Below are 144,179 nucleotides of genomic sequence, written 5' to 3' on the forward strand. Positions count from 1 at the left end.
TTATATTTTTTTTCAAAAATGTTAAGAAAAAATTCAAAGCGTTGATATTTTCTGTAATTTTAAAATTTTAATTTTCAGAATTTTAGAAAAAAATAATTGTTCGTTCAAAACTCTAATTTATTTAATGGTCAATACTAAAGATGACCACATGCCGATTTTTTATCAAACCAACCTTGAATTGACCCCGAAAAAATTGAGTTTACGCGCGCCTTAAAAGATCGTGTTTAAGCCTAACCCCAAATTCGAACCATCCTGTATAGGTTGGTTCTAGCCCTTGGAAGTAAAAGCCCAATAGGCCTAGCTCGGGACCGGTCCAATAGCAAACCCAGAACTTAATTAGAATTGAGCTCAGATCTAGGATCAGACCAGGCGAGCTCGCAGACGTTATGCCATGGAACCGTGGTGAACACGGTTCCAACGGTGTTAGTACACCGTTATCTTCTTCTTCTTTTTTTTTTTAATTAATTGCGTGACTTTTCTTCTTTATTTTCACATTTTGCGGTTTCACTTTAATTTGAGGTGAACAAAGATTTCGGACATTCATAAATTATGAATTCATGCCTGCACATTCACTTTGGAAACATGCCTACACATTCCCGTCCGAAATCACGGACATTCATAAATTATGAATACATGCCTGCACATTCACTTTGGAACCATGCCTACACATTCACTTTGGAACCATGAGATTATGAATTTTCTGTTATAAGATTATGAATTTTCTGGTATAAGATTATGAATTTTCAGTTATGAGATTATGAATTTTCTGTTATGCGATTATGAATTTTCTGTTATGAGATTATGAATTTTCATTACATTCATAATTTCGGACATTCATAAATTATGAATTCATGCCTGCACATTCACTTTGGAACCATGCCTACATATTCCCGTCCGAAATCACGGACATTCATAAATTATGAATCCATGCCTGCACATTCACTTTGGAACCATGCCTACACATTCACTTTGGAACCATGAGATTATGAATTTTCTGTTATAAGATTATGAATTTTCTGTTATGAGATTATGAATTTTCAGTTGTGAAATTATGAATTTTCTGTTATGCGATTATGAATTTTCTGTTATGAGATTATGAATTTTCATAAAATTCATAATCTCATAATAGAAAATTAATAATTTGATCAAACGTGCGCCGTTAACTCCACATCCGCAATTTTTTTTTTTTTTTGACCTAAAAACGACGTCGTTTTGCCTTGTGTTCACCATTCTCGGTGAACACGATTCCATGACATAATTTGCGGCGAGCTCGGCTACTTAGCAAGTTGGTAGTGGCAGGTTGGCAGTCTACCACCCAACCTACCACTCTAGCACGGTAGCTTTGCTGCCATGCTAGAGTATGTTCACTACGTTGTAGTGTTACACTAGGCAGTGCAACATTGTTACCAATGGTTACAATTTTGGGTTGTTGCAATGTGCAAATTAAAGGATATTCTTGCATGTCATGATTTAGCAGTTGCTTGACTTGCTTCTAAGTCTGCTTTTAGTGCTAGTAAGAGGGTGTTAGATGACAAGAGATCAACTTTGACTTCGGAATCCAATAAGACTTTTATATTGAAGAAATATTAGGACTATGCCGACGAATGCGTTTAAGATTGATATATTCAAGATGAAAAGACGACATAGATGAATAGTTGATCATAGATACATCATCGGAAGCCACACTAATTGCTGGCTCCTGTGAAAAGTCCACCACTACTTCCAATCAAGAATGAGAATCATCCAACGATGTGCATACAAAGAACTATGTTGGCTTTATTTCCTCTAAATTATTGATAATACCTATGCATCTTACTGTTTCGCAATATTAAGAGCAAGTTAAGTCTAGTTATTTTTCTAATGCCATTATAAAAGTAAAGAATCATGTGAGCTTTGACTTCTCTCGATTATTGAGGATACTAAGCATCTTAATGTTTCATAATATTAAGAGCAAGCTCAATTATGTTCCTTTCATTATTAAAAAAAAAAAAAAAAAAAAAAAAAAACAACAACAAAAAAAACAAAACAAAAAAAAAAAAACAAAACAAAACAAAAACTACAACCTAGTTTTAAACAACAAAACTTTAATCTTTAATTTTTTAAAAAAAGGGCTAGCTCAGAAGGACTAGCCCTCTAGAGGCCCGGGAAAGCTCGAAATGGGGACTGGCCAATAACTAATGGGTTGGTCCTGGTTTATTCACGTATCAACCCAAGTCCAACCCCGGCTCATCATGAACCCATCCTAAGCTTGAGTTTTGGCCACCTCTAGACTTGATAGTCAATGCCATATACTATGATGTACTAAAGAAAAGATCAAATTAAAAATTAAAAAAAAAAACTACCAAAGGAAACAATAGAATATGTGTGTGTGTGTGTGTGTGTGTGTGTGTGTGTGTGTATATATATATATATATATATATATATATATATATATATATATATATATATATATCATTGATGGAGTCATTGGGTATTGCGGACTTGAAAAATTAGTTATCAAGGCGGTAACCAACTAGTCTACTTTATCTATTGTGCAAGTAGAAGTAATAAACAATACTTATTAGTAAATGGGGTTGGGCAGTGACACGTGGCCACCTGTAGTGATGACAAGTGGGTAGACATGGTTTATTGAGGCATAAAAATCACTCATTTTTTAGAGAACGACATTGTAAAAAGTTGCCCTGCCCCGCCTTCCCTCCCCTTTCAAAGATCATCCAATCATCATCTAGACACGTGGTCTAATGGTTTCTACTCCACTCTTCTTACTACAATACTTATGTTTGAATCTTGTAGGCAGCGCGCAAACAATAATCCAAAAATATAACGAAATGGCCAAGTTAAGAAGCAACCAATCTCAAGACTTATGGGAACACCTTGGCCGTTAGGTAGGGTGGCAATCATGTTCTCGGGGGTTAGTTTCATGGCCAAGAAAAACTAGGGGTCCAACCGACACTTTTTCAGTCAAAGAAAACGCTCCGCAACAAGAACTCACCTGATTTCTCAAGAGCTTGACCTAGCATCTAGTAGTTGGCCTTGGAGTTAGCAAACATAATCACTTGTAGATAACTAGCCCTACTGCAATAGAGGTTGTAGTCCGACTAGGCACAATTGGCAATTGCTCGCCCCAATGCCCAAGCAAACCCACTTCCCACTTGTTTAAGCATATATGCCTCAGGAGAGAAGAGGTTGTCAAGGGAAAGTTTAAGACCACCAGTTAAGTAGCCCATGTTGAAGGCAAAGCTAGAGGAAAGGAGTCCGTTAGGGAATAGCCAAAGCTTGCCTTTAGTGAGGCAATGGATAAGAGTATCAATCAGGCACCAGACTTTGGAGGCTAGCGGGTTGCTAACCGGCGAAGGGAGATCCAACTAGTCATTTTGAAGGAGTGGGTTGACAAAGTAAATAAATCGATAAAATAGCTAGTACGAAGGAAGGAAGATGGCGATTGATAACCTCTTTATTTGACTATATTTTGACCCCAATCTTAACCCTTTTTGTGTATAATTTGGCCTAGGAAGTTTTGAATTGGGAGTAATTCATGTGTCTTTATCTATAGTTGTATGTTCCCATTCATGAAACAAATGAAAAAGAGCATATTGGAGTAATTTTAGCCGAGTTTGGAGCTGAGGAGTCATTGGATATGAGTAGAAGACACTTTGGAGCAGATCGGGAAGAGATTGCACGAAATTGGGCGAAACAAAGACATGGCAGTACCCTGGCAACAGCTTGAGATACAAGTTTAAACCAAATAGAGGCTATTACAACTTTTAGACAAATTAATCAAGTTGCCAATCAAAAAGGAAAAAAGACAATAAACACGGGACTTCAAGTGCTCATTGAAAAGATGATGATACCTGGGTGAGAACATGGCTATTTATAGCGTTTTGAGATTTAAAAAAAAAAAATAGTGGGAAACTAGTGAACAACAAATTCCAGAAATTTTAGACCTCACATGCGTCCCATTGTAGCCATTCGCAACCGTCCCCCCTCCCCCCAAGCCCCTCAACCTAAAAGCCGGCTGGTCGCCACCCGCCAACCCCCGCTGGACTCACGTCTAGGTGGGGGGGGATGGTAAACCCTCTCCCCCCCCCCCCCCCACTCCACTCCCCATTGCTGGTTGTCCCACCAAACTATCCCTTAAACCCATTCTTTTCATTCTTTGTGCCTTGGACCCTATACTTTATGCGTTCTCGTGATTTGGCCACCAAACTTTTCCACCTTCTTCACTTTATACTCATTCATTTAGTATTTACGCCTTCACCCCTTAACTTTGATCTTTAACCCAATTTGCACATGTAGATCTCTTCCCTTCTTACATAGGTCCCTCAAACATTACCCGTTCCAATCATCTTCTAAACCTAATTAATTCATGAACCTCCATTTTTATGCCTAATCAATTTTAGACATAGAGTACATTTCTCCATCAATACTAATATTTTAAACTTAACAAGTTTGATCATAATTATCATTACAATTGCCATAATCCTTAAAGTTTGAATTTATTTGATTTTTCTTTAGCCAATAAGCTTAAAGAAAAAGGTGTTGATATATATCATATCTCACCAAACGGATGACGAAACTCAATGGTAAGTTTCTATATTTAGAATGAATATGGCCATATGAACTATCCCATACTAAATCGGTAAATCCTAACAAAAAAATGTGAGATTTTTCTTCATGCCTTTACGTGTCTCCATGGAAATTTAGGTGGCTAAATATAGATTAACCCTAAAGATTAATTATTAGTTGATTATGGTCATATTAGTTGTTACTTGTTACTTGTTAGTCAATTATTTGATCACTTAATTATATTCAATCATTTGATAAATGATGTACGGTTAGGGATAAGATTGGATACTTATTATATTTCCGGTTATAGACGAGAAAAGACGGAAAGGAAGAACAAAATGAAATTTGAGTCAAGCCCACGTCTTCCTTTTATTAAAAGAAAAGGGTTTTGTCTAATGCAAATAATACTAAAATTAGTTGTAGGTCATTATTAAAAAGATTTTATCAAACGAAGATTTAACTTTTTTAAAATTGGTCAGGATAAGTATAAGTTTACGGGATCAGATCTATCATAAAATTGAATAGAAATATTGGTAAAATATGGTCAAATAAGTATAATATTAATCGAACACTAGACTAAAACAATATTCACAAGGGGCTACAAATAATAATAATAATAATAACTGGCCCTATTACATTGTAGTATCTGTTGATATACATTCTCAACCTACTAAAACACAAAGAACCAATAACACCTCCAGTAAGGCTTGAACTCATAACCTTCCAAATGGAAGTCCAACCCGAGTACCATTAAACCACATAGTCCTGGTGAATGAAAATTATTTGAATATTATTATATTTGACATTTCAATTGTTATTGTATATTGATGAAGATTTAACTATTCTAAGATTAAAAATTTAATATTTACATTTTTTTTAATTTAAATATTGTGAATTATACTACTTTGATTAAATATTTATATTCTCTATCGATCCCTGAAATTCCCCACAGGGATGGAGATGAGGAAGGATTTCCTATCCCCAACGAGAACAGGGATGGAGATGGGAAAGGATTTCCTATCCCCAACGAAAACAGGGATGGAAACAGGGACCGTTAGTTATAGGGTTTCGGGAACGGGAATGGGGAGTATACTACCGCCCCACCAACCCCGTTGACATCCTTAGGTGTAATATTGATAGGACATGAAGTGAGGGTGAGTTGTGGTGTTAAAGGACAATGGTGATGATATATGAATGACGTTATATTACAAGATAGTGGGAGTCCATTTTATACGGTCTGCATCATCGTGAAACGAGTGGTTGTTATTAGGGGTGGACATTTCAGTTTGAGTTATCTGAACCGAATCGAAATCGAACTAAACAATTCGATTTTGGTTTATTATTAAAATCTGATCGATTCTATATTCTATAAATCGAATGGTTTCGGTTCGATTTAGTTAAAATTCAAACCAAACCAAAAAATTGATCATTATACACACACACACACACACACACACACACACACACTAAGTTTTCACGCGCATTGCGCGAATAGGATAATACCCAATGTTTATTTTTAAATAAGTACTTCAAAGTATAAAAATGCAAGACTATATAGGAGATGTTTATGCATATGTAATTGAATGTTGAATTTGTTTATTTAAATCGGTAATTCAAAGTATATGAATGCAAGATAATATAAGAGAGATTGATTATAATTGTCATTAAAATCAATGTTTGCAACTTTGTAAAAACGCTAGTCTAAATACTTAGTCTAAAAATGATAATCTAAATAAATACTACTTTTGGTTTGAATTGCTCCAAGTCTTCGTAATTCTATTTTGGGTAGCATTGTTATTGTCTTCATCTTCAGTACTTATCCATTTTTTTTATATATATATGTGTAATGTGTCATGTATAATTGGGTTACTGGTGATAACATAGAGGGTCGCGTCATCCAATGAAATTATGGTATAAGAAGTTGTGGATTTATCTTGCTGTGTATATCACTAGGATTTTAGTTGTACTATGAACTCTTTATCTTGCAAGCGTCTGTAGATATTTGGCAGTGGTAGTTTTTCCCCTACATGTTTATGTGTTGTGAGATGAGTGTCGTAGATTCTCATGTGAAAGTATTGATGATTATAATGTAAATGTATTGAACAAAATATTAATATTTATTGTATTTGTATAAGGTTCATGAGTAGTACCTCTTGTTCTAGTTTCATAATTTGTTTACTATATAGTAACAACAATGACTTTGCAAGTAGTCAGAATACTGATGTCGTAATGTGTCCAGTTTCATCAATAATTTTCACATCCATTTTGCATATGTTCATTTTGACGTTCATATTTTTGGAATTAGTATGAATGAGTGTAGTACTGGATTTTGTATGTGTGTGTGTATTTTTTTTGTAAAACTTTTTTGTTGAATTGATACTAACCTTAGAGTATCCACTGTTGTCTTTTCACCATAATGCATGCAGTTAAATAGTTTGCCACATTGTGCATATACCTTTTTTTAAACAGTGGCTACGACATCCTATATACCAAGAGTTTTTGTTGTCAAGATTGATGCTGATTTTGCCTTTAATCCAAGCAGATTCAGTCTATAAAATGAAATGAATTGTAAATGTTTATTAGTTATAATATATATAAAGGATGCACAATAAGTATTTTACATACAAGATCAATGAATGCTGCAACAATGGCTATTTTTGAAATTTCTTCATTTTCTGGACTTGCAAGATTGATTGCAACATTGTTGTAGTCTCAACATTTTTCAATGTGTCAAGTGTGTCACGATATTCTATTGCCATACATTGACATTTTTAATAATAAATTTTAAATGTAACTACGTAAGATAATGATCTAACTATTTTAACAATTATTTTTATTTTTAAAGTTTAAATATTTCATATAACCATTTTAAAAATATTTTAGAATGATAAATTCAAAAAAAAAATTATTGAAATTTCACTATTTTAAAAATTAAAAAAACAACATTTAAAAGAAAAAGATTCAAACTGACAATTCAAATCAAAATCGTCGATTCAAAAATCAGAACCGAAACTTTCCTAAAAGGTTCCAGTTCCAATTTGTAATATTTTCAAATTGGAGACCGATGGTTTTTTTTTTTTTAATAAGAATGGGAATACCTACATATACAAACTATTATGGCAAATGCCTTCACTGAGACTTGGACCAATCACCTCCCCATATAAGGGAGCAACGTGGTACTATTGGATCACAAGATTTTTTTTTTTTAATACTATTAACTAATGCTATTAACTCAACGTGGTACTATTGGATCACAGGATTCTTTTTTTTTTTAATACTATTAACTAATGCTATTAACTCTATTATAATACAATATTTATTCATAACTACTTTCTCAACCTACTAAAGTACAAAGAGTCAATAGCAGAACTCACAATCTCCCATGTGAGAATTCAATTTGGTACCATTGGACCACAAGATCCTTGGCTAGACTCAATCTTTTTTTTTTTTCTCTTTTTTTTTTTTTTTTTTTTTTGAGAGGCTCATTCTTTTTAAATGCACCCAAAAGATATAACATAAAATAATCCCGACAATAGTTGCAAAACAACTGGACACATGTAATTACAGCAACCACAGATCCATTTATTATTCTCTACCAAATCGTCCTGTTACGTTAATCAACTTACCATACATACATAATTAATACGAATGACCAAATGTTGCAAACTACAGTACGTGTTTCAGCTAGTTATGACTATTCTTCTTTTTTCGATCAAATGACTATTCTTCTTTCCTATACCTAAATAGTAAATATCGATCCTCTCAACAACTTTTGAATGTAATACTACATCCGTCTCATTTTATGTGTCTGGTTCAATTAACGATGATTGACTGAATTTATTTTTAATTCAATTTTTCATAATATTAAGTTTAGTATTAGTATATAAAATTTATATATTTAGAAACTACACTAAAAGTACTATTAAACATTAAAAAAAAATCAAATTCAAAAATAAATTAAAAATACTAAAGAAAATAAACAAAGAAGAAAGAGTTAGTTTGACCAATAAATAATAAGTAGAACAGATAAAATGAGACAGGGGAAATATTAAGTAGAGATAAGTTAAGCGTGTTCACAATATATACGATGAGATATTTTGCTTTTACGTTATCATTTAATATTCAATTATCTTCGCATCAGAGCTCCACAATTATTTATATTATATAATCTACTTGATAGAAATTTTGGAAACGGTCCAAGAATGAGTATTCGTGGCACAAGATAAGCGATGCGGACCAAGAAGGCAACCCATACCCAAGATTGGCGACCCAGGACCGACCTCCGAAGTCAGCCCCAGACAACTAGTCATTTCGGTCCCAGCCAAAGCCCGTCTCTTTGTCCGAAATGGCAGGCTTCTCAAGGTCAGGGTCGTTCCATTAAAAATAGGAGTCTTGTCTATTTTTAAAGACAAGAAATATAATTTTAAAAGACTTTTGAAATAATTGAAGTAATTAAGTGTCAATACGGTTCAAAATTTATATATCAAATAAATATAATGTTTGAGATTTCAAGAATCTACTCTTGTAGTGGACAAACCAATAATTGAGCTCACAAATAGCTACATACAAATTTAATAAGAGCCAATAAAATTAGGCCATTAATCTTGCATTGGTATATTTTAAAATACATATTTAAAAATAATCATTGGCCTGGGCATTATCTTAGGTGAAAAATTAGTAATCAATATTAAATTTTAAAAAAGCAATTTGTTGACCACTAATTAATACACAACATTTGTGGACAACTTGACCCCCAATTCAAGTTCAACTTGTAAATTAAAGACAACTATAAACTCATTGAAGAGTCCACATCACCGTACAATTCAAGACCATAATAAGGAATAACACAAGAAAGAAGACTAATTCAACCTGCAATCTATAAATAGATATGCACAACTATCAATACACCTGTAATAAATAAATAAACTTGCACAAATAAATAAGAGCATAGTTCTTGCTAGACAGCTTGTAAATTAAACTTGCACAAATTGATAAGAGCATAGTTCTTGCTAGACAGCTAGATAGTAAGATGATGTTTTGGGTGACCCCCTCCTTGTTGATCTTGAAAAATAAAAACTTTCACAAATTAATTAATTCACAACTGAGAAATAGTTCAACTTTGAGACCCATCATCATAATTGGAGCAAATTATATCATGAAACAACAACTTTGATTTAGGTAAAAGTCTTTGATCACTATACGAATATGCGTTATATCATGAACTCATGCTTATAAAAATAATATTATGAGTATCATGAACTCATGCTTATACAAATAATAGTGTGAGTTCATAAAAACTTTAGGTTCATTAAAATAATACTACAAGTTCATAAAATTGACACTAATTGATTAATCAACACTTAAATATATTATTCTCTGCTTTTTTTATATATATAAATAAAACTAATATATAAAAATATTTCATTAAAAATATTTCATTGAGATCTTTTAAATGATACTTATATTGGTATATTTTTCAATATAAATTAAAGTAAATCTGAATAATTCTCTGATAACTTTCCGTAGTAACTTTATGAACATGCTTCCGTAGTAACTTTATGAACATGCTGTTGATGAACCTATAGTAGTAGTGTTTTCAAACTAGTAATTTAACTTGGTTGAAAGGAATAAAAAATTGTTTGATTTAAAGGTATTGCATTTTTTTTCATTTTATTATTAGTATTTTCTTAGCTTTCATTAATCATTTTGAAAACATTTAGCTATAAGATTATTCTTATTCGTTAAAAAAGTATTTAAATTAATTTACAGAGAAAACAAAGTTAATGCTTTATGTTTTTTTGACTTAAAATATGTTTTTTCACTTACTTGATGTGTACTTTAGGAGGAAACTAATAAATTTACATATTTGTTATAAAACATGATTGATGGACATTATTATAGGGCTTAATGGCCTAATTTGTAACAGTCAATCTTAATGAATAGATTTGTAACAGCTACCCATTCTTGTGTATATATACTGCTTGAATGAAAGGACACTGATTTCTTCTAATTCTGGTCATTCTTACTATCACTTCTCTCTACTCTTTTACATTTCCTGTTTTAGTCAATAGATTATATTGCTTACAATACACCGGTTAGGAGCTAACGGGCCAACGGGCACCACAATTACAACACGTTATCAGCAAGCTCAAATTCTTTACGGTGAACGGTACAAATTCCCTTTTTATTGAAATATGCAATTTTTTTCATGTTTGATATGTGATATATACAATAATTCATGTCTTCTTGAATATACAATTCGTATGTTTTAATATGCAATTGCTTCTACTATACAATTCATATGCCTTTTGTATATATATGGATATTGCCTGTTTTGCTGGTTTTTTTTGCTACAAACAACAAATTTTTTTCAAACAAGAAAAATCATCATCAACAAAACACCTAAAAACAAAATACCCATTTTTTTTAACACTCCAGTGTTCAAAAAACCAACCAAAACGAAAAATTGATTGCTTTATGTACCGGCAATATATGGAGGTTTTCAAGTATGTGTTTTGAAAGTTTTTTTCATATACATACACTGTATATGTATATTTGTTCTGAGAAATAAAGGCAAATCAAATGATTTACAAAAACAGAGGGAATTCTTTTACATTCCCGAAATATATGATTTTTTTCTGAAAAAATCAAAACAAAACTTGTTTTCCTCCGACGATGGCGACCGGTTCCGTGCGATCGGCGTTCTGACAGCAGGCGGAGCGCGGCACTCCGGCAGAGGGCCGCGGCGTGGAGTTCCGGTAGAGGGATGCATTCGATCCTAATCTACTTGGCGATGGAAACGGCGGTGGCAGGTTGTCGCCGGCTCTGCTGTGTCCCCGTAGTGGCCAACGATCCGGCGGAGCGCGGTGGCGGAAGCGGCAGAAGGCGTCTCGCGATCAGCCGGCACTCCAGCAGAGGGCAGCGGCGTCGGCTATAATTCGCGATCGCTCCCGGTTTTGTTTTCTCGCCTCCTTTTGACGTTTGCAGGCAAAATTTTATGAGAAAAGGGTTTTTACCCTTTTGTTTAAAGGATTGGTCCAAGTCTTGAGCTTTACAGCCTTTACTGGCCCAGCATGTTTAAAAAAAAAAACAAAAAAAAAAAAAAAAACAAACAAACAAACAAATTTTTGGGCTTCAGTTTTTTTGAGAAGATGGGGTTTCCTGTCTTTGTTTTATGAGATGGACCCGGTTTTGGGCCTTTTATTAAAAAAAAAAAAAAAACTGATTTTTTAAAAACAATTTTGGGCCTGGTGTTTTAAATAAGAACAATAATGATTCGATCATGTTATTGTTATGTCTCGGGCCTGCAATTTGATTTGGTAAATATTATGTTTTTCATTCAAATTATTGAATATGCTCAGAATTAAGTTTTGCAATTTATTTGGATAATATGATGAATTTCTATGCATATTCTGTCTTGCATAATATATAATTTTATTATTATGTGAATTATAAAATTAGGCTTTGGATTTACGCCATCAAGTTTAGCCAGAATTAATAATTTTCTTTTGAAAACAATAGATTATGGCTGCCATCGCGAAACGTGAATTCACCGAGCTTTCCCTAGATGGAAGTAATTATTTGACATGGGCCCTTGATGTTGAGATTTATCTCACATCAACAGAACTACAAGACACAATCATTGAAAATTCCCCGAGCGATGACGCTCAGAAAGCTAAGGCCCTAATTTTCCTCCGCCACCACCTCAACCATGATCTCAAGAATGAGTACCTCACTGAAAAAGACCCACATGCCCTTTGGAAATCACTTAAAGATCGTTTTGACCAGCAGACATCACTGATCTTGCCACAAGCACAATTCGATTGGTTAAACCTCCGATTTCAGGATTTTAAATCAGTAACTGAATATAACTCAGCTTTACACAAGGTCGTATCTCAGCTCAAGCTCTGTGAGCAGGAACTCTCAGATACAGACTTGATAGAAAAAACCTTGTCCACATTTCATGCTAATGATCTTGTACTCCAGCAGCAGTACAGGGCCAAAAACTATTCTAAGCATTCAGAGCTAATTTCTGCGTTACTGGTTGCTGAAAAGCACAACCAATTGTTGATGCGTAACCACAATGCACGCCCAACCGGCGCTGCACCTGCACCTGAAGTGCACCATGTTGCCCAATCAAGCAACAATCGGAGGGGACGGGGTCGAGGGCGAGGAAGAGGCCGCGGTAGGGGCCCGAAGCGAGGTGGCAGGAGCGGAGCTAATAACGGTGATTCTCGGACCCAGAATAAGCAACCCGAAGATCAAACTCATCAAGGACAGCAAAATACGTGCTATAAATGTGGATGCAAAGGACACTGGTCCCGCACGTGTCGCACTTCAAAACATTTGGTCGAAGCCTACCAAATGATGATACAGCGAAATAATGACCGGAAGACAAATGAATCCTCTCAAGCTGCATTGCCTGAAGCAAACGCCTTACTCAATTTGAGTGATGACTTATTAGGCGAGGAGCTTAAGGATTATGGAGACCAAGTATGAGTGTCTCATTCTTTTCATACATCATTTTCGTTCTTTTATGCATGCGAGCATATATCTTTCAAAAATAAGATACTCTATTGTTTTTGGGTAATTCTTTATCTATGAATTTCAAAAATAAGATACTCTATTGTTTGCCGGATACTTGTTGGGGAAATAAAATATTCCATGCTTTAATTCTAAACCTCCGGCACACTGCATATCCTTATTCTCCCTTATACTTGATATACGTGATTTCAAAATCGTACATTTCCCAAAATCTGCAGTATGCAGTTTATTTTACTGTCACACCACCATGGCATATCTCTAGAGGCTATCAAATACACATTGGTTGTATGCCTCTGTCAGTTGTCTGAAAATCTAAAGTCAGAGGATCACTGACTTCATACTTTATGAAGATCGGTTCGCGGCATTAGGGGGAGATATGAGTCAGAATGCCGAGAAATTACACAGAATGAAATGATCTTCATCTTTCAAAATCACGTACTAGTTCATAAAATAATTGCAACTATCTGCCAAAGAGTGAAAAATAAAAATCCAAAAGAACTAGATCTAGTAAAGAATTTTTGTCACTCTCGAAAAATCTTAAGAAGTTATGTACGTCCAGAAGACGAGAAAACTCAGTAAGTTTATAGGTGCACCAAAATAATCACAACTGAGATGCGGAACAACTAGATGCAAATATCTTTGGGAAATAGCTATAATCTAGTTGACTTAGAAATACTATAAAAGCTTTTATATGTGGGAGAAACTTATGAAAATATTAAAGTTGTCGACAACACAATTACCTTTAATTGCTCATATTATATCTGGATCCAGAGTTAGGCACTAGAAGTGCCCTAATTAACTAATGTATAAAAAGAGCAATTAAAGGCATATATATAGCTCAACTTGCTGATAAATGCTCTTTATAACGTATACACCATTAACCCTGTAGGTTACAAAATGGGTATGTGTATGAAAGAGAAACAGGGATAATGAGGTGGTGTAAATATAAAAGCGAGTTCGTTGCTAAATGAATATACTCTCCCAAAATGAATGTCATTAAAGTTCCGCTACATAACTGGCAGAATGATAAAATAGGATATGCAGAATTAAAAATTCTCAAAAATGTGAAAAATGAAAACCGCAACATGTATCTTTGAGATACAAAGTTTGTTTATATATGAGTAACCAAGTAGGATTTGTTTTGGCTACTTGGATATTGGTTATTTTATTTGATATTCTTGATGACAAATCCTAAATTGGTTATGTTTTGTTTTACCCACATTAATTATCTAAAAGCTTATGTTATACAAATATTAAATGGGTATAGTTAAGAATATTAAACAAAATATATAGCATCAATATTCAATCCATGTGAGCTCCAGAAGAGTCACTAGATCATTATACATAATGTTAGTTCTAGTAACAATCTCGAAGGATGTACCATATCCCCTATCAAAACAAATATTTTATTTAGAAAATTTAAACTTTGAAGATTATTATCTTCAGGGGGAGACTGAAAGTACATTCAACTCAAATTAATCCCATAGATTGGGTTTTAAAAGACTAACAATTGTACCTTTTGCAACATATACATACCATGTACTATTTTCCTCACTAGGTATTTCTCATTAAGTTTTTCTAGTGTGGTTTTTAACGAAGCATGGGTATGATGCCAATAAGAAAAGTTACAAAATAAATGTTTAAGTAGACAAACCCCAAAATCCTGAAGATTATGCCTTGAAGGCTTATAGTTGTATTCTTTTTCCCTTAACTAAGTTTTTTCCCACAGGGTTTTCTTAAGTTAAGGTTTTTTTAAATCAATCATACAATATATGATTTTATATATCATGTACTCTTTTCTTCAACTAGGTTTTTTTCCCACGTGGTTTTCCTAGTGAAGTTTTTAACGAGGCATGATTATGACAAAATAATGTCCAAGGGGGAGTGTTATAAAACATGATTGATGGACATTATTATAGGGCTTAATGGCCTAATTTGTAACAGTCAATCTTAATGAATAGATTTGTAACAGCTACCCATTCTTGTGTATATATACTGTACAAATGCTTGAATGAAAGGACACTGATTTCTTCTAATTCTGGTCATTCTTACTATCACTTCTCTCTACTCTTTTACATTTCCTGTTTTAGTCAATAGATTATATTGCTTACAATACACCGGTTAGGAGCTAACGGGCCAACGGGCACCACAATTACAACAATATTCACCATTCCATCATCATTAATTTAACACATATTTAAGGTGAGGGACTAAAATGATGACAAAAAAAAAAAAAAAAACAATTTAGAAACTAAATGACATCATATATATAATTTAGATATTGAATTGATTATTCTAATATAATTGAGGGATTAAAATTAAATAACCCCTCTTCCTTAACTAAAAAATTGTAGAAATCAAGGTTCAAACTTTGGTAGAGGCAGTGTGGGGATTATACCCAAAGTGAACAGATCTCTTGTATATACTGACATTTTGTTATGTCTGTTGAGTCATTGAGTTGTCGTGATTTACATTCTCCTAAATGCTCTATCGAACTATAGTGTAAGGAGCCCTTGGAGTTAGGGATTCAACTTTTTCGAAGAAGAAAAAATTATAGGAAGATTCAACCCCTAGGGCCTAGACATAGGAGCATTTAAATGCCTTAGAGCATCCATATATGCATTCAATATTAGACATTTAAATGCATAAGACACTTACTAAAAGACTAATGCTGACATTCAATAATTGCTCAAAAATAGCTTTTTCGATCAGTTTTTATTTTAAACAAAGAAAAATAAATAATACCTTTAAAAATCATTTTGTATATAATCAGCTAACAACTAATTTACCAAATATTTTTTACAAACAACTAATGTTATTAGCTAGTCAAATCTACTAACACAATTCGTTAACCGTTATTTGCCATACACCTTTTTTTTTTTTTTTTAAATCACTATAATATACAACAAGAAGCCACGGAGCAAGTACAGTAGCCACAGATATAACGCTAGTACGCTACTATAAACAACAAGTCAGCAACCCACTGCACGAAGCAAGTACAGCAGCCACATATACACATATATATATATATATATATATATATATATATATATATATATATAAGGAAAATACTTGATGTACTCTCATATTAAACTCCTAACTTATACTCCCTCTCAATGTAGACATTTTTTTATGGACCCACATAATGAAAATAACCAATTCTGATTTGCCAGAAGTATAAATGAGGGAGTAGAATTTTGAGAGTTTATGTAGTATAACTCTATATAAAATCATTTATTGTAGCGAAGATGATATGAAGATCCTCCAATCCAGAGAACAGTATTACATTATTATGAAACTTTTACATTTTTTTTTAAAAGAGACTTTTACATAGGTAGAGTAGAATTAATTAAAATGATACTTTGTTGTTATAATGAAACTAATATGCATGGAAATTAAATAAAATTATTGTCAAATGAAATTGAAGTATAATTAAAATGATATGGGGTTGTTTTACTTTATGGTTCATGCTGCTACATGGTTGACAGTAAAATTTGCCTAAATACATAAAAAATACTAATTGAACTTTCAAATTTTACTCACTACTTTTATTTCATTACTTAAAATTTTGATGTTAACATTTTCTTTGAGACGCACAAAATGAAGAGAACATATACCTATTCTGCTATCATTTCTTGTCACATCAAGAAATAAAAATGAGAGTCTATATACCAAAACTCAAATACATATGACGAAACAGTGCACTATTAATCCATTTAAGAGACTTTTATATAGGCATCACCATAAATACATATGACCAAATTAAATGTTGCAGTCTCCAGTCATGGTGCACTATTAATCAATTTAAGAGACTTTTATATAGGCATCCCCATAAATACATGCATATGACCAAATTAAATGTGGTAGTCTCCAGTCAAGTTGCGCAGCTCTGTATATAGGGACAAATTATATTATGGATCATGGTCTATATTGTAATACAAATTATGGATAAATGTTCATCTTTAATATACTGAAGATTTATTATTATTTGTGTTTGAAATGTTTATTATCTTAATTATAATAAAGCAATATGGTCTTGTAAAAATTAAATGTTGACATTAATGGTTAAATGTTGATATTAATTACATGTTGGTATTATAGTTAAGATTTAGCAAGTTCCATATGGTCTTGTGAAATTGTAAAAATTAAATGTTGATATTAATATCATGTTGGTATTATAGTTAAGATTTAGCAAGTTTAGCAAACACTTTTTATATGAGTGAAAAACATATGATATATAACATAAAACAAGTGAAGAAAATGTTTAGTCCAATACAACAAAATCTGATACATTACCCATATAATTACATGAAAATAATGAATTTTGCAACAAAAATAATAATATAGCATTAAAAATGATGTCAAACCAGATATCAAAGGGAAAACTACTCCTGAAAACTATTTATAAAATATCAAAGGGAAAATAACACAAAAGTGAAGGACAAAACAGATAAGGAAAGTAAATGTTAACACTTGAAAATCATTTTTAACTCTAAAAAAACAATTGAAATCTTAACTATAATATAGCCATATGATTTGGTGAACAATTATTGTTACAATTATTTTTTTTAATGGTGATGATGATTAATAGTCATTTATATTTATAAATAATTGTTTGGTCTTTAAAGGTCAATTGTATGTTGCTACATCTAGAGTTAGAAATCTCAAAGGTCTAAAAATTTTGATCCGTGTTAACTCTAAAATTGTAATTCAATTACTATTGTCGTTTAATAAATTCTTACAAATTTGTAATATTAAATACTATGTACTAAAATTTTAATATAGTTTAAGATTTGCAGTAATCACCCACCTTAAATATTATTTTAATTGTAAATATATTTATGTTCATAATTTTATCATAGGAATTCACACATAATAATTATTAAATAGCAAAAATTTTATATATGAATAAACCTCATATAGGGTATATTTTATAACATATTTTCCGTGCATCGCACGTGAAAAATACTAGTTTGGTAATATATCAAGTAATGAACATTCAATACACAAATAATGTACCTTCAAAAATGAACATTCAATATATTAAAAATGTAACTTATGTCAGCGGTCCACCTTGTAAGGTGGACCATGGTTCATGTTATAATGATTGGCGTGCAGGCTACTAGTGAAATATTGTTCTTTGATGATTCGGTAAGTTCACAGTTAATCGAGATTGATCCAACATGCGCAAGATAGAACCTCTTAGTTACACAATTTAAGTTTTTTTAAAAATTGATTTTTAGATATACTAATGCAAATTTAAATACTTTTTAAATGTGAGACAAAGACTATTAAATCTTTTCATTGACAAATATTACCTTTTCATTGATTTTTTTTTTTTTTTTTGAAAACTATTACATGTTCGTTGAAAAATATTATAATTTCACTAGAAAAGTATTATTTTACCCTAAAGTATTATGTGTTTCCGGAAAGGTATTAGTCTTTTAGCAAAAAGTATTACATTTTCACCAAAAAAATTTAAATTTTCACTAAAAATTACTTTTTTTCCTTGAAAACGTATTAATATTTAATTTAAAAGTATAATATTTTCACTAAAAGTATTGACATTTTAATTAGAAAAATATTATATATTTGTTTAAAAGTATTGCATGTTTGCCGAAAAGTATTAGTTCTTTATTGAAAAATATTATATATAAATTTTACTTTAAAAGTATTATATTTCCTTTTAAAAATATTACATTTTTGTTAAAAACTAGGGAAAATGGCACTTTTTACCCCTGAGTTATATACTTATAGAACTTTTTCCCCCTTAATTATTTAGGTAAGCACATTAGCCCCCTCAATTATTATAAAAGTGGTGTTTTTTCCTCCTAATATATTAAATTGACATTTATACCCTTAAAGTAAACATTTTATTTATTTTACTACTCAAACAAATTATTGCGTATACGTAGGGATGACCACGGTTCGGTTTGAATTGAACCGGATACTAAAGCAATCGAATTAATAGTTTACGGTTATAATTCAGATCTAGAACCCAATATTTAAATGTCAATTTATTAAAATTATGTATCAAAAAAATTGAATCTTGAACCGTGAACCGGCGGTTCCGGATCTGATTCGCGATTTTGAACTGTCTTTATTTTAAAATTTTATTTTTTATTTTAAAACAGTCTAAATTCAACAATAAATGTATTTTATTTTTTCAGTTCGGAACATGAACCGTCCATTCCGGTTCACGATTTTAATAAACTCTAAATATCAAATTTCGATTCTAAATTGTAATTGGAATATTTCGTTTTGGTTGCTATAGTGTTTGTTTAGTTTGAACCAAATTATTATCATAATTTGTTGGAGAAAATAATAAATTAAATATTTAGTTTAAGGGTAAATATGTCCATTTAACATTTCAGGGGGAAAAACAGTCATTTCAATAATTTAGAGAGAAAAAATACTATAGGTATATAACTCAGGGGAAAAAAGTGCCATTTTCCCTAAAAACTATTACATTTTTATTATCTTGAAAAGGGTTAGTATTTGATTAAAAAGTATTAGATTTTCACCGTAAAGTATTAATTTTTTATTCCGTAAACCAAATTTCACCTAAAACTCATGGTCCCTTGATTGTTTGTTCAAGTATATTGAACAAATTACCCGACCTTTAATGAGGTTTATCGTAATGGGTTCTTGTTAAAAAATGTGAAGAATTTAGTGGATCTTTTTATATTTTAAAATGTATAGTAAGAGAAAAAGTTCACCATCAAAAGGTGAAATTTGGTCTCTTAAGATTTCACACTCCGACCTGATATAATAGTGAATGGGTAAATTATGGTGATTCAGTGACCTCTTAGGTAGGATGAGTAGTATGAAGCATTTCTCTATTTTCTTGTTTCACTAAACACAATTGTAAGCCTATCATGCTGTAAGATGAGCATTGCATTTGTTTATTTTAATTAAATAGTACAAGTAATTATTTTCTATGAATCAAATAAGCCTTAAGCCTTTTGTGATTTTTTTTTTTTTTTATGTGGAGTTACAGTAAGCTCTATTTGCTCTAGTTTTAAAAAGGTGCTAATATTAGCATGGAATAAAAATGTTATATGAGGATGTCTAAATTTAAATGCTCATTAGTAGTGAATTATTTTAAGGGAAAATGACACTTTTTACCTCTGAGTTATATACTTATCAATGTTGCAAAACACGCTAGGCGCCCTCTAGGCGCCGATTTTTTATTATTATTATTTTTTTATTTTTTTTTATTTTTTTTAATTAAAAATAAAATTTAAAATTTAAAATTTTTAAAATTTAGTAATAAAATATAAGGTTTCCATAGTTATTTCTTAGAAACTATTTATGAAAGTGGTTGTAAAAGTGTTCAAAAGATTGTTTAAACCATCTAAATACATAAAAAAACTAAAATTAAGAGCTAAAGAAGCATTTTTTTTGAGAAATTAGTGGACCAAACCGCCTTCGGCGAGGCGATTTGAAAAAATACGCGATTTGGATAGATCTCGAAAAAATACGCGATTTGAAAAAAAAATTGACCAAAACGGACAACCGAGTCAAAAGTTATGCATTTCGAAACTCTTCCGACATTAAAAAAAAAAAAAAAAAAAAAAAAAAAAAAAAAAAAAACCGCCGAACCGCCAAACCGGCCGGTTAGGTGGTCTAGGCGGCCGCATAGACCGCCTAGCCGGCCGCGGAGGCCGTTCCTCGCGGCGGCGCAATGGCGCCTAGGCGTGATTTTTGCAACATTGATACTTATAGCACTTTTTTCCTCTCAATTATTTAGGTAAGCACATTAGCCCCCTCAATTATTCTAAAAGTGGTGGTTTTTCCCCTTGATATATTAAATTGACATTTATACCCTTAAAGTAAACATTTTATTTATTTTACTACTCCAACAAATTATTGCGTATACATAGGGATGACCACAGTTCGGTTTGAATTGAACCGGATACTAAAGCAATCGAATTAATAGTTTCCCGGTTATAATTTAGATCTAGAACCCAATATTTAAATGTCAATTTATTAAAATTATGTATCAAAAAAATTGAATCTTGAACCGTGAACCGGCGATTCCAAATCCGATTCGTGATTTTGAACCATCTTTATTTTAAAATTTTATTTTTTATTTTAAAATAGTCTAAATTCAACAATAAATGTATTTTATTTTTTCAGTTCGAAACATGAACCGTCCGTTCCGGTTCACGGTTTTACTAAACTCTAAATATCGAATTTCGATTCTAAATTGTAATTGGAATATTTCGGTTTGGTTGCTATAGTGTTTGTTTGGTTTGAACCAAATTATGGTCATAATTTGTTTGAGAAAAAAAATAAATTAAATATTTAGTTTAAGGGTAAATATGTCCATTTAACATTTTAGGGGGAAAAACAGCCACTTCAATAATTTAAGGGGGAAAAATGTTATAGATATATAACTCAGGGGGAAAAAGTGTCATTTTCCCTTATTTTAATAAAGGGGCGAAAGTTAATGGCATTATATATTGCTGAAAATTAATTACAGACAAGACCAATAGTTATTCACATGTATAAAGTTGGTGAATTATTATTATGAATACTATTCACATCTATGAGTTCTATGGTTTTTGCTTTGATAGAAGTGTTGAACTAATACCAATTATTTTGGCCTATAGTCTATATATAGATTATATACACATGCACATGTCGAGACTCATAAACATTAATTGTCATTAATATGTTTGCATGTATATACTTTTGTAATAATTTCATAAAATCTATATAGATATTTCCATTTGAGTTGTATAGGGGACTATAGGCATAAGTAATTAAATCTCCATATCTACTAGTGATAGCACAATGAATAAATGAATATTCTTAGAGATTATCAAGATATGAATTGAAGAAGAAAGTCAAAACTTGAGTTATTAAAATGGCTTGGAAGACTACAAGAATTGTCGGGGTCATATTACTAGTATTGGTAAACATCATAATTATGATGTGCCCAGGTACGATGTATATGTTAAACCATTTATTAGAGTTTTTATACTCTGTATAGGTAGCAATCATATATCAAAGGCTTTAATCTAAATATTGCAATTTGTTAGTAGCCTAGAAGAGTCATATTCTCACTGAATACATTATTTGCATATGAGATTACTAATTCTCAAGACAATTATGCAAAATTTAAGGCTAGAGTTAATTTTATTTTTTGTCCTAGATTTATAGGTGTTAGTATACTTATAGTCATTATTTTTAAAAACATCCCCTTTGATTCGAGTATTATTGTGGCATAATCATTTTTTATCCTCCATTAACAAAAATCGTTTAAATAGCGTTAAATATAAGGGCATTTGGTCTATTAAGTTATAAGTGTTAATTCTTTTCCTTTTTGGTCCTAGAATTATATATGTCATTCCACTTTTAATAATCTTGTTTTTTTTTTTTTCAGAACATTCTTGATCTTAGTATTATTGTGTCATGATCATTTTTTATCATACGCAAATAAATATATTTAAATGACATTAAAAATGATGTTATATATAAAATATATAATTCATATATTTCATAATTATATTAAAAGTATTATTAAATACAAAACATCGAATATAAAAATCATAAGAAAACGTTAAAATAATAATATGATATGACTAAAGAATAGTAAAAAAGCATGAAAAATGGGATAGAAAAAAAATTATTATATTTAAAAATGTGTCTAAAAATATTAGTAAAACGCAATTTTTGGATGTGTTTGGTATTGAAATCGGGATGGGAATCAAATACTTGGTAATGATAATGGGTTTTGGTAAAAGTATTTTGCATGTTTGGAAGTAAGGTGGAATTAAAATGATTATCAATATTGTTGTTTGATTATGTATAATGGGAATAATGGTTTTAAAAATACAAGAATAAAAAATTAAAACAATTTATTTTAATATAAGATATCCAAAGCACGAATATAAACAAAACAAAACAAACAAACAAAAAAAAACAAAAAACAAAAATCTAAAAGCATTAATTCAAACATAAAAATCAAATTACCAGGGGAATAATGGAATGAACCCAAAGGAATGGATTTTCTAATTAAAGGGTAATCAACCCTCATAGTAATATTCTAGAAACAGGTTAACCAAACAATAACAATCACTTTGATTCTCATTCCTAATAATTAAATCCATGAAACAAACAGAGTCTTAGTATCTATTACATTGATACTTAGAGTTGCACCTCTCTACCATGAACCCAACTAAACGGAATAGTTGGTGCTCGTTTGGCCCTTTGTTGTGCTCTCTCTTCCACCCTTCGAATTTTAGGGGCCAACTCGCAAACATAGTCCTGAGCTTTTCTTCCCTCCGGCGAAAGTCCGGCGAGGTCACCGACATCCCACATCCCCACCAGGAACTCCAAGATATCAGCATAATCTCTAGCCGTGTACACGCCCAGGCGCTGAGCCACCGCCGAGAAGTGGTCAAAGAGGCTGGGGTCGCTGCCGTCGTACAAGAAGTGCGCCGGCATGGTGATTCTCCGCCGCATCATGGTGGCGAAGGCCTGCACGGCACCGTCGGGGTCTAGCTCGAACAGCCTCTTGACGATCCTGGTGTAGGCGACCTCGTGGCGCTTCTCGTCGGCGGCGATGGTGCCGCAGATTCTGGCGAGCTTTGTATTGCCGTAATGCTTGGCATGCTTGGCTGTGTTGCAGTGGGATATGTTGGTTGCCCTCTCTTGGAAGGATGTGTACATGTATAAGTTGTATGCATTGTTTCCTATCTCAATATCCTATACAATATGAAAATTTGTTAATAATTTAAATATCTACCATTCAAATATATATATATATATATATATATATATATATATATATATATATATATATATATATATATATATATATATATATAAACATAATAAGTGTGAATGAAGGTTATACCCTTCATTCATGTCCATTTTTTCCGTTAAGTTTTTTTTTATACATTATGCTATAAAAGTTGTACTTTACAATATTTTGGACAAACATACCCCTACCGTTATAACTTCCGTTATCTTTTCACTATTGTTACCATGCACATGCATCCACCATATATTTTCTTATCTTCTTCAATAATAATAAATAATATAAATATCAAATTTATAAAAATGGTTTACGTTGTTGTTGTTATTATTATTATTATTATTATTATTATTATTATTATTATTATTATTATTATTTACAATAATATAAATATCTAAAATCTAAATATATTTAAAATTTTAATATAAAATATTAATATTGGACACTTATGTTTTGCGCATCACGCATAGTACACACACACACACACACACACACACACATATATATATATATATATATATATATATATATATATATATATATATATATATATACATATTTCAATAACTTATCTTAAGTAAATTTAATTTTTTTTGGGTGGTGAGAAAAATCTGTCGTCACTATCTTGGAGGTATGCATGGCATGAGGTAAACCCCCTCGTGACTTAGCCAGCAAAGGACCATAAAGAAGAAAATCAACCTAGGTTGTCCATGACCAGCTTAAACTAAGAATCTGGATTAGACCAATCTAGGTTGTCAATAGGTGATCGTTTCAAATTAAAAAGCCAATGACCGCCCTAACTTTCAAATGATCACAAAGAGGTAAACTAGCCTAATTTACTCATAAATGATTAACTTAAACTAAGAATATGATGTAAGCAACTTAAAACCAATAGGGAGGTAAACCATCTTAGGTTGCTGGACTCCCTCATGGTTGACCAGATCAAACTGAAAAAGTTCAATAAATTGCCGTGGTTGGAATCAGACTTGTAACATTATGGTTATCAACTTGGCTGGGATTATTCCGGGCCAATTTGATTTTTGGATGAGGGATACATACCATTCCGGATCCAATCAAGTATTGGATAGTTTTCTCAACCGCTCTCATGTCAACTCGGCCAGAAAGGTAGATATACTTATTGAGGAGGTCCCCATGGCGGTTCTCTTCAGCGGTCCAACCCCTATTCCATTTTGCCCAAGGGGATAAGCTCGAACCGGTTTCATCTTTAACTCCATCAACCGAGTTCAGCACTGTTTGGTAAGTGGAAATAGCTTCTTCTGTGATCATATCTCCAACTAGAACTACAAAATACTCGTCCGGGATCTCCATGGCGCTCTCCTTCAGCTCCCTCACGTGATCCTGGAAGCCGTCCGATGCAGGGTCCGGTAGCAGATCGTGTGGCTGCCAGCACTTCTCCACCGGTTTCAGATGAACCAGCAAGTTCTTCTCCGCCCAATCCTCCATGCTTTTGAAGATCTCCATTTGGTGATGATTTATGATGAGTGGCTTCTTCAATAACCTCTCTTCTTCCCTATATATCAATGATGAATACAGTTAAGGATTTGGAGGTCAATAATATTAATGTTTTGTGCACTACTGGAAATTATGGAATTTTCGACCACCGAAAGTGATCTTAAATCAAGTTGAAACTAAAAAGTGGTCTGAAATAGCAACAAAGGTTTTTCCGGATACCAAAAGTACGTGATCGAAACAAGGCTTTCGACTTGATTTAAGATCACTTTCAAGTGGTCGAAAATTCCATAATTTCCAGTAATGATGTTCTTATATATGTGCATGCATAGATTCTATAACCCGGCCTTCAGACGCAGATTGTTCAGCCAATCTGCTTCTCTTGCATGTGCGTCTAAAGTATTACTATTGCAAATTTTGAAATTTCCGACCACCTGAAAGTGATCTTAAATCAAGTCGAAAGCTTGGTTCCGACCACTTTTGGTATCCGGACAAACCTTTGTTGCTATTTCCGACCACTTTTTACTTTCAAATTGATTTAAGATCACTTTCAGGTGGTTGAAAATTCCATAATTTCTAGCAGTGCTTTCAGACGCAGATCAGAGATTGTCATTTACTTTAGACTGTGGATTGCTCATTCTGTACTAATGCTATAATCTTCGAGGTGAAGTTTAAATAATTAAAGAAATGAAAAACTCACATGGTGCAAGGATGGAGGGTTGAAGCCACCAAGAACTTTGGAGACTTGAGGCTATTTCTGGGTATAGATCGAATTGGAAAGGAAGAAGTAGTCAACTTGAGAGCCATATATTGTTGTTCTATTCTCTCCTTCACCTTGGATGCTGAAATCACACAGCCCAAAGTATATACATATATATAAGATAAGATGGAAAGAAGCTAATAACAGTGTGTATTTATTGAGTGGACAACTGTGCATCTCATATTTCATTGTATGCACTTTAATATCTGACATGTCACCCTACAACCTAGGATCCATGGCAATGAAATAAGAATGCATAGTCACCATCAAAAGGGGAAGTCTCTCACCCAAGGTCCACACTCCAATTGTTATACCATGAACAAGATTTTATCTTATATTGTAGATCTAGTACAGTTTAAAACGGCATTACATGCAGATAATATATTATATACCTTTTATTAATGAATTATTGATAAAATTTCAATTTTGATCCGAGATGTTGTTAATTGCAGTCCACGAATTTCAAAACTATTAATTTAATATCATAATAACTATGCAATTTTTCTCAATATCAGTCACTCTAGCCAAATACACTCTGCAATAATTTTCATCAGCTGTAAATGGTATTATATTATCAGTTCATGACTTCATGGCATTTTAGTAGTTGTTTTGTAAGGGTGAAAATTTGCTTCTGACTGCTTGTATAGATTTCTCAATTGTTGTTAGATATAATAACCATTTTTCATGAAAAAATGGAAAAATCAGTGCCTGCAAATCTGCAATGGGTCATTTTTTGCTCAAGGCTGATTATGTAAAGTGTTTTCACGCCATATCGCCTTCTGCCCCTACGGCGACCTGTGGCGGCAACTCCGTATTAAATTAAATTATGTACTTTAATTTAATACTATCTTATTTTTAAAAGCGGACCCATTTTACATCACATTGAAACAACAATTATTCATCAAACAAAAATAAATAAATAATAATAAAAAAATAATAAAGAAAAAAGTACAAAAAGGTTGCGGCAGCCTTTTGTATATGTTGCAAGCTTGCAAACTTGGAGTAGTTATGCCGTGCAACCTTGTGCACCATGTATGGTGAACACGGTTGAAAAACGACGTCATTTTGACGTCTAACTTATAAAAAAAAAATCTGTTTTGATATCTGTTAACGGCGTTATGTTGTACATAATTTGAATTATACATCCATAATTTTATAACTATACATTCAGAATTGCATAATTACACATCCATAACTTCATAACTATACATTCAGAATTGCATAACTACACATCCATTAACTTCATAACTATACATTCAGAATTGCATAACTACACAATCATAACTTCATGACTATACATTCAGAATTGCATAACTATACATCCATAACTTCATAACTATACAAATTTAATATATTAATAAAATAAAAAATTAAATTAGAAAAAATTGTAGAGGATATTATCGCCTCCTCCACCAAGTTACAGGAGGCAGCCACCTCTTCTTTCATCAAAGGAGGAGGCAAGGCTGCCTCCACTGTAACTATGGACCGAGGAGGCAACCCTCCTCCTCCAAGCTTCATATCTTCTTTTTTTTTTTTTAATAATTAAATAATAATCAAGGGAAGGGGATGTAGTCTTGCCTCCCCCTCCTTAGATTTTTGTGGAGTAAGTGGCAGCTGTTTCTTCCTTCGTCGATCTTGCTAGATGAGAAGGCATGATTACATCTTCTCTGTAGATCTGGGAGGAGGAGGGGGCAAAGCTGCCTCCTCCTTTTATCGGCGCCTTGAGAGGAGGAGGCTACTCCCTCCTCTGTTCATCGGCGACCTGGACGAAGGAGGTATCATGCGTCCTCCACCATCATCGACGATCTAGATGGGGCTCCTCCGTTCGTAGACGCCTTGGACGGAGGAGGAGGTTGCCTCCTCCGTCCTCATTAGATTATTATTTAACAAAAAAAAAAGACTTAACCAGTTCTATCTAGAAATAACCTGCTAGAAATGTTAGTTGCACAAACTTATAGAGTTAGACGATTTAATTGCACACTTTTTTGGTTCTGTGGTCCAATTGTACGAGTAGTAAAAATTTGATGACATATTTGACGTCTTTTCCTTAAAAATAAAAAAAAAATAATAAAAAACTCCATAGTATATTTGAAATTGAATCTCGACATTATCCTATATTTTTTGTTACAGAGTCAACACCGTCTCCACTAAGGCTCAATCTATATGAGAGATATCACTACATGTCATCCGAGCACAAATTGCTTGGCATCTTATTTCTTATATAATTATTTAACATACTGCACATAAACCCATCAATTGATGTCACCCGATAAAATATAATTCATGGCAATCATATAGGAATAGATACTTAAGGCCAGGGGCAAATGTAAATTGGTTAAAATTAATTTGGTGATAAGTTATATTCTTTTTAAATTTTAAATGTATCCCAAAAAAAATAACATAAGATAATCCCGACAAGAAGTACAACAGCAAAGTCTATTTCAAGTAATTAATGGATACCTAATAAATGTATCCCAAAAAAAACATAACAATAATGCCGAAAATACAAATCTTAGCTTGCCCAACTAATGGATACCTAATAAATATAAAATATTACAAAATTTCCAAATAAATGACAAAAACTTGTATAAGACACATCTCAAATATGTAATACCTTTTAGTGAAATCTAAATAGTTTTAATGTGTCAGTAAGCATTATATTTTGGATCATGCTACGGTTATAAAAAAATTTCACTAAAATCTTTCATCATTTGACATGGCAATATAAGTGTATTCCTTTTTTAAAATAAGGTGGATTAGTCAATTTATAATAACTAATGAATAAAAAGAGTGTTATTTGTCACATTAGATATTGCAATTTTGTATCCACGTATCTTTATCCTTATTTTTTTTTTCTCTAAAAAAATATTACTTCTTTAAAAAATATTAGTAAAAATAGATACTTCCCTATGAAAATATAATAATTATGAGTTGTTCTTGTGTGAAACTGTTTTATGTGAAACATATAATATTTTTTGTTAAAATTCATTAAAAAAAAATACATTTTAACTAAAAATATTATGCTTCTTACGTGAGATTGTTTCACACAAGACCAACTCAATAAGTATTGATTCATAGAAATTAAAAAATATTATTCACTTTGTTTCATTTTACCTGTCATATTTACTATTCAGTGGTCAAATTAATTCTTTATTCTTTACTTATTTTCTTTAGTATTTTCTTATAATTTTAAATTTAATTTTTTATATTTAATAGTACTTTAATATAACTTTTAAATATATAAATTTATATATTAATACTAAATTTAATATTATAAAATAATTAAATTGTAAATAACTTCAATCAGACATCGTTAACCGAAAAGACAATAAAATAAGATTGGGAGAGTACATTTTTTTGTAAAAGAAATATTAATTTTCTCATGTAAGATAATTTTATACAATACCAATCACTCACCTTTTAACATTTTTGCCATGTGGGGCTTAGCGTAGTTAGTTCGCCGCCTGACTTAAAGGTCAGTCCAAGGATGATGGAAGGTTTGGATTGGTTCCTTTGAAGAAGACTAGAATAGTAGAATCTAATTGGAGGGCTAATTGCGTGATTTGTGATTTGCCTTTGCAGTGGTTTTAAGGGCGAAATCTGTGGACTTAGAATTAGTCCAGTGAAGCTGGCTGGATCACTTAAGTTTTTTTTTTTAATGAGACAATATCTGAATTAAAGGGGATGGTGGGGCAGTTGGAAAATCGGATTTAAATGAAGTGGGAAGGAAGTAGATAGGAATTCATAGGATTGGAATAAATGAGGAAGAAGCAGCTGGTTGAATGTTGATAGCCCTAACTAAATGCATTACGTCTGATGAAATGAATTTGCACTAGTAAATGTCACTCTAACCAGTAACCATGTGTACCTGCTCAGGCCAATTCATTGCTTATACCGGAAATCACTAAAAGCACTATGCCACTTTCATCTCGGTTATTTTATTTTTTTTTTTTCTGATTTTTAGCTGCCAACTAACAAACAAAATTAAAAAACAATTGCAGCAGGTACGCGTAAAGATACTGACTCTATTACATTGTAGTATGTGTTTAACTATACTTTCTTAATCTGTTAAAGCACAAAGAGTCAACACCACTTCCACTGATGCTCGATCTCATGACCTCCTACCTGCCATCTAAGCACAAGGTGCTTGCACCTCTCAATCCTAATTAACATCTAAAAAATTGAGAAAAAAAAAAACCTCAAATAGTTGGAGATGTTCTAATATAGGGTGAATCAACGATTTGGTCCCTCACTTATTCGCGACTTGTCAATGTTGTCCCTGAATCACGTATTCATCGATTTAGTCCCCGAAAATAATTGTTTTTCGTCAAATCAGTCCCTATGGCCGTATTCCGTCAAGTCTCAGGCAAGAGCTCCGATTTGTCCGGGACATTTTGGTCTTTTCACGCCTTCTTCTTCATTAACTCTGACCAAGCTTCGCCGGAGGGAGCTCCATCTCTTCTCTACTCGTCAAAATGAGCTCATCCGCAGTAGTAATTCATCCTTGAGAAGCTTCCATGACTCGGTTTCCCGCCAATCTTGAACCAAAGACTTGCTCTGAAGGTCCTTGAGAACATCCCTGAGCTCCCGCTGGAAATGGTCGAAGAGGGTAGGGTAATGGGTGCAGGTTTTCAAGCAGATGGCCTCGAGGCCTAGCGGCATCGGCACGACGTTGAGGTAAGGCTGTGCCTGAATAACGAAGGTCAGACCTGGCCCCATTTGCTGCCGGAGCTCCGAGAATTCCCCCTCCCCCTGAACCTCCGCCGTAGCAAAATCTATAGCCATGGCTTTCATACCTTGACTAATCCACGTCACCACACACTTGCCGAGATCCCTCCGCCCCAGCGGGTCGCCGCTTTGGTACAGTGTGGCAACGTTCGCCGGCGTGTTCGTATTTTTCCTTGTTAGCGCCGGCTTCCTTCGTCCTTGCCGTTCAAACTCAACCGACGAGCTCACTGGGGAAATTTTCAAATTCTCAACGGGTCCGGGTCCGGGCCCACTACTTCCCCCGGACTTGCGGGTTTTCCGTTTGGCAGTACGGACGGCCTTGGTGCCTCCGCCATTCGCAACCTGGAAGCGGCAATGCGGCAAAGGCGACGCGAACGAGATGGAACGAGAGAAGCTACTGTTCCTGCCGAACGGAGTAACAGAAGCAAAGAAAGAAGAATGAAGGGAATCCCTCTGACGCCGCACCCTTATACCGAGGAAGCTCGATGCGCCGCCGCAAAACACGCACGATGCTTCCATTTCCCCAGTCTTTAGCACATACCCGACCCCCCTCACCGGGTATTTAAGCTTTCTCCGGCCACAACTTTCAAAAAAAAAAAAAAAACCTAGAGGAAGAAAAAGAAGAGTTGGAATACTGTGGATGAGCTCATTTCGACGAGCAGAGAAGAGATGGAGCTCCCTCCGGCGAAGCTTGGTCAGAGTTAATGAAGAAGAAGGCGTGAAAAGACCAAAATGCCCCGGGCAAATCGGAGCTCTCGCCTGAGACTTGACGGAATACGGCCATAGGGACTGATTTGACGAAAAACAATTATTTTCGGGGACTAAATCGATGAATACGTGATTCAGGGGCAACATTGACAAGTCACGAATAAGTGAGGGACCAAATCGTTGATTCACCCTTCTAATATACAAGTTTATTTTTAATATATTACAGATTTATTTTTATTGTATTATAGATTTTTGTGTATCTTATAATAAATTTGTATTATATTAAAAAATTAATTTACCGTATACGAAAAAGAAATATATATTGTCCAGCAGGGTTAGATCAATTGGTTCGGTCATTCTAAAATCTTGTTCTAACAATAGGTGGGGGTCATTGGGAGACCTTGACTGATTGGAGGTGATGAAGATCTTTATGCGCAAATGTACAAGGCAAGGGGTGAGAATTTGAAGACTAATTGGGCAACTCGCAATTTACTTTATCAAGCAATTCTTGGACATGAATTCTAAGGGTTTAGATTAGTCCGACGTAAACTGAGAAACTAATGTATATATATAAACCAAAAAAAAAAAAAAAAAAAAAAAAAAAGACAAACAAACATATATTAGTATTTAGTAATCTACTTTATAAGATCATCCACGGTATAACTATTCTAGAACAATGATAAAGGCCCCTAAAATTTGGGGGCCCAATTAAAAATATTAATATGTATAAATGTCTATATGGGCCAAGAATTAATGAAAATGGTTGTTGACTATTGCAGCCTTGGAGTTGGTCCCATTGTGTATCGCAAATTATGCTGTGCAATCGAATTCACCTTGTAAGGTGCATACGGTTGCAAAATGGTACCGTTTTGGTTAAAAAAACGCGCGTTCCACTTAAAGAAGAAATCAAGTTCGATTCCCGGTAATAGCATTTTTATATATCCAGAAATTCATAACTATATATCCACAAATTCATAACTATATATCCACAGTGAATGAATGAAGTAAATATCCACAATGAATGAACTAAATATCCACAATGATTGAACTAAATATCCACAATGAATTAACTAAATATCCATAAATTCATAACTATATATCCATAAATCCATAACTATATATCCACAGTGAATGAATGAAGTAAATATCTACAATGAATGAACTAAATATCCACAATGAATGAACTAAATATCCATAAATTCATAACTATATATCTACAAATTTATAACTATATATCCAGAAATTCATAACTATATATCCACAATAATGCTATTGCCGAGAATCGAACCTGAATTTTTTTTTTAAAGTGGGACGCGCGTTTTTAATCAAAATGACGTCGTTTTGCATCGTATGCACCATGCGCATGGTACATTCGGTTGCACAGCATAACTATCCATTGTGTATGGCAATTTATGTTGTGGACACGGTTTTAAAATTGTCATAGTTATAAATATAGAGTTTAAAAATTATGAACATAATTATAAATATAGAGTTATAAACATAGAGTTCTGTAATTGTGAATATAGAATTCAATGTGAATATGAAATTCAAAAAATTATGAACATAGAGTTCTGTAATTGTGAATATAGAGTTCAATGTGAGTATGAAGTTCAAAAATTATGAACATATAATTGTGTCCACCTTACAAGGTAGACACGGTTTCACGGTATAACAATTGATTATATATATAGGATTGAGATCCAATGAGAATAGTTTCTGGTGTAAAAATTGAAAATAAATTTTAACCGTATATTTATAAAAACAATTATATTGAGATTTGTACTTTAAAAAGAAAAAAAAAAAGTATAAATAAATCACTGAACTATTTAGGAAATCGTAATTAAGTCACCAAATTCAAATAAGCTCTAAAATTATTTACAAATTTGAATTAAAAAAAAAAAGAACAATTAACATTTTTAATAGGTTAATCCCGATTTTTGCTGATTGGACTGTCAAATGTTTATTTTATTTTATATTTTATTGTTAGGAAAAATTACACTTTTCGTTCCTAAGTTATAGGTTAATTGTAGAATTCATCTTTAAATGTTGGTAATACTCACTTTTCATTCATAAATTATCATTGATGTTGCATTTTTCATCTCTTTACTAATAAAATATTAGGGACGAAATTTACAATTTTAGTATAACTCATGGACAAAAAGTGAGCACAAAATGATCAAAAGTGCAATGCCAATAATAACTTAGGGACGAAAAGTGAGTATGACCAATACTTAGAAACGAAAAATGCAATTATCCCTTATTATTATTATTATTATTATTATTATTAGAGTTAATGAACAATTTGGTCCCTCAATTATTAGCAAATTGTCAATGTAGCCCCTCAATTGTTTATTCATCGATTTGGTCTCCAAAAATAATTATTTTTAGTCGATTTAGTCCATCTTACTGTCGATTTGACCCCCAAAAATAATTATTTTTAGTCAATTTAATCCATCAGGCCATCGACGAAAGACGGCCTGAGAACTAAATCGACTAAAAATAATTGTTTTCGTGGATCAAATCGATGAATAAGAAATTGAGGGGCTATATTGACAATTCGTTAATAATTGAGGGACCAATTTGTTCATTAACTCTTATTATTATTATTATTATTATTATTATTATTATAATCCACCTGGATTATAACTTCTCGGTCATGCCGAAATAGAGTGCCGCCGCTTCACCCAAGACGAGGAAACGACCACCCAGATTCGTAGACGCGAGTCGTCGGAGAGCGCAGCGCCGGTCACTCCATACCCGTCCGCCTTTAAACATAGAGGAGCACACAGCCACTCCAAAGCGCCGCCGCCACGCTCACAGGAAATCACTTCAAACTGATAATTTGCACTTTGCAGTAAAACCTCAGAAAAGCCCTAATCACCAAAAAAATTTCTATTCATCCGCAAAAACTATTTCTGGAGAAATAACTAATGAATTCACGAGAGGATATAGAAATCGGTGCTTTGAAGGACAGCATCAATCATCTGAAAATCACAGATTTAGCGTCGTCTTCTAACGGAGACAATTCTAGCATAGTAAAAGAAGACCATGGCTGCGGCGTGCAAATCACCTGCTTCTCCGAAGTCTCCCAAGATGACGTCAACCTCCATTTCCAGATAATCCGCCTTCAGAAGCAGGTATCTTTTTTCCTACATATTACATCTTTCGAATGCTCTGCTATCTGTAGTTTGTTGAAGAAGTATAGAGTATCTTTCACTGTATTTATGGAAAGGAATATAACTCAAAAAAGCCAAAGTTTTGCAGCCAGTTGAAATTTTAGCTAAAAATTTGGTTTTTATTTTAGTAAATAAACTTCTTAAGAGCCCTATATTGAAAAAAATAAGATATGAGTCTATAAGGCCATGAGTTAGACTAGCTAATTGATTTGATTCAATATTTTAGTGTGGTTTTGCTTATGTGCATTACATCTCAATTGAGTGACCTCGGCCCAATCTTAGATTCTAACAGGACTAATAGCACAAAAATCCTTTGCCATGGGACCTGGGGAATGTGTGTTGGCTACTTGCTAAAGGCTTTAAAAGTTAAGACAGGGAAAATAACATATACCAGAAGAGGTTTAACAACTTTAACTCTCATTCTGAACACTGAGATATTTCAAATTTATGTTTCCTGTTCTTCACATCCCGATTTACATGTTTCAAATGTATATGTCTCTGTTGTACTGTTCTCTTTGTGATTGCTTACTGTGAGTAAATTGGTTCCTCTTCTTGTACATTACTGATTATAATAACACATTCAAATTAATCTCTGTTTAATTAGATATATGTATGGATAGGCTGCAACTCTGCAAAGTTTGGACATCTATATGCAGCTGCTTCTACACGCCCTGTAAGTTAGGATCTTATTTACGTTTCGGATGGTACTCCATTTCACATAGCTCAGGAAAATTTCTGTCTCTTGTCTTCATGATTTTTTGTTGAGGATTATACAAATTGGAGAGGCTATGTGGGTTTAAGTGTTAAATACTTGAATCTTTTACAGAAAATTATAGTTGCTCACAAGATGTTGGTAATGTAGTTGCAATTTAACCTTAAGTAGGAATTAGGAAATCAATATTATTGGGGCTCCCAAAGTTGTATATCATGTAAGGTATATGTCAAAAATCTTTAGTAGTACTATAGTTGCACACAAGTTGGTAATGTAATTGCATTTAATGAGTCATCATAAGTTTTCCTTCTCTTTTTGAAATGTTTGGTCATGTTATCGCACCTCATGATATGCACAGAGCAACACAGTTGCTGTTACTTGCTTACTTGGAGGATCATCTGATAATACAGGATCCGGAATTGCACGTCGATTAGGTAAGTTACACCCAAAACATCTTGTTCTTTATCACAATTTCTGGATAAATATGCTGTAACAGTTCCTTGTTGCAGTTTTGAAGACTGGCCTCAATATAGTAGTGGCTTCTAATATCCCAAAAAATAGCCCCATGCTTGAGGTATCTCATGGTCTCTCTCTCTCATATCTTGCTTTTCTATACAAGGCAATACTATTACATAAATAATTCTTAATGGAAAAGGAAAATGTAGAGATGGAATTTTTATAATGTGAATCTTAACAAATGCTGTTTGTTATTTTGACTAAAAAGTACTGGACATTTTTCATCAGTTTTAGCATCCTCGTATGATTGACTTGTGGAAATTAGTGCAAGTATAAATTTGGAAACAATGCTACAAGTAGAGGCACAAATGAATAACAGATTCACTACACCTTTCACCAAACTCTACTTACATGATCACATTTATGGGTTGTATTACATACATACATGCTACATGATGATGAATTCAATTTTGAATTTTGAATCTCTTTATTGTTTGAGCATTGGAACATTCCTGGATGTTAAAAACAATTTTCATCGTGTTTTACTTTTTGATGTACTCAGGGAGAAGCAGAGAAAAAGTTGATGCAAAAGCTTATAAGTCTAGGGTACACAAAGCCAAGATCTCAAGCACCCTCTGCATGATGAAAGAACTAATGCTGTTGCAATATGCTTTGAAGCTTTTTTTTTGCCCTTGGTAGATTGCCAATGCCATATTTCAGTACTGGCTAGTTAAAGCACATTTGCTATTTATGGCATTAGGAATGGGAGAAAGTGCATAGAAAAAGCTTAAGTTGATTGGATCTTTGCTCTGTTTTGAAGCAAAGGGGACTGTTTCTTGTTGTGCTATTTCTTCAAAATTGAAAATGTATTTTATTGTCAAAAAGTTTATCTTGAAAATTAAGGTTGGATTTTAGCTATCAGAGAAAGATTAGACATGGTTTTGCACAATCTACATTACACTTTCAAAGCCTTATGTATTACTATCTAAGCAGACTGTGGGTTGATAAGTTCGAAAATCTTCGGTCCCCCGCTAATTTTGACAGCTCTAGTCTTTTATGAAATGTCAAGGAATTGATTTTTGACTTTGGGTATGGAACAGTTTTAAATCTCTATGCCATCTACCTTACCTTTAGAGTTGCGTATAATTTAGCGAGGAGATTAGTTATTGTATCTGTCTCACCTTTAGAGATGCTTACAATTCAGCGAAGAGATTAGTCATTGTCTCACCTTTAGAGATGCTTACAATTCAGCGAAGAGATTAGTCATTGTGTCCGACAATGAAAATCTTAAGTTATACCAAAAAGAAAAAAAAAATCTCCTATCCTCATTCATCAATCCATGCAATAGCAAGCCACCAAGGCTTACAATTACAGCCACAATAGAAGCTGACTTACACATTGATCCAAAGACAAAAGTTACAGAATATGCACACTACAACTTTTATAAATATTCAACTACACTCAGAACATTCCCTACTCTACCATTATTGTGCATATTAGTATTTGGGAATCAACATATCACCATACATACAAAGACACTAGCAAATTCCAAGGTTAACGCTACAAACGTCGACAACACAGAAAAACATTCAAGAAATCGAATCACACAAATCTGTTAAAAGGTTTCCTACCAACTATAGCTGGCATAGAAACAGTGGAATCCACACTCATCCCATCCGCGCTCCTGTCAAATTCCCGTAGAGATGCAGCATCTTTGTTGGACCCTTTGTTCCACTTGAAAGACCCGATATTTGGAGTAAAAGGAAAGGTTAACCTCCTCGCTGCGCCACTAGACGGGGTCCCAAACTCCCCTTCCCTCGGATTGGCATTTGGCCTCGCTTTCGCTTTAGCTGAGATGGTAGGTGCCATGTAACTCGGAGCGGAAAACGGAGGGCAGCTTGTTAGGCTGTCATCATCCTTCAACGGGAACTGGAAAGGCGATCCAGTAGCATTGGATCGGGCACGAGTGTACTTTCTTAGGATTGAATTTGGAGGCGTTCTCCCGGGAGTATGAAATGGTCTCGCTCTCATTGGGATCGCCGACTTTGTTGATGTTGGAGTCTCCGATTCAAGATTGTCATATTCGCTACTTGGGTATCTATAGTTGGGAGTTTGGAGTAAAGGGCTCCCTTTTTTACGGTCTGAAATTGCACTTGAAGGTGTTCGGGGGACATTTTTCACAGCAGACGGGCTTTCTGAACAACTTGCAGAAGGTGGCTGGCGCTCTAACCACTTCCACCAACACGGGAATCCATTGGATTGGATGTTCTTAGGATTGGCTTTCCACAACTGCACATAGATTTAAAAGTGTCACCAGAAATTAGTATCCAATGATAAACCAAGTTAAAGAAAAGCAACCTTATTACCTTATGAGAATATGCATAGGCCAAGGCTCTCTCTCTCTTCATGACTGCCTCTACTTTTTTTCGCCACCTTTGGTCAGTTTCATCTTTGGTTAGCATGCTATCATCCCATTTCTCATTACCTGCCTCAGACTAAACCAAACAAATATCTTTAGCATCAGAAGATGTCAAAAGTGTTGTATAAGAATTTTCATTTGATAGTTCCCCATGCCCTACAACTAAATATATAATGGGGGCAACCCTAGCCAAATTGGACTGTTGGTCAGATTGTTAACTTGGTAACCACAATGTTACAAGTTCGACTCCCAACGGGAGTAGCCTATTGAGCTACTTGGTTTGAGCCAGTCAACTATGACCAACCTAGGCTGGTTTACCTCCTTGTGGTCCTTTGTTAGCTAGGGTTACAAGGCGGGATTTACCAGTTCACACCCTCAGGTAGTGCCCTGTCACTCAATATATATAGGCCATTGTTCAGGTGAGTCCACCCCTTCCCACGAGTCCGTGCACTTCACTTGCACAGTTCGCGAAATCTATGCCTAGAGCCGTCAAAACGGGCTTAGCCCGCCGGTCCGGCCCGCCCCGCCCCTACTTAGGTAGGGGGCGGGTTTTGAAAATAGAGGACCGTTTAGGAGCGGGCTTTTTTGGCCCACCCCGCTTAGCCCGCGGCCCACCATTATTTTTTTTTATTTTATATAAAATATGCACTTTAAAATTATTGTTATGTGTAATATTTTTGGACTTTGTAGTTGTGACTAGTTTGATGTTTGATGAACTATGAACTTTGAACTTTATGTAATATTTAATGTTTGATTATTATGTTTTATGTGAGTTATGACTTATGTATCAATTTATTTTAATTAGTTTGATGTTTGATGAACAATTTTTTTTAAAAGAAGGGGGTTTGGGCGGGGGCCCGCCTAACCAGCGGGCCACTGGCGGGGCGGTCCGGGCCTGTCAAACCCAGGACCGTGTGGACAGATCTGGGCCCATTGTATACTTGAGATCAGTGGCTTAGATTTCGCCAACTGTGCACTTCACTTGCACAGTTCGCGATGCACAGTTGACGAAATTTATGCCATTGATCTCAAGCATTCAATGACTAAGATCTGTCCACACGGACTCATAGGAAGGGGTGGACTCATTTGATCATGAGTCTATATATATATATATATATATATATATAGTTGAAGGAATGAACCAATGCTGTAGACAAGTGCATATTCGATAACAATTGCGGATAGGCTCTAAGATTATACAATTAACTACTAAAGAAAATACAGACCATGCAGACTTAAACCCATCAAGGAGGTCACATAGGATATCTAAGGCTTTATACTAAATATTCAGCGAAATGGTCATCACAGATGAATCTCCACCAAAGAGCCATTGCTGGAATGTATAAGCCATGGAAATGAAAATGGAAATGCATGGAAACTTACCATCTGGGACCATTTGCTCAGGGTGCTCTCCCCATCCTTATCATTCTTGTAAGCCTGCCATTGGAGTGCCTGGTTTTCCAACATCTGGATCCTCCCTGATCGAATTTGAGTCTGTACCCTAACTAAAAGCTGCAACTGTTTCATGGCATTGGCTGTTTGCCTCTTGACGCTATTGCTTTTAACCACTGCTTGAAGCCTTAGTAAACCCCTCAAAGATCTGAAATTCTTCCTCGCCTGTTACAATAAACATAACATTAATAATTTCTATGCTTCAACCTCATGAATCATGATGTCCCTTTTCATATTTATATTGCTGCTCTGTACAAGTATTTTCCACCAGAATATTGAGAATAGAATTGATAAATAGTATTATAAGTTTGAAGATTCGTAATATGTCTAGTATTTTTGGATAAGCATATAAATAATCCTATTACTTCTGCAGAGAAAAATATTACTTTTATGCATATTTAAGGAATCAACACCGTAACATGATGATCAAATTCATTATGCCTCATTGCCTCCCACATTTTATACGATCAGAAAATTAAATTTGCAAAAAAATCCTAGCCAGTAAAGAGTTTGAAACGAATATTGAAGATTGGAAGGCCAGACAAAACTAGAACAAATGCAAAATAATGATGCCAGGTTTATATTAAAGGATGTAAATTATCAGGTCTTTATATAGATATATAAAGCTCACATAACTATGATTGCTCCTTAGAAAACAAGGCATGGCACACAAATTAATACATAGTTGCTTTAAGGCTGATTTAAAACATGTAAATGAGTAATTATAATTCTCGACATTCAACAGAAATGATAGTGTACCCATGTATTAGTTTACTATAAGCTTACCATATAACCCCGAAAGATTGCCTGGATCCTAGTGGCTGAGAAATGAAGCACTTGTAAAGTCGGTTCTGGTCTATGAGTATAGCTGGTTTCTTTGCGGTTCTGGTTCACCTTAGAAGAAGCAACTTTGGGAGAGGTGACCCTCGGAGGACTAACCCTTGGAGATGTTGCTCTTGGAGATATTGCCCTTGGAGAAGCAGCCCGAGGAGATATTGCTCTTGGAGAAGCAGCCCGAGGAGATATTGCCCTTGGAGAAGCAGCCCGAGGAGATATTGCCCTTGGAGAAACAGCCCGAGGAGATATTGCCCTTGGAGATATTGTCCTTGGAGAAGCAGCTCGTGGGGAGCTAACTTTTAGAGGACCACCCCTCGGGGATGCAACCCTAGGAGGAGAGTACCTTGGCGAAGCAGCTCTACAGGAAGAAGCCCGGGAAGGAGAAAGCCTTGGAGATGTTGGCCTTGCAAAAGCAGCATCTTTTTGTTGCTCGTAATAAAGAGGAACAAGTAGGTTCTGTTCATCTGCCTCCTCCAGAATTTTCTCGATACTACTTGGTTCTCTGAAGAGAAATGATTTGATCTCTCCACGCTTTAGTATTCTCCGTCCTTTCTTCTTTTCCTGAGGCGCTTTCTTTTCTGTTCCCTGTTACATTTAACGTGACTTAGGCTAGGGTCTTGCAATTGGAAGGTAAACCAGAATAGGAAAAACAAATTGACACCCTCTATCTACTAACACATTTGAAGCAATAAAGAGGAACAAGTGAAGCAATAAAAATAAAGAGATTGAAACACATTTGAAATCAATATTTTCTTACATTAATTTGCTTATCCTTGGAAGAAGAATTGGGCACAAAAACCCTTTTGATGGCAGAAAACCAGCTGCCTTTCTTTCCCATCTTCCTAGCATTACTCTACTTCACCCTACAAGAACCATAATCATGGAGTTAATATATAAATAAACAACATATTACTCAGCACCTGCAAATTCATAATTGATAGATCAATATTTAAAGTAAAATAGCAGAAACTGCAGACAATGTTTCTATGCATATCTCCCCCCCCCCCCCCCCCCCCCCCCACCCACCAGGGACCAAGTAAGCCATGAGGAAAGGGACAAGGAAAGAGTGAATTAGGTAGCAAAGAAATCAAAGAGATTTATAATTTAACAATTACCATAATTCCTTGAATAAAGGATAAAAGAAGTTTTTGTCTTTATTTCCTTGTCAACACTAACAATTTAACAGAGATTAGCAGGAAGGGGAAAAAAATGAAGGGCAACGCCATAAAGAAAACATGTTTTTGAAAAAACCCAAAATCTTCATAAATACAGGCATGGAGAGGACATTCAAGGGAGAAATTCTTCAAAGAATCACTTACAACACAGATCACATAAAACTGAAAAAAGCTGACATTTTTACACACAAACTAAAATGAAGAACTTGCATAATCCCAAGATAATAGTCTACAAATGGGAAGAAAAAAAAAATCAAATCTTTTATTCAGTGGGATGCAAGAATTCTTTTGTACCTCTCAAGTGTTTTTTCGTCTTCCATACCCTTTCAGAAAAGCTGCATCCAACCCAAAAGCTCAGCTCAGCTCAGCTCAACCCAGCTCTCTCTCTCTCTCTCTCTCTAGAATTCCTGTTCTTTCTTTCTCTTTCTAGCAGACCCAATCCTGCTTTACAAGTATACAAACAAGACACCTTTTATTTGGGTTTAAAAGTTTGGCTAACTGCCTATTTCCTGTATTATTTGTCGCTTGCAAGACCTTTTACACCTTTCTAATTGCTGACTTTGTGAGTCTTAATCATATATTTATTTTGGGAGTAAAATGATCGTTGATTATGACAGGCATGTGTCATCGTGTCAACTCCGCCCTCCTCAAATTTTACTGCGACCTGTAAACTGTACTTTTGTTGCCATGGAGCACGAATAAAACCCACGTATGGAAAATTTCATAAGTTGCAAAGAAGATCAATATATAATTCTTAACTAAGTTATTGTAGAGTTTATAAAAAAAAAAATTACAAACTAAAAATTTTGAGTTATTTTTATGGTGAGTTTATCATAAAAGTAATAGAAAATTTTTGACATTTTTTTAAAAAATTGATCAAATATACCCTTAAACTTTATAAAAATAAGTTAATTAGGCATCTAAACTTTTAAAAGTTACAATTAATTTTGTATTTTTTTAAATGTCATGTCAGCATCTTACTATTAATATGTTGTTGAGTCTAAACGTACACAAATAACAAGTTAATTGTAACTTTTAAAAGTTCAGAGGTCTAATTGATTTTTCGCATACAGTTTAGGGGTATATTTGACCCTTTTATCGACATTATTTTTGTATCTCAAAAGTTTTGATTTGATTACCCATTGTTACTTAATTAGAAAATTAAAATCAGAAACTTTTAAGATTAGTGCTTTCATACATGTGAAGACCGTAATAAAATTCCCCTTAGTTTGTATTCAGTCTCAAGTTCCTTATACAAGACAGAGGATTCCTAACAAGTCATAGGAGTTACTGAAATGCTTTTGGATGTTGGGAAGTGAAAAATAATGCTATGAAATTTGTTTCAAATATAAGAAGGAGAATAGTTTGTGAATTTTCTACTTTAACCCTTCCGATTTTTCACATTTTCGTCATGTAACGTCAAAAACTAAACAAGCCACTTTGCTCATAATTGAGGGATTGAGTCATCACTACCAATATAACTCAGAGATCAAAGATTTTTTTTTTTTAAATTAATAAAATAATATGTTTATATTCATAAAAATCGTTTTACCTATTACCAACCAATAATAAAAAGTTATTTTACCAAATACTTTTTTACAAATTAATATAGTCAACAAGTTAATTTTATTTGTGGTCATAAATTTACAAATCATAATTCACCTTTAGTTTTTTTTTTTTTTTTTTTTTTTTATTAGAGCATCCCCGTTTGGTCATAGTATATTAGTATTATTGTGACATGATCATGTTTTGCCTTTTATCAACAAAATCGTTTAAATTTGATAAAATACAAAGATATTTAGGTCTTCAATTATGATTTTTTTTCAATAATAATAATAATAATAATAATAATAATAATAATAATAATAATAAATATAGTGAGTCAAGCGACTTTGTATAGAAAAGATCGAAATGTTCTTGTATTTAACGATATTTCAACAATTTGTTGATGGATGGTCAAAAACGATCATGCCACAATAATATATTATGACCAAAGGGGCATGTTCTGAAAAAAAAAAAAATGACTAAAAGTGAATTGTCACCTATAAATTTAGGACTAGAAATAGAATTAGCTAATAGCCAACCCTTGATAATTATATACCATGGATCAAGGTCTACCTTACATTGCGGAAACTGGTCAAAAAATAACCTTCAAAGTCTATACATGCAGTTAACCACTTATGTGGTTAACATGTTATGTATATTCAGTTAATATATTTTGTACCTGTAGTTAACAATTTATGTATCTATAGTTAATATGTTATGTGCATATAATTACTATGCGATGTGCCTTTAATTTGTTTACAGGTACATAAATTGTTAACTGCAAGTACATAATATGTTAATTGTAGACACATAATTTTTAGACTATCAGCGCATTTAATTTTTTTTTTTCCAATTTAGCAAATGAATTTGAGAAATGGTTATAGTTGGAGGACTAATTTGACATTTTAAAAAAATTAATATTTTAAACATTTAAATAATAAATATCTGATCATTTGATGTTGGCCACCAGCTTCGAACAGTCTTAATTACTTTACTTGGAAGAATATTTCTTTTTAGGCCTCGCCAGTGTACCGCTACACCCACCCACTATCCACTTATTATAAAACTGATAAGTTCACTTCTCTTCAAATTATATCATCATTTCTTGTACCTTTTACTAGGGTGACAAGGACAATTATTTTCCTTTTACAAGTTTTTTTTTCTTTTCTAATTTCTTGGTATAAGAATTAATGAACACTTCATGATGTCCAATGATATTAATTTGTACGGAGTATTTGTTTAAAAAAAAAAAAAAATTGACGAGAGAAATATGCAGTCACTATCCAATGACGTACATTGGATAAATCTTGTTTTGTGATTCTAGCTGGTAAATGATTTTAAGGAGACAAACCAATCTAGGTTCTTTATAAATGAACGGCTCACACCAAGAAAGTTAATAGGCCATTCCAACTGGGAGTCAAACTTGTAAAATTGTGGTTACAAAGTCAGACGATTGACTAACATGCCTAGTATTGCCCACCCTAAATCCTAAACCCCACAAAATCGACCACGCAGTGTATAGACAACATCTTCCAACCAATGCACATCCCAACGTCTTAAAATGCACTGCACCAAATACACTAATGCACATCTCAATGACCTACGATTCAAAGCCACCCATCACTATTCTCTAAAAACACATATGACACCACCACAACAAAAACCCACACACTCAATCCCTAAAAACACATATTCATATATAAATGTAATCAAAATCATACTCCAACGAACCGCTAAAAGAAATTGACATGACGCCATGGCGAGAATTCATTACCAACGACGACAACTACAAACGAAAAACAATAGAAAAAAAACATAAGAACACACCTAAATCACCGTGGAAAAAATAAGTAAAATTACACAAATACCCCGGCTTGCACACCTAAATTAAAATACACGGATCCAAGCATCAATATTAGATCACAACCATTATATCTTATCCAATGAAAAGTCTAAATAGACTGTAATTCTCACATGTAGATTAGCTCTCATATGAACTGGATTATATATATATTCTTTGACATTACGGCCTAGTAAGAGTGTTTCTTCAAACTCATACGTTAATGACAAAGTTGTACCTAATTAAGCTTTTCAAAATGAATATATAGATAGGAGTTTGTTAAATCCCCTACTGCCCTATGCTTTCTTAATCTTAATAATAAAAAAAGGAAAACCTACCACAACAAACAATAGAGTGCTTATAGCCTAAAACAAAATATAATAATGGAAAAATGATAGTTTTAGTCCATCAATTATACTTATATTGTAGATTTAGTCAATAAATATAATTATTCTTATACACAAATTTTCTTCTTTAATTATGTGTAAAGTGGCAATTTTAATCTACCACTAACAAATCATGTTAATATTAATAATACATTTTAAATTTCCAAACTATTGAGAGACAATTTAGTCATTTTTTAAATTTATATTATTATGTATTAAATAATTAATTAAACATTGAGTTTCACAAACACTTTTTTTTTTTTTTTTTTTTTTTGTCATTGAAGTGCAGCTAAAAATTCAAAATTGTTTTGGTTTATAAGTTTATTAAATATTACTAGTTGAAATAAATATTACAAATTTATGTACACTATTGTTTTCATGTCAATAAGTTGGAGTGAGTCTTCAATTAATAAGTGAAATTGCACCGTGATATTTGAAAAATAAAAGCAATGTGTTTTTACTCGTTAATTAAGTTGTGCACCAGTTTCGTTAATTAATTAGATTTGTTTAACCAAGTGTAAATAATAACTGCAGAAATCATAAAGTAAATTAAAAACACAAAGAAATTGTTACACAGTTCGAAGCTCCTTCTCCTACGTCTGCGGGGCAACCCACGTCTGCCCAATCCACTATAGATGTTCACCAAAAGGAGTATTACAAGAGGTAAATGAAGATGGCCTCCAGTCTTTACCACTACCACTCTTTCTAACACCTATCCAGGACTGACACACGAATACCCGAACAATCTTCACAAGATACTTCAGCAGTACCACGTACTGATCATGTAGTACTGATTAAATATTCTTAAGAATTAAATAATAAACCACATTAAAATGAATAGCTTTGTAAATCAAAATAGCTCTCGTAAATTATAATCTCAAAGTTGGCAGCATCTTCTTTCGAACAGCACCTTTTTATAGCACTTCATGAGCTCCCTTTGTGATCCCTAAAAGTAGCCCTTTTTTTCTTGCTCTTCCTTGTTCGAATAAGCCACAACCACAATTTTATTTCTTTGAAATCTTCACCCGTAGACTTTATTCACCAAGGCATACCATCAACTTATTTTGTAACCACATGGTCCAAAAAAGAAATAATTCTAACAACAAAAATTTAATTAAAACTAATGAGACTAAAAATAAAATAGCCAATATTGTGTAAATTATGTTACACTTACAATAAGCACATTCAATTCACATGTCATTTATATTTTCTTTAAAAAAGAAAAAGAAAAATAAAAAAGAGAGTAGTGGTTCTACCACAATTGCATTTTTAATTTTTCATTTGCAACAAGACCCATCACAAAAAACAAACATATTAGGTCATTGACAGATATAAAAAAAAAAATGCTATGAAATAGTTTGCTCACATAAAGAAATTTTAATATGAAAAACTGTTATAAATATACATATTATAATTCACAAATCAATGTATGTTATTTGAACATCCATTTTTCTTAAATTTTCTTCAAGAATCTATGTAAGAAACAAAAACATTACAAATAATACATATTGACCATATATTACACTAATATAAAAATATGAAACCAAGTCTATAAATATCACCTTGATTATTTTGAAAGATAAATTCATTTTTTGACCAGTAAATTGACATTTAACTATGAAGCTAAAAATAAGTAGATACATGTTTATAAATCTTAGAAAATTAGCAATTCTTCATTACAAATGAAGATAATCGGTATATATGAAGATTTAATTGAGGGAATTTGAGAAAACTTTATAAAATAACTAATATGTCTTTCAATAATTTGAGAATTTGAAGTGCAATAGTTATACACACAAATATAATACTAATTGCCAGCTACCATGTAGTGTGATGACATTCAGGTTGCCATTCCAAATGAATGGTCATAGGTTTGAACCCCGGTGGTGAGGGCTTAGATTTTTTGGACTGGAAATATTTGAGAAAGTATAGAACAGAGACTACCAAAAAAATGTAATACTAATTAGGAATAAAATGTTTATTAATTATTATATAGAAAAATGTAATACTTTTAAGGGGAAATATAATACTTTTACATTTTGATTTAAAAGTATTACATTTTTTCTTCAAAAGTATTATATTTTCCTTTATAAGTAACAAACCCTTGTTAACATTACTTAAGAAAAATGTAATATTTTTAATGAAAAATATAATACTTTTGCATCAAAATGTAAAAGTGTTACATGTTCATCCGACCCGACCCGACCCGCCTCACGGATATTTCACAAAGTATGACCCAAAAGTATAATAAAGTAGAAGAAAATAGATCGAGGAGTGAGTATTATATATTGCCAAATAGTATAAGAATATTATGTTGCGGCCCTACATACGACTCGTATTTATAAGTGTGGATACCACATTTATCTTCAATTCCCTAGATCTACTATACTAATAAGAGCCCAAGAGAGTTAGGCCTATAATGGGTAGAAAAAATGGCGGTCAAGTTTTTTAATCAAATGAATGGCTCAGATTGATCAGATTTTAATTTTTTCTTAAGATTTACTAATTTATCCTTAATGAATATGATTATCCGTTAACTTTTCCGTTAAATATTATCTTTTCCGTTAATTTCTGTTAGTTTACTATTAACTTACTTATTGATTTCAATAAGAAAGGTCTTAGGTTCGAACCCCATCCCAATCAAAGTTGGCATAATTAATACTCTATTTTACTCTTATTAAATTAAATAATAATTTAGTAGCTACAACAACAAAAAAAAATACATATGCATTTCTTTAATTTAGAATTATGTGTCTACAATGTCTTTATTCAAAAAAAATTATTCATTATCAATAAATTAAATAAGAAAAATAATTTCATTAGTTATATCGTATTTATTTTTCTCCAATATAAAAATTCTTTACATTCAAATTCATCAATTGCTTATATTCGCTACAATGTCTTTATTAAAAAAAAAATATTCATTATCAATAAATTAATTAAGAAAAATAATTTTATTAGTTATATTGTCTTTATATTTCTTCAATGTAAAAATTCTTTACATTCAAAGTCATCAATTGATTATATTCACTACATTGTCTATTATCTTTTTTTGTGCACTATTTTTTAATTAAATATCAAAGTTATAATACAAAATAATGTTATATATTTATTTACCAAGTATTTTATTAATACCATGAAAAAATTAAGAAAAATATAATTAATAAAGCCAATCATATTAACTACTTGAGGAATTTGTTGACAAAGAGAGTATTCAAATCACACAAAAAATTGAAGTGAGAACTATCTCGTAATGTCCTTGTTTGACAATCAGTAGTTAGCGGTTAGCGTAAGCGGATTATATTAGCTGATTTGACCAGCGAATTATATCAACTGTTGGTAAAAAGATATTTGAAAAAATTAGCTTTTTAGATTAACATGTAAAATGACATAAAGGTATACATATATTTAATAATAATAATAATAATAATTGTTTTAAAAAATAAAAAAATAAAAAAATATAATTAAGTCAATCATATTAACTACTTGGGGGATTTATTTACAAAAAAAGTATTCAAATTACACAACAAATTGAAGTGGAAAACTAGATTGCAATGTCCTTGTTTGACAATCAACAATTAGCTCTTCAATATTAGTATATATTTAAAATTTTATGCCCTAATTTTTATTTGCTCTCCCTTATGTCCCGTATTTGGTTTCAACCATACCTATACAATTATTTTATTGACAATTATAATCAATCTTGACTACATTATCTTGCATTTATAAACTTAGAATTACCTATTTAAATACGCAAATTCAACATTCAATTATTTATGCATGAACGATTCTAATATAATCTTGTATTGATATACTTTAAAATATTTATTAAAAAAAAAACATTGGGCATTATCTCAATTGCGCGTAAAAAACTTAGTTAAATGTGTTTCACGTACGAAGATGATTTATACGGTTGTACACTTGTACTATAATTTACTTCATTATCCATGATTAATCATTAATTTTAAAAGGTGAATTCATTTTTTTTCTTTTCCCTTCACGTATCAATACAGATCATATGACATAAATATGATATATATACTCGATCAATATACTTTGACAAATACACCTAGCTTATTATTATTATCAATTTGAGATTTTATATGAATTTAAAGCTTGTTTGCTGTATCAAATCACACCTACCACAGATCGAATCATTTTAACGATAATAGAGTAAGCATATGGATATGATGAATGTTGGTACATAACTTACTTTATATTTGGAGGTGTCATTTTCTATATCCTTCTCCCAAAAAGTTGAGTCTCTAACCCAATGGCCCCTTAGCTTACACCCCAATCCGACAGAACATTTAGGAGGATGTAAATTACAGTGATTCAATGACTCAACAGACAGGGTTAAACACCGGTGCACACAAATGATCAGTTCATTTTAGACATAATCATATCCCTACACTGTCGCTGTTAAAGTTTAAACTTTGATCTCTTCTCCCAAATATCACCCAATGAACTAAGCCCGTGCTAGGTCATTTCAATATCATTCTTCCAAAAAGTTGAATCCCCAATTCAAAGGGCCTCCATACCCCGGTCAGACAGAGTATTTGAGAGGATGTAAATCACGGTGACTCAATGGCTTAATAAACAGGCTCAAACGCCGATGTGCACAAAACATCTGCTCACTTTAGACATAATCTCTACACTGCCGCGCTACCAAAATTTAAACGTTGATCTATTTTCCATTTTTCCCAATTAAATACCAACCGGTGAGCTAAGTCCGTGCTAGGTCATTTTCAATATCCTATTCCTACTTTTCGGTGATTATAAGAATGGGTGATTGTAACGTTGTTTCTTTTTCGTGTTGTCCGATAGAATTAAATGCTCCTACCTGCTACTCATATCGGTCTGGTCCCATGTTTTGGTAACCCTATCTGCTGCGTGCTCTGCTCTCTTTCGGCATGTCCATGTCTGGCCAGTTGCCCGTTGGAGCTGAGCCACTTAAATATCTTCTATGCATATATGCAGGATGGTTTACGTTAATTTGAGGTTTTAGTTTTTGCAGTGCATCCATGTTTTTGGACATTCTCCCTATAATTTTTACCTAATTAATTAAATTACTATCTGATTGATTATATTGATCCGGATAACCTCACTCAAATAACCCAACAATTAAAGGATAACATAGATAATATATAAAGACAAAGTGTTGAGTGGATAGACCAAGATCTTGTATTAATATTAGACTTGTATAATGCTATTACAAAATATTGAATGATGTCTTAACGAGACAATTAGTAACAATTTATACCCAACTCACTCCTAACTACTCCATGAAAAAAGGGTGGGAGATTGTGACCGAAGTTGTCCGTGTCCCGCACCCCACCAGCTGAGGCCAAGCATCAGGCCTGACCTCGGTGGTTGAGCGCTGGGCTCGACCTAGGTAGACGAGCGCAGGGCTCGGCCTCGACCACCGGGGTTGAGCACTCGTCTCCTAGGTTAGGCTGGATGCTCGGCCTCGACCGCCAGTGAGGTGCGGAGCGCGATCAACTTCAGTTACAATCTCCAACCCTTTTCTCGCGGATAGTTAGGAGTGAGTTGGGTATAAATTGTTACTAATTGTCTCATTAAGACATCATTCAATCTACATAGACCGACACATGTTCAACCCACATGGGCTAGCCCAAGCACATACCATTTATTAGTGTGCCTAGGACAACATGGCATGCATGGTCTTGTTACTCTTGTATACATGGTCGTGTCGAGCACCCTTCATGTAATGTGGATTGAGTCAAGACGAGCTAACTCAGGTTCACATTACTTTTTATTCATTTTATTATTTTTTTATTATTTTTATTTAAACTTGTAGGGTAAGAATGTAATTATTATTTCATTTTACTTTACATTACATATAAGATATATTTGATTTCAATACCTTTTATAAAGTATAAATTTTAACTTTATTAATGTATACATAATATATAGTTTAACAATTACACAAATATGTAATAAAATTAAAATTTTATAAATAAAACAAATACAAAATGTATAAATTATAATTAATAAACTTAAAATTTTTAAAATTATTAATTTATATATTTTAATAGATTATAATTGGTCAGTCATTCTTGTATTTTTTAAATGTGGACTAGGCTGGCATGGCACAATCGGCATTAGTGTCGGCCCATGTGGGGTCTAGGATATATTGACATGACACAATTCACTTGACATTACTTATCACTACCTCACCTTTTGATTTTTTAGATAATATAAAAAGATTATGTTATTATTTGGATTTCTAATGGAGTTATATATATACTTATTAGTATGTCGCTATATTTAATGTTCTTTTTAGTGTGCAGAAATTCAATCAATTTTCTTTTGATATTTGGTTGGTATGGCAGAAAACAATTGGTTGATATGTGGTAATAGTATACTTTTCTAATAATAAAACAATTGACAACCATATTAGAAAATAACGAGTCTAATTTCGAGATATGTAGTATGACACGTTTTCTTGAAAAGAAAATTCAAAATTTTCACTACTGGAAATTATAAAATTTCCGATCATCTAAAAGTGATGTTAAATAAATTTGAAACTAAAAAGTGGTCGAAAATAGCAATAAAGGTTTTTTCGGATACCAAAAGTGGTCGGTACAAGATTTTCGAGTTAATTTAAGATCACTTTCAGGTGGTCGGAAATTTCATAATTTTGAGCAGTGTTTGGTAATCAACTACAATTACTAATGCATGTATATGCTTAAAACTCCTCTCATCTGATATGATGATGTTACTAATTAAACTTCAAATAAAAATTAGGGAGTAAACGTGGTTTTCAAAGTTCTAATAGTAATTACTTTTTATAATAGAAAAGTAATCACACATTCAAATAATATAATCTAAAAAAAATAGATGAATTAAAGTGCCTTATATATTAATCAACCAGACTAGAGACTACTAGACACATTTTGAAAGTAAATATGAAATTTAATATAAAAGCTCATCAGTCATCTCATGTGTTTCAAAGTAAGGTGCATCTAGAATCAATTGACGATTCGAAGGTTGCTTTTCCATAGGATTTTCGACTCATACGATGAAAAGAAAAGGAAAAAAAAAATAGTTGAAAGATTATAGGAAAATTAAAATACTGTGGACCAAACAGGTAATAGGATGATTATTTTAATTGTGATGATGGTCTAGGAGGTTTCACATAAACGCAGCAAAAGCATCCATCATTTAGAAAAATTCATATAAACGTAACGAAAGCCGCATCAATCGTTTAGAAAAATTAATTCATATATTAAACACACCAAAAACATCAATCGTAAATCTCTCCCCGGTAAACCGTAGTCACTTACGAGTGGCGTTGAGATTCAAACCCATGACCTTTGGTCTGGCTCTGATACCAAATTGAAGCATGTGCTCCATCTCAACTAAAAGCCTAAGCTGATAGTTGGATACACATTAATGGATATATGCTCACAAGGCTTATATATAGCAGACTAAGTTTTGCTGGGTCAAGGCCAGGCCAGGGAGTTGGCAAGCATGGAAAGTTGAATTGAAAGCAACGATTATTTGATATATATAAAGAAGGAAGAAAAACGCACAATCTTACATACAAAGAGGAATAATATGATATAATAAAAGATGAGTAGCAGTAATATGTTGTGTACGCAGATGAGAGGATTTTACATAGGTGGTGGAGCACAATCAACAGACGCCGCCGCACTTGAAACTGATGTCGGAGCTGCGGCCGCAGACGCCGCGGGGCCAAAGGCGGCGCCAGAACTCAGAAACCGTGACGTTGCACGGCCTGCACTGCTTCTTACTGCCTTGCACAGATCTGGTAAAAGCACTCCTGTAAATGTCCCAAAAAATTGTAAAAAAAATGTCAAGTTTTTAATACATACAATAATAATATAAAAGAAAATTTTAAGGTGTTTTGCACTTGATACAATCATATATATATATTTACAGTTGTATCTGTTAAAGTCAGCTCTTTAATTATAGAGTGGTCAGGAGTTTGACTCTCACAACAACATTTTGTACATAAAACTTTTCAAATTAGAGTTTGAGCCATTAGGCTCTTTAAATTGAAATTGACCGAAATGTAGAGATGGTTCAATTTCCTTGCTTATAAAGTCAACAACAGAAGGATTGATTGAGGATCTATTTGAATGATTCGTGATTATTTAACTTTTGAAAATTTAAGATTAGTCCGACTTAAGGTGAAATATAATGTATAAAAAAAAAAAAAAAAAAGTGGGACGACTCCATACCTTCTTCAGAAGCCAAGTTGTAGTACAAATCAACAATGTTGGGGCAGTTATGGTAGCATTGTGGCAAGCAAAGTTTAGCGGTGAAACGGTGGTCGAGAAGGGAATCAGATGATATTCCGACGGATTTCCGATCAACCCCACAGGCTGAAATACATTCATCTGTCTCAATATGTTCACGCATATGCATATTAGTCCCCACCACCACTATCTCCGATGTCTTGCACTGCAATTCCATAGCTCCGTCGCCAGATGCATAGGTCTCTAACAAGCATCGCTTCCCAGAAGATGCAATTGAAAATGAGCAGATGCCAACAGGCAATTGCTCACACACCAAGTCCCCCATAGCGGTTTGAATGAAGAGGAGAGAGAAGCAGGCAAGAAAATAATGTATGAACTTCATCATTTTCAATTCAATTATGCTCTAAGAGGAAATTAAAAGAAGATAGATTTCTGGGCTTTAATTAATTTCTGTGATGGTTTTATGTGGGGTGGCATTGCATTGCATGCATGAAGTTTAAATAGAATTGAAAAAGCATGCAAAATGACGACAAGGCATAGTATGGTAGTGTTAGTTTATGGTAAACGCTACGAATCTTGATTTGTTTTTTATTCAATTAGTTATTTTATACTGTTGTCTTTCAAATAAAATATTAGTCCATAACATTTTTATGAGTCCAAATAAACGAATGGTAATTTGATTTGGAGGTTTAATTTGTATTCAAAGACGGAGCGCAAAAGCAACGCACTCCATTCCTTCCAACTTTACCATCACTCCAATTCTACCTAATTATTAAGTGCTCAAACACTTTTTTAATTAAGAGTTAATATTCGTAAATTACTTGATTTAGTCACTAACTTTAAAATGAGTTACATTTGTGTGAGACCATCTCACGGATCCTTATTCATGATACGGTCGGATCGGTCAAATCAATATGAAAAATGTCACACTTATATGTTCAAATGCAATACTAATCAAGAATTAAAATAAAAAAAAAATATTACTTATAAGGAAAAATGTAATATTTTTGAAGAAAAATGTAATACTTTTGCATTTTAATGTAAAAGTATATATATATTTTCCATAATAAGTAATGTTAACGAGTGTCCCTTATAAGGAAAAATATAATACTTTTGAGGAAAAAAAAAAGTATTACATTTACACATTAGCGGAGCCACAATGGGTCAGCTGCCCCCACTCCCATCCCATTTATATATAGCAATAGCATATGTATAGGTCCATTGTGTATATATAGTTTACTTACAAATACTAAATTTACATAAACTTAACCAAAGGATGAGTTAGCATAGATAGTAAGATATTTGATTTTTCACTATATGTTAGGGGTTTAAATCCTACAACACGAATTTTATAGTGAGATTAATTCTAATTGAATTTTTTTTATTTGTAACATTGTCTTTTTTTATCTCATTTTTTTAAAAATATTAATAGTGATATTATTGATTTATAATATGTTTTCTATTCGAACTATTTTATGTAATTAATTATATTTCATATTTTGTGGAATTTTTATTTGTAACATTGTGTTTTTTTTCTCCTTTTTTAATATTAATAGTTATATGAGTGTTAGTTTTATAAAATGTTTTCTATTCAAATTATTTTATCTAATTAATTATATTTCATATTTTGTTTTGAATATTTTTTTTATATCTCATTTTGATATATTTTAATTTTTCATCCTAATTAACAATATTTATGACTCAGCCTTTAAGTATTTTTTTTTTCAGAATATCTCATTAGTTTTTAATCTTTTACCCCCACTGGCGAAGATTTCTGGATCCGTCCTTGCATTTACCCTATTGACATTTGCGCATATAAGTATTAAATTTTCATTATAACCCTACTCGTCTTACGAATAAGGGTCCGTAAGACAGTCTCACACTTGTGTGACCCTTGTAATTAATCCAGAAAAATTATGTTAACTAGGCATAGTATGCTAGTGTTTATGGTAAACGCTATGAATCTTGATTTGGTTTTTTATTCAATAAGCATATGCCAAAACAACAAGCATTCCCATTTTTTGGGCTTATATACACGCAAAACATATTATTGCGTCGCCTAAGAGTTTCGAACTCTCGCGGGGAAACCCCATGTACTTAGCAGGCACACGCCTTAACCACTCGGCCAAAGCAACATACATGCAATAATTATTTTTAACTTCACAGGAGAGGTTTTTTGTAGACCACCAAGTCCTAATCTAACATAAACTCCTAATATAATACACATACTCTAACATAATACATAATACATATAAACTCTTAACAGAATACACATAAACACAAATGTTTTTTTAAAAAAAAATTGTAACAGACAAAACGGTGTCCATCACGTCAACTCCCAACACAACTTATAAAAACGACGTCATTTTGGATTAGGGTGCACAATGCATGCGCCCTGGTGTACAATATAACGATTGAATGAATTGAAGTTCATCGCACAAGTAAATAAATGTTGAATGAAAAAAAAAAAATTACATTATCAAAATAAATAGAAAATTACTATACTTCCGTACAATTGATATGATTAAATGGTTAATTTGTTTTGTACTATAAATAATGGTTAATTTCTTTTGGAATTTAAATTTCACTTAATTCTTTCTTCACAGAATTATAATTCATTTCTTCACTAATTCTTTCCTTCAAACTAAATGTGGTGTAAAAATTAGTTTGAAGACACGTTATTCGTAATAGGATGATTATTTTAATTATGATGATGATTTAGGAGGTTTCTATGACCGTGACATTGATGTTATTATTGTCATGTTAACATGATATAATGTTTCATTCAATTTAAATTTTATTTTATAAATAAATTTTATTATTATTCGCATTAATTTAACTCATTAGTTCAATATGGGTAAATATTTAAGAGAGAAGATCAAGGTTTAAAACTTAACAATAGTAATGTGAAAGTTATGCACAAAGTAGGTACCATTGAATTACCGCGATTTGGAGAGTTTTTGGGGTTACAAATTCAACTTTTAAGAGAAAAAAATTTTGAATTTATTAATTCTTTTAATTCTCACATTCTAAGTCGTCTTTAATTAAATTTCGTAAAGTGACATTGACCACATGGAGCAAATGCTTTGAATGAAATACTCAATTCAATGGATACATGCAAATTTTACCATGTTCAAAATGGTATCGTTTTTTTTAGTGGTTTCGTGTAATTAGTTTTGTGTGTATAAAATATTCAGTTTTATTTTATATAAATTGTAGTTTTATTTCAGCACACAACTAGAGTTTCATTTTGTTCTAAGTACATTTTCATTTTACATTATACCTACAATAGTCTTATTATAGTGAGACATATTGAATTTCATTTTATACACACTGTAGTCTTATTATAACACCACTAAATTATAATTCTAATTTAATTATACGATTTCATTGAACAATATACACTCAAATATGTGAAACTGTTATACAATTTCATTTTATATACACGGTAATTTCATTACAACACAACTAAAGTATCACGTACTTTAATATAACTATAGTTTCATTTGACAATATACACTCAATATGTGAGACATGTTATTCAGTTTCTTTTTATATATACTGTAATTTCATTTCATCAAAACTAAAGTATCATTTCAATTCAACTACAGTTTTATTTGACAATATACACTCACTATGTGAGACATGTTATTCAGTTTCAGTTTATACATACTGCAGCTTCATTTCAACACAACTAAAGTATCATTTCAATTCAATTACAATTTTATTTAACAATATAAACACAATATGCGAGACAAGTTATTCAATTTTATTTTGTTCTGAATACACCAAAAATAGGGATTTATTAAAATTTATTCGAACCATGATCCACACAACTCCTTCACTAGTGTTAGCTCTGCCACTACCTTTGCTTCATAGTAAGAACTCAAGAAGTCTTCGTCTGGACTCACTACTTTGATAAATGACATAAATTGATACGCCGAAAAAATAATAATTAATTAGGAGTGCTTAATTAGTAGTCCTAATTAAGCACTATAATTGCTGACTAAATACTTATTTCTTCTTCTCCCAAAATTACTTTAAAATATAAGAAGGAATATACCAATTCTTAATAACATGATAGAAGATATGGATTATTTTATTTGCATAAATAAAGAAGGAATACTTACAATACACTACAATCTTACATTCTTACATACAAAGAGGAATATGTAATTTAAAGATTATATCATCAAACCATAAAACATATATATAATAACCATTAGTGATAATATTTTGTGATTTTATTACATAGGTGCTGGAGCACAATCAACAGAGGCAATCGAAGTTGGAGCAAAAGCCGCTGCTTCCGATATCGGAGCTGCCGCCGCAGTGGACGCCGGAGCGAAGGCGGCACCAGAGCTCAGAAACCGTGACGTCATTTCACGGCCAGAACTGGTCCTTAGTGCCTTGCAGAGGTCTGGTAAAAAAACTCCTGTAAAAAAATGTTGCAAAAACAATAAAAATGACAAATAATACAATGTCCATTAATCTCAAAAAGCCATGGGAAAAGAAAGAAAGGACAAAGAAGGCACCTTCTTCGGAAGCCAAGTTGTAGTAGAGATCAACAATGTTGGGGCAGTTTTGGTAGCATTGTGGGGAGCAAAGTTTAGCCGTGAAACGGTGGTCGAGGAGGGAATCCGATGATATTCCGACTGATTTCCGATCAGCTCCACAGGCGGCAATACATTCATCTGTCTCAACATGTTCACGCAAACTAGTCGCCGCCGCCACCTCCGATGTCTTGCACTGGAATTCCGTAGTCCCGTGGCGGGATGGATAAGTCTCTAACAAGCATCTCTTCCCGGAAGATGCAATTGAGAAAGAGCAGACGCCAACCGGCAATTCCTCACACACCAACTCCCCAAAAGCAGCTTGAATGAAGACGACGAGAGAAAAGGCAATAAGGAAATGGACTAACTTCATTCTCAATTCTATATAGGGTGTTGGGCGAAAGTTGGTGAAGACGGGCCAGGTCCAGCACTAGATGGCTAGGAGATTGTTGTGCTGAAGCTGAAGGTCGGGTCAAATCCAGTACCCTACCTAGTGAAAATGTGGCGGTATAAAGCAAGAGGGAAAGATTATTGCTTAGGTTTCTTGGTTGGTGATTGTGTGAGGGAGGGGTGGCATGCATGGAGTTTAAATAGACTTAGTTGAGGAATTGAAGTGATGCAAAATGACAAGACACAAGTATTCTATATAGTGTATGTGTGTTTGAGGTAAGGGAATCCTTATTTGGTTTTTAGTATATATATTCGATGAATTTGCTGTTTTTCAAATACAAATTTAAGTTGTAAGAGAAAGCTGAGTCTAAATAAATGATGAATGATCATTTGGAGGTATATGCAAATTAAAGCCGGAGTGCCGCAGCAGCAAAGTAGTTGGTTCTTGTAAAACTTTGACATTTCATGTTTGTCAATATAAAGTAGCAACCTATTGATCTACTTTCTTAGTTTGGACCGATCAATTATGGACAACTTAATTTGATTTACTTCTTTGTGGCAAATTATGTAGTGGATCCGTATCCACCTTGTAGGTGGACACGGTCTCAAAATTATTCATAATTGTGAATATAGAGTTCAAAAATTATGAACATAGAACTCTATAATTATGAACATAGAGTTCTATAATTATGAACATAGAGTTCTGTAATTGTGAATATAGAGTTCAATAATTGTGAATATGAAGTTCAAAAATTATGAATATAAAGTTTTATAATTATGAACATAGAGTTCTGCATGTAATTGTGAATATAGAGTTCAATAATTGTGAATATGAAGTTAAAAAATAATGAACATAGAGTTCAGTAATTAATTATGAACATAGCAAGGTGGGCACAGTTCCACGGCATAGCAATCCCTTTCTTGTGGTACTTTATTGGCTAGGGCCACAATGCAGATTTATTCAGTGCATACTCTTGAATAGTGACTGCAAAATTGGTTTTTGCCGAAAATCAGAACAGCTATGCCCGGCAGAAACCATGTTTAGAGTGTGCCGACATTTTTCCAAGTCAACGAAAAATATTTTTCATTGACGACTGAGTTTTTCCTATTGCATCCAAACAATGAAAACTCGAAAAACATTTTCGAGAAGTCATTTTTCGAGTTTTCAAACGGACTCTGAAGTTTTCATCAAATCATATTCAACAATTTACACTACCAGAGAACCATATGTAATTAGGGAATAAATTAATTCAACTTGTTAAAATTCAAAAATTAAACAGAACAAAATATTAAATTTGCTTTTAACTCCTACAAAATTTAAACTAAAAGTTTTATACACACCTAAATGTCCAACACCATAAAAAAATTATGCAGTTAAAAATGTCAATTCGAAAACGAACTTCAATAAGATCCATAGTAAGAAAGAAAGAAAAAATAAATAAATTATTCGCAGAGCTAAAATTTTAATGCGTCGCCTGAGAGATTCGAACTCTCGCGGGGAAACCCCATGTACTTAGCAGGCACACGCCTTAACCACTCGGCCAAAGCGACAGCTTGTGCCACAAGGATTTTCATATTGCATTTATACGAATGTTCCACGTAGACCACCAAGTCAAAGATAAAAAAAGGGTTATTCAAATTTCGCAAACCATCTCACAGGAAAACTACTGAATAATTGTTTGTAACTTCACTAACTTGTAAAAGAAAATATGCTACTGTAACCTTTTAAGGGTTTGAGGAGTTAACCAATCTTTATACTAGGATTTACACTGCACTGTGAACTCTGATGCATGTCCATATATTTTATATTGTGAGTTTTTATGTCTTCTCTTATAAAATTTTGTACCTTAAAGTGTATAAATTTTGTATCTGAAACAAAATAGTAATTGTGTCTTATGTTATGAATTTATGTGTCTTGTGAAATTCTGTGTCAATGAACACAAATTATGTACCTAAATCATATTTGAAAAATAAGTAAATATATAATATGTGTATATGATCTTATGTTATAAAATTCTGTATCTTACGATATAAATTTTGTACCTCGTTATTTCAGTTCAGGGTTCATAATGCTATGTGAATCATGGTATAAATTATCGGAGTTAACTGAAATATTTTTAAAGTTTAGAAGTTGGAGTATATAATTCTTATCTCTCATATAGGCAAATGAAGTTCACTGCACACAAATGTTCAATGAAAAAAATACGGAGTAGTAAAATTACACTATCAAAATAAATAGAAAATTACCATAATTTCGTACAATTAATTTAATTTGATAATAGAAACTTCAACTTAATTAACGGTTAGAGATTTGGAAATTTCGGTTAATTCATTTAGTTAAATGCACACCCCTAACTAATTTGTCTAATCTAAGGCTAAATTGTCATTAACATTTCTGCGGTTAAGTTTCCAGAACTTCTTTTTCAGTTTCAGATTTCATACTTTCCCAATTCCCAGTCTCCTTTTCTCTCACATTATCAGTCACTGTGTGTATACGCTATATATATACACGTATGCGGATTATATTGGATTGGAGAAGATGATTCCCGAGACGGCGTTGCTGGAATGCCTGGTTCCGTCGTGGTGGGAGGTGCAGGTCACCGTCGCCGCCGCGGCCTTCGTCATCTTCGCCTACTGGTTCTTCTTCTATGATGGAGACGCCACTCGCGTCGCTTCGGCCTACTGTTCCGGTGTCGCTACCGGAGTTCTTAATGAAGATGACAAGGTCACATTTCCCTTTAGGCCTTGCGTATTTTGAATTCGGTTTATTTTGATTGCTGTGCTTTCTGCGGAAATTCTAGTTTCGCTTAATTAGGTTGTTTTTCCCGACAATTTCTGTTATTTCTGACATTTAAGCAATATTTCTGTAATTAAGCAATTAATGTTTGCTTGACGGCTGAATGATGAATTGATCCCAGTCGTTGAACTGCTTGATCAACCATTACCTTGGCCATGTGGAACTGTGAGGAGGTTAGAGGGAGTACAGAAGAGAGGCAAGAGTAATTTGTTATGGAATAAATTGAAAGAAAGTGTCTTTCTGATGCGATGATGGTGACAAGGATAAAAAGATGAGGGCTTTGCTTTGTCACTACTCAACATTTATGATGAAGCTCATTTTATCTTGAAGATAACTGAATGCAAGAGTGAATAGGATTTCTTTCTTAAGTTTTTGTTTTAGTAAATAATGTTGATTTTGCCTTCCTAAAATTCCTTTTCCAGTATGGTTCTTATGGTAGATTAGTGATGGGTTGCCAGTATTTTTTTTTTTTTAAAAAAAAATTTAAATAGGAATGTCACTCACCAATTTGGTACATTTACTTGGCTATTATTCACATATATTACTACGAAGCACACATGTAACAATTAAATTGTTTCCAAACACATAATATTTATTATTTAATTAGTTCAATTGTGATCTACTTTTGGTTCAAGTGTGAGAACTATTATTATGCTGAATATTTGGTACACTCAATGAGCATTGCCTTGGATTTTTTTTTTTTTTTTTAATTTTGATAGGTAGTGACCGGAAAGCCTTTTATTTGGTTTAGGGATTATTGTTGGTGATATTTAATCTTCTTGTACTAGTTGTTGGTTTCTTTTTCCCACATTTATTATGCTGGGAAATTGGTTGCCTCTAGCCTCTAGGGTAGCCTTGATGGATGCTTCCTTGGAGGGTCATTGTACTTGTTTGGGTTCCCTTTTCTTTTTCTTCTTCTCTTTGTCGCCCTTGACTTCTTTATATGATATTAATTATGCTCCTGCTGGCTGAAAGAAGTTTGGAAGTCAAAACGTGTAAATGTTTATTAGATAGTAGTTTGATTTCTGAGCTCCTTAGACTACTTGGTGATTAATATTAATAATTAATACTAATAATATGTTTTATGAAGTAGTCTCTATTTCTAGTGCATCATGTTCTTAGGCTTCTAAATCAATTATGTAAACATGTTATTATGGTCTGAATTCAATAAACTTCCATGGTGGGTGTGCAAATAGAGTTAAAAATCAATAGTTTTTTTTTTTTTTTTTTGTTTTTTTTTTTTTGGTGAAAAAATTGAAACCCTTCTTATTGGAGGATCATAGCCTTCCCCAAAATTTGAAATTCTTGATGAATGGGAGGAAACAACAAAATAGAGTCACGATTTCATCTTGCAAAGAGCATGAAGTCTGGAAATTAGGTAAAGAGACTAATAATTTGCTTGGTTGTATCTCATTAATATTTGAACTACATCCAGATGACACTGATGTGTAGCATTTCAAATATGGGTAGTTAGGTGACATGGAACTATAAAAAAAAAAAAACTGTTGAGTGGGCATTTTTAAACAATTTGAAATTCTTGATGAATGGGGGAGAACAGCAAATAAGAATCTCATATTTTATTTTGCAAAAATATGTAGTCTGAAATTAGGTAAAGAAATTATATTATTGTGTGTCTGTGAATGATTGTTGCTTGAACTAAATGACTAAATCTAAATTACACTGATGTGCGGCATTTCAAATCTTGATGAAAAAGGTGACATGACTAGAAAAAGAATGTTCTTTAGTGATGGGCGTTTTTAAGGAATTAGGTATAGTCAAGTATGAAGTTGATATCAGAGATATTTTACCTGATTCCAAGAGGCAATATCTTTCCCGGGAAGTTATTAATTGTTAGATATAGATCATTTTTTAATACAAATTATTAGTTCATTTACAGATTTACTGCAAATGATTTATTATTTGTGTAGTTTGTTATCTCTATTTATCGATTACACTTAGAACTCCACTTTTCAGTTTGAATTTTTTGTATAGTGAAGTGATAATTCTATATTTACATGCTAAGATTAAAATGATTCCTCATACAGGTCTGTATTAATTTGCTATGTGATAAGTATGCAAATTTCATTTCCAATATGTAATTTTCCCCTGGTTGACATGCTGTTTTGCACTTATTTTGTAGATCAGCCAGTTAAAAGGTGATTATCAAACAAATTCTCCATACATAATCAAGGTACCTTTCACATTTTGCAAACAATATACTGCCTTTATCATGAAAGTGATGCATTAATCATGAGTTCTAATTTGCATATAATAACCATTTTCTGTAATTCCTTAATTACTGTTAACATTGTTGTCTTTTGTGTGTGTGTGTGTGTGTGTGTGTGTGTTTAAAAGGTGGAACTGCTAGCTGCTAAGAATCTCATTGCTGCTAATCTGAATGGCACATCAGATCCATATGCAATTGTCACCTGTGGGACACAAAAGCGGTTCAGGTTAAATCTTTAATGTCCACATCTCAATTTTCACAGAATGGTGTACGAGTTGTTCTAGATTCAACGATACTTAGTAGATCTCTTTAGCTCTTAACTGCTTTAACCCAAATTTCTTTTTTCTTTATAATGGTGAATATTGAGGGTGTGAATAATCTAAATACGAGGTGTATTACAAGGAACATAATTAGTTTTGGGCCTTTTGGCTGCCTTTAGAAGGATGTACCAACCCCTTAAGGTGCTGATAGCCTGATATATTGTCTGTAAATTCAATATATGTACTATTTTTCACCCAAACACAACGAATATAATGTGTTTGGATCCATCCATTTTACTTAGGGGGTGACAAATGGGTGTCCATTTATTACCCACATATGTCTTGTTTAAATGGGTTACCACTTTCAACCATTTATGACTCATTTAACTCCACTTAGCATTTTTTCTTTTATCCTTTCTCCATTTTTTTTCTCAAAAATTGGGGGTTTCCTGGCCACCAGCATTGTGACCATTGTGGTCAGCCAAGGCCAGCTGTGGCATTGGCCATTGACTATAATAGTGGAAATTGAAAAGGGTAGTGGGCTTGGTAGAGATGAGTTCTTAATGTATTAATGGGTTGATATAGAGTTTATAGACCCATTTAACAAAATAATTAAATTAATTAAATTAATTAAATGGATTAGTGAAGTAGTGAACTGACTTATTACATGACCTATCTAGGACCAACCCAAAACCTAGCTTATATATACCCATTAAGCACCTCTAATATCTGGTCTGACATAGTGGTAGAAGTAACATACTGAAACTTGCTACCAGAATGAGTGTGTGCTTTTATTGCTGCAGCACCCATGAATATCATAGGAAAAATGGGATTGTTAATCCATGTAATATCTAATCATAAATTCATAACTCCCCACATACGCAGTGAAAAAAACTTTTAAAACTTCAGTTGTGCATTTGTATATGAATATTTTATATTTTGCTCTTGTAACTGGTACAGTTCAATGGTTCCTGGTTCAAGAAATCCAATGTGGGGAGAGGAGTTCAACTTTTCTGTTGATGAACTTCCTGTTGAGGTACTCTGACAGTTTTTGGTAGGACTTGTAATTTGCTAAGAATAAAGACTAATTCCTATGCTTATGAAATTTCACCTGATGCCAGAGCTTGTATCATTATTCAATGCTTGATATTTTGCTTCCTTACACTGATTTGATGCACTGAGCGAAGAATATGAGCATGTAAGATAGCCTAGCAATATGTGGTCATTATGCTTGTTCTGCAGGAAGGATGTGGTATAGGGAATGAGTTTTAGGAAAAGCATAAAGTAAACAAACCCTGTTAGCATTTGAACATTTATTGAAGGATTAACTTCGATGCTGTAAAATCAAGGTGATGATCCAAATAATTTGGTCACTTTGCTTTATGGCTTTTACTGAAACATTTGTCAAGTGGGAGTGAAATGAGCCAAATGTTTGATGAAGTTTGGACTTATGAATGAGGTTACCCACTGAATCTCATTTTCATTGTTCTTGATTAGAGCTCCTTAATATATATGATGCTAAGATAACTGGCATAGGAACTTCACTACCATTGAAGGTCAACTAAATTATAAATATTATTGTGACACTAAGTCAATAATTGATGGTATGCTAAAGAGTTTGATAAGGATTTACTTTCTATTTTGATTTACTGTTTCCAGGTTATGTTATGGCTTGTGAAATCATTTTTCTGGAGGTTTACTGCGGGGTTCTGATATCTAAACATGTGTGCTTGATATAGGTCTCCTGGAAATATTTGCAAATGTGTTTTTCCTCTTATGGGCCAGAAGAACATTGTTTTTGTTCTAGTTTATTGAACTTCAGGCATAGAAAAACTCATTTATATATATATATATATATATTTTACAATACATCTTTAGCCTTGTTAGTTTCTATTGCACTAATTCTTTACCCAATTGCATGGCAGATTAATGTTACAATATATGATTGGGATATTATTTGGAAGAGTGCAGTTCTTGGTTCAGTGACTGTTCCAGTTGAAAATGAAGGTCAGACTGGAGCTTTATGGTATTCGTTGGATAGCCCATCAGGACAGGTAAATGCTATTTATTCATAATTTCTAATTTGGATTCAGATTGAGGTTTTTGGCAGAAATGCTTGAAGTCCTTGAGGTTTCTGCAGTAATGCTTGAAATCCTGCTGTTTCAAAAATTGCACTCACTTAGGTCCAGAGCTTTCATCATGTGTTCACTCCATTTCATGGTAGAAAAATTTTCAGAAATTTGTTCCCATAATACCCTTTGTTATCTCAATTATTATTCCAACATTATGAATTGTTTTAAGTTTTCAATTTTGAATCCAAGTCTCCAGTAGCGAACGATACATGCATACACACATATGTACATATATATTGTAATTATTATGCATTTTATATGTCCAAATTTAGAAGACAATGTTTTTCTTTCCAAGAAGAAAATAGAAAATTATAATTTTGTATGCATCTAGGAGTTGAGTGTAATTTCTAGTGTAGGTCCTAAAAAGGAAGCCCACATAAAGTTGTCAAAAAGAAACTCATGTTGTCTCAATCAAATTTTCACTTTGGAATTTTTCAGAGGACATGCCAAGATTGTGGTAGTAATTGAATTGTCTGATCTGTTTTTCAGGTTTGTCTTCATATTAAAACTTTAAGGTCGAATACGAATTCTCCCAGGTAGATCTTTCCTTAGGTTTTTTTTTTTTTTTTTTTTTTTTTTTTTTTTTTTTTTTTTTTTTTTTTTAAATTATAAATTCCCTTTATATATATTAGGATGACTTCTCTTTGCGGTTTGTGGGCCCAGACTAAGTATTTTATACATAATGTCATTATGAGTTGGTCGACTTGTTTTTAATGATGGTCTCTGATGGACTTGTGCTAGCTACTTTTCTGGAACAGGATAGGGAATGCATGCTTATCTGTCTTTGCAATAGATGAATTATTTTGCAATTTTTTTTGTTTGTTTTTCACTTGTAATGACTATTTCATTTTGCAAAGTCATTCTCCTCAATGGCCCATTATGGTTTCTTTCTATTTACTCTCCACACATTTATTCATTTGTTTGACAGTAGCCGTCAAGTTTCTCCTTGCATGAATGTTCATTTTTTTAAACATTGGTAATTTTGTTCTAAAATCTATTATAATGGATGTTGTTAATAATTGAGTTGTGTGATTTGTATTGTTAAGTTATTAAGTGTTTGGAGTAGGAGATGCTTTGGCATGTGAAGTCACAGTTTTTTTTTTTTTCCCAGTTAATTTTGACAATAATCCTTATAGTGGGAGTCTGCAAGATATTCCCATAATTCCATAAATAGGGAGAATTCTGAAAATATAAAGAAGTGATTAATAAGCAAGTTATTCTATTTTCTCCTCTTACTTCTTCCTTATTTATTGATGATTTATTTACTTATTTATTTATTTATTATTTATTATTCTGTGTGTGTGTGGTGATCACCTGGTTAGGTTTCTGTAGTTTTTCAAGTTGACACATCGTCAAGGTAAATCATCTTAAGGTGCACTTTAATGTTTATGAACTGGTGGATAATGAGTTCCATTTTAGGCGTTTGAATGGCATTGCCGGTGCTAGTGCTCGAAGGAGGGTTACTTTGGAAAAACAAGGACCTACAGTAGTGCACCAGAAGCCTGGACCGCTGCAAACAATATTTGAACTCCCTGCTGATGAAGTAAATATTTTTTATGGGTTTCTTCTCTTGCTCTTCCATTTCCACAATACATGCTTTTGGAAATGTAAAAATCTAATTTGTGTGTGCATGTGCATGTGCATGTAATTCAGTTCTGAGGGAGAGGAATACAAACTTGGAATCTAATTCAGTGAAGTTGCTCATTTAATTGGTGGGTTATTTCAGGTTGCTGACCATAGTTTTTCATGTGCACTCGAGAGGTCATTTTTGTATCATGGGCGGATGTATGTCTCAACATGGCATATCTGCTTCCATTCTAATGTGTTCTCAAAGCACATGAAGGTTTGCTTCCTTTTTTAAAGCATTATGGTGCCATCCTAGAGGACTTTAAAAGCATGTATTGGGGGAATTTGAGATATGCTAACATTTAAGTGGCCTTGTTTGGCAAAATTTAATCCAGATGTCCTAAATGAGGTGTATGCATTACAGGAAGTAACTGCGATTTTGGATTTTTATGAGTGACCCAACAAAGTAGATGAATAACTTGATGAAATCTATATAACTTTCTTCCTTTTGATTGTCTTGGCATTGCATTCCTTCAGTGGAAGTGCATCTGTTGAAACATTTTACTTTTTTGTGTTAAGATTTGCTGGCTCTTTCCTATTTTTCCTCCCCTCTTCTAGTTGATTAATCTTTTGTGGGAGAAGTAAAACTGAGGAATATTTGATCTCTTTTGACTTTTGTAAAATAGCATTACCATGTGTAAGAATACAGATCTTTTTTAAAATAGATATTTGGTCCATAATTATGATATAGTTTTCGGCCAGCCAAGTGCTAACACCATCTCTCATCACAAAACTTCAAGTTGTATCAATAACAATAGATGGCTGGTAGCATAAATTATCCATGTGGATAATATCCCATCTAAGCCTTTCCGTACCGGCTGAACAGAAGTATTGGCTTCAAGTGTTCTGTTTTGAAATTTCTAGATTCTCTTACAATATTCGTTGTTCCCATTACTACTATATTGTTGTTTTCCTTGTGTAATTCTGAACATTTGTTGGGACTTCTAGTGAAGATTCTTTTTCAAGTTGAGTGTGTTTTCTGGAGCTGTTAAAGAGTACAAAGCAAAGAATAGGAAACCAAAGAGAGATAGGTATATGATGAGCTTAGAACACCTTGTGTGTACATGTACATACCAAATTGTAGAATTGCAAGATAAGAAGTCTTCCTATTTTTCCTACCCCAATCTTCATGGAAGCTTTCTTACTGCTTTGGATTGTCTATTTAGATCTATATGGTCGTGCATAGTTTTTCATCAGTTACCTTGGTGCCAGAGTGAGGTTTCGATATGCTAAGATGGCAGTTTCATCTGATCTTTGTGTTTTCAGGTAATCGTTCCTTTTGGAGATATTGATGAGGTATGCAAATCCTTTCATGCTGCTGATGATCTTGCACTTCGAATGCTATGACTTTTTCTGTTAGAATGGCTTATGTATATTATTGAATTTGATCAGATTGTTATTTGCTTTCTAGATTAGGAGGAGCCAACATGCATTCATCAACCCTTCCATCACAATAATTCTTCGTGTGGGTGCAGGGGGCCATGGTGTGCCACCTTTAGGGAATCCTGATGGTAAGTAGTTCAAGTTACAAAAAATATATTCTTTAGTGCTTGGCTTTATGTGAATCCAGTAGGGCCATGTGGGTAAATAGGGACACAATTTGCAGTTATTCCACATACCCTTCTTTTAAATTGCTTTTTTGTACAAGCAGATGAATAAAATTCAAACTTTAAAAGTAATCTTAGTTTCAAAAATCTGTTGTACAAGTTGGATTTAGAAATTGGAAAAATGTGAACATATTATTAAAATAAGGGGCTGTGAGTACATTGCACATTAAGACCTTTGAGGGTTACATGCCTTCTGCATGCTTTTAAGTTTGAAAGTTAGCATATCATTTGAGATACCTTAAAGAAACTCTTTTGTGTCTAACTTACAACTTTACAACTTGTTTGGTTCAATGGAATTGAAATTTTTTGGAGTTTTAATTCCTTCAAATGTGAGTTCTCGTGTTTTGTTGGTAGGAAAATTTTTCCTTGGAGTTTCAATTCCTTAAATTTGAGGAATTGGAATTCCATTGGCTTCTTTTGGAATTTTAAATTCCTCATTACTTGAGAAGAAAAAGTGACAATATTAATGGGACAATATTACCATCACAGTATCACATACAATTTATTATGTAGTGGCATTTGAGTCTTTATGCTAATTATTCCCAATGATTTCTTCCCCACCAACCAAACAATGGAATATAAAGTGTGCACTAATTCATTTCCATGGAATTTAAATTCCATTCCTCAAATTCTTTTCCGTGAACCAAAATGGGTTGTTATGGATCAATGATTATTTTTTGCCAAAGGTTTGGGGGCTATGCATTTTTGTGCCTTAGCTCTGCAGATGAGGAGGTGAAGGAAATACTCTTCTTCCTATTTAATCCCCTTCTTTGATGGTCACATTTCTTATATAGACAATGCCACTAGAGCAGCCACCTACCCTAGTTTCTCCAAAGAAGATAAATCATTTACCATCACTCCCCCAGCATCCCAGAAATAGGAAGTTACTATAACTATGTTGTTCTGCTCTGAACTCTCAGTATAATTGAGCTTAAGTGCTTTACAGAAAAATACTTGAGCTTTTTATTTCTTTAACCAAAGTGTTGAGAGAGAAAAGGCATTTACTCAACTTGTTGAAATTGAGGGTTTGAAAGGCTTGGCAGGTGGCAAATAGCCACCACCTGCAAGATAGGTGGAAACACAATATATGTGAGAAACCAAAGAAAGAGAATAGAAAGAATATATTATAATAAAGGATTACAATAGATTGTATCTTTGTGATTTCTACATTTTTTTCTAGATATTAGTTGCTTGTTTCCTCTTTACTATGCTCCTGATGCCAATGCCATGTACAAGCTGAAGTTTTGAGTTTATAAAATTGCAAAGATGACTATATATGAGTCAATTGTTCTGTCTATTTCAGGCAGAGTCAGGTATAAATTTGCTTCCTTTTGGAACAGAAACCATGCATTCAGAGGTTTGCTACGTGCAGCAAAGAACTTTCATGCAATGTTAGAAGCTGAGAAGAAGGTGAAGTTTTTCTGGTTTTAGTTATTCATGTCTTTCTTATTATCTATGTCTCTAATTTTAACTTAATTACTTTGGAAAACTTGTATCCGGTTATAATATTTCCTTTGTTGGGAGCTGCTGAGCTCATTTAACAACTTGATGCAAAGCTGAAAACCAAACACAAAGCTTAATCATATGTTATGGACTATCATCACAGGCAAAAAAGAACCAATGAATGAAGAACAGAACTGGGTTTTCCTGAGGCTCCAAAACTCCCTAGTCCCTTTGCTGGGATGAAAATCTGCTTGTCTTCTATTGAAACTGGTTCCCCATTTTTATAGGGTAGAATACAACTTATAAAATGACTTAAATCCAACTAATAAGCGAAATTATCTGCTAAAATCTTCCAACTTACCAAACAATGAAATAATATATAAAGTAAGTTGTTGAGAGATTTCTTTAAGAGAAAGTGAGCTATTCTTTTTAATCCATACAAAGAGCATCAGATTACATATCAATATATAGGCAAACAAAAAGCATTGGGAAGGGGCAAAATAAAGGAATAGTCTGCTCAAGAAAACTATTCCACTCCTCAAAGCCTTAATTACAAGAGTAAATAAGGCTGCAGAGGAGGCTGCCCAAGATAGATATTTCCAACATAAGTCAATAATTTTTCAAAAATGAATCTCTTCCAACTGAGAAGCTTTCCAAATAACTGCAGTTTTCCAATCTAAGAAGACAATCATTCTCAACACATCAGAGTGGATGGTTGGTGATATAGACTCTAATGTACTACCAGTCATCTAATAATGTAACCAATCAAGGCATGTAAGCTGAGCTTTGTACTGCAATATGAATCTGATGTTGCATGCAGATTTATTTCATGCATGTTGCTGTATATATATATTTTTTTATCTTTGTAGTTTAATCTAATGCTCAGTGGTTTTGGCCCTTAGACCTGTGGCAAACTGTAATCTTTTATTCCTTTTGACATAGGAGAGGGAACAGTCAATGCTACGTGCACATAGCAGCTCTTTTAAAGCTAGTAATATTAGTCCACAGGAAAGTGTGCCCAAGGTGGAGAAGTTCCTTCCATTCATCAAAGAGGAAGTTCTTTCTGGCATATATAATGTATGCAGTAGCTCTAAACTCGATTTCTTTGTTACTTTGATTGATTACTTTTGTATGTATTACAAAATTTTCTTAAAACATATTTCAGGATGTTTTCCCATGCACTGCTGAGCAATTCTCTGAATTACTGCTAGTCAGTGGTTCAAATTTCATGCGCGAGTACCGTGCATTACGAAAGGACACCAACCTTGCAGTATGTTCCAAGATTTTTTTGATAGACTGATTTGAATCTCTGGATTCCTAGATTCAGATTTCTTGTCATTTATGCTTCCTATAATCCTATGCATCCTGCACAAGCTAGCAATGTACCATCTTTTGTTTAGCCAGGAAGTAAAGATGGATTGGCAGTAGTTTAACTAATTCTATGTGTGGCTTGGGACTTGTTCCGTGATAAGATTGGAAAGTACAGGAAAGAACTAATTTTTTTGACTTGTGCTGGAGAATGCAAGATATACCCTGAGTGCCAAATTTTGCTTATTTATCTGTTTGTTAGTGTTTCTTAAATGCATTTCATGAGATGATTAGCCTGAACTAGCATAGAAGGTTAGTTCTGTAGAAAGCCGGCCTGGCTTCTTAGCTTAATTATGTTGCTTGAGCTTGTCATATGCTTGGTGGCAATTACTAGTCTCAATTCACTGTCAAAAACTGTTATCTTACACCCAGTATATATGCTTGGCGGAACAAACATAATTGGTTTTAATTTCTGGAAAAGACTGCTAATGCCTTTTATTTTATGTTTTGCTGTCTGGAAGAAGGTTATTAACAAACTAACCTGATGTGTTTTATCTAAGTCATAATTTGCAGTTGTAGAAGCATGTACAGAGAACTGATATTTTCTTCATTTCTTGTATGTTTCTTAGATGGGTGAGTGGCACCCTGCAGAAGAGTATGATGGTCAAGTCAGGGAAAATACATTCAGATCTCTTTGCAATAGCCCAATGTGCCCACCAGATACAGCAATGACGGAATATCAACATGTTGTTCTGTCACCAGATAAAAATTTACTGGTATCATTATCATTGCATCATCATGTCATTTTTTTTTTTGTCTAATCAGTAGTGATTCTATTGCTTTTGTTGCTTTAATAAATAATTTTTCATTCATTTCTTTCCCTTGACATTTTGTCACTGGTTTATTAGGTGTTTGAGAGTGTACAACAGGCACATGATGTACCATTTGGATCATGTTTCGAGGTATGCTAGTCTTATGGTCATCTTGCTATGAGTTCATATTATGTTCTTGGTTTTGTGTATATTGTTCAAAATTACATCCAGTTTTTGTGTTATGCTATGTTTATTTGCTAGGATATCCTTGCAATCTGGTATTTTGATATTAGTATGCGAACCCTATTGTTTTATTGGTGCATCTACCACAGTACCCACATCTTGTAAATATTATAAATTTATGTTAGGGAGTTTACATATAAATAGGATTACTATGTAATACCTAAACATGTCAACAAACTATTCTGTTTCTCCCTATACATTTATTTCATTAGACCTATGATGTTTTTCCCTTTACCTTAGTGGATTCATGAAAATGCATCCTCAGTTCTGTTGTCCTGCTAACTTTCCTCCTTTTAATGTATACATTATACAATATAAATTCTTTGGACATTGATGGAAAACGTTATTCTTAAGCTGTTCCCATTATATTAGTGGATATATTAACATAGATGCCTGATTGTGTTGACGTAATTTCATATTCCTTGAAGTGCCCATAAGTTCACCATAAAGATTGTTGGAGAAAAATGTGATTGAATGTTTTTGTTGTCCATCCCTTTTGTTGGCAATAGATATAAAAATTTTTGTTGTCTGCAACAAAAATATTTTTATAATTAGTATCGGTTTTCTAAAGAGATGGATTATTCAACAATTTTCTTTTCAATTTCTGATTCCCCGTCATGGCTTATTGTCAGTATTCTTTTTAACTTTTTACTCCATATCTTTAAGGTTTTAGTGCTAAGAAATGGCCTGGTAATTGATTCTTTTTTTTTTTTTTATTTCCTCTCTAGTATGCCTTTAGCACACTAGCTGCAAAGTTCTTCCACATGGTGTGTTGATGGCATTCTGTTACCTTGACCATAGTGAAGTTCCATCTATGCATATTGGCAAAGATAGTAGTTATTATTGAGTGAACTTCTATCTGTGTATTGTAAATTTAGATATGTACGGACTGATTGTATAAATCTCCTCTGCTCAGATATTCTATAACTACTTGTGTGTTACCGTGCTTATACAACTTTATCACTTCTTTTTCCTTCATCAGGTTCATTGTAGATGGTCTTTGGAAACTAATTCTGAATCCTCCTGCTATATGGATATAAAAGTTGGTAAGTTGCTCCAATTCATTCATTGTCAAAATTCTTTTTCTACATTCTATAATTTATCACATCTTAACTTGATCCATTTGGTGGATTCATCAATATTGGTAATCAAGTTGTTTTCGGCATATAATTGTACTTTGGTTTAAGTTGACAAAGCTTGAGATTGTTATTGAGAATATGTGCATTGATGTGGAAATGAAGTAATTTCAGACCGTTAAGAGTCCCACATTGAAAAATAAGAGAGAAACATATAGGTATATAAGGCCATGAGTTAGACTAGCTAATTAATTGAATTCTGCCTTTTAGTGTGGTTTGGCCCATGTGCCAATTGAGGGACATTGGCCCAGCACCCAGTTAATTTATATCACGTTCATTGTGGACTATTTTTCTTTCTGTGAGAGCTATGAATTTATTGTTATTGCATTTTAACAGTAATAGGCTCTTGTGACCAGAAGCTTTAGAAATTCTTCAAACCAAATGTGATGCCTGTCAAACCGTCAATGTTTTTGCCCCAACTGCTCAGTGAAAGTCTTTCAATTGACCTTATTTGATGGTCCATTTCATTGACATCTTTGATCTATTCTTACACATTCCAATTTCCAACATTATTTACTAATGCGTCTTCAACATATTCCATTAATACATTGAGATGTACACAAATTTTTTTTTTTTAATTAAATATAATAATCTTCTAGTACATATTTTAACAGGTGCACATTTTAAGAAATGGTGTATAATGCAGTCCAAAATCAAAGCCGGTGCTGTAAATGAGGTATCTCTTGCCTTTAGAATGTTGCAATTCTATATATCTGAATAGAGTTATATTCTTACTAACTTTTCTAGTGAAGTAATAAGAGAATATAAAAGCCAAAGACCTTGTGGTCAAGCGGCATGAAGTGACTCTCCCAAATGGGAGGTCATGGGTTCGAGCCTTAGTGGAGGCAATATTGACTCGTTGGGCTTCAGTAGGGTCGAGAAAGTATATATGAACAGATATTACATGTAACAGGGTCAATAGTACTCAAAAAGAGAATATAAAGAGTTATTCTTCATTTTTGTTGCTCTCTATGCTTACGATATCTATTCACTCTTCTACCATTTGTCCAGTATAAGAAAGAGATGGAGCAAATGCTAGACGTGGCTCGTTCATACATTAAGTCTAAACTTCCTGCTAGTGAGAGTAGTAGAAAGTTTGCTTCCTCGCCATCGCTTACCAGTGACATCAGACAGGTATCAAGTACTTAGAGATTCAGCCAAAAGGATTATTATTTTTCGTTTCGTTTAATTTATATTCATTAGTAGTCACTGCCTCGCATAATTGCATTGTGCCTCATCTCCAAAATGGAGGTAAAACAGTGCGCTTTGTAATCCTTGTGCAGTACACTTTGATGACAGTAATATTGTTGTGCAAATTTGGTCTCTGTGATAATTTAGCAATATAAGTTTGTAGCTTTAGGTCACAATGATGATGTATTCTGGGCTTATTAATGGTTCTTTATGTTTGTAGTGTAAATGGTTTTGACAAAGTTGAAAATACATTTTCAGAGTTGAGAGTTTTGAGTTGTGACGCTCTTTGACAGCATTGCAATGTGCTTTTTAATTTTATTACTTTTAAATATTAAATAGCAAAATTGATGTCGAACGTGTAACTTTTTCAAATTTTTTTTAGACTATTGTTATAAAATTAATTAATACAATTTTAATTTTTAGACATTATATTTAAAATGTTTTTAGATATGTTTAGTTTAAACTTTAAATAGATTAAATATATATATACATACATTTTTAAATTTGATATTCAAATTAAATTTATATTTAAATATAACATAATTAAAAATATATCCAAACTAATAATTTATTAAGTTCACTCAAAATTTAGTTTAATATTAATATTTTTTTAGTTAATATTTAAAATATTTTTGTGTATATTCATTTGAGTGGAATATGTATATAAATTACTTAGAAATTGAATATATGTGAAATTTTAATATTCGACATTTGAACCAAATTTATATTAAGATATAAATAACTAAAAATATTAAATCAATAATCTATTGAGTTCAATCAAAATCTAAATTTTAGTTTAGAATTCAAGTTTAAATTGTGATGGTGTGAATAAAGTTTAAGTAAATGCAAATAGAAAAGATAGAAGGTACTTATAAATAAAAAAAGATAATAATGAATGTAAAATATATAAGTAAATAATAGTGAGAATGTTGTAGTAGTGATATATAGTCAAACAAATTCAGTTTTTCATTTAGAAAAAAAAAAAAAAAAGATTATCCAATTTTCTAGACAAAAACTATGCTACTAAAATATGTTTTTTTTTTTTTTTTTCTTGTTTTCTATTTTCAGTTAGTAAATAAGCCCTGAGAATTGTATGTTGAGACATATTTTCCCTCTTAGTGCTAGTTGCATACATGCATGAGAATCGCCCAAAGATTAAACAATCCCGTTGGGAGTCAATGTTGCAACCTTGTAGTTACTAGTTAATAACCTAACTAACTTGATTAAGTTGCTCCTCAAATCAACTAGTTCGAATAGATTATTGGTTGTTCATAATATTTTTTTTAAAGGAATTAATTATATATATTCTTTCAAGCTCAAATGCTTATTTATAGTTTTTTCTCTTTTTTTTTTTTTTATAGAATAAATAAATAAATAATATAATTGCATTTCTAAAAAGTTCGAAAACTTATATTACTCCTAACAGTCCTAAGTCCTAGTTATTTTTTTTTATTTTTTTTTTTTTGGATTATGTATAAACAAAAACTAAAGTAGTAAAATTTACAGTTTTCTGTAATTGAAATGATCATGTGGTAAAAAAAAAAAAAATTGGTCGAATATGTTGGGAAATTTTTATTTTTATTTTTTTGAGAAAATTACATTTTTTTATTGTGAAATTATTATTATAAAATAATAATAATAAAAAAATTGATATATGTGTTATAGGTGTTACCCCTTTTTATCCTTAAAAATTATAAATAAAGTGATTTTTTAGTTCTCTGTTAACAAATTTATCAAAATTACTATTACTCTTAGGAAATCCTAATTGATCATCTATTAATATAGAGACCTGAAGTTTACCTCATCAATAATTTTTTTTGGTTAGATCATGATGTATCTTGTATAGACCTTAACTATATCAAGATTTTTAAGCTTGTACCCAAAATATTCCATATTTGCATCGGGCTAACTTAAATAAGGGCTAAAGTGTTGGTCATATTAATTTTCTTTTATATATAAAAAGAGGATTTTAACTTCTGACATCTCTTAAAAACATGAGAGTGTACGGCCACTCACATCAACTAAGGGCGTGTTTGGAAATCAGAAAATGACTTTTTGAAACTGTTTAATTGTTTTTTTGAAAAATGAGTCATTTTTAGCAAATAATTTCATTTTCAGTGTTTAGTTGAATTCTGGAAAGCTATCTTTTGTGTTTTTGGTTAATTTTATAAAAAATGAGTAAAATTGTATAATTAAACATTTTAATTGTTTTATTTAGAATATAAAAAAAAAATATTTATAATAATATTACAAATAATGTTATTTATTAATTTTTTAAAAAACCCCGTAAACCAAAGCTGTTATGGTTTCTGTACTGTTCTGGTTTTCGGTGAAAACTAAACCTATGATTTTTGCTGAAAACCAAGCTCGTCGATATTGTGATTGATCTGTGAAAAATGACTTTTCAACAAAATTTTGTACATAAACTATTTTCCTCCAAAATAACCACATTTTTTCAAGTCAATGAAAAATTATTTCCATTATTTGATTTTTCAAACACATCCAAACACTGAAAACTTAATAAATGATATTCCAATTATTTTTTAAATTTCCAAACACAGCCCAACTTGGTTTGCTTCATCACTAATTTAGAGATTAAAAATATAGCGGCCTATAATATATGAACTAATTTTGTGTTTAATTTGAAGTGCAGTTTTAGTAGTATTACGATTTTCCCAAAATATAAAGTAACAGTGATCAGCCACTTCTCAGGAAGATCGGAAGAAGCGAAGAGAGAGAGGGACGAGTATGGGTGGGTCGTCGTTGATCTTCGGCGCTGTTCTTGTGTACTGTTTGGCGGTAGCAGTGGTGGCGGAGGAGCAGCTGAGCACGAAAGAGTGTGAGAATCTCGGCTTCACGGGTCTTGCTCTCTGCTCCGACTGCAGAACGCTTTCCGAGTATGTCAAAGACCAAGGTCACCTCTTTCTCCCTCGAATCAAAATTTCACTTTTCAGTTCAATAGGGTTTATTATTTTCTTAATTGTAGCTCTAAAGTCAATTCCAAAATGCAATTTTGCTTGTGTTATTTATTTACATTATTAATAAGGCAGTGATTGCTCTTGGATTTCGAATTTGATCTTCTGGAGCTATGTTGATTGTGATTTGGTTGGGTGGAGTGGTAATCGACTAATCGGGGTTGAATATACTGAAATCAATAAGCTTGAGCTTTCTGAGTTGTAGGATAAGATTGTTATACTTTTTGCATTCAATGGAAGGTAGTTATTTATAAAAATGATTGGTTTTGAACTTTTGATGTGAAAAATTGAAAATTTCTGTGTTTAAAATTTGTTGGTTTCTTAGTTGGTACTACAGAACTGCAAATCATGGGGTGGATATGCTGAAATTGAGATATGACATATGTGTGATCTCTTAATGTAGTGCAGATGATGTTTGATCTGTGATGCATTTACCATAAGTATGCTGGTATGTGTGAAGGGGTTTTCTGTTCTTTGTAAATTTGTCTAGGTAACTTTAAGTTTGAGCCTTGGTTCTTGAGGATTGATGGTTCGCGAGGAATTCAATTGAACTGCACTTATAGGAATTATTGATTTTCAAGTTTTATGTAAGAAAGATGGGATGCTTTTCCATCTTCCGTTGGCCACTATTTGGTTGTCCTAAATGCCCACCTGAGGTGTTCGAATTTGCCAATATTTTGAAGTCAACCCTTTATGAATGGACATAAATAGCAAGTTCACTGAGGATTTACAGAAAAGCAAACGGTATCCTGTGTGGATACACTGATTCCTTGTGATGTCAGCATAGCATTGTTTTAGTAGTGCAGATTTGAATAAAGTTCTCAAAACTAGGCTATTTAATACAGTCATTGGCACTGTTCACTGGTAATCTTGGACTAAAAATCTAAAATATCACGATTGATGAATGTGAAGTCGAACTATTTTATCTTGGAAAAGGATCACATAATTAATGCTAGACAACTATATTTCGATGCAAGCTCCATAAGGGGTAAATATTTTTACTGTCTTTCTGTGTCACACTAATGCATTTGCACTTTGCTATTGAATGTGTATGGTTGTCCTTATGCCTTATTCTGTAGTGCCTTGAGTAGACAAAAGAGAAGGTAAGTACAACAACTCAACAAGGGAGATGAACAAAGAGATGACTCTTTATCTTATTAACCATTTTCAAGTTAAAACTTCAAGATAGTTCTTATTTCAGAGAAGTGCTTTTATAGCTTGTTTCCACAATGTTTAAATGATATATGGTTTGCAACCTAGATTATAAAAAGAACAAATATGATGGAATGCTCTTGGAAATTTAATTTTTGTCATAATTACTGACTGCTTTTGTATAATTGTATGTGCATCTTCACAACTGCATTAATGCTGTTATAACTAATCTATACTTTCTATTGCATGCAGAGGTGGTGTCTGACTGTTTGAAGTGTTGCACTGAAGACTCAGATGATGCCACAAGCAAGGTATGGATGTTACTCTCAGCTGCTGATAAATGTTTTTATACTAAGAATTTCTCCCTTGTTCTCCTGACTCTCTTATGATGCATTCACTTTTCTTTTTTTTTTTTTTAAAAAAAAAAAATTTAATAATGTGTTGATTATTTCAAGCCATCTCAAAATGGGAAGTATGTCACCTTTTAAATATTCCGGGTTTTTCTAACCTTCCATGATTTCTGGTTTGGAACAAGTTGAATTGAATTGAAGACGAGGAACATCAGCTAGGAGTTTGAGAGGAGGAAGATGCCTAAAATTGAGAGAGTAGACTAAGGATATTCCGATATGGGGGATGGGATTACTCCCACAGGATATCTTATATGACTATAAATAAGTTCATTTGTTAAATATTTCTGTAGACTGGAAATTAAGTTGCCATTAAAATGTAGAGTTATTAGCTAGCATATATATGCAACCTCAAGCAATTTCCTTTCAACTTAGAAGCATATACCTTTAAAAATCTCTTCACTGTTTGTCTGATAGTGTTTATGTTGTAAGTATACTATAAGTCTATAATCATACTCAGAAGGTCATAAGCTCAACTGAAGTTGATCCCTTTAACAGCCCTACTTGCTGGTTTTATTTATATATTACCCAATTTGTCCGATCTTGTGTAACAGGATAGCAGTGGTTGAGAAAGTTTTCTGTGGTACCTTTATCATCAGCTGCTATTTTTGAATTTTATTCTCTCTTTTAGATTTTAGTTCCGTATTTTACTCTCTTTTCTCTATAAATATGTTTCTCCTGTATTGGAATCAAAAAAATGTCAAAAGTTTTTGTTTAAGCGGAATGCTGATGCAGGTTGTTTATGCGGGAGCGGTTATAGAAGTCTGCATGAGGAAGTTGGTATTCTATCCTGAAATCGTTGGCTTTATTGAAGAAGAGAAGGATAAGTTTCCTTCTGTAAAAGTTCAATATGCATATAATTCTCCACCAAAGTTGATTATGCTGGATGATAATGGAGGGCACAAGGAAACCGTCAGGTTAGCTATTCCCATTAGCTTTAGAATTATAACTAACATACGTGGAACACTTCTTGTACTAATCATTCACTACACCCTTCATTCTTCGCAGAATTGACAACTGGAAACGTGAGCACATACTGCAGTTCTTAACCGAGAAGGTTAAACCATCTTCTGATATTTAATGAAATTATTGAAATCTTCTATACAATATTCCATATTAGCACATCAGTTTGAACACTAATATGCATAAACAATCCACTAGCATTGCAAACACTGAAACAATCATTTTTGTATTTAGGCTGTGCATTTAGTTTTGCAGCACAAGTAAACTGCCTATTGTCCTTGCCTTAACCGAGCATGTAAAGACAATGTTAATTTTAAGGATGGTTGCATCTCCCAGTTATTTTCCATCTTACTTGTGTGTGTTCTTTGTGCTAAGTCTTTTTCCAGTCTCCTTTCATAGAGCTGTCAAAATAGTTTAAACTCTTTAAAGTCATATCCCAAGCCTCCAAAGTTTAATTTTCTCTTAGCTTTATATATATCTACCAACCAACTATAAAGAAAAACAAGATTTGTCCGTCCGGACTTAGCTCAGTAGTTTAGTAGGCAGTATTTGGAAGAAGAGACTAAGTGAAACTCGATAGTGGTAGTGTCAGGATTATGCCTAAAGTGGACAGTTCCTTGTGTGTACTAGCACTTGGCCATGTCTGTTAGCCTCAAGCCGAAGTGTGGGGGGCCGTTAGTGTTAGAGATTTAATCTTTGTATATACTATTTCCATTCTTCTTCATTTGTAATTTGGTTTTGATTGAAAACACTTTTGTAGTCTTTTTAAATACTCTAGCTTCCATTTATGATGACCATCTCCAACCCAAAATAGTAAATTTTATACTAAATTTTACACTAAAGAGAATATTTCATAGATATTCTTACACCAAAAGTTTGTCATTTTTAATTTATTTACACCAAATTCTATGTTAAATTGTATCAGTAAAATAATTTGTATTCTTATAATTTAAAATTTTATTTTTAAAATAATTTGTATTCTTATAATTTAAAATTTTATTTTTTTAATTATTTTAATATAAAATATAATATAATTTTGATTTAAATAATAATAATAATATTTTAAAATGAAATTTATGTTTTTATATATTTTAATTTTTAATTAATTTATAATCAATAATGATCTTGTTTTAAACTTTTAAATAAGATCGTTAAATATTTAAGTTCTACACCGTAAATGAATAATATTACACCATATTTGATGTAACACTATTTATTTACTAATTAAGAATAAAATATGTGTTACATATAAGGCAAAATATTATATATTTTTTTTTAAAAAAATGTAATACTTTTAAATTAAAATGTAAAAACATTATATTTATATATTCAAAAGTATTACATATTTTCTTATAAATAACAAACACTTTATTTCTAACACTTTACAATAAAAATATTATATTTTTATCTTAAACCGATTTTGTCTCATATATGTACAACGATCCCACACAAAATTTTGGGAGAAAAATTTAAATATTCAATAGAAGATATAGCAAAATGGCACTCACCATCCACTGCACGTCATTTCCAGGGTCAAATCTATAATAGGACAAAATTAGCAGGACAAAAATATGAGTAATTTTTTTTAACACGATTTCGAGAAAAAAAAAAAGTTTATACAAATAAGGGATATGCATTTCTGACCCCAAACACATGTTGTAAAGTACTTTTATCCATGCATACCAACCACTCCACTCCACCTAACTCAGCATGCACCTCAATACCTCATAACTACTCATCACCAAACAATTCAAATTGGTACTAACAATTCGGTACAGTACTAATTCGTTCTTTGCTAATAATCAATTATTATTATTATTATTATTATTATTATTATTATTATTATTATTATTATTATTATTATTATTATTATTATATTAACACGATAAAGGTATGACATACAACGTAACAATTCTTTCTCCATCAATTTACGTATGAATGATTTCATGTATCCAATTTCATGTTGTGTACAAAATTGTCAACCGTAGTGGATAGTTATCTATCACTTTCTTCTTTCTTCTTTTTGTTTGTTTTATTTTTCTTTTTCTTTTGTTTTGTTTTGTTTTGATAGTATACAAAATAATGTACTTTTCATACACAAATAATATATTTATGTATATAAATAATATAATTTTTATTTATAATTCACATAACGCAGATGTGTGGACCATTGTCTATATTAGGATATTTTTCGTAATTATCTTTATTGAAAATTGTGTCATCGAGGTACTATGACTATAATGGAATTTATCGGTTTCTTTTGAATAAAAGGAAATTAAATTGATTCAATTCTACGTGTTTGAAGATTGCGGTATTGAATTACTATGACTATAATGAAATTCATTGGCGCCTTTTGAAGATTCGATGACTAAAGGTATTCTCAGGAGGTTAATGTATTTTCTTTTTTCATCTCTTATCCATAAAAAGTTTTTCCTGAACATATTTTAATTCTTTGAACCTAGACATATCACCATTTAATTGAATTATTTAATATTTAATTAAAAGTATTTGAGGTAAAGTTAATTCATACTAATATGTGAGAAAATATTACAAGTATTATGGATCATTATAGATGCTGATCTAAAATGACATTTAGATTATGTATTTACCGTTAACATATTATGTACTATTAATTATGCATATAATTTAAAATAGTGGGGAAAATTAGGAGGAAAAAAACATTTTTCAATATAAATAATATTAGAGAGGGGTTGGTGAGGTGGATGCAAAAAAACTAGAAATCATGGTGGATGCCTTTAAAACGGTACTCAGTACTCACCAAACAAATTGATAGTGAGAATTCAGTACAGCAGAAATCCATTCTTTTCTAGTCAAATACTCAAAGGAGAAAGGTAATTATGAATGATTTTTTGTTCGTGTTTACGCGTAATTATATTTCTAGGTCTGATCTTTGTTGAAATATGTCTGTGTGTGTGTATATATATCATTTATGTTTGTGTGTATGTCTACAGCATATATAAACATATGTTTTATTTGTATGTTATTTCTCTACCTTGTTTTCTTTGTATGCTGTTGTTTGTATGGTGTTTCTTACGATCACAGGCTTGGGTGGTCTGAAAATTGTTAAGCTGGCTTGTTCCTTTGTGGCTTGGGTAAGTTCAGATTTACGCATGAAGGGTGCTTGGTGAAATGCCAATGTGAAATTATTTTCATTTTTGGGCGGTTTATTTGGTGTTATAAATCGACTAGGTTTTTACTACTGGGGTTTTGCCTAACTCTGCAAGTCCTCTTTAAATTTAGGTCAACATTAAAGCATTCTTTTACAAAAGGAATTTTTGGGGTTGGAGTATTACTTGTCTGTTCTTCGGTAGGATTTGGGTTTTTGTTTTTGTTTTTGTTTGTTTTTGAAATTTATTTTTTATGTGGCATCTCTGAGAATAAGGTTTCATTCCTCTGTAATTTTAGGTCAAAATTGAAAGGCATTCTTTTAGTGAAGAAGTTTGGTGTTTTCAGGTTTGAAGCTGATAAAGGTAATGATATGGCTAAGAAGTCTAGCCCATCACCATGGCAATCTGGGCTTCCAACAAGTAATACTGAAAAAGATGTACCTTGGAGAAAAGCTCCAGATTCACGTGATAATAGGAATGTGCGTTCTCATTTACTTTCTGGGGGATACAGGTTCAAAGATAAAAGTAAATATGAAAAAGACAAGAATATCTCTCGCAAAAGGCCATACAATTCGAGTGTTGTGAAAGAGTTGCCTTCAAGTTATTGTTCTAGTGGTTCCAGATTGCCAGATGATAGTAATGCTGAAAATTACGAACCTACTCATAAAAAGAGAACTTCTGATTCAGATGGCTATGTGAACTCTTCTTCCAGTAAGCATTCCTGGGATGCCTTGCTGCAAAAGAGAAGTAATGTTCAAGAAGACAAACATATGCCTAAGGAAAAAGGTTCTGGTGCAAGTAATTGTGTGGACTCCTGGCAGCAAAAACAGAAAGTGAATACTGATGATGGCAAAGATATGCCTGAGAAGAAAGGTTCTGCTTCAGGTGACGGTTGGAATACTCATTCCAATCTGCCTTCTTGGGACCCCTGGCTACAGAAGGAAACAAATGCTGATGAAGGCAACAAAAAGCATGAAAAAAATCGTTCCACCGCTTCAGGTGACGGTTGGACTACTCATTCCAATCTGCCTTCTTGGGACCCCTGGCTCCAGAAGGAAACAAATGCTGATGAAGGCAACAAAAAGCATGAGAAAAATTGTTCCACTTCAGGTGACGTCTGGAACCCTCATTCTAGTTGGCCTTCGTCGGACTCCTGGCTGCAAAAGGATACTAATGCTGGCAAAGGCAAAGATATGAATGACAAAACATGTTCTGCTTCACGAGGCTGTTGGAACTCCCATACCAGTTGGCCTTCCTTGGACTCCTGGCCACAAAAGAAAAGTGGTGCTGAAAACTCTAAACAAATGTCTCAAAACAGGGTTTCTGGTTCAGGTGATCATGTTAGATCACCTTGTCATAGGCCTCCTTGGAAATCAAGATGGGAAAAGAGGAGTGATTTCAGAATGGATAAAGCTTTGGTTCATGAAGGAGGTCACAATTCTAGTAATGGAGTTTCTAGACAGGTTTCTCCAAGATCCAGATTGCCGGTGAAAACTATTGCTAAAGAAACCAATGATAGTCCTTGGAAAAGTTCAAACAGTTCTTCTGATTATTTGCAACTTTCTTCAAGTAGGAATGCTTGGAAATCTGAGCTACAAATAAGAAGTAATGTTGAAGGACTAAAAAACATTCTTGAAGAAAGGTCATCTACGGTGATTAAGAGCCTCAAAGAGGATGGCTTAAAGGCAGAGGTTTCCTCAACTAAAGCTGGCTTAAAGGCAGAGGTTAGCTCAACTAAAGCTGGACCTCAGAAAAGGGGACAAAGCTCAGCTGATGGTGCAAAACTGCATTCTGAAGGGCCTAACTGGGAACCTAGGCTACAAAGTAGATGTTATAAGGGAGATTCTACTGATAGCCCTGGCAATTCCAGTATGTGGGAAGGGAGCAATGAAGATGCAGCAAATATGAAACCTAATAACTTGATGCCTAACAGAATTGATCCTTCTGGTTCTCCTTCCGATTGTGCTTTTTGGGAGGTGAAAAAGAGAAGTAATGTTGAAAATACTAACAACAGGTTTGTGGAAAGAGCTGAAACCAAAGTGTGTCCTTGGGAATCCCTGCAAGAGAGAAGTGACAGTACTGGTGGAGATAAAGATGGACTACTGAAAGGAGCATACAATTCAATTGGTGTTGCAGAATCTCCTTGTGCTTTGCCTCAAAATTCTAATGTGCAGAAAAGTAAAGATCCCAAAGAAGTCAAAAATAGATTCAGAAAAAAAGCAGTTGATTTGTGTGATCATCCTCTTAGGAATTTAGAGGAACAAAGAGTAGAGGATGCACATGAGGCTAGAGATGTGCATAACAAAGGAGTAAGCATTGGCCTAGATAGTCAAGAATGTACTAATGAAGTGGGCTTTGACAAAATTGATGGTGAAGGATTGCCTCATGGGAGGGCTTCTTGGGATTCCAGAACACAGATACCAAAGGATGGACTTCTAGAAGTATCTACATCTACTCCGATGAAAGGAAATGATACTTCTACTCTGAGGGCCTTCAACATGATTGATGCTGCAGAGTTGCCTTCTGATAGGACTTCTGCAGAATTGAGAATAATGCAGAGAGGCAAGGAACAAGTAAAGGATGGATCTAATGAAAAATTGCCCAACAGAATTGACAGTACTGAGTTGCAATCTAGTTGGTATTCTCACGAACCCAACGTGCAAATAAGAAGCAATCTAGACGAACCAAAGGGTGGATCTAATAAAAAAGAATCCAATGGAATTTACAGTACTGAGTTGCAATATATTTTGCATTCTCGTGAATCAAACATGCAAAGAACCAATTTAGAAGAACCAAAGGCCAAACCTAATGAATCACATGTTCAAAGGAAAGGCACCCTAGAAGAACCAAAGAACATACCTGATGAGAGGACATTTAAAGGAACTAATGATGCTGATTTTCCATCTATGTTGCCCTGTGTTGAATCAAAGCTGCAAAGAAGCATATCTGCTGAAGAAATTGAAGTTTCACCCAGGGAACAAACATCTAATCCAACACATGGTGTACAGTTTCCTTTCATTTCTGTGAACTACATGCAAAAAGGAAATATGAGGGCATCTGAAATAACTGATGGTGCAGAATTTCCTTCTACATCACCTTGCAAGGATTTAAGGTTACAAAGAAGCATTGCTGCCAAAGAAATTAAAGTTTCATCAAGGAAAGAAGCATCCAATTTAGTTGATGTAGAGTTTCCTTTCATTTCTAGGGGTTACAAGCTACAAAAAGGAAATGATGAAGATGCTAAAGATATACATGGTGAAAAAGCATCTAATTTGATTGTTGGCTCTACATTTCCTCTTAATAGACCAGTTCTGGAATTGGAGGTTGAAAGTAAAAGAAATACTGAAGGCAGAGATAGAGTTGAAGGAAAGGTTGCAGTTCCAATCAGTCAGTCAACTACTCGAGTTCCAGATTTGGATGTTCTTTCGTGTTCTGAAGATTTCAATGAGACTGCACACTGCAATCATCTCCACATTTCACATGGTATTTTTACTCGCTCTCAAAATTGTCCTGCAAAAAAAGATATCTGGATGGGAAGCTTCGAGGTGACTGATATTGCTTCAGTTGTCAGAGTCTATGAAGGATTTGTAGCTCATCCATCTTCCAAAGTTTGTCGTAGAGCTTATGAGTTCTCGAAAAAGATGCCATCAACTGTGGATTTTCTGGTCCATCCTCGATGTAATTATTGGCCACTGATTTTTGAGGACTGTCCTGATACAAATGATATTGCTTTGTACTTCTATCCAAGGAATAAGGAGGCAACAAACTGTTACCGCTCCTTGTTAAGGTTCATTGACAGTAAGGATTTGATGCTAAGGAGTCAAATAGGTCATGTTGAGCTTTTGGTTTTTCCCTCAAGATTGTTAGATGTGAGATGTCGGACAATAGAAAATCAGTACTTTTTCTGGGGAGTTTTTCACACCAAAAAGTAAAACAAAAATTGATTGGTTGAATGCTCAAGCCTGTTCTTCATCCTGCAGTGGTAGGCCAGAAGCATCCTTGGGACTAATTGCTCAATGTGATTTAATACATACTTTAATCCAAACAAGATATTCTCACATTGTTAGTCATATCTAGTAGTTTAACTTTAGCTGAATCAGTTTCTCAGGAATGTGACCTCTTTTCTTTTTTTGACAAGTATCTCTGGAATTTGAAATTTGATCATTTTGAGATCTATTCTAACTGTTATTGTAATTTTCAACATACAGCATTAATATGCTAGCATACTGCTGGGTGTAGAATCTACAAGTTTTTCTGCTTTCCTATCTCTTTTACTGTTAACATATACAGAGTACTTTAGAGTTGCAATTGCATTGCATAACAGCTTCTAAACTATGGTGTTGATACCAATTATGATCTTAAACGATGTGCCAATTAGGAGCATCTTTCAAGCATGGTTGGAAAAATAATTTAATTGTTTGAGAATATTCTCAGCAAGGTGGCATGTCAATTCAATAGCGAATTGCCTTCAAAGTTTCTTTGAAGAAAATGACAATTCCAATTGCTATCACAAAATCAAATAGCCTGGAAATCATCATGCAACCAATTGGTTGGAATACTGTTTCTTAAACTATAGTATTGAAAGGTGTCTCAGATGCTTTTGTTTGTCTTTTATTATGTGTCTGTGGTTTAGGTACCTGAAAAATCAATGCACGTTGTTCATTTATTTATTGTTCGATGATTTAATTTGAAGTGGTGTTCCTTGTTCAGGATGGAGGAATGTCCAATGGACAACCAATTTGGATCTGGCAGCCGGACAAATCCCAGAATTGATTAATCAGATGCATCAGTGCATACTGCATAGTAGATCTCAGCCTTGCCAAATTCTCTATATAACAGGTAAGTTTCCATTGCATTTTCTCTCACAGAAACACACTTAAATATAGTGAACTGCAGATAAATTCTCTAAATATATGGCGAGTCAATTATGTGTTGCGATCTTCACATTCCTACTTGTTACAACTGCATATGGGCAACTGCACCCTCCTTTCCCCCCTTGCTGCAATGGAAAAATAACAGACTGTTGCCCTGCAGATACAAATGGCGCGACTAAACTTCCCGAAGCTCACCAGAAGCCTCGCCCTTCTCTTGACGATATCCTCCCTCATCCTTTCCGTCGTCATCCCTGAAGCCATGAACGCAGCAGCTTGTGATTAGCTGTGTTCCGGGAGGGCAATTTGGTCTCGTCTGGCAAGTCTGAATCCTGTCTATGCATCACTGCTATTAGTTTCTGGTTATCATGTTTAACAACTTTGTCATTCTATCTTGTATCCTTTATTATAGGCTTTTGTTGTGCTGCTGATATAATGTTTGCATTGGTCCTTAATGTTACTTTAATGAATGCTTGTATCTTCTCCCGGATTTCCTTTTATCTTTGCAATATTTTGCTCCCTAGCTTTTACTCTATTATTACGTGCATAAAATAAATGTCAGTTCATGTGAACTTTTAAAATCTAATTCAATTGGAAATTGAAAAATTTACTCTTTTCTGCTTTATTTTGGATTGAAGTTATTTTCACTTTTAGTCTTATGACTATTAAATTACTTTCGTATTTAGTTCTCAAATATTATTTTTGCCACATTTTGTGCAAGATTAAATGTGAGCAAATAAAAAATTAAAAATTTTGAAAGTTATGCATCATCAAATGTGACAAAAAAAAAAAAAAAAAAAAAACTAGGAATACCAGAAGTGAATAACTCTCAATTGAATCATTGTAGCTGCCCTACAACATTCACTTCTCTATAGTGATCTATTTGGTTCACAAGAAATTTGTTTTTTCTTTTGTCATAACAAATTTTACCGTACTTGTTTGATCGGAGAATTTATTTTGCATAAAATAAAAGGAAAATACTCAGGGTGGACCCAAAATCGAACTCGACACTGTAGCAACCGAATCGAAATCGAAATGTTCTGTTACGACTCAAATTTGGAACTTAATATTTGAGTTTCGATTTATTAAAATCGCCAAAAGAAAAAACAAGATTCTAAATCATGAATCGGCTGTTCGGAATTGGAACAACTACTAGCATTGATTTAAAATTATAATTATAATAATATTTGCAAATAGTGTATGTTGTTTCTTGTATTTATTCTAATTCTCATATATAAGTAGATATAACCGTGATTCGATTTGATTCTAATTCTGTTTTTTATTTTTAAAATCGTTTAAATTCAACAATTAATGTATTTTATTTTTTCGATTCAGAATCCGAACCGACAGTTCCAATTCGGAATTTTAATAAATTGAAACCAAATATTGAGTTTCGATTCTAAATCATAACCTAAACCTTTCGGTTTAGTTGCTACAATGTCTGCTCGATTTGAACCAAATTATGGCCTTCTCTACACATAAGCAATAATTTGTTGGAGAAGTAAAATAAATTAAATATTTAATTTAAGAGTAAAAATGTCCATTTAACATTTCAAGGAAAAATCATCACTTTTAGAATAATTGAGAAGCTAATGTAGATACATGAATAATTCAGGAGAAAAAAGTGCTATAAGTATATAATTCAGTGGGAGGAGTGTCATTTTCTCTAAAATAAATTCCTAATTTGAGGAAAATGAATTCCTCTCCTTTGATATTTTATTTTTCACACATTTTGAGAGAAAAGTTACAACATAATTCTTATAAAAAATGGTAAAATATGCCATCAAATTAGACATGAAATTTCAATTGGATCATCCAACTAAAAAAATTACAATTGATTCCATAAGCAATACAAAATCATGCAATTGAACATAAACTAACTTATTTACTCTATAAAAGAACATTAATTTCTTCGTCTCTAGACTGGAGATTGGAGAAGAAGAACCTTCTTCGTCTCCATCCTAGAGACGAAGACCCCTTCCTCGTCTTAGGTTTGGAAACGAAGAAATTAAAACGAAAAAATTATTAAAATAAATTTTAAAAATTATTATATTTTTTTAATAAGATAACTGATACATTAGCAAGTACGGGATAAATGCATCATTTTTGGTTCAATTGCTGGATTTTGTGTTGTTCAGAAATTTAATTGTTTTTTTTTTTTTTTGGTTGTGTATCTCATTGCAATTTCGCATATACTTTGATGGCCTATTTGACATTTATTCATTTTTTATATATATTACCTACCATATATTTATTATGTAGGAACATTTAGATCTTTATATTAATCTATACTATATATAAAAACAAAATCCTGAAATTTTAACTTCCCGCCCAATTCCTAAAAAATCTCTCTTCCCAATAAAATATATTGATTTCTACTTTCCCATTCCTATAATAACTCTGGGTAAAAATTCTATTCTAAAATTATAAAATAGTGTAATACAATTCTCTTTGCACATCTAATCTATACTATATATAAAAACAAAATCCTGAAATTTTAACTTCCCCCCAATTCCTGAAAAATCTCTCTTCCAAATAAAAAATATTAATTTCTACTTTCTCATTCGTACAATAATTCTGGGTAAATATTCTATTCTAAAATTATAAAATAGTGTAATACAATTCCCTTTGCACATCTAATCTATACTATAAATAAAAACAAAATTCTGAAATTTTAAATTTCCTCCCAATTCCTAAAAAATCTCTCTTCCCAATAAAATATATTGATTTCTACTTTGCCATTCGTACAATAACTTTTGGTAAAAATTCTATTCTAAAATTATAAAATAGTGTTATACAATTCTCTTTGCACATCTAATCTATACTATATATAAACACAAAATTCTGAAATTTTAACCTCCCGCCCAATTCCTAAAACATCTCTCTTCCAAATAAAATATATTAATTTCTACTTTCCCATTCGTACAATAATTTTGGGTAAAAATTCTATTCTAAAATTATAAAATAGTGTAATACAATTTTCTTTGCACATCTAATCTATACTATATATAAAAACAAAATCCTGAAATTTTAACTTTCGCCCAATTCCTAAAAAATCTCTCTTCCCAATAAAATATATTGATTTCTACTTTCCCATTCGTACAATAACTCTGGGTAAAAATTCTATTCTAAAATTATAAAATAGTGTAATACAATTCTCTTTGCACATCTAATCTATACTATATATAAAAACAAATTCCTGAAATTTTAGCTTCCCGCCCAATTCCGAAAAAATCTCTCTTCCCAATAAAATATATTGATTTTTCTACTTTCCCATTCCAACAATAACTCTCGGTAAAAATTCTATTTTCAAAAATTATAAAATAGTGTAATACAATTCTCTTTGCACATCTAATCTATACTATATATAAAAACAAAATCCTGAAATTTTAAATTTCCGCCCAATTCCTAAAAAATCTCTCTTCCCAATAAAATATATTGATTTCTACTTTGTCATTCGTACAATAACCTTTAGTAAAAATTCTATTCTAAAATTATAAAATAGTGTTATACAATTCTCTTTGCACATCTAATCTATAAAATAAATAAAAACAAAATCCTGAAATTTTAACTTTCCGCCCAATTCTTAAAAAATCTCTCTTCCCAATAAAATATATTAATTTTTATTTTTCCATTCGTACAATAATTCTAGGTAAAAATTCTATTCTAAAATTATAAAATAGTGCAATACAATTCCCTTTGCACATCTAATCTATACTATATATAAAAACAAAATCCTGAAATTTTAACTTCCCGCTCAATTCCTAAAACATCTTTCTTCCCAATAAAATATATTGATTTCTTCTTTCCCATTCGTACAATAATTCTGGGTAAAAGCTGTGAAGTTTCGAAAGTTCGGCAATGCAACACTTTTGACTCGGTTGTCCGTTTTAGACAAATATTTTTTTTAAATTGTGTATTTTTTCGAGATATATCCACCGCAAACTGCCGTAGGCGGTTTGGCCCACCAATTTCTAAAAAAAATGCTTTATTAAATAGTTTCTAAGAATTAACTATGAGAACCTTATGTTTAGTTTGGCCCACCAATTTCTAAAAAAAATTCTTTATTAAATAGTTTCTAAGAAATAACTATGAGAACCTTATGTTTTATTAATGAATTTTTAAATTTTTTAATTAAAAAATTGTCCCGTGCATTTTTTAATAATCTCTCTTTATAATTGGTCAAATTATTTAATTATGGTAAATAAGGGATAATTAATGATGGTAATAGAAATCCTATGAGCGACCTCTGGTGAAATTAACTCTTAAATAATTATATATCGATTTAAAATATTCTTAGTATATTACAACAATTCAATTCCGTGCATCGCACGGGTGAAAATACTAGTTATTTCTAATACCTTATAGCTTCTTGCTCGTATACTGGTCGGAAGGTGTGAGACGCAGATATCCCTCATTGTATTCGTGATTTGATTTCGCAATAATAGTTCGCTTTGATGAGTGTTTTAACTTGAACTTTGGTTAATTAATTAGAATCATGCATTGGGCATGCATTGATGAAATAGTGCACCTAATTTACAATATATTCAACACAGATAATAAATTATACCTATTATCATTGTCTTTTTGGAGAAGGAGGATTTGGTTATATTTTTGAAGATGCACTGCACCAAGGCACTAAAATTGAAGCGAAGGACACCAGGAGACTAGATCAAATTAAGAATTCATTTCTAACAGAAGTGGCAACAAGCTAAGAGAAAGTATGGATCACACCAATTATTATAGTTTTGTGTTGCAAAAATTATGTTTAGCCTGCAATTATCATGTGAAAGTGTCCATTTTGTAACCTTAGTCGACAAAAGGGGGCTCAAACCAAGAACATTAATATACGTACAAGTCTCAGTAGAATTGAATTTTAAACTTTATGATTATCAAATCAATTATTTGATTAACTTAGAAGTGGAGACTGATTCAACATACACATGCTAGATAAAATTAATGAACGGATCGGAATGAACCTTTTTTTTTTTTTTTTTTTTTTTTAAGTGACGGGCTTATTATGCAAGTGATCTTGAAACCAACCTAGGAGTAATCTCAAAATCTTTGTTTTGTTAGCGGAAACATCTAGTTCTTGTTCCTAAAAAATCATTTCTAATTGCATATACGTACAGCCAAGTGAATGTATCAATGCTTTCTGTTTCATTGTTGCCTGGTCTTAAAAAATCTTTAAAAATTACAATAGAGTTAATTACCGAAATCATCATCATTGACTATAGTGAAATTACCAATTTGATTCTTGATTATTTTTTTGACCAATTAAGTCTCTTAATTTTAAAAATCTTAATCAATTTCATTTTCCGTTTGTTTTGCCATTAGACCCCGTTAACTCGGGACCAAATTTGTAATATAATTCACTATAGTTAAGAGACCATTTTTCAGTAATTAACTTTTCAGAGAAAATGATGCATGTGATGACTGAAATGGTCCATTGACTATAGTAAATTACCAACTTAATCTCGAGTTAACGGATGTCTAACGACAAAACAAACGCAGATCAAATTGATTAAGATTTTTAAAGTTGAGGGACTTAATCGATCAAAAAAATAGTTAATGACTAAATCGATAATTTCGTTATAGTCCATGAACTATTTCCGTAATTAACTCATTACAATATATCATCATCCCCTTGGAGAATCCGAGGTGGATGTGAACAGTGCTTTGTGTTTCCTATTTAAGCGAAAGCAGAATCTTATTCATTCCACTCAATCCTGCACATAAACAACACAATTAAGGTATTTAGTTATAAGATCCCAATTCGGAAAAAAAAAAACATGATGAACATGAAGGTTGTTGGAATATTCTTTGCTTTGGTCCTTGTGGGTACAGCAGTGGAGGGGTTGCCTCCCATCAATTGTTGCAGATATCCAAGCTTCTACTGTTGCCCTGAGGTGGCCGCCCGTTATAAGGGCGGCGACGCCGCGGTTGTGGCCGCCGCCGGGAAGAGACACCCACCTCACCCTTCCATCAACAAGCCTCGCAACATACCATACTCCAAACCTTCCATCAATCTGCCTTGAAGCTAAGATCATATATAACTGCATGGTTTTTGCTAGCTTGATTTCATGAATTGCTTAGCTTGTCTTATAAGTTGTATTAATAAGCTGGATGATGCTTAATTGCATGCATGGATGCATGAGTTTGTCGGTTTAATTTCTTTTCATTAATTTTGTTACTTGTGTTGTTGCTAATTAATGTTGTGTTTCTGTCTACATAAATTAAATGAGTAAATACCAGCCAAGGTCCCTCGAATTTGGTGGTTTCACCACCTATAGTCCCTAACTTTCATAATTATCATTCGTGATCCTTCGAGTTGCGGAATATGACCTGCTGTCATCCTCCCGTTAGTCACCTCCGTCTAAGCCGTCAAAAGCGGGGGTAAATATGTCATTTGTCATATAACAAAATATTCAGAAATTAAAAATCACAAAATACCTTCATTGGCTCCATTTCTGGGAAATCAAGAACCCCCACCCACCCTCTTTCTGTCTTCGCCTTCAATGGCCACCCCTGGTGCTGCTAGCGCCCACATGGCCGGAGTTGGAATGAAGGTGGAGGGTTGAGATGAGCCCAGTTCGTTATCTTGGACTCCTCCTCCGATTCTATCCGCCGAGGTTGCGACAGGTGAGAAGTGGTGGTGGAAGGCGCCGCCGTGTAACAACTCCCTTGAATCTTAGTCTGAAATCCATTAAAAGTATAAAAGGATACATAAAAGGAAGGGGTGTTCATACCAAACCCATTTTTTGCAACGAATTTCCCTTAACCCATTAAGGCCACTACTAATTGAATTCACATCCACCCCCAATTTCAACAGCTCCAAACTGCTCCCCACTTTTCTCCTTTTCTTTGAATCATAATTGAAAAAGGAGTTGAAAAATGAGGGCTCGGGCTGCTTCCTCTTGCAGCGGCGCGTGTAGAACTGCGTAATTGGTAGGTGCCGGCGCCGGCGGAACGAATTGCGTAGCTGCACAGTTCGGGATGTCAAAAGTTGAGTTTTTGCGGCCGACGACGAACTTGGATGCGGTAGACAGTGGAGTTCAGTGGCGACGTCGCGAGGAGCTTGGAGGCGGTTCTATTGCGACGAGACCACTGCTAGAAGATGAGATTACGCCCAAAGGAGACCACTCCGGCCAGATTATTGGTGCACATCTTTGTATAATGACGGCGAATTTTTTCTCGTCACAAAAAAAAATAAAGAGTAATTGTTAATAATTAATTTAATTTTAATATAAATATAAAAGAATCAGTACATAGATAATTCAATACCACATCAATTATCAATATATCCACCACGTCCCCTTCATGACTCATTGGAATCTCAGTATATCATAGATTAGGACAATAATCATCCACACACACCCATTGCACTAAACTCAACTTTGTTAAATAGAACAAAAGTTTTCTAAATTTTAGTGCATGAAATGTTATCATTAGTCAATATAAAAGGGCAACATATTATATCAATATTTGACGATTTTTTTTTTTTTTTTTGAAAGCCAATGAAATTATATGCATTAAATTTAAATTCAAGATACCAAAAATACATAGGGGAGAATTATATCCCACTCTCCACTACCCAACAAAGAAACGAGGCATCACAATTCACAAATCGTTTAACAAAAGAGGAGTTAATATTTGAAAAATGCTTAGCAACATGTTTAATATCATCAATCATCAACTAACCCAAGATTCGAATTTGGCAAATTAATTATTCTAAATAGCAAGAAAGACAACCTACCAGGTAAGAATCAAACTCATGAGTTATGACTTTATATATGAAAACCATGTTTAATTCACTTAGCTACTTCTTTTTTAGGTTATGTAAGTCTTTATTAATTCATGATAAGGTTCAACAAATTTACAAGTAATTAGTGAAAATAGAAAGTTTTTCTTATTGAATTAGTATCACATCAGATCAAATGGTGAGTATTGCGTAGTAATTTAATAGGATTGAAAAAATAATATTTTTTTTTATACAAGTAAGAAAATTAAGAGAAAATTGCACTTTTCGTTCTTAAGTTATATGGTAATTATATAGAATTCGTCCCTAAGTATTGGGCGTGCTCACTTTTCGTCCCTAAGTTATCATTGGCATTGCATTTTTCGTTCTTTTATTAACTTTTCATGCTCAGCTCGTTTTTCATTCCTGAGCTATATTAAAGCTGTAAATTTCATCCTGATATTATATTTTGTTAGTAAATGGACGAAAAATGCAACACCAATAATAATTTAGGGACGAAAAGTGATCGTGACCAACACTTAGAGATGAATTCTATAATTATCATATAACTTAAGGACGAAAAGTGCGATTTTTCTGAAAATTAATTTAAATATTAATTCAAATAGTATTTTCTTTAATTTGTATTTCTCCTCAAATCATTTATGGTTTCTTAATTTCTATCTGAAACTTCTTGTCTCAAGTATCAAAGGGTCGGACGGTGGTCGATAGTTACGTTGCATTACCATTATAAAATGCCATTTACGAAGTAAAATGACAAGCAACAACGTAAGCTCGAAGTTTACTTGGCATATATTAATTACTAGGTTCCAAGATTCCCACTGTGGATGAATATACGAAAAGGCAAGAGAATCTTCACTACCAAATAATTAATAGTAGTTAGTAATAAGATTCTGCGGGTGCCATACGGATCGGAATGAACCATTTTTTTTTATAAGTGACGGGCTTATTGTGCAAGTGATCTTGAAACCAACCTTGGAGTAACCTCAAAATCTTTGTTTTGTTAGCGGAAACATCTAGTTCTTGTTCCTAAAAAATCATTTCTAATTGCATATACGTACAACCAAGTGAATGTATCAATGCTTTCTGTTTCATTGTTGCCTGGTCTTAAAAAAATCTTTAAAAATTACAATAGAGTTAATTACCGAAATCATCCATTAACTATAACGAAATTACCAATTTTATTCTTGACTGTTTTTTTTTTTTTTTGACCAATTACGTCTCTCAACTTTAAAAATCCCTTGATTATAGCAAAATTATCAATTTCATTTTTTGTTTGTTTTGCCATTAGACCTCTGATAACTCAGGACTAAATTGGTAATTTCACTATAATCAAGGGACCATTTCAGTAATCAACTTTTCAGAGAAAATGATGCATGTGATGACTGAAATGATCCTTTGAATATAACAAAATTATCAATTTGGTCTCGAGTTAATAGACGAATGTCTAACGCAAATCGATTAAAAAAAATAGTCAATGACCAAATTGATAATTTGGTTATAGTCAATGGACCATTTGGGTAATTCACTCATTACAATATATCAACCTCGGAGCTGAGAATCCGAGGTGGATGTGAACAGTGCTTTGTGTTCCTATTTAAGCCAAAGCAGAATCTTATTCAATCCACTCAATCCTGCACATAAACAACACAATTAAGGTAGTTATTATAAGATCCCAATTCGGCAAAAAGAATAAAAACATGAACATGAAGGTTGTTGGAATATTCTTTGCTTTGGTCCTTGTGGGTACAGCAGTGGAGGGGTTGCCTCCCATCAATTGTTGCAGACCTCCTAACTTCGGGTGTTGCCCTGAGGTGGCCGCCCGTTATAAGGGCGGCGACGCCGCGGTTGTGGCTGCCGCCGGGAAGAGACACCCACTTCACCCTTCCATCAACAAGCCTCGCAACATACCATACTCCAAACCTTCCATCAATCTGCCTTGATGAAGCTAAGATTATATATATATATATATATATATATATATATATATATATATATATATATATATATATATATATATATAATTGCATGGGGTTTTGCTTGATTTCATGAATTCGTATGTGGCTTGTCTTATAAGTTGTATTAATAAGCTGCTGGATGATGCTTGCATGCATGCATGGATGCATGTGTTTTTCGATTTCTTTAATTTTCATTAATATTGTTGCTTATGTTGTTGCTAATGTCGTGTTTCTGTCTACATAAATAAAATTCATCAGCGCAGTGCATCTTCTTCTGTGCTTTCGATCACTGCATGTATAAGAGATAGAATTAGAGCATCTCCAAGAGTTGGATTTTTTTGCATTGAATTGTGTTTTCAGTGTCAAGTAAGATAGAGAGGGAAGGGAGAAGAGGAAAAATGAGAAAAAATAAAGGAAAAAAGTTTTTGACAAATTAAAAAGAAGAAGTTATACTTACGAGCCCAACTGGAACATGCAGTGCATATTGGGCGTGACAATGAACCAAACACATAAAATTGTTTTAATTGAAGTTGCGATGGGTCCATTTATAAGTTGTCAATGAATATAAAGAATTTTATTGGGCGTTACGTTGCTGTTTTTGGATTGTTGGGGAAATGCGAATCAGAAGCTGCCAGCTGGTGTTGCCCACTCGGATTCGCATGTTGTGGTAGGCTGGGCAAGGCCATCACATGGGAGGCTAAAACTTAATACGGATGCTGCGCTAAATGTCGAGGATAATGTTATGGGTTTTGGATGGGTCTTACGTGATGATGTTGGAAATTTTCTGGCTGCCAAGAATATAAGAATGCCCGGGTTATGTGCGGTTAGGGAAGCATAGGTGCTATCTATTCGGGAGGCATTGAGTTGGTTAAGGGATACAGGACTGGGTGTGGTGGATGTGGAAACAGATTGTCAGGTTATTTTTAATGCAATTACTTCAGTTTCTTTTACTTCCGTTTTTGGTTATTTAGTTGATGATGTAAAGAATTTGGCATCTGAGATTGATGATGTGAAATTCAGTCATCTTAAGCGATCTGCGAATTGTGCTGCCTACACTGTTGCTAGGGAGGCCTTTCTGTGTCAGGTTGCGGTGAGTGGTTAGATGAACCACCTGCCTTTCTTGTCAACATTCTTCATTCCGATTTAATGAAGTAATTTATCCTTTTCAAAATAAGAATTTTATTGTTTTCGATCTTATAAAGTGAACATTAGGAAATAAAATCAAGACGAGATTAAAATAACATTTTTCTTTAATAAAACATATTAAATATTAATGACAATTCATTAAGGAAATGTGAAAACTAATAAATATAAATACATATAGATAATGAGTTAATACCCAAAATCGTCCTCGACTATAGTGATTTTTCTCAATTTCGTCCTAAACGACTTTGGTGACCTAATATCATCCCAGACATTTGTGTTTCGCTTAATTTAGTCCTCCATTTGTTATTCCGTCAAATTGGTGTTAAATTAAGGGACAATTCAGTAATGTCAATATTGATCTCTCTTTACTTTCAACTTGTGAAGTGCGAAATTCCTCTTTCTTGTACGAATTACACCCAGATTTACTCCCGGACCTGCAAATCAAATTTTATATTCGCAGTTTTAGGAGTAATTCTGGGAGTAATTCGTAAAAAAAAAAAAAAAAAAAAAAAAAAAAAAAAAAAAAAAAAAAGAGATTTCGCAATTCACATGTCTATGAGTAAAGAGATGCCAATATTAAAATTATTGAATTGTCTATTTATTTAACACCAAATGGACAGAATAACAAATGAGGGACTAAATTGAGCAAAAACACAAAAGTCTGGGACTAAATTGAGCGAAACACAAAAGTCTGGGACGATATTAGGTCACCAAAGTCGTTTAGGACGAAATTGAGAAAAACCACTATAGTCGAGGACAATTTTGGGTATTAACTCTATAGATAATTAAGTATCATGTTTGGTTTACGAAATGAATTTTGACGGAATAAGAATATTATTTCGTAGAAAAATGAAATTGGCAAGGAATATAATAAATTAAAATTGCATTCTATTGTTAATTTGGTTCGTGGAATGAAGTAACTTAATACCAACTTCCCCCTATGTTAGAAACAAGTGAATTAGATTTTGATGATACCAAACTGTCTTAGAGTATAGATTCCTATTTTTCGATTCTTAGATAAGTCTCGTATAACAGATCCATAAGGTGTATAAATCATGCCCGAGACTAGCATAATGGATCTACATGAAGACTTAAAGATGACAAGGTGATCGAAAGATGCTTCCAGACGAAAGAAGGATTGATCAAGTCTCGGATAGACTGCTTTTACAAAAGGAACCTTCATCTAAGAAGAAAGGATGAAAGAAAAAGTCAATCTTTCGATCAACAAGTCAAAGACAGACTTGTAAAAGACAATACTTATTAAGTGAAGCAATGAGAATGTTGTCTATAACTCATATGGGCAAATCATTCGGATAATAAGTGTCCTAGGAATGATCTTCACAAAAGACAAGGAGCATTAAATTAAAAGACTTGTACCATCTTGTTAGAGATCAAGGACAAAAGCCATAATGCTTTTGGCTCTAACGGCTATACAGTACAAGTGCATTAAATGCCCAATGCCCAATGGGTAATACTCACTGGTTATTAGGTTTGAAATCTTCATCTCCCTCCAACGAATGGATTTTTTCACCTATAAATACCTCTCTTCACCGTTGAAGAAGGTGATGGTTAATTCACTCTTGTTATCCAAAGAAAAGCTCTTCAAGAAGTTCCATCTCCTAAAGCTTTTCATAACCAGTGATCTTGTGAAGTTTTTCAAAGACATATTCATCTCTATACTTCACAACTTGAAGCAGTCTTGTAATTTCCCAAGTGAAGATTCATACAGACGTCAAGACAAGGCTTCAACCGGTTGGAGAAACATCAGATTATCTTTCCAACACCTCAACTTAGGAAGAAGTTGATAGAGGCGGAGTAAACTCAAGGAGTTGAAAAACCTGTTAAGTGGTTGTCTGGCTTAGTGATCAAGGAAGTCAGCTTGAAGTAGTTTGTACTAATAAGAGTGATAGTGCAAACCCTTTCACGAGTTGTGAAAGAAGAGTGGAGTATGCTTAGTTAACTGCCGAACCACTATAAAAATCTCTCTCTCCATATCTCTTTACATTCCGCTATATTGCTTTCGTGCATTGCATATCATAACGACCAAACGCTAAGTTTTCACTTTAACGAAAGTGTGCAAAGAATATCTAAGACAAAACACTATTTCCGCTGTGCATCGCTCTGAAAGTAGTCACTTTGAAAAATCGATTAGAGTCTATTCACCCCCCCCCCCCCCCCCCCTCCTCTAGATTCTCTTTCGACCCTACCGAGACCAACACCCTGAAATAGTTGTTTCCTTTACAAGGGGAATAACTATTTTTAAAGATAAAATAACTTACCAAATAACTGAATAGACTTATTACCAACCATGTTATTCCATTTCCAAAATATTCCGTGTAGTTGCCAATTTGGTAATAATTGCCAATTACCATGTAGTTGATGACATCTCAGTTACCATTCCAAATGGGTGGTTATCATAGGTTCAAACGCCGGTGGTAGAGATCAGACTTAATTAGATTCTTAAATGAGTATTTCAAAAGATAATTTGATTATTGCGTTAATAAATTTTTGAACATTTTTACCTTTATTATATATCTTTACCTTCTTTTATTTTTGAGAAAATGGTCAAATAGGCCCCGAACATTACTCAAGAAGTCAATTATGCCTTTAAACTTTCGAAGGTTGCAATTAAGCCCTTAAACATATTATTTTAGAGCACTGAGACCCAAAAATCGGTTGGTGACCTATAATTACAGGTCACTAGGATTCCGGCGAACCTCTGGTAAAAAAAAAAAAAAACACCGGCGAAACGGTCGCCAGTGTCGTTTGGTTGCCTTCTCCGGCGGAGTTGGAGAAGCTAGCGGGTTTCTCTGTCCAGATCGGACAGAGAAATCCGCAAGCTTCTTGTTGTCCATTTCGACATGACGAAAAAGTCTTGGCAGTCTGCTTTTTTTTTTTTAATATAATTATTTTATTTATATTTTAAATAGTTTTTTAAAATATTAATCTATGTGGCATCTTACTTGGCATCCGCGTGACATGGGACTTGAAGGTAACATGTCATTATAGGTCAAATTAATTAATTGCACATTTTTAACAAATGTAAATGTTCAATTGAATATTTTTTTTTAATTCAAATGTCTAATTACATTTTAACATATAGTTAGATGGTCTATTTGACCCTCATCCCTTTTTAATATAACCTACTTTTTACTCTCAACCTAAACAAGCATGTTACCGCGGCTTGCCTATACTATTGAGTTCAAAAGAAAGGAAGAATAACATTTTTTTTTTTAAACAATCCAGAAAACACAATACGAGGAATTTCTGTTTAGGCTATCAGATCAAATTGGTCGATCTATCATAATGCGAGATTTACCGATACACATATTTGTATAGTAACTATGAATTTTTCTCGTCATCATCAAAAAATAATAATAATTGTCAATAATTAATTATCAATATATCCACCACGTCCCCTTCATATATGACTCATTGGAATCTCAGTATATCATAGATTAGGACAATAATCATCCACACACACCCATTGCACTAAACTAAACTTTGTTAAATAGAACAAAAGTTTTCTAAATTTTAGTGCATGAAATGTTATCATTAGTCAATTTAAAAGGGCAACATATCATATCATATCAATATTTGACCCTTTTTTTTTTGAAAGCCAATGAAACTAAATGCATTAAATTTAAATTCAAGATAACAAAAATACACAAGAGAGAATTATATTCCATCCTCTACTACCCAACAAAGAAACGACCTCCTCGTTTAACAAAAGAGGAGTTAATATTTGAAAAATGCTTAGCAACATGTTTAACATCATCAATCATCAACTAACCCAAGATTCGAATTTGGCAAATTAATTATTCTAAATAGCAAGAAAGACGACCTACCATGTAAGAATCAAACTCATGAGTTATGACTTTATATATGAAAATCATGTTAAATTGTTAATCCATTTAGCTGCTTCTTTTTAAGGTTACGTAAGTCTTTATTAATTCATGATAAGGTCAACAAATTTACAAGTAATTAGCGAAAATAGAATGTTTTTCTTATTGAATTAGTATACATCAAATGGTGAGTATTGCGTAGTAATAATTTTAATAAGATTGAAAAAATAACATTTTTTATTCAAGTAAGAAAATTAAGAGAAAATTACACTTTTCGTCCCTAAGTTATATGGTAATTATAGAATTCGTCCCTAAGTATTGGGCATGGTTACTTTTCGCCCCTAAGTTATCATTGGCGTTGCATTTTTCATTCTTTTATTAACTTTTCATGCTTAGCTCGCTTTTCGTTCCTGAGCTATACTAAAGTTGTAAATTTCATCCTGATATTATATTTTGTTAGTAAATGAACGAAAAATGCAACACCAATGGTAATTTAGGGACGAAAAGTGACCGTGATCAACACTTAGAGACGAATTCTACAATTATCGTATAACTTAAGGGCGAAAAGTGCGATTTTTCTAAAAATTAATTTAAATATTAATTCAAATAATATTTTCTTTAATTTGTATTTCTCCTCAAATCATTTATGGTTTCTTAATTTCTATCTGAAACTTCTTGTCTCAAGTATCAAATTAAAGGGTCGGACAGTGGGCGATAGTTACGTTGCATACTTGCTTTACCATTTTAAAATGCCATTTACGAAGTAAAATGACAAGCAACAACGTAAGCTCGAAGTTTACTTGGCATATATTAATTACTAGGTTCCAAGATTCCCACTGTGGATGAATATACGAAAAGGCAAGAGAATCTTCACTACCAAATAATTAATACGGAGTAGTAGTTAGTAATAAGATTCTGAAACCCTAATATTCCAATCTATTATTGCAAGAACGATTGGAATCTTTGTCTTGTTTGTTCTTAGTCACCAGCGCAGGGCTAAAACCACGTGGCGATATTGCACTCCTCCGATCCCCAGGTTTGATTCTGTGACGAGAATCTAAAGGGTAGCTTATACCTTGTTGAATTAGTTTGCAACTAGCGTGGCTACAATTTCATTTGTATTTGTTGTTAGATTTTCATGTATAACATATATTATGACTAGACTTATTAACTGATTTGGTTGGACTGAATAACTATACTAAAGTTGTTAGTTAATCAGACTCATCATGTATTGATGGGATACATGATATACATTATATAACACCTTAAGTTACTATACTCCAGAATAATACTAATACACCATGCATCTAAGATTCTTAGTTAAGTATGGGACAAAACGGCTAACGTTGCAGGTCTACCGCTCAAGAGGCAACACAACTAAGAACACATCAACTATGGCGGGAAATCAACACAACTTCTGCTTCCGCTACTACAAGGCCATGTTTTCCTCATAGACTTTATTTTCAATTAATTGTTAGATTACATATTTATATCTAACATTTGTATCGTACCCATATATACTATATGGAGCCACACCAGATAATCATCAAACCATTTTAAACTATGGAAATTTAAATATCCACCAAAATCATCAATGATCAACATATATATTGTATACACCATCCCATTCATAACTCATTTGGAATCTGAATATATCATAATTAAGTTAATAAGGTAATAATCAACCAAGCTCTTAATCCAATCAATTCGCGACCATTGTTGGAGTGTGATACAAAAATAATATTCATTCATGGTTTCTTATCCCAACCTTCTTGTCACTTAGTACCAAAACATCGATCAGTGGATTGCTCCATTATCATTTAAAAATACCAAAGCAAAGAAAAGCCCCCTATAAATGCACGTGAAAAGGGAAGTGAATCTTCATTACCAATAATCAAATATTAACAAGATTCTGATTTCTGAATACCAAATATATAGCCTTATCCTTCATGGCATCTGCAAAAAACATTGTTTTTTGTATCATGATCATGGTGGCTCTCATCACCACGGCGCAGGCTGTGTACCCGTGGCCGTGTTGCAACCCTCCCACGGTTTGGTGCTGCAAGGAAAATCTTAAGAATGGAGATGGCGGCATCCCTATTCGTGGCAATAGACCATTTTCCCATGGTGTTACCAAGCCTGCTGCAGCCCGGAATGAAACCGGCACTGTCATCGACGACAAGCAACCTTGAGATCTGCAGTCACTATCCGATGGTGCGTGTATGTGTATGAAAATTGCAGCTCCTGAGGTTGTCATTCTTAGATCGGTTGTGTGTATGTGTTTTGTTTTTATTATGGGTGACGAGGAAAACTGCAGTCACTATCCGATGGTGTGAATTGGGTAAACACTGCCTTCTGAAGTTTGGTTGTGTTTTAATTCTATGTTGTAATGTGTAAACCTAGTTGTGTGTTACTATGATTTGCATGCTTAGTGCATGGCCTGAATCGTGATGTTTGATAAATAAAGTTATGTTTATGGTGTTTGAATTTTCAAACTTCAAGTTTTCTTACTTAAATTAGCTTCTTACTATTTATTTAAATTAATTTATAAAATAAAGCAACTACTATACGAATTTACTAACAGATTAAATATCTATATATGGGTTTCATTGAATTATCTACAAGGCTACAAATTTGTTTATTGATAATAGGGAAAATGACACTTTTTCTTCCTAAGTTGTATACTTATAGCACTTTTTCTCCCTGAATTATTTATGTAAGCACATTAGCTCCCTCAATTATTCTAAAAGTGACGGTTTTTCCCCCTAATATATTAAATTGACATTTCTACCTTTAAAGTAAATATTTTATTTATTTTTCTTCTCCAACAAATTATTGCGTATACGTAGGGATGAACACGGTTCGGTTCGAATTGAACCGGACACTTTAGCAATCGAATTAGAAGTTTTCGGTTATGATTCATATCAGAACTCAATATTTGGGTTTCAGTTTATTAAATTTATGAATCGGAAAAACTGGATACTGAATCGTAAACCGGCCGTTCCGGATCCGGTTCACGATTTTGAACCGTCTTTATTTTAAAATTTTATTTTTTATTTTGAAATAGTCTAAATTCAACAATAAATGTATTTTATTTTTTTTTTCAGTTCGGAACATGAACCACCCGTTCCGGTTCACGATTTTAATAAACTCTAAATATCGGGTTTCACTTCTAAATTGTAATTGGAATATTTCGGTTTGATTGCTATAATATCTGTTCGGTTTGAACCAAATCGTGGTCATTATTTGTTGCAGAAGAAAAATAAATGAAACATTTATTTTAAGGGTAAATGTGTCCATTAAACATTTCAGGGGGAGAAAATAGTCACTTAAATAATTCAGAAGGAAAAAGTACTATAAGTATACAACTTAGAGGAAAAAATGTCATTTTCCCTTGATAATAATTTAATTTTTCTTGTAGTAGTACAGTGTAACATATATGTATAGAATTGTACATTTGAAGATAAATATACTTTTGATAGTAAAAATCCCACGTGACATAACCTGTTGTTATTAGTTAATTGTTAAATCGCTCAATTTATAGCTAGTCTTAAACTCTTGATTGAATAATTAGTAATCATATTCACGGTGTGTTTAGTTCAAACATGAGAATCGAAATTGGATTATTGAAAATTAAATACTTAATAATAGTAATTGGTTTTGCTAAAAGTATTTTGCATGTAGTACAATGGAACTAAAATAATTACCAATATTAATAATGTTTGGTTATGTTATTTATGCATGACTCTATAATGGGAAAATAAAAATTTAAAAAAATTAGGGCAATTGTTCCTAATATAATGACATTCAAATTTTTCAATCGTTATGCTGTGAGCACGTGCCCACCTTGCATGGTGCACACAAATTTATATGGGAAAATGACATTTTTCCCCTTAAGTTGTATACTTATAGCACTTTTTCTCCTTGAATTATTCATGTAAGCACATTAGCCCCCTCAATTATTCTAAAAGTGGCGGTTTTCCCCCTTAATATATTAAATTGACATTTCTACCATTAAAATAAATATTTTATTTATTTTTCTTCTCCAACAAATTATTGCGTATACGTAGGGATGAACACGGTTCGGTTCGAACTGAACCGGACACTTTAGCAATCGAATTGGAAGTTTTCGGTTATGATTCAGATAAGAACCCAATATTTGGATTTCAGTTTATTAAATTTCTGAATCGGAAAAACTGGATCCTGAACCGTAAACCGGCGGTTCCGGATCAGGTTCACGATTTTGAACCGTCTTTATTGTAAAATTTTATTTTTTATTTTGAAATAGTCTAAATTCAACAATAAATGTATTTTTTTCAGTTCGGAACATGAACCGCCCGTTTCGGTTCGCGATTTTAATAAACTCTAAATATCGGGTTTCACTTCTAAATTGTATATTGGAATGTTTCGATTTGATTGCTATAATATCTGTTTGGTTTGAACCAAATCGTGGTCATTATTTGTTACAGAAGAAAAATAAATGTTTAAGGGTAAATGTGTCCATTAAACATTTCAGGGGGATATAACCATTTGAATAACTCAGGGAGAAAAAGTGCTATAAGTATACAACTTAAAGGGAAAAAGTGTCATTTTCCCAATTTATATTCATAATTTTTATACTGTAGATCCATAATTTCTATACTGTAGATCTATATTTAATAACTTATTTAAACTAAACTTGGGAGAGAAGTAATATCTAAATTAAATCTTGCAGATAAAGGATGACTAACGTTAAATCCTATTCAAATAAGGATTAAGTGTAAGGGAAGCGGGGCTCTCAGTTTCCATATATAATCTCACTCGCTCGTTTCCTTACTAGGTTTCCAAAATTGCTCTCTTCTTCAATCATATCATATCGTCACTCTCTGAGTTTTGAGTGATTTCGCTCGCAGCAATGACTGATCTAGGGCTACCGAATCTTACGATCAGAATTTCACTCAACAAAAGGGAAGGAGATGATGGGAAAAAGGGTAACAACAACAAGCTTGAATCCAAGAAGCGTGGTTTTGATGATTTCAAAATAGATGCCGGAAAAGAAATTAAGAGGCGGCGGAGAATGGAGCACCGGCGAGAGTGCGATAGGGTTCTGCTGGCGGCGCCGCCACGGACGATGATTCACAGGGATTGTCAAAACAAACAACCTCCTAAGAGTCGTGAAAGTTCGGAACCGCGAAATCTAAGACGTGGAAGGGATTGTCTGCCGCCATTGCACAAGGAAAAGCAAAGTTGCAGGTCTACGACTGCCGCCATTGATCAGCATGCTCATCAGCTTTCTCCAACAAAGGCTCTACGTGTTGCCCAGATGAAGAATCGTTATGCACACCTAATTTTCAAAGCAAATCATCATTTAGGGCTCGTGCCTTTAAATCAGGGAGATATTGCTGACCATTTGAAGCAACAACAAGAAACAAAGAGGTTGGAGATTGCAGAGAAAGTCAGAATTGAACAAGAAATCAAAGCTGCCCAAACACTTCTACTGATGAGGGCAGAGGCCGACCTCAAAATCAAGAGAGAAGCTGCTAGAATCGCATTAGAGAATATGAAAAAGACTGTTGAATTCAACGATGCTTGTCAGATAATGAGAGATTTTGAGAGTTTGTTGAATTCTCATTGTTAAAAACTAGTTAATTTTTAGGTGGTATATATTGTAGTATTTTGTGTTTTGACCTCCAATTTTAATGGCTATACAAAATTTGACCTGAAATAATTTTTGCAATTCCAGTTTTTTAAGTGAGAAATGACTATGTTTAGATATTCAACATTCTGCCTAATTTGTGTATTTAATTGTGTTTAAAAAAATTAATTTTGGTGTGTATTAAACATTAAAGGCAAGTCATTCTTAGGTTGCATTCATTGCCATCTAGACTAGAATATTGCAGTTGCGGAAAAGATATAACTCAAACACGAGAATTATGAATTATATATGTTACAATTATGGAACAAAAAGATACATTCGTGGCAATAGGCCATTTTCCCATGGTGTTACAGCCCGGAATGAAACCGGCTCCACTGTCATCGATGACAACCAGTCCTGAACGAGGTTGTCATTCTTAGTTCGGTTGTGTGTGTATTTTTTTTTCACCGTTGTCATTCTTAGTTCGGTTGTGTGTGTGTGTTTTTTCTGTATCCGATATTTTTTTCTTTTTGAATACAGAGGAAGGGTGGAACCCCGGGGAACAAACAAAACTAATCACCGCGGACAAAAGGAACACCTAGACAATCGTTACAGATATACACCGCGAGTTCTGTATCCGATATTGTGTAAACCTGGTTTGGTTGTGTGTTACTATGAGTTGCATGCTTAGTGCATGGCCTGAATCGTGATGTTTGATACATAAATTAAAGTTATGTTTATGGTGTTTGAATTTTCAAAGTTCTAATTTTCTTACTTCTTACTATTTATTTTTTTTATTACAAAGGAAGGAGGACACCCATACAAACTACGCCTACACTAAAGCTCAAAACTTAAACCTCTCATATAGGAGAACAATACGATACCAGTGGACCACAAGCCACTTGATTTCTTACTATTTATTTAAATTAAGAAAAAATTATACTTTTCATATTTTTCGTTCCTAAGTTATAATGATAGGATTCGTCCCTAAATGTTGGTCATACTTATTTGCATCACTAGCAGTTGCCCCCCACTGTAGCTCTATTCACTTGATCACTTTTTTTTTTGAAGTATTATTATAACACGTCATTCCCATGGATTAATATAGGTTTTTTGTTTTTTTTTTCAGCAAAAAAAAAAAAAAGTTTTTTTTTTCTTTTCTTTTTTGCAGCAAATTGGGCAATGGGCATCAGCATGTGATATACGAATTTATTTCAACGCGTTTTCTACTGATGTGCCACAGAACGATTTTCCTGATTGATGACCTCAGACTTTGAATTAAAATCCTCAATTTGGTCATTTCTTTTTAGTTTTTTTTTTTTTTTAAATACTTTGATGATTGATGACTTTAGTGTATGTGACGACTTTAATGTACACCGTTTAATATCATCACTCACATTAAAATAAACCTAACTTATAATAAGAACTGATTGACTAACAAATCAATTTACTAGAATCATGTACTAAATGAGTTGTTGGTTTAATAATTACAAAATTTTAAATTATTAGATTAATTTATCTTTTTGTAGTTCTCTACCGATTAAAATTTACTCAATACATACTCTTAGCTATTAACTGTAAATTTTTCTCGTCACTCAAAAAAAAATTCTTATAGAACTACCAACATTAGTCCAACACAATTTTTTTAGTGATTATAGATTATGCTTTTCTTTATTTTCTAAAAAAATGAAAATAAAAATAAAGGATTTGTTATGGTGCCAGATGAGAACTGATCTATTGAATAAGAGAAGGGTTTTCCACATTCTCAGAAACTTAATTATATGGAATACAACATTGATGGCGGGTGAGTTCCTACAGAGATCATTAATTATACATCTCTTCATTCATGCATATACATTTCAGTTAAACCTGGACAATTAAGAACTAGGATCTATAACTAGCTAAATGATTTACCAAAATAAATCAGCCTCCAGGTTTTGCTGTTAGACATTCGAACCCGAATTCACAACAAACTTCTGGCATCCGAGGACGAGGTTTTACCATCCCAGTCTGCAATCTATCTATCACATTCACCGCATTTATTTGGTCGTCTTGATTCTTGAATCAGACTCGAGAGCGAGGTTCTAGAACTTCGGGAGAGTCTTAACAGGGGCCCAGATATCTGCGCCATTGCTACTAGGTACTCCTTCGGTGTATGATATGGGCACGAGGCATAAGCCCTTACTTCTCAAATTGTAGGGGTGCGGTTCCTTTCAAAACAGATAAAAGGGACGAAAAATCATTGATTCTGTGTCACTAAATCTCAAAATCTGTAATGGTTTAGTGCAATTTGACGTTCGTTTATTCAGAAGAGCATAGGGGAATATATCTCGCTATACACTCTTAACACTAACCTGTGTATTAGACACGGGAGTAGGATGGAGATACGGAGCACTCAACACCTAAAACCACAATGAAGCAAAAACGCAACAAAGTCATGTTTACGAGAATTGCAAGAGAAATGGAAGAATAACACATACATATAACGAGTTAATACCCAAAATCGTCCTCGACTATAGTGGTTTTTCTCAATTTCGTCCTAAACGACTTTGGTGACCTAATATCGTCCCAGACTTTTGTGTTTCGCTCAATTTAGTCCCAGACTTTTGTGTTTTTGCTCAATTTAGTCCCTCATTTGTTATTCTGTCCATTTGGTGTTAAATAAATAGACAATTCAGTAATTTTAATATTGGCATCTCTTTACTCATAGACATGTGAACTGCGAAATTCCTTTTTTTTTTACGAATTACTCCCAGAATTACTCCTAAAACTGCGAATATAAAATTTGATTTGCAGATCCGGGAGTAATTTTGGGTGTAATTCGTACAAGAAAGAGAAATTTTGCACTTCACAAGTTGGAAGTAAAGAGAGATCAATATTGACATTACTGAATTGCCCCTTTATTTAACACCAAGTTGACGAAATAACAAATGGAGGACTAAATTGAGCGAAACACAAAAGTCTGGGACGATATTAGGTCACCAAAGTCATTTAGGACGAAATTGAAAAAAACCACTATAGTCGAGGACGATTTTGGGTATTAACTCTACATATAACTATGGGTTCAAGCCTCAGTTGGGGCAGTATTGACTCGCTGGGCTTCAGTATGTTGAGAAAGTATATGAACAGATACTACATGTAACAGGGTCAATAGTACTCGAAAATATATATATATATATATATATATATAAGGTGACCTCCACTTTGGTTGTGGAGACTTTGGCTTACCTTAACTTGTTCGTGGAGGAAGTTTATGTACCCCATTGCTTCATGAAGAACTGAGGCTGTGTCTGTCTGTCAATGTAAAAACAAAGGAAAAACGAATAAGCCTCTTAAAAGGTGAATTTATGATCCAAAACTCCGCTTCTCGAGATCTCGGTGTTAGTAATTTAAATTTATTGGTAATATGATAAGCGGAGGCTAGGCAGGGGTACCTTTCCAAATGGTGATACAAGCTGCTGCAGAGCTGCAATACGTTCACCAAACTTCTCTTTCTTTTCCTATCGGGGGAAAAGTAAAAAGTGTCGATATTAGATACAAGTAGAGGCTACACATGGGCCTTATTCTTTGTATTTAAAGAAAATCACCCTCATGGCTAAAAGCCCAAAAACATTCAAATATTAATAGAACAGCCATAACAATATTGATTTTGGATTGGATTAGGGGTCAAACAAAAACTAAGCCAATGGCACACAAAGTTTGAAACTTTATCTTTGACTACATGTGAACATGGCAGTAATGCAGTATGGCACACCCATATTAAAAATAATAATAATAATAGTAATAATAATAATAATAATAATAATAATAATAATAATAATAATAATAATAATAATAATAATAAAAAGTAAGTGAAGATAATTACACATAAATCACTAGTACTGCAAGGCAAAAGGAAGGGAAAACAACCTTGGAAGAAATAGGCATATCGGCCTTGAGCCGTTTAGGTGTCAAAGACGTCATGCTACTGTGGTCAAGAGAGACGGGACCCCTTTTGTGTTCCATCATTTTTTTGTTTGAATGCTTCCACTCACTGAACCATAGAATGTAAACGCAATAATTAGGCATGGTAGAGAAAGCAAATGGTGGGTTCGGGCCATGATTACTCAAATACATTGAAAAAGAAAATTCTTAAAATTGTATCAGATAGATTTTATGTGACAAAATCCTCGCTTTCTAATCTCTTCATAGTGGACGTGATGAGTACCCAAAGGTCCAAAAGGGAAACAAATATATAATTGGATTAAGACTATAAAAAATCCATCTAGCTTTACCGTAAGAGAGCTTGACTAACACTCCTAACCGATTTATTTTTTTTTTGGTGTATCCCAGGGTATACACCGTCAGACACAGTAACTAATCCCATTACTGAATTGTAGGCACCTCTAAGGGTGGGACAGCTGTCCTAAAGATTTAAGGCTGCTCCATACCCAAGGCCAAGGACCAATACCCTAACAGGTAAAATTGCAGTAAAATAACATATTTCTGTGACTATATTTTACATTTCCAGAGCACATAGTCACATCTATCATTTAAACAATATTCATACACACGTCAGACTTGATTAAGGTGAGCAAATAAAGAATGTTGAAAATCTGCCTTGTCAATTTGTTACAGGTTGCATTAAAATATAACTTCTCATAGCATGAACTATACATAATATTCCAAGCCTTGAAGATATTATATTCTTAAACAAATAAACTGCTGTGGTCGAAGAAACATTTAGGCATGAATATGGCCCAAGATATAACAATATAATGATGTAGGTAAGCTAGAAAACAAAATGTTCAACAAAACACGGAATAGTTTTATAAAACTATCATTTGTTGAATCAATAAAAAATTAGAACCCTTCCAATATATACAATTAGAAAGAACCACCATGATCCGTTCCTACCATCATTCACGGAATCTATGCCCATGTATGGATTCTAGTTCGAGTCATAGCATGCAATTGAACAAACCGAGTTTCAACCATCATCCTTCCACCCACCAAAAACGATGACCACGACCACCTATCTATTAGCCCCAAAGCCCCCGAGATCACTACTCAATAAGTTTTTTTTTTTTTTTTTTGAGTACTATTGACTCTATTACAATGTAGTATCTGTTCTATACTTTCTCTATCTGTTGCAGCCTAAAGAGTCAATACCCCATGGTCCCCACCACCGGGGTTCAATCCTGTGACCTTCCCTCAAGGGGGTGCCATCTGAGCACAAGGTGCTTGGCAATAAGATTAATTACTCGGAATTGATAACCGAGCTCAAAGAGAGATTGAAGTAGCTCAAATTGTTTGAATCCATTTCAGCTTTTCATTGAAGGATGTTATGAGAAAAGTTTGGGAGCTGTCTGGTCTCGGGGCTTACTAAAATGAGCAGAGCTAACCAGACAGGACAGTTGAGGTTTCCGGGTGGGTTGAGTAAAGACTGGTTTGAAGACAACTCAATTACAAGTACTAACTTTTTGTTTCATCATACAACAAAAAGATAGCCTAAAATTCTCATGAGTTTATGCACTAAACTTTCTCTTCTACTCAACATAAGTCTAATTCATGAAAGTAAGAATACAAACCACAAATATCAGCAAACCAGAATCATAACCTATTTCCAAAGAGGGGAAAAATTAAAAAATAATAAAAATAAAAAACTCAATCAGATAAATACAGAAAGCAGCTGCCTACACTCAGGGCAATGTGTGCACCAACTCAACTTAGCTAAACAAAGAAAGCACTTGAAAACAAGAAATCAAAGCAGAACCCATAAATCAATTGACTAATTGCAGAAGAAAATGAAAACATAAATTTAGAACTTACACTAGTACAGGGAAAGGGGAAACAACACTAAAAGCATAACATACTTTATAAGGAAATTAGTACTAAAGTGAATGCCAAGAATTTACCACCAATTCTAACCATGCAAGATCAGAATCTTCAGAGCTCACTCTGAAACTCAACGGGCTGAAAAATCCTCTATCTCTGCACAAAATCTCTTACTACTTTGCCTAGGGCACAAAAGCGCCTTATTAGCTTGGGGGCTTGTGGCGGTTCACTGAAAACACAACAGTCGAAAAGAAAGTTTCAATCTTTTTAACTTTTCCTCTCTCTCTCTCTCTCAACGTCTATGTTCACACGGAATTTTGCTGTTTTCAAAGCGGTGATCGTGTGTGAGAACTTTAACCCCCCAAAAGCAGACGTTTATGAAATGCGTCTGGTCGGAGAAAGGCCGGAAAAGGGTGCCGGTGGATCGCCGGAGACGATTAGACAGGGCTGAGAGTCTAGTACTCTGGACTCTGCAAGAAGGTGAAAGACAGAGGGAAGAGAACAGGGCAAAGTAAGGACGTAGGGGAAGGACTCTTCTTAAAGAGTGATCATAATTTTATATAGGAAATTTTGGATAAATTAATAATATGATTAAATTAACATTTAATTTAATAAGTATTTTTTTTCAATAAAAAAAAAAACATTTAATAATGACATGTTTGGTTCACATGATTATAAAAAAAAATTATGAAAAAAAAAACATAATTTTACATTATTTGGTTAATGAAGAATTCTTTGCCCTTCTTTGGTACTTTATTTTCCCAAGTATTTTGAGAGAAAATATACAAGGTTAATCCTTATATTAAAGGTTAAATGAATGTCTGAACCTTGATCTCTTCTCTCAAATATTGCTTACTAAATCATTAAGCTAAGCACAACTTATTCTCTATTAATCAAACAATGAAATTAACTATTTTCAATGAATCAACACAGATGCTAAGTATTTTATAAATTTTATATGAATTGCTGCAAATTGCACACCTTTACAAATCATTACGAGGTATTTAGTAAGTAAATAAGACTTCACAATGAATTATTGGTATCATATAAATTTTAAATAAAATGTTATGCATCCAAAAATTTTATAGTTTTACATAACAATACATTAATTTATATTTATCTAATTATACAATATCATCACAAACAATTTGAATACAATCACATCATGACATATAAATTTATTTGAAGATTTTTATCATATATTGTATTTACAAAAAGTATTACTCTGTAAATATTTAAAATCATTCTTATCTGAAATGATTTTACACAAAATTTAATTTATCAAAATGCTTTCACTTTTTGTTTTTTATTTAAAGAAGTGTAATAATGACTTTTTTAATCTTATGACTTTATTATAGTGTTATATATGTTTAAACAGGATTTAGACTATGATCTCGTATTTAGAGGAGAGCCATATAGGTGTTATTGAGTTACAAGAAGGGTTATTATAACAGATATTGTTACATTATCATATTTTATGATTAATTAATTAATTAAGATGATAGAGTGAGTAATTAATGAGAAATGTTGAAGACAAAATAGAAAAGAGAAAAAGGTATTTAATTGACAGCTAATATACAACCAAGCAAGCAAGAAAAAGAGGGAGGGGGTAGTTAAGTAAACCGAGGGGGTGAGGTCATTTCCACATTTAACTATGGTTGAAAATGACTTTTTGATGTGAAATGTATTTACTATTTAATTGTTTATTTATACACTCTCACTGCTTACTAAGACTATCAGACTATCAGTATATACACCCCTACGGGCCCCACCTATTAACCTCACGACTTGGCTACTAGTAACCACGCGGCTTAACCTCATGGCTCGTCTCAACTCTAATCAAAATACTAATTCCAAATAAAATATTTGCTACCTATAAGAAAAAAAATGTAATAAAAATATATTATATTTTTCATCAAAGAATGGAGTATTACATTTTCTTTTATAAGTAACCAACATTTTACTTTTAATTAGTATTATATTTTTTAATATAAATATTATATTTTCATATTGATCCGATCCGTCTCACGGATAAGTTCAATGAGATAGTCTTACATGTCCTTCGATATCCATTAGCTTCGTCCAACGAGAGATTTGCAACGATAGATAACTCCTTTTCATTGCTGCAAACTGCCTATAGGGGTTTCAGATGACTTCTAATTTAGAGATTTGGGACTACATAGTTAGGGCGACAATTAAGGATTTTGTCGATTGAACTGAAGGAGATGGAGTTGAGTTAGGGATTTGAAGGAATTTGTGCGATTGAATCCTAAAAATTAGAAGAGCCGATTCTGTTAGGATAATCCAATTATTAAATCGGAGAAAATCAGTAAAATTAAAAAAAAAATGAAGTGACTAAAATATCCTTACTAAAAATAGGATCTTACTGAAAAAATCTTCGAAATGACTAAAAGTGTCCAAAAACAATAGTCTGGGATGTAAAATGGCAAAAATTTAGATGGAAATCAAATTCCATGGAAAAGATTTTCCATGAAATGTAGAAAAATGTTGTTTTACCTTTGTTTGGTTGGATGGAAAATCTTTGCCATGAGAATTTGACTTCCTAAAAGTGAAGGAAAAGAAAATCTGACCTAAGCATTGGTATTTTGTTTTCCGGATGAGTTTGGAAGAAAATATAGTATATTAGACTATTTTGCCCTCATCAAAATTTATTAATTACACATGTATAAGGTATATTGGTCTTTATATTCATAATTCCTTACCATTCCAAACCCAACCAAACAATGGAATTCATATTCCCAGTAATTTCTTTTCCACCAACCAAACAATGAAATCTATTTTCCTGGTAAATTGTTTTCCATGGAATTTGAATTCCATTTCCCTTCAAATATTTTCTATCAAACCAAACGGTAATAGTCTGGGACTAAAATTAGAATTGTCACAAAAAACAAGGGACCTTTGATGGAATTAACTCTACTTTTAGTGCAGTTTTTAAATATATAAATTTTGTATATTAATACTAAACTTAATATTATGAAAAAATATATTAAAAATAACTCTAATCAAGCTCGTTTATTGAACCAGACACATAAAATGTGATGGAGAGTATATTTAAATTAAAAAAAAAAAAAAGATTTTGAAAAGAGTGATGGTTTGGTTTGGTTTGTTGTTGGCGCGAAATCGCTATCGGGGGCAGTTTCCTAATCCTGGCCTCTGCAAAAAATGTTGTGATGATGGGAAAAGAGGTTTTGGAGAGGGGGTCAGAAAGTCCACGAGAGGGGGATCTTATTCCGGGCCCCACGCGCTTTCATTTTGTCAGTTTTGTCTGTTACTCAAACTACTTTAAGACCCTGTTTGTTTGCCAAGCTCCACCGCCCCAAACGCCAAATAAAATACCATTCTGCGATTTGGACACACTAATGTCACTTAATTTTGGATTATTATATTATAATTCTTATTTTAATCTCCAATTATCAATTATTTTAAAATACTCATTCAATTATGTAAAATTTACTCAATTTAATATTCAAGAATTAAATTGAGTCAATTTTGTGTCACTTTGAATAAATTATTAGTCAAGAACAATGTGTGAAATTATAACTGAGAGACCATTTTAAATGTTAACTTTTAAATTTTTTTAAGGAATAGATTTTTAAACATCTTTAAACACCAACCATTTTTCTTAGAGATTTATATACAGAGAAGGAAAGATGAAGTCCCGGAAAAAAAAAAAAAAGTAAAAAAACAGTCTCCTCGAGCATAAGGAGCCCCGACACAATCCTTATGAACACACGTCGCAAGGTCAGCGTTCGAGCAAAAATAAAATAGGATCAAATCGAGGCATTTTTTTTTAGAGATAAGAATCAATAAGATCATCAAATTATTAACAAAACAACAATTAAGCCATCAATTTATAAAAAGTTTTAGTTGAACCCTTCACTTCAACTTGTAAAAATAATGTAATTGGGTCATTTAATTTGTAAATTTTTTTATAAAATATAGCGTGTAATTTAGGGTGTGTCTGATTGGCAGATTTAGCACTTAGATATGGATACGAAAGTGATTGTTATTGTTTGGTTGACTGGTTTTTAAAACACTACTATGAGTTTGGAATACTCAATTATATTAATGGAAAAACTCATTCCCTTATTTTATAAGGGTTTCATCCCATTATTCATCCTTAGCCTAATTATTCTCATTCCACCCTGCAAAATACTTTCACCAAAACTTATTACCATTACCAAGTATTTGATATTCATTCTGATTTTGATTCCCATGTGCGAACCAAACACACCCTTAATGTGACGCTGACATGTACATAACATTATTTATAAGATGATATAGTTCTAATTAACTCACGTCCCGTTCTGACAGAGCATCTGAAAAGATGTAAATCACGATAACTCAGCTAAACACAGAAGCTAGACATTTACTTACTTACACGCACAAGAAGTCCCCCTCACTTTGAGAGGTTGCTTCCGCGCAGTCACAGGTGAGAGTTGATCCTGAATCATTGTTCCCGAACTTTATCTATGTAATCAACTAAGTTGTCCATGCGACCTAACCATTCCAGTATTGAGCCTTACTTTGCTTGGGTTGTCGAGGTCTGATACGCTGGTGGCGTCCATATCAAGTATAACATACACGTTAGGCTTTTTACATGCGGATTAAGAATTTTAGACCACAACGAATATCAATTCTTGTAATGTTTAGTAACACCCAAAAAGAAACAAGAAAAATATATGTAAATAAAATCAAAATAGTATTGCCCGCACCCAAAAATAAAAAATAAAAAAAAATCAAAATAATATGTCTCATAATGATTATATTTAATTTTTAAATTTATTAATTTCATATCAAATTAAAATTTGTTGTGTTTCAGATGTACTATCCAATTTAGACAAAACCTGACTTAATCTAACCTACTAATTTGTCTAATACAGTAGTTGGCAACAGATATAGTACATTCAGTTTGGCTACCCCTGAACCATGGCTTGAAACTAATCAGAGCTTTCTTAGGTCAAAATACGTCGTCAAATAGGTGAAACAAAATATTCTTAAATTTATTATATATGATTTTTTTTTTGTTAGCTATTACACATAAATAAGAGTGATTTTGGTAGTAATTGCGACTTCTCGTCATCACTTTTTATTGTTTAATTATTCTTTTAATAAAAGTATAAATGATACAACATTCCCTTTCTAAATTTACCTTATAATATTCAACTTCGTTAGAGTTTTTTTTTTTTTTTTTTTTGTTGGTATAGTATATTCATTTTTTACCTTGCGGTAAAGTTAGTCAAATTTATAAAAAGTTTTTTTTTTCAAGTTAAGAAATAAATATTAGGGTGTAAATTTAAGGGGTAAAATAACATTTTTTCCCCTAAAATTCCATACGTTTGAATGCAAATAAAAGAAAAGGGAAAAGATTGAGAAGATATCAATTGAAATGAGTATAGATCCATTATATATCCAACAGATCATTTTTTTAATCCTCCTTGTAACTCATTTTTTACTACCTTAATTAAACCTAAAGTTAGTTTAGCTGTCCTTTAGTAAATAACAAAAGAGAGTAAAATTAGGTGGCTTAACTTCCTGTGTTTTTAATGCGAATTGGTACCAACACTTGACACTTTGCCCAATCCACCGCCTTTCCAACTATAACATGGATTTTTTACACTTTTGGCACTTATTTTTTTTGTTTATTTGTTTGGACTAATGTGTCAACCTCTTGGCTACTTCAAAGTAAATTGGTTACTCGAGGCACAATAGTGTTGGATCAATCCCCAACTTCAAGGGTTCCTCACATCTCGATAGAGCATTTAGAAGGTCTCATTGACTCAGTATACAGGACTAAATGTCGATGTGCACAAGGAATCTGCTCACTTTGGGTTATAATTCTGACGCTGTCACTGTTGAGGTTCGAACGTTGATCTATTCTCCCAAATACTATATATTGAACCATTGAGTTAAGTCCGATCAGGCTTCTGAATAGTAACTTCTTTTAATACCAAATGTAGACTTTCAAAGATCAAGTTGCAATCGGAGTAGTAAATGATTCATGTGAGTTGTCATATAATATGCACACAATTCACTTTTTTTTTTTTTTTTTTTTCCTGTAAATATGATGAAAAGTACATTCAACTTTTATGATATTTTTTTAGACTATAAATTTTCTTTGTTTGTTTGTCTTCCTTACATAAGTGTATAATTTTCTTTATATTGTTTCAACTTTCAATTTTATTAATGTCCGGTAGGGACAATATTTTATGTCTTTAAATTATGTCATCAAGTCAAATTTTGCATGCAATGTGTATTAAATACCTCGAGTTTGAGAAGATTTTGTGTTTTCACAAGATTAGAAATTTGCAGGTTCAAAATCACTTATTTAATTTATCCTTGCTTATTACATTGCATGCATGATGATTCAAAAGTGTGTAATTCATACATTTGAATATTGAAGAAGCCTAATTGTGTAGTGAAATCAAGCAACTCTTGAACAATTATAATGAGAATAGTTTACATTTGTTTCGCCGTCATTACATAAATATCAATATGTATTTTAAGTAATCTTGGGGTATGGTTGAATGGGAAGGACTCATCTAATCTAGAGGTTCGATCATTGGTTTTAGATATGCCAGCACCGAATAGATATGCCAGCCTCGAATCGGATACAATTGCACCAATAATAATATTTGTTTTACACATATATATTTGTATGTATGTGCAGGATCAGATGAGAACATGGTCTTCTTGTAAAAAGTGATAACTAATCGCAGTTGTTCATCATGTTTCATCTACGATGGTTTTAGTAAAACAACACGGACAATTTTATAATTATTCAAAAATTTTAAGAAAGAAGTTCATTTTATAATTATTGCAAATTTGAAATTTAGTAAGGGTAAGAACCTAACTTTTGTTATACACACAAAAACATCATAAACTAGCTTGGTGGATGTGAGTGACCGTGCACTCTTGTCCTTTAGGAGAGTTTGGGAGTTCGAATTTCCTCTTGTATGAATAAACCTTTTAATTAATTGGATTGATTCAGTGCGAATGAAAATTAGTATGAATATAGTGCGGACTTAAAGGCGTATCACTACAAAAGTCGATCCTGATAGATCAACTCTCTAAGCTAAATAGCTCATATATATAATATGAAGATGTGAGTTCCTGCAACTACGTACGTACTATTATTTGAGAATCACTTTCTAACTCTACTTCAAAATGTAACTCATTCAATATTTACTTGTTTTCTTAAAAGTATCATATATAATTTGTTTTTATAAATTATAATATATTAGTATTCATTTCCATAAACAACCAGATTATAGTTTTACATAAACTATGGAGTATTAAATTTTTATAACAAATCAAAATGAGTTAATACAGGTACAAATTCATATTTTATCTCCTTTTCTATTCACATGCATAATATAATCCATAATTTTCTTATTACTATTACTATTATCATTATTCTAAAGAATATTTAATTTTTATTTATTAAACATAATTATTATATAATTAATTAACAAATATTATTATTATCACGCCTTATTATTATTATTATTATAAAATACATTTATAATACATAAGAAAAATATATAGTGTTAAATTAGATATTACCAAATATAAGTTATTTATGAGAACTCATTAATAATATAATGTTAAGGCCCCTTTAGAATAACTATTTCCCTTTAAGAAAAATAGATTACTTTCGAGAATACTATTCTCAAGAATAAAATGAGTTACCAAACGATATAATAAGATTAAATTAAATCTTTATTGAATTAACTAATTAAAATATATTAATTGAATATTATATTTAATAATAAATTTTGTCAACTTAATAAAATTGGTTTTGAAAAAGGAGAATATATCTACTTAGGTTACGAGAAAATCCACAACCACTATTCAATGAAATATATGTATTGGATAAACCTCGTTCTTGTGTAATAATTCGCAAACTTATACAAGAGAGGTAAAATCGCACTAGAAAGATCCTGTGCAACGGGTTTGATTTGGAGGTAAAGTGATTAGGATTATTGTAATTGAATGAATAAACAGTCCAGGAGAAGTAAAAGAGTCCTAATACTCTCACTCAAGCTCACGTCAGACTGATAACGCAAGACTACAAACCGCTAAGCTGGGAGAGGTTTAGTGAAAATATCCGCTAAGTGATCATCTGTTCACCTAATGAAGCACAAAGAGTCAATATCGACTCCACTAAAGCTCAAACTCACAACCTCCCATATAAGAGAGCAACTTGGTGCCATTAGACCACAATGTCCTAGCTTGGCGGATGGGAGAATATGTTGTTTGGCCTAATAAAGAGGGGATGAAATTAAGAAGGTAGTTGGTAAGTACTTTGACTCGAAAACGGAATTGAAGAACATAGATTAAGAAATAGATGAAAGGGTGGGTGCAGTGTTTGTATAATAAAAGAGGCAACCTAACGGGAATCGTGGCACAAAACATGGGATTTTTTGCCTATGAATTTCCCATGAAAAAGACTCAAAATCTTGAATTTTGCATGCGTTTCATTAATTTACTTCCTTTGACGAAGAACATTCATCCAACATTAAATATCATCGCTTCAAAAGTATGCTTCAGCATACTTATTACACTTATTAAAAATTCAAATCTTTATGCTTTATGACAATTATATTCATACTTATTACATTTTTTTATGAATCAAAGTATGCCACGTCAACATAGCTAAAGTAGAAAATGAAGTAAAAAGTGAAAATATGTATACTATTCTAACTAATTTATCATTCTATCATTGTTATAAAAAAATATCCATTTTTTTTCTTTAATTTTTATCCTATCGGATCAATACATATTGCATGACGAGTTTATATTTCTTGAATACTTATCATAGTTTCTTTGCTTAGATCATATCATTTAGATTTTAGCATCAGCCAACTGGCATGGAATTATTTAATTTATAAAGACTGTTTACTTTGTTTAATTAAATTGACATTTGATTTGTGTTTTAACGTGGCTGCTCGGCTAAAATCTCTTTTGGAGAATAGTAGTATGTTTGAAGAGAATTGATCCAACACCAAATAAGATCAATTCATTAGTATATATTAGAAAATTACTTGTCAAGCCAATTTTGGTAATATCACATGCACTTCCCCTCTAAATCCAAAGAAAAGAAGGAGATTACCCAAGTAGTCTAACAAACAAGGAGAAAGAGGCCACTTTAAGTGGCCTAAACAACAAGAAATTAAAGATGATGTTAAAATAAAATCGGTGACATGCACAACGTTTCCGACACCCATTCGATTCCCACAAAGGCTTCTCAACATGGATGAATTAAAAAGAAAAGGTAAATTTAATGCTCTCTTGTGTAAGCTACACATTGATATGCCATTCTTGCATGCTCTTGGTAAAATGCCTAGATTTTCTTGTTATTTCAAAGAGTGGAAGCATAAGAAAGGTATGAGTGGTGTTTTAAAAGTTTGTTTGAATGAAGAGTGCCCACAAAAAATGGGTGACCCCGGTGCATTTGTTGTTCCTTGTATGGTCAAAAGACCTAGATTTTGACAATGCACTAGCCGATTTGGGTGCTTATATTAATGTGATGCCTTCATCTGCAGCCGATCGCTTATTGTTGTCACCCTGACCCCAACGCGTCTAAGCATCCGTTTTGCTGATGGGTCCATTCGGTACCCCAAAGGCATAGTGGAAGATGTGTTGGTGCAAGTCAATGAGTTTATCATTCCGGTCAATTTTGTGGTTGTGGATGTTGGTGATAATGATCTTGATATACCATTGACTTTTGAAAGACTGTTTTTTGTCACGTGTAGGGCCATTATAGATGTGGGAACCAGTAAGCTAACTCTCCAGGTGGGCAATGAAGAGGCAAAGTTTGCTCTATTCTAACCGGGGAGAAAATAAACTTGAATGTGAAGGGTAAGGCCATGGCCAAAAGTTTGTGGAAAGGAGAAGATTTGCTATGGAGGAAGCATTGGATGAGTACTTATTGTTTTCAACCCAAGGGGTTTGATGTGCATTGACAAGCAAGTGATGGTTGTGTGGGCCTAAAGGCGTTAAATGTATATCTTCTTAGGAGACAACTCAAGGTTTTTGGTTTAATTAATTGTGGATATTTTGTTGTATTTTTGGTGTTTTTAGTTTGCTTTGTACAAGGACATAAGTTTGGAGCACAATGGGAGAAACAATTTTGCACAAGGAGAAGGGAAACACCACCATGATCGTGGGGAGTTGAGGCGGCTGAAGACGTTTGGCCACAATCAGCACCACGATCATGGCCGGTGTTGAAGTTTGTGCATGAAATTGGCCACGATCGTGGTAGTGAGATTTGAACAGAGCAGAAAATAATAGGATCACAATCTGTGCATGATGGTGGCCGTGTTCGTGCAGAGCCCAAATACTGAAAATCTTGTTTAAATACCCTTTCCTCCTTTACTTGTTCCCTCACCATGAAAAACCAACCCTATGTACGAAATTTCTCATCCCCAAACTCATTCTCCATCCAACTTTGTGGATCTTTGAAGCAAAAGTTTTCATCGATCCAAGATAAGAACACCCATCTTCATATCTTCGTTGGAAAATATTTTCCAAGGAAAATGTTTTTCTTGAATTTGAGAAAACTGGATTTTCCTTTGTTTGGTTCATGGAAAACATTTTCCATGGCACCCCTTGGTATTTTTTTTTTGAAAGGAAATAGAAGAATTTATTAAAATAAGAGTTCAATACAAGGCGGAATGCTAGATAACCAACATAAAGGACCAGACTGAGAACGAGAAGCTCTTGCTAATGCGTGAGCTTGCTTATTCGCTGATCTCGGAACGAACTGAATAGACACCTATGCAAAGTGTCGTTTTAGAGTCTGGCACTCTCTTAATATGCAACCTGCGTACGATAGATCACGTGTCATGCCAGAAAACCATCTGCAAACTAATTGGCAATCAAAATAGATAATCACCTTATTGTCACCTCTCTCTTTGGCCCAGGAAAGTGCTTCCTTCACCGCCATTGCTTCACCCAAAAAGGCATCCCCTAAGCATCTAAGTGGACCATTTTTAGCCGCCAAGTAAGCACCAGTGTTATCCTTTATTATGGCCCCGAAGAAACCGTCACCTGAATCATGAAATACGGACGCATCGACGAAAATACAAACGGTACCCTGTTCCTCGCATAGGTGGCTGTCAACGGTTGTCATTGCCGACAAAGGTGGCGCAACATGCTCCAAACCTTCCTCCCATGCAATTAACGTATGTGTAATATCATGCTTGAGAGATGAAAGCAGCCATACCTTACTATTCCACACTAGAGCATTACGGTGTTTCCAAATTATCCAACAAACACCAATGCAACTCTTGACAATCTGCCCATCAGCCATTGCTAGCCATTTAGTAAAGCAATCAACAAAATCATCATCACTTGCGATTTGCATGAGCGCGGCAGAATCCCACAAAGCCTGTACGTGTATACAGTCAAGAAACAAGTGGCGCAAAGTCTCCGGATGCTGTTTACAGAGATGGCACATCGTATCCACATCCACTCTTCTTGAAGCTAAGGTTACCATAGTCGGTAAAACACCATGAATGCATCTCCATACAAAGTTTAAGATATTTGGTGGAATCTTAAGTCTCCATAGATCCTTCCAAGCAAAGCTGACAGGATGTCCAGAGTCCTGAACTGAAACCATCAATTTATATCCATGTCTTACTTGATACTGGCCATTTGTGTCATCTCGCCAACACCAACTATCAGTGAAAGCTGGAGCTACAGGTATTTTACGTATCAGACCAACATCTCTCTCCATAAAGCAACCAGTTAGCTTCCCCACATCCCAATCTTTCGTTATGGGATCTATCAATTCACTTACCCTCATGCTCTCACTATGATGCAAACGTGTAGAGCGTATAAACGGATCAACTGCATCAGGCAACCAAGGATGTTTCCACACCAAAGTATCCTCACCATTCCCAATTCGTTTAAAACAGCCAGTGGTAAGAAGATCTTTACCAGCAAAGATAGAACGCCACACATAACTAGGATTTGTACCAATTTCTGCTTCCAGGAATTCCGTCCGCGGATAGTAGCGTGCTTTAAAGATACGGGCAGCAAGAGATGTAGGAACCGTTAGGAAGCGCCACCCTTGTTTAGCAAGCAGCGCAAGATTGAATTTATTTAGCTGCTTAAAACCCATTCCTCCTTCTGTCTTTGATTTGTTTTTTCATGAAAAACAAGTAGGACAATTAAGCTCTCACCAACTTTTCTTAATTACCATTATTATTGTTGGTGTTATTATTGTGTAGGGGTATAATTGTATTTATACCCATCATTCCTTACAATTTCAAACTCAACCAAACAATGAAATCAATATTCCTAATAATTTATTTTCTACCAACCAAACAATATAATTAATTAATCTTTCCGATAATTTTTTTTCATGAAATTTCAATTATACATTTCCTCTTAAATATTTTCTGTGAACCAAACAAGCCATGCTTATGGGATTTTGCAATGTTGCATACGAAGTTTTCCCATGCTACCTTCTAACATAATTAAAAGGACATTACTACTACCACCTTTTAAGGGCATTGCCGCACATACATGGATTAAAAAAATCCATCCAACTAGAGATAAATAATCCCAACTATATTAGTTGGATAGTTAACTTGGTAACTACAATGTTATAAATTTCATTTTTCGTAAAAGCTATCTATTGACCCTAAAATGTACATTTGGGTAATAGTTGTAAGTTTTTCTGTAAAAAAAAAAAAAAAAAAAAAAGTGTAACGTATCAAATATATCTACTCTCTTATTTTGACAAGACATATATGATTGAAAAAAACGCATCAAAATTAAATAACCAACCAATCAAAATTTTTCCATATAAACAACCCTAAAAACTAATTTATTGTGCAATTGACAAACCTTTCTCCTCATGCACAAACAAAAAGCATGGGATGATATATAGAAGGAGATGATCAGATTTGTAAATTTAATCATTTAATACCTTTTCAAAAACATAATTTTAACTCTACCCTTGTATAACCACACAATTTAAAGTCATAAATGTAATTATCATAATTGTGCAACCTTCCAAGCCCCACCTACATTGAGTAGTGAAATCTTGACTATATTGTGAAAATTATGAGCAATTGTCCCATACTTTAGCAAAACGATGAAAATAACAGGTTGAAAAGGAGCAAAGTGATCCACCTTCTTTTTGACTTTTGGTTCTTGCTAGTCTCCTCACCTTGTGAATTGTGTCCTAAAACCATAGCATTAATCCAACCTTAAAATCCCAAACAGATTGTTGGTGAGTGAGTAATTCGATTTATCGAAATAATATATATATATATATATATATATATATATATATATATATATATATATATATATATATATATATATATATATATTAAAAAAATATGAAATTTAATTTAAAAAAATTAATTCCAATCAAATACCAGTACAAAACTAGCACAAAAGAATTTAATTTTTTAAAAATTAATTCAATCGAAACTTAATTATGCAATTCTAGTAGTTTTAGTCTTTTAGACTCCACCTTTTAACTATTGCATAATATATCCGCAAAATGTTTTTTTTTTTTTTTTTTTTTAAAGTAGTTCTGAATTTCTTTCTCAAGCAATAAAATTGTGAACCTATGTTGCAATTTGGTTCATATTCCATATCTAATTAGGTTTTCGTTGGTAAAAATCATGTATGCATTAAAAGTAAAAATTAACTAATGGCGATTTAGTTCTTCCCAAAAGGTTGAATCTCCAACCTTAAAGGCCCCTCACACCTCAGTCCGACAGAGCATCTCAGCTGAACCACAGAGACTAGATCTTTGCTTACTGCGCACAATGAGCCCCCCTCACTTTAAGAGGTTGCTTCCACACTGTTGCTGGTGAGACTCGATCCTTGGTCATTCTTTCCAAACTTCACCCCTATGATCAACTGAGTTGTGCATGCGGGCACTAATGGCGATTTAGTGTTTCACTGTTTGAGGGATAAAAATTGTATGTAACTTTAAAAGAAAATAAAAAAATAAGGTATACAATAATGGAAAGACAATATACTTAAAACAAGTAAAACTATATAACTGATGAGGTGCTAAATATATTTTTTCTCCTATGTCCAACTAATCAAAAAATAATAATAAAAATTCTAAAATTCCTTGACTATTTTTCATTAGACATATCAACAGACAATTATATCTTAATTTTATCCAGAAAAAACTGGTTGATGCTTAATTAAGCATATTATTAAAGTGGATTCTCTATCGTTACACCAAGGAGGTGGAAAAAGATGGGATGGGGATTGTGCATGAATCATGAACGCATGGAATTGAATACACAATTATTATTATCTATAATAATAAATCATATACTAAAAATAATATTGCAAATTTTGTCTTTATATAATAATAATAATAAAGCGTAAACTAAAAATAATATTGCAAATTTTGTCTTTATAATTAAAAATAGCCAAACCTACAGTCAACGGCTAGGATAGTCCGCTGCTGCTACCAAGTACCAACCTAAAGCCACGTCACAAATTTGGCTATTTTTTCTTCTACTCCCTTGCCTGCTTCATTTGGTACATAATAAACTATTAAAAGCATGAGATTGAATACGTTACGTTACTCCATCTTAATATTAGGACCTCCACTTTGTACAAAAATACGAAATTCTCTCATCTCAATCTTTTCTTGTCCTGGTTTGATAAGATAATAGATGGTTAAATTACAATAACTTAGTGTTCTATTAAGTGAGAGAACATGTGCATGGTGTCCATACCATCTACATTAGTAGTTTCTGGATCAAATTTTGAGAAAACTTTGGTGAGGTGGAGGAGAGAGAAATAGAAGAGAGAGAGGGGGGTAGAGATCCTCATGCAAGGAGGAGGTTTAATTTTGTCCGAAAAGTGGGACCCACTGTTTTCTCAAGGCCATTCACGCGCTGCTCGCGTGAAGGCCACAATGGTGCCCATCGGGTGCGTTAATAGGGCTGTTCTATTTTATTTTATTTTTTGGAAATCAACATTTGTTTTACTTCCTCTCTTTTTTTCTCTTTCCTACCATCTTCTCTTTTCTAATCACACTTACAAAAACTCCTCAAAATCCAAAAATAAAAAAATCCCACTATTAAGGATGCCCTAAGGAGCCCATTAAATTTGGTAACTCACACTGCGACTTTCAGGACTCGATTATGTATCTTTGTCCATAGTCTACCACTCAAGAACTAATTGGACTATCTGTGCAAGCTATTAGGACCTCTAGCTACTTGAAAGAACGTAACTATTAATTAGTACTTACCGTTTTCTCGCTCTCATATCCAGATTGCCACGAGTTCAATTGCATGTTATTGTCTATATAATAATAATAATAACAACGGACAAAATCTTAACAATAATTAAATTTGTGACCTTTAAATATGAAAATTATGTTTCATGTGATGTATCTTTCTTTCATACCCTGATCCGTTGAAATATTTTTTACCTGGGATTATGCATGTCATGCTATATAATTTGCATAATTTTAACATTAATTTTGGACACTTACATACTTCTGCGCATGTGAATATAAATACTAGTCAACTAATAAAAGATGATGAAATACAAATCTCAAAGATTCCACCACAACTAATAACTTATGGCTATTGATAGTAATAACATAACCTATACATATAATCAAATATATTTATTATATGGTGATTACATATTTATATGTTAACATATTTTTCTCATTAGTAGGTCAAAAAGTCTTATACTTATTTTAGATAATCGCTTGGTAAAAGTTTAGATAATAATGGGCATGACCTGCTATTTTTAATTGTAATTTGATAAATGAATGTTTTATACACTTATCTTTTGGGATGTTATTTTTCTGTTAGAGTTTTTTTTTTTTTTTTTTTTTAAATGTAAATTATACTTGATAAAATCTAATTGAATTATTATTATTATTATTATTATTATTATTATTATTATTATTATTATTATTATTATAGCATAGTTCATGATATTTAATTATTAGTTTGACAAAATAAAAAGATTTAGATGAAATACATATCAGATAATAGTATAAGGTTTTTTTTATTCTTATCAATCATGATTCTTATCACATAATAATAAATTTTATTAGCCAATATGAATCTTTCTTTAATAGCCAATAATAATCTCCATACAAAACATTACTTTATTATATAAAACTACAAATAATGTTTTATTCTTAGAGAAGTTAGTAATGCAACCGTAAGATCGGAGGTCTTATAAAATAAGTGATCTTATTTTTTATTTTTTATTCTTTTTTTTAAAAAAAAAAAAAAGAAGTGATCTGATATCTTAAAGAGTTAAGAGTAAAATTTAGTGAGTGCAACTTAGACCAAATTTAGATTAGCTTTACAATATTTATAATATTGTTGTATACAAAAATCTAAAATAGTAGAATATCTTTGTAATTTTTCACTATTAAAATAGTTACATGCACATGTACCGTTTTATATTTTAAAAATAAGATATTTTTTATGTAGGACATTTTAGAATTGTAGTGATTTTTATTCTATTTACCACTCCCTAATGTCTATTCTACTTACAACTCCCTAATATCCATATATGGTAGGATAAGGATGAACTTTTATAGCGGGATGTGGTTGATTGAGTGGATCGAAAGTGACTTACCTATTTTTAACCAAACTTCAAGAAATTGATCATTGGGTTGGGTATAGACGATGCTATAGAGTAGTCTTAAATAATCTTTAAATTGTTTTTTTTTTTTTTTAAATCTTCAAACTAGTTGTCTGTTCTAAAAAGTGTCTAGAATACAACGACTGAATTAGTCATTGTGTCGTGTTTCATTCGCTTTGAAATATGTCCATTGTAGCATTTAAAATGATACCCTATATACTAGTATACTCGAAATTATTTACAAAAAAAAAAAAAAAAAAAAAAAAAAAAAAAAACTGAAAGTAATTTCATTTCATTTAATATGAATTAATGAAGTCTAATATTTCATCTTTTTTTTTTTTGGATTTTGACAATTATATTCTACTCTTTAAGTCCAAAATTGCTAATCAACAATTTTATTGTTCACAAAAACTATTTTACATTCATTCTATGAACTCTACAAAACCTAACATTTGATTATAATGTTGTATAGAAAGACGTTTCTAAAACCTAACAAGTTAATATGATTATAATAATGCTACACTATAAATTTTATATCATTTTATTTATATGGTCTTATTTGAACCTTTTCCAGGAATATCTTTCACTACCTAATTCACAGTATTGTTAAACGAAATTATTTCTAGAAACTATATGATTGTTAAACGCCAACATACAAAACAAATTAAAACTATTAATAAATATGACACAAACTTTTATGAATATATGAAACAAAAATAAACTAATAAATACATTTACAATAATAATAATAATAATAATAATAATAATAATAATAATAATAATAATAATAGTAATAATAATAATAATAATAATAATAATAATAATAATAATAATAATAATAATAATAATAAGATCACAAAAAACAATACGTAAAAGAACAAGCTAGACAGCATTTTCATCAAACATCGAATCGAACAACACATAATTTTGATTAAAAAACAAACGTGTCCATTTGCAATAAATTTTTATTTGATATATAATTTTTTTAAAAAAACGATTATCACATATGATATTATTGAAAAGGCTAAGAATTGAAAAAATATGAGGAATGGGAGGATGTGGTTGAAGGGGTGTTATCAATTCATAAAGAAAGTGAAAAAGAACAAAAATAGGTTGGGTTGTTTTTCTTTGACAATGATTTGATATCTCCAAGCTGGGTGCCTTTTTGAAATGATTTGACCCACCGCTAACCTCTTTATTTTGACGGGGATTTTAAGCAATACGTGGATAATAGGCTTTTTTTATTAGGTGACGTGAAGATGCTTTGATACTAAATTAAAACATATGTTCCATCTTAATTAAGAGCTTAAGTTAATAGTTGGAATGCACATTTATATTTATATATTATATATGCTCAATAATGCGCACCCTCGCGTAGTGGTTACAGGTTTCTCTTGTCATCCAAAACAAAGAAATAATGTAAGTTACCTCTTCCATGTAGTTTGTAGGCATAATTACTCAGTATGTGCCCTCGAATAGCGATGCAGATTTCCCTCATGACAAAAAACAAAGAAATATCTGTTGTAAGAATAATAGATCAAGAGAGGAGAGGGAAGGTTGCGATTCTCATTCATGGTTAGAATCCTTATACAAAGGTATCACCAAATATAAAGTATAATTACAATACATATAAAAGGTAGTAACCTATCAATTACAATTACTACCATATATACAATAATGTCCATAATAATAATATTTATAACACTCCCCCTTGGACATTATTTGACATGATCCTGCCTTGTAAACATTTGCTAGGAAAACCCTGTGGGAAAAACCTAGACAAAAGAGTATAAATGTATATATTCATGCCTCGTTAAAAACTTCACTAGGAAAACCACGTGGGAAAAACCTAGTTGAAGAAAAGAGTACATGATATTTGTAAGAGCATATTTTGTACTGATTGCCTCATTAAAAACCTTAACTTAAGAAAACCCTGTGGGAAAAACTTAGTTAAGGGAAAAAAAGAGTACAACCATAACCTTCAGGGCACAATCGACATAATCTTCAGGATTTTGGGGTTTGTCTACTTAAGCAATTATTTTACAACTTTTCCCCATTTACATTACTATATCATACTCATGTCTCGTTAAAAACCTCACTACAAAACCCAGTGGAAAAAAAACTAGTTGAGCAAAAAGAGTGCATGATGTATGTGTATTCTTTTTAGATTTAGCTGCCTCATTAAAAACCTTAGATTTAAGGAAAAATCCAGTGAGAAAAAACTTAACTAAGGAAAAGATCTTTAGTCATCTAAGACACAATCTTCAGGATTGATTCATGTAAAATGATACTCCCCCTCAAAGATAACAATCTTTAATTCCCATACATTAAATTTCCAAACTGTATAGAGAAATTTTGTAAATAAATATATACAACTGTCATTTGAATAAATATACTCTATAATAATCTCGTGACTCTTCTGGAGTTCACGTGGTATAATATTGATATCATAATATCTAGTCAAAAGGATTTCATTATATATCCTTTTATCATTTGTGCAACACAATCTTTATTGATCCTTTATGGGACAATGGGGGTAAATATAGTACAACCAGTTTTGGGACTTAGCATTATGGGGATACAAAAAATAATAGCCAGTACCCAAGTAGCCCATTGTATATTGGTTTGTCTAAGTATCCAATCAAAATCATATATTGGCTAACTGGTGTATGAAAATTTCTTCAAAGAAAAAACTCGATCTTCAAGTCGAGATAATATTTAGCTTTCCCAAGCTTTTGTTTCAAAATCTCCGTCTTTAGATATGGGCTGACATCATCAAGCCCTTTATATATTTCATTGATGTTTTCCACCATCAATATTGACTTAGATAATTAATAATAAATAAGTTCATTATCAACCCTTTATCGAGCACACAATGGTACATATTATTCCTTCAATGAGGATATTAACTCCATTCGCAACCCTTTAAAGAGTAAATATAATGACACTTAAATTCTCATTTCCGAAATTATAAATCCATCAGGGATTTCTCAAAATAAATATTAACTATTTCAGGTTCTATAAAGACCTTAATATTTTATTGTGCGATTCACTTTTTCTCATTTTTAGAACTTAAAATCCTTCGGGGAATTTTGAATTTAATATTAGTTGCATATCTAATTTATTATTCTGCCAATGATGTAGCGGAACTTAATGCCATTTATCGTGGGAAAATATGTTTGATTAAAATCAATCAAGGGTATCTGTGTGAACCCATAATGCTACAAACTCGCTTTATATCATATCACCTCATTATTCTTATTTCTTTTTCGTGCACACCCACTTGTAACCTTCGGGGTTAACTCTCAAGGTGTATTGTTATAAAGAGAATTATTAATAATTAGCGAGTCGAGCTATGCCTTAATTGCTCCTTTATACGTTAAATAGTCATGGCACTTCCGGTGCATAACTCTGGATCCAGATTATCATATAATGGAGCAATTTGTACAGGCTATTGTGTTGTCGACAACTATAATACTTTCATAAATCTTTCCCATATTTATAATTATTTATGGCAATATTTAAGTCAACCAGATTCTAGACATTTCCCAGAACTTATTCAGATCACATCTGGTTGTCCCGCATCCCTAGTATTATGTTTGTTTGGTGCACCTATAAATTGACTAGGGTTTTTCGTCATCTGGACGAGTGTCTCCAAGACATAATTTATTCAAGGTATATCAAGAGTGACAATGTTTATTTACTAGATCTAGTATAATGATTCTTATACCTTACACTGATAGATCTCCTACACTTCTGGCATCAAGGAGTATCGATAGGATATATTTGGTTCAAATTGGGGATGGTATATGGACCTAATCACTCTTTTATGATCAGTATGATCAATAGATGTATTTAGGCAGATTATTTGCTAATATCGCAAATATATATCTTCTGAACTTTCAGTTCAGTCTAACTAGTACATGGATTTAAATAATGAAGATATTTTCATTTATGTAATTTCTTGGCATTCTATTAAATTTGAATCTTATCTCCCCCTAATGCCGAGAAACGAACTTCATTAATTAAGTATGCAGTCAACGTACCTAAGGATATTTATATTAGTATCCTATCATGTGCTCTTGGCATTAATTAATCAAGAGACTAAGGCTTCTTTGGTAGCCTTTTTACGGGTACGATGTGGTGGTGATATATTGAAATAGACTATGCACTATAAGTAATAACGCAGATAGGGAAATGTTTATTTTGAAACCATGTACTAGGTATAACAATCCTTGAGGGATTGGTTTGTGATATGCAGTGAGTTAGATTTGGATTTCAAACAAAAGTATATCCCCAAAACAGATAATTCAATAATTTCTCCTTCACACATGCTCTATAAAATACTCATGTGGATAAGAAATTGTAATATCTAACTCATTATGTTTGCCCTCAATGACCCAATTGGTCATGCCATAATTAAAAATTGGATCTCTAAAATGTAAAGATTATCGCAACACAATAAGTTCTCAAATGTATATAAAATTTACCACAAAGTGGCATATAAAATCATATAGGGCAAGCATACACATTGAACAAAATGAGTGAAACATTCGATAATCTTTGAGAGATTAAACGCCAAAAGAAGTATATATGTTGAAAAATTATCAAATATTAACAATTTGTTTGCTTCAGGCAAACCAACATGATGTGACTCACTTTTGGCGGTTAAGCACATAGCATTTTTGCATAGTAGCATATCATTAAAAATAGAAGTTGCAGACTTCATTCATGAGTCATTGGTCACTCAAAGAACTACTACTGGAGTACAATGTGACTATCATAAATGACATGCAAGATAACCAGTGACAGATAAATTAACGTTCTAAGTTTACCTTCTAGGCAAAACTATATTAAAAAAAGATAAGTACTATCCTTTTGTTTAAATACTCAAATTTCAGACTTACTTGAATGTCAAAGACTCATGTGAAACAATGCTATAATAAATTAGCGCAGTCAATAAACTTGAATTTTGGACAAATAATAATTGACTTTTAAATCAATACCAAGTCAATTTTATATTTGGAGAATTTGTCCTAGTGCTATTATTATCATATAATTAGTGCAATAAATTCGCCTTCGGGGCAAAGTTATATTCAATATTTATGCTATATATCACAATATTTAGACTCATACCATCTAATTGATATCACAAAATCAAATTAAGGTTTAGCAACAACAGGTGCAACTTAACATTTGTACAGCATATTGAGAATTCATGTTATTGTCTCACTTATACATTGCGTGATAAATCACAATAGCTATGGCCTATAGCAAATATTTTATTGCCAACAAGAGAAATAACAAATTCTCTTCTATGAGCCTAATCAAGAGACCATATGCCAAATGTTATCAATTAATCAACTAGGCATAGGTAATATGGCTCTTACAGATGCCAATAGCCCATAATAGATATCATCATAGCATTTTAATGAATATATTAATAAAATGATTTTCAAATAAAATTAAATATTCGTGTCACATGAATATTAAAATCAGGATCCAAAAATAAAATAGATAAAATGTCCATCATGAATTAAACATATTAATGTCCAAAATGGATCAGAAAACTACCAATAAAATGTTTGTAAAAGGGATAAATAAATATATAATTGTCTATCAAACAATTACATGGTGATCATTCACGATCCATAATCTTCAAGCTCATAATGCAATAGATCATCATCATCATCATTCAATGCTGAGATTGCTTCAGGCAAACTGAGTGCTTGTGCCTTCTGGGCATCAGTACTCTGTTATTTTACAAAACGAGCAAATTATGCGCATGCATTCAGGATAAAACAAGCAAATTATAAGGCAATCTCAAGATGCTGAAATTGGCAATCTCGGAATTTTTCTGGCATGCATTAGTGATCACAATAAAATTCTGAAATATAAAAAGCTATAATCATTTTCAGCAAATGCAAACAGCTCAACACCAATTTATGGGGCAACACTCCAATTGGAAATCTGACTTCTATATGGAGGATCACAAATTGACCAGAGTAAGTGCAAAACAAACCAAACAATCCAGTATTTTGCTAAACTCAAAAGAAATTCCAGTAAATGAGGTGAACTTCTGAGAACCCCAACATATGAAAGAAGTAAACCAAATACTGCAAATGTCACCACATATTAACTTTCTTCAAATAAAGCTAAAATAATGAAATGGTAGACATTTTAATGTAGATCAAGTTCATTAGCATTGACCAAATAATTAATCAGAATCTTGGGTGCTCTGTAATTCATTCAACTCATTTACTATGAAATCACACAAAGATGTACCCAGCCCATATCATGGACAGCAGGTCTATTAGAAGCAGTAACCCATAGAGTTGGAAAGCTTTTAAACTCATTTGGTCTATTTCTCCAAAGAATTACTACTACTGTTTAACGGGATACAAAAATAATCAAAACGGCATAATTTTATAATAGGGTGTAAGAGCATGCAAATGAAATTCAAGACTGTGATCCATGTAACCAGTGGTAATTCGATGTTGTCATTTTGTGTTTTACCACATGAAAAGAAAATTTTCAGCATTTTGAAAGCACAGAACATGCCATAATTGACTACATTCTTCACTTTTCCTTGCACACACAATCATATCAGTTTATGAACCGTCATAAACAAGATCTCTTTTAATTTAAAGAAACACCAAAACGAGGTGCATGCAGTAAGCAAATAGTTTACCCATTTCGATCATATATATGAACATAGCAGCAATATATACACAATATATATATATATATATATATATATATATATATATATATATATATATATATATATATATATATATATATATATATATATATATGAGTAGGGTACTTAGCTCTTGATCATATAGATGATTGTTTGTTGTGCTGCAGCCAGAGTCTCCCGTTTACAGAAGCAACCTTTCCAGTTTGAGGGATCAACTCCATGGTCAACGCCACTACCAACTCCTTGGTCAGAAACGTCCGATCGCCGCGAATTCATCGCCGATAAACAAACAGAGCATCAAGGAAGGATCATCGGCGATCAACAAACTGAGCATCAGGGAAGGATCGCGACCCCGCCCCGGCCCCAATCACAGCCTCAGATTGTCCATGCATCACCGCAAGAAGCCGCCGAGGACGAAATCGGAATCGCGACGCGATTGATTGCAACCGACCGCCGATCTTGAAAATGGGGGTTGCGATCATGTTGCTGAGAGACGTTGAGGCCTTGCGAAGGCAGAGGAGTGATGTCGCCGGTACGATCGTCGATCAACCGTCTGGGTTTCCGATCGGTGATGGCCGCGAAGCTGACTACGTCTGCGGAATCCGATCGACCGTCTACGAGGCCGGTGTCATCTGCGTAAACCGATCGCTCCGATCGCCGTGATCAGACCGGAGATCGATGGCCATCTGCGAAAACTGGAGGTCCGAGCCAACTGTCGCCGCAAGAGGTTTTACCAGCGATGGGGGCTGTGGATGGGCAATCGAGGGGCGGAGATGATCTGGGATATCTATCCGTGATGTCAAAAAAATAGAGCAAAAGTACTGATAACAATATCAATTATTTTGAGTTGAGTTCATCGTCATATAACAACTTTAAATTGAAATAAATAAAAGATAGTGGTTATGTTTGGTAAATGGCTGTTAGCTGATTTGGTTAATTAGAATGTATAACTAGTTGATAACATTAGCTGATTGTAAGAAGGTGTTTGATAAATTAACTGTTAGCTGTTAGCTGTTTGGTATAATTTATTTTCTCAAAAAGCTAATTGAAAATGCTGCTTTGATCAGCTTTTTAAATTTTAGTATTTTAGAGTTGATTTTTTAACCAAGTCAAATAATTAATAGTGGTCAAATAAGCCAAAAGTCAAATAATTAATAGTGGTCAAATAAGCTAAAATTGGTTTATAGACTAATATTTTACCAAACAGGACCAATATTAGACCCATTGTGCATATATAAGACTACGATCTGTCTAGTGAGTTAATTGTGTAACTTGCGATTTACCTCTACAATAACTCTAGGGTGAGATCCCGCAAATTTAAAATTAATTTGGTGAAATTAAAATTATCGAAGTATTAGAAAAACAGTATTCAATAATATTGGAAAAAGTTTCACGAAAAAAATATTGAAAAAGTGTATGCATGTGTACCTCAATTAAGAAGTTTTCAAATCTCATGTTGTTAATTATATATTGTACAAGTATAATATTGTTATTAAACTTTTTTGTGAAATTTCACGATTCGTTGAGTTCCGAAATTCAAATTGAAATAGTTTAATTTATTTTGTGTTGTTGGTTGCATCGAGAATTGACAAGTTGTAGTTTATATTTTGAAAAGAGAAAAAAAAAAAGTAAGTTTAATATAACAATGTTTCAATCAATATTTGTTGACACATTTAAGTAAGGGATAGATAAGATGAAATTCAAACCAATATTTATTATTTAGAATTTAGAAATAAGTACCACGTAGGTACATTATACATAATGTTGAAAAAAATAGCATAAAATGGCATAAAATGGCATGTTAAGTGACTATTTTGTGGTACAATTATCAGTGGGGTCCACTATCGATTTGGGTCGGGTTAAAGTGGATTCGGATTCTTCGTAGTGAGACGAAGAGATCGATATATTGTACGCTCAAAACGGATAATGGGTGAATGAGATATTGATTCTCAAAGTAGACCCATTTGAGTTGGAAAATGAAGGAAAAAAGTGTGCTTTTGTCCCACATTGCTTTGGAATGAAGATTTTCCCCCCTTATATACAAGAGCTCTTTTGAAGCTTGTAGAATTGTATAGCATAGAGGCTCTCTCGCGCGCGCGGAGGGGGGGGGGGGGCGCGGGGGGTGCAAATCAAATTCCAACTTTCAGAGATTGAAAAAAGCTTGATTCAAGCCCGAGCTCGTGTGCGCCGGCACCTGGGGGCACGAAAATTGGCTGGCCTTGCGGGCTAAGTTATGCCAAACTTCGGTATCATTTTCCAACTGGTATAGCCACTTGGTTTGAGGTCGAAAGTTGAGACCGAACCCTGTACGCTAACGGTCAGGAACCCGAAAGTTCTCCAACTGGTACGGAATTAATTGTCTATTAATTCCAATTCTGAATTCTGAATTCAATTCCTAGGTAGTGGCCTGCTGTTATAGCTGTTGGAAGGCAGCTTTAATGTCATTTTTAATTGCCATAATAAAGGCTACTGGCTCCTTCAACCCTATATAAGAGAGGGTAGATACAGTAGAGTTTAACACACAGAAACATAGAACACGAAAGTTCGTTTTTTTTTCAGCTTCAAAACCTCTCTGCTTCTACTCTTTCTTGACCTACTGTGTTCATAGCCAGTGTCTTGCTCGCCGGATTCCTTGTTTGAGTGCTCAAACATTGAATCATTAGCAAGTTTTATCTTGGGAAGCCTAGGCCACAACGCTCCTAGCATCTTTGGGAGGTGGCAAATAAGGTTTTAAGGAAAGAGTGCTCACTTGACTCTTGCAAAAACCCAACACCAAACACTACCCACTTTTCTTCATCTTTTCTTCCCTTCTTTCCAGAAAAATAATAATCTTATTTTTTGATTATTATTTGTGTTTTCTACCAACGGTACCAACAGTCTTAAAACCTTATATATTTGTTTTCCCGTTGGTGGTCTTCTCCGAATTTCCTTGAAGAAAATGGAGCATCCCGTACTGCCAATTGATGGGGAGGATAATGTTGTTGCGGACAACAATGGAAGAAACGGCAACAATAATGTGGTTGCGGATAACAGTGGAGGGAATGGCAACAATGTTGCTAATTCCCAAGCTACACTAGTGAACGTTGGTTCACAAGATGGTGGGAGCACTGAGGGATATATTCCCATGTCTCGGGTACCTTCGGTACCGAGTGGTTCGGCTGAAAAGCCGGAGAAGTTCACCGGTGTTGGTTCGAACTTCAAGAGGTGGCAACAGAAGATGTTGTTCTACCTAGCAACTCTCGGCCTGGCAAGGTTTTGTCCGAGAGTGTTCCCGAGTTGAAGGAACAAGATGCACAATCCGTGATGGCGGTTGGCTATTGGAAGGATTCGGACTTCCTTTGCCGAAACTACATCCTGAATGGATTGTGTGACACGCTATATGATGTATATCGAAAGATAAGCACATCAAAAGCGTTGTGGGAAGCTTTGGATCATAAATACCGAAGTGAGGATGCCGGCTCAAAGAAATTTGTAGTTGGCCGATTCCTCGACTTCAAAATGGTTGATTCAAAGACCGTGCTAAGTCAGGTAGAAGATTTGCAATTAATCTTTGATGAGATCCGTGACGAGGGCATGGTGCTAAGTGAAGCCTTCCAAGTGGGATCTGTGATCTATTTGTTGCCTCCAGGTTGGAAGGACTTCAAGAACTACCTTAAGCATAAGCGAAAGGAGATGAATCTGGAGGACCTGATCCAACGACTCAGGATTGAGGAATGGAACAGGACGAATGATAGGAAGGCTCCTATCGTTGTTGGCGCTAAGGCCAACGTTGTGGAGCACGGTAAGAGCTCCAAGAGGAACAAGAAGGACAAGCGAAAGCTAGGTCCGAAAGGTGGCGTTACCAAGAACAAGTTTCCTGGTGAATGCTACAATTGTGGCAAGCATGGCCACAGAGCATCTGAATGCAAGGCTCCAAGGAAAAAGAACAAGAGTTCTGAAGCCAATGTTGTTGGAGATAGCAGTCAGAAGGAGGTCGAGATTAGCCTTTTGGCTATGGTGACCGAAGTGAACCTCGTGGGTTCAAACCCTCGTGAGTGGTTCATTGATACCGGTGCAACCAGGCACTTGTGTTGCAACCGAGAGATGTTCAACACCTTTGAAACCGTTGATGGTGAAAAGGTGTGGATGGGAAACTCTGCTCAGTCTGCTGTGGAAGGCATGGGCAAGGTGGTTCTGAAGATGACTTCCGGGAAGGAACTAACGTTGAACAACGTGCTGTATGTTCCTGAGCTGAGGAAGAATCTTGTGTCTGGCTCTCTGTTGAACAAGCATGGCTTTCGCATGGTGTTCGAGTCAGACAAAGTAGTTTTGTCCAAGTTAGGGATGTTTGTTGGTAAAGGATATGTAACTGATGGGCTGTTTAAGCTCAATGTAATTCCTGTTATCAATAAAAGCAAAGTTAATTCTGTTTACTTGCTTGGGTCTTCCAGTTTGTGGCATGGTAGACTAGGTCATGTTAATTTTAATTCTATGCGTAGATTAATTAGCATGGACCATATTCCCAACTTTCAAATTGACACAAATAACAAGTGTGAAATTTGTGTTGAGACAAAACTAACGAAAGTACCTTTCAAGTCGATTGAAAGGGAAACTGAACCACTAGAATTAATCCATAGTGATTTGTGCGATTTTAGATCGATACAAACGAGAGGTGGTAATAAGTATTTTATCACATTTATCGACGATAGCACACGATACTACTATGTGTATTTGCTTAAGAGCAAAGACGAAACCGTTGATAAATTCGTTCTTTATAAGAATGAAGTGGAAAACCAACTTAATCGAAGTATTAAGAAGGTTAGAAGCGATAGAGGTGGTGAGTACGAAGCACCTATTGGTGACTTCTGTGCAAGTGTAGGTATAATACACGAGCGTACTGCACCTTACTCACCTCAATCGAACGGTGTTGCCGAACGAAAGAATCGTACATTGAGAGATATGATGAATGCGATGCTTATAAGTTCGGGCCTACCTCAAGATGCTTGGGGTGAGGCGATTTTGACAAGTAACTACCTTTTGAATAAGGTACCCCGAAAGAAGCTCGATAAGACTCCTTATGAGCTGTGGAACGGTAGGAGATTTCTGTGTGAGATATGTCATCGTCTACACAAACGGCAGTCGGTTCAAAGACATCGCGTTCTACCGTACAGCCAGTAGAGTAAACATATCTTCACAAGGGAAGGTTCAAAGGGTATAGTGACTCCCTACCTATCCTATGCAGGGATCGACCGTTTGAACACAGTTGTTTCCGATTTCAAAATACCCCGAAAATCAATTTTTCATTCATGTGGGGGATTGTTGGAAAAAATAGCTTAAAATGGCATAAAATGGCATGTTAAGTGGCTATTTTGTGGTACAATTATCAGTGGGGTCCACTACCGATTTGGGTCGTGTTAAAGTGGATTCGGATTCTTCGTAGTGAGACGAAGAGATCGATATATTGTACGCTCAAAACGGATAATGGGTGAATGAGATATTGATTCTCAAAGTAGACCCATTTGAGTTGGAAAATGAAGGGAAAAAGTGTGTTTTTGTCCCACATTGCTTTGGAATGAAGATTCCCCCCCCCCCCCCCCCCCCCCCCTTATATACAAGAGCTCTTTTGAAGCTTGTAGAATTGTATAGCATAGAGGCTCTCTCGCGCGGGGGGGGGGGGGGGGGGGGGGGGGGTGTGCAAATCAAAT

General features: G+C 33.1%; 9 protein-coding genes and 2 non-coding genes across 18 annotated transcripts; 4 read left to right on the plus strand and 7 right to left on the minus strand.

Annotated features, from left to right (window-relative positions):
- Positions 1-12,090: 12,090 nt before the first annotated feature.
- On the plus strand, positions 12,091-13,065 carry LOC109156728. The gene has a single exon (XM_019304563.1). It carries the CDS (start codon positions 12,091-12,093, stop codon positions 13,063-13,065), a length of 975 nt encoding a protein of 324 aa, XP_019160108.1.
- A 10,029-nt stretch (positions 13,066-23,094) lies between these two features.
- LOC109156791 (stearoyl-[acyl-carrier-protein] 9-desaturase, chloroplastic-like) lies at positions 23,095-26,256 on the minus strand. 2 transcript variants are annotated; one of them, XM_019304638.1, is made up of 3 exons: positions 26,052-26,256; positions 24,941-25,412; positions 23,095-23,820 (listed from the first exon to the last, which is right to left on the minus strand). In XM_019304638.1, the coding sequence occupies exons 1-3, from the start codon at positions 26,156-26,158 to the stop codon at positions 23,269-23,271; spliced, it is 1,131 nt and encodes a 376-aa protein (XP_019160183.1). In that variant the 5' UTR covers positions 26,159-26,256; the 3' UTR covers positions 23,095-23,268. The 2 variants fall into 2 exon arrangements, with proteins under 2 accessions (XP_019160183.1, XP_019160182.1); XM_019304637.1 differs by having other exon boundaries at positions 23,095-23,829.
- Positions 26,257-34,194: 7,938 nt separating this feature from the next.
- LOC109156794 (proteasome assembly chaperone 4) lies at positions 34,195-36,840 on the plus strand. 2 transcript variants are annotated; one of them, XM_019304640.1, is made up of 5 exons: positions 34,195-34,684; positions 35,328-35,396; positions 35,794-35,869; positions 35,945-36,009; positions 36,454-36,840. In XM_019304640.1, the coding sequence occupies exons 1-5, from the start codon at positions 34,478-34,480 to the stop codon at positions 36,532-36,534; spliced, it is 498 nt and encodes a 165-aa protein (XP_019160185.1). In that variant the 5' UTR covers positions 34,195-34,477; the 3' UTR covers positions 36,535-36,840. The 2 variants fall into 2 exon arrangements, with proteins under 2 accessions (XP_019160185.1, XP_019160186.1); XM_019304641.1 differs by lacking the exon at positions 35,328-35,396.
- A 396-nt stretch (positions 36,841-37,236) lies between these two features.
- LOC109156790 (protein IQ-DOMAIN 14-like) lies at positions 37,237-42,237 on the minus strand. 3 transcript variants are annotated; one of them, XM_019304636.1, is made up of 7 exons: positions 42,069-42,237; positions 41,357-41,462; positions 40,868-41,184; positions 40,549-40,792; positions 39,694-39,927; positions 38,258-38,386; positions 37,494-38,180 (listed from the first exon to the last, which is right to left on the minus strand). In XM_019304636.1, exons 2-7 carry the CDS (start codon positions 41,435-41,437, stop codon positions 37,494-37,496), a joined length of 1,692 nt encoding a protein of 563 aa, XP_019160181.1. In that variant the 5' UTR covers positions 41,438-41,462; positions 42,069-42,237. The 3 variants fall into 3 exon arrangements, with proteins under 3 accessions (XP_019160179.1, XP_019160181.1, XP_019160180.1); XM_019304635.1 differs by having other exon boundaries at positions 40,549-40,822; XM_019304634.1 differs by having other exon boundaries at positions 37,237-38,180; positions 40,549-41,184.
- A 10,948-nt stretch (positions 42,238-53,185) lies between these two features.
- Positions 53,186-54,251, minus strand: LOC109156729. The gene is made up of 2 exons (XM_019304564.1): positions 53,777-54,251; positions 53,186-53,355 (listed from the first exon to the last, which is right to left on the minus strand). The coding sequence occupies exons 1-2, from the start codon at positions 54,177-54,179 to the stop codon at positions 53,186-53,188; spliced, it is 573 nt and encodes a 190-aa protein (XP_019160109.1). The 5' UTR covers positions 54,180-54,251.
- A 1,596-nt stretch (positions 54,252-55,847) lies between these two features.
- TRNAS-GCU lies at positions 55,848-55,929 on the minus strand. The gene has a single exon. It is a non-coding gene; the product is annotated as a tRNA-Ser (tRNA).
- Positions 55,930-57,872: 1,943 nt separating this feature from the next.
- LOC109156792 lies at positions 57,873-58,887 on the minus strand. Its single transcript, XM_019304639.1, has 2 exons — positions 58,330-58,887; positions 57,873-58,229 (listed from the first exon to the last, which is right to left on the minus strand). Exons 1-2 carry the CDS (start codon positions 58,718-58,720, stop codon positions 58,042-58,044), a joined length of 579 nt encoding a protein of 192 aa, XP_019160184.1. The 5' UTR covers positions 58,721-58,887; the 3' UTR covers positions 57,873-58,041.
- Positions 58,888-60,206: 1,319 nt separating this feature from the next.
- Positions 60,207-60,288, minus strand: TRNAS-GCU. Its single transcript has one exon. It is a non-coding gene; the product is annotated as a tRNA-Ser (tRNA).
- A 941-nt stretch (positions 60,289-61,229) lies between these two features.
- On the plus strand, positions 61,230-81,362 carry LOC109156789 (BAG-associated GRAM protein 1-like). Of its 4 annotated transcripts, none has more exons than XM_019304629.1 (22): positions 61,230-61,462; positions 63,675-63,725; positions 63,890-63,987; positions 64,982-65,057; positions 65,947-66,075; positions 66,643-66,689; positions 67,573-67,696; positions 67,880-67,996; positions 69,046-69,075; positions 69,191-69,290; positions 70,690-70,796; positions 71,772-71,906; positions 71,995-72,099; positions 72,767-72,913; positions 73,046-73,099; positions 74,175-74,238; positions 74,943-75,004; positions 75,340-75,462; positions 78,232-78,433; positions 79,899-79,957; positions 80,789-80,970; positions 81,062-81,362. In XM_019304629.1, the coding sequence occupies exons 1-22, from the start codon at positions 61,277-61,279 to the stop codon at positions 81,132-81,134; spliced, it is 2,271 nt and encodes a 756-aa protein (XP_019160174.1). In that variant the 5' UTR covers positions 61,230-61,276; the 3' UTR covers positions 81,135-81,362. The 4 variants fall into 4 exon arrangements, with proteins under 4 accessions (XP_019160174.1, XP_019160177.1, XP_019160178.1 ...); XM_019304631.1 differs by having other exon boundaries at positions 61,292-61,462; positions 63,680-63,725; XM_019304632.1 differs by lacking the exon at positions 67,880-67,996.
- Positions 81,363-83,776: 2,414 nt separating this feature from the next.
- LOC109156788 lies at positions 83,777-89,505 on the plus strand. Its single transcript, XM_019304628.1, has 5 exons — positions 83,777-83,868; positions 84,443-85,104; positions 85,219-88,126; positions 88,855-88,983; positions 89,179-89,505. Exons 2-3 carry the CDS (start codon positions 84,516-84,518, stop codon positions 88,074-88,076), a joined length of 3,447 nt encoding a protein of 1,148 aa, XP_019160173.1. The 5' UTR covers positions 83,777-83,868; positions 84,443-84,515; the 3' UTR covers positions 88,077-88,126; positions 88,855-88,983; positions 89,179-89,505.
- A 21,542-nt stretch (positions 89,506-111,047) lies between these two features.
- On the minus strand, positions 111,048-115,673 carry LOC109156919 (transcription factor bHLH113-like). The gene is made up of 6 exons (XM_019304816.1): positions 115,232-115,673; positions 113,244-113,367; positions 112,769-112,834; positions 112,563-112,628; positions 111,689-111,736; positions 111,048-111,544 (listed from the first exon to the last, which is right to left on the minus strand). The coding sequence occupies exons 2-6, from the start codon at positions 113,340-113,342 to the stop codon at positions 111,419-111,421; spliced, it is 405 nt and encodes a 134-aa protein (XP_019160361.1). The 5' UTR covers positions 113,343-113,367; positions 115,232-115,673; the 3' UTR covers positions 111,048-111,418.
- Between the last annotated feature and the right edge of the window lie 28,506 nt (positions 115,674-144,179).

Source organism: Ipomoea nil, unplaced genomic scaffold, assembly GCF_001879475.1.
Source record: "Ipomoea nil cultivar Tokyo-kokei standard unplaced genomic scaffold, Asagao_1.1 scaffold2759, whole genome shotgun sequence".
In the NCBI taxonomy this organism is placed as follows: domain Eukaryota; kingdom Viridiplantae; phylum Streptophyta; class Magnoliopsida; order Solanales; family Convolvulaceae; genus Ipomoea; species Ipomoea nil.

Bases quoted from the DNA above. Each gene is read 5' to 3' on its own strand.
- LOC109156728 (XM_019304563.1), top strand. From the start codon at position 12,091: ATGGCTGCCATCGCGAAACGTGAATTCACCGAGCTTTCCCTAGATGGA.
- LOC109156791 (XM_019304637.1), bottom strand. From the start codon at position 26,158: ATGGCTCTCAAGTTGACTACTTCTTCCTTTCCAATTCGATCTATACCC. The intron at 25,413-26,051 runs GTGAGTTTTTCA...ATTGATATATAG, and splicing joins ACCCTCCATCCTTGCACCAT to GGAAGAAGAGAGGTTATTGA. The intron at 23,830-24,940 runs GTATGTATCCCT...CATATTGTATAG, and splicing joins ACTTGATTGGATCCGGAATG to GATATTGAGATAGGAAACAA.
- LOC109156794 (XM_019304640.1), top strand. From the start codon at position 34,478: ATGAATTCACGAGAGGATATAGAAATCGGTGCTTTGAAGGACAGCATC. The intron at 35,397-35,793 runs GTAAGTTAGGAT...TGATATGCACAG, and splicing joins CAGCTGCTTCTACACGCCCT to AGCAACACAGTTGCTGTTAC. The intron at 36,010-36,453 runs GTATCTCATGGT...TGATGTACTCAG, and splicing joins AAAATAGCCCCATGCTTGAG to GGAGAAGCAGAGAAAAAGTT.
- LOC109156790 (XM_019304634.1), bottom strand. From the start codon at position 41,437: ATGGGAAAGAAAGGCAGCTGGTTTTCTGCCATCAAAAGGGTTTTTGTG. The intron at 39,928-40,548 runs GTAAGCTTATAG...TTATTGTAACAG, and splicing joins CAATCTTTCGGGGTTATATG to GCGAGGAAGAATTTCAGATC. The intron at 38,387-39,693 runs GTAAGTTTCCAT...TGTTTGGTTTAG, and splicing joins TGAGCAAATGGTCCCAGATG to TCTGAGGCAGGTAATGAGAA.
- LOC109156729 (XM_019304564.1), bottom strand. From the start codon at position 54,179: ATGATGAAGTTCATACATTATTTTCTTGCCTGCTTCTCTCTCCTCTTC. The intron at 53,356-53,776 runs GTATGGAGTCGT...GGACATTTACAG, and splicing joins CAACTTGGCTTCTGAAGAAG to GAGTGCTTTTACCAGATCTG.
- LOC109156792 (XM_019304639.1), bottom strand. From the start codon at position 58,720: ATGAAGTTAGTCCATTTCCTTATTGCCTTTTCTCTCGTCGTCTTCATT. The intron at 58,230-58,329 runs GTGCCTTCTTTG...ATTTTTTTACAG, and splicing joins CAACTTGGCTTCCGAAGAAG to GAGTTTTTTTACCAGACCTC.
- LOC109156789 (XM_019304629.1), top strand. From the start codon at position 61,277: ATGATTCCCGAGACGGCGTTGCTGGAATGCCTGGTTCCGTCGTGGTGG. The intron at 74,239-74,942 runs GTAAGTTGCTCC...ATATTTTAACAG, and splicing joins CTATATGGATATAAAAGTTG to GTGCACATTTTAAGAAATGG. The intron at 79,958-80,788 runs GTATGGATGTTA...ATGCTGATGCAG, and splicing joins CAGATGATGCCACAAGCAAG to GTTGTTTATGCGGGAGCGGT.
- LOC109156788 (XM_019304628.1), top strand. From the start codon at position 84,516: ATGGCTAAGAAGTCTAGCCCATCACCATGGCAATCTGGGCTTCCAACA. The intron at 85,105-85,218 runs GCAACAAAAAGC...ATGCTGATGAAG, and splicing joins GGAAACAAATGCTGATGAAG to GCAACAAAAAGCATGAGAAA.
- LOC109156919 (XM_019304816.1), bottom strand. From the start codon at position 113,342: ATGATGGAACACAAAAGGGGTCCCGTCTCTCTTGACCACAGTAGCATG. The intron at 112,835-113,243 runs GTTGTTTTCCCT...TTCCCCCGATAG, and splicing joins ATATGCCTATTTCTTCCAAG to GAAAAGAAAGAGAAGTTTGG. The intron at 112,629-112,768 runs GTACCCCTGCCT...TTACATTGACAG, and splicing joins TTGTATCACCATTTGGAAAG to ACAGACACAGCCTCAGTTCT.